This window comes from Aplidium turbinatum, chromosome 10 (genome assembly GCF_918807975.1).
Source record: "Aplidium turbinatum chromosome 10, kaAplTurb1.1, whole genome shotgun sequence".
NCBI lineage: Eukaryota > Metazoa > Chordata > Ascidiacea > Aplousobranchia > Polyclinidae > Aplidium > Aplidium turbinatum.
Window position 1 is genome coordinate 21853744 of NC_137481.1, and position 130457 is coordinate 21984200.

General features: G+C 37.2%; 4 protein-coding genes across 4 annotated transcripts; 3 read left to right on the forward strand and 1 right to left on the reverse strand.

Moving 5' to 3' along the window:
• The first annotated feature begins 12501 nt into the window (after window positions 1–12501).
• Window positions 12502–33359, forward strand: LOC145778670 (kelch-like protein 35). Its single transcript, XM_082590212.1, has 10 exons — window positions 12502–12647; window positions 13148–13324; window positions 14215–14367; window positions 15382–15469; window positions 18407–18486; window positions 27438–27618; window positions 28105–28242; window positions 29063–29221; window positions 30043–30187; window positions 30767–33359. Exons 2-10 carry the CDS (start codon window positions 13250–13252, stop codon window positions 30870–30872), a joined length of 1125 nt encoding a protein of 374 aa, XP_082446338.1. The 5' UTR covers window positions 12502–12647; window positions 13148–13249; the 3' UTR covers window positions 30873–33359.
• Window positions 33360–50360: 17001 nt separating this feature from the next.
• LOC145778718 (uncharacterized) lies at window positions 50361–61727 on the forward strand. Its single transcript, XM_082590276.1, has 5 exons — window positions 50361–50965; window positions 56503–56650; window positions 59142–59257; window positions 61033–61095; window positions 61341–61727. The coding sequence occupies exons 1-5, from the start codon at window positions 50739–50741 to the stop codon at window positions 61570–61572; spliced, it is 786 nt and encodes a 261-aa protein (XP_082446402.1). The 5' UTR covers window positions 50361–50738; the 3' UTR covers window positions 61573–61727.
• A 7514-nt stretch (window positions 61728–69241) lies between these two features.
• On the forward strand, window positions 69242–103157 carry LOC145779067 (uncharacterized). The gene is made up of 13 exons (XM_082590640.1): window positions 69242–69822; window positions 71021–71168; window positions 72578–72693; window positions 74490–74552; window positions 74803–75124; window positions 86395–86532; window positions 89972–90177; window positions 92114–92261; window positions 92972–93087; window positions 98116–98178; window positions 98892–99571; window positions 100472–100541; window positions 102087–103157. Exons 1-13 carry the CDS (start codon window positions 69464–69466, stop codon window positions 102157–102159), a joined length of 2502 nt encoding a protein of 833 aa, XP_082446766.1. The 5' UTR covers window positions 69242–69463; the 3' UTR covers window positions 102160–103157.
• A 9338-nt stretch (window positions 103158–112495) lies between these two features.
• On the reverse strand, window positions 112496–118635 carry LOC145778314 (glycerol-3-phosphate phosphatase-like). Its single transcript, XM_082589776.1, has 6 exons — window positions 118481–118635; window positions 117587–117771; window positions 115651–115778; window positions 114970–115115; window positions 114366–114484; window positions 112496–113568 (listed from the first exon to the last, which is right to left on the reverse strand). Exons 1-6 carry the CDS (start codon window positions 118605–118607, stop codon window positions 113341–113343), a joined length of 933 nt encoding a protein of 310 aa, XP_082445902.1. The 5' UTR covers window positions 118608–118635; the 3' UTR covers window positions 112496–113340.
• Window positions 118636–130457: the final 11822 nt, after the last annotated feature.

Here is a 130457-nt window from a genome sequence, read left to right on the forward strand (position 1 = left end):
GGCTATTGCTCAGTTGGTGGTGGCGGTGCCCTGGGGGGAACGGAGGAAGTCGCGGTAAAGCCTGTCGCACTCCACATCCCAGCAAGGTATGTAGTTTTTCCGTCGACCTCGCGGGATGAAGTCTTTTGCCGCAGATATGATTGCATCACAGAAGTCCTGGTAGGCTTCATCCACTTTGATGGTGTGTGGGGATGGGAGGTACTGCGTAGCTTCGTTTGTGAGGAAGTTGTAGTATTCCCAATCGGCCTTTCTGAAGTTCCATCGCTTGACAGGCTTGCTCGGAATAGGTGTAGCAAGCAAGGGGGCCGTGATTATCGAGGGTCGGTGTTGAGACCTTGGGAACTTCTCTAGCACACGTCTGTCCGGCTGGCGATCATCGGGGTCATCACTTGCGAAAGCCAGGTCTGGGTTCGTGCCAGTGTTCCAACGACCGGAGTGGAAGCTCGGTGCGCCCTTAAGGTCGTATAAGAGGGCGAGGTTGTTGTTGGTTGCCCAATTTGTATTGAAAAAACATGACGTAATGTCTTCCAACCTTATCACTTTTTTTCATTACGTAATATTTACGACCACCAAACCACTTTTGACGATCGAATTTGTTAACTTATTATTCGGTAAAATGTTTAGATGATGTCACGTCATTACGCCGGTTTGAGATATAATTTCATTCATGACGTCGTATGGATGAAAAACTTTTACAAGTTTTATACTCTGCTGAGATTAAAGAAGAAACATAAATGATAAATATTAGAGAAATTGAGTCTCCTTTACAACTTAAGAATCGAACAACTCAAAACTGCTGAAACAACACGTTTTGTTTATGTGAAAGAATCACTGCAAGCAACCAATGCCAAAATGCGCGCGGAAGAAGTCATGGGAGTGTGAGGTATCAAAAATTTAATAGGTTGTTATTTTTCTACATCAATGTGACGTTAGTTAAAACTTTAAAAAGTCTATATCTTTGCTTCTGTAGAAAATCTTTTTATCTACTGTACAATTTAGTCATCAAGGTTTTCCATACTTTTTTTTAAAGAGAGAGCTTTTACCCCCCCCTTGCAGCTTGAGTGGACTTACTTGAGGTTGGGATCCAAATATTAAAAAAATAATATTAATATGTATTAATAAAAAATAAAAAGATGATGCCCAAAACATTGGGGAGAGGCAGCTGCCCCGCCTGCCCCCCCTGCCGGCGCCACTGATAGCTAGGTGTTAATAGGGCCCCCAAACAAAATGCTGGTAAGAAGCCCTAATTTCAAAGAATTATTGTAATCCAGTTGTCTCAAAAGTTTCAAAACAAATTAGGCTACTGTAATGGGAAACACTGCAGCAAATTATATAAAGTGCGTAGGCCTATCGAAAAATGCATTTCACACGCTTTAAAGGAAAAAATGATGAATTCCAAACCTCCAATAAGCTATAGATCAGTGCTTACCGACCTTTTTGAGTTTGTGTCCACTTTTATTGTTAGTTTTTTTATGTGGAGACCAATGACCCGCAATGAAATGTGGAGACCCAATCTGTGAAAAACAAGTTAAGATAGGAAAAAAACAACGTAGCCTACTGTAGGCGTATTCTCATAAAATTTATCATCAACACAAAAACTTGAGCTTGCATATTGGATATTATTAGCCTATCAGATCATGTCAAGGCTTGACACGAGACAAGCTCACAGGCAATGAAAGCACTAAGAGTGTCAGTTTTCAGCACGACGTGGTTTTCAGTCTGTTTCCAGCGATTTAGTTGTAGGCGTAGCAACAACCAAGAGAAGTTTATTGGTGCGCTCTTATGGTGAAGGGTGTTTGTTACTTGTATGGATTTAAAATGAAGTAGGCTAGTAGGCTATCTGCTTCTTAATATTTCAATTTGAGAGTGCTGTCTTCAGAAAGATCAATGAGTAGATTCTCATGTTTTGCAGTCTGTTGTCTGCCGATGTCAGCCAAACATTTGGTTTGAATAACTTATTGCAATGCAAAGTCAAGTGAACAAACATAACACATAAAGAATAGTGACCTAACTACGTATCAGTCACGTGATTTATCTTGCTTGTCTAGTTACTTATTGGTGGGTGACGTGACGTTATTGCTCTTATTTTGCTCACTCAGCAAAAAAATTGTACAATAGTGACTTGGCTGTCAAACCAATAAGAGTACATAATGCTTGACTGATTTTGAATATCGTGACTACAATTTAAAACCTCTTCAGGTTAAAGATTGCTGACAGGATTTGTAAATTAGGCTACTTTATTTGCTTGGTATTTCGGCAACTATAATGTGTCTTGATTTGGGGCGTTTTCGTAACTGTGTTTTGATTTGGGGCCAGAAAATTTATTTTGTACCGGGCCCAAGTTATGCTTTCAACAACCCTGTTTATTAAAGCAGTAAAGAAAGCAAAAATCTGGTGTCACAGTGACACCTGTCATGTAGACCCAAAGTTATCAGCAGCAATTGTGGCAAGATAAGATTAGGTGGCTGAATAGTGAGAGCTCTTGCACGACGTTTGAAAAGATGTCGGTTCAACAGCTCCAGAGCACGCAGCTGTGTTCTGTGTCTCTATAAGACACGTATTGGCATGCCAAAGTAATTGGGACCAGCTGACTCGGTGACTGCATGCCCCTTGGCTGCTTAGAGCTGTCTGTTATGTTGCATCTGTGCTTCACGTGGCTGTTTGCTATGGCAGTGGGCACGAAAAGATTACAATTATTGAATGCAACTGAAACTTTTAGAAATGCACAATGATACTAACATAAACCTTCAAAATGACGTTTTATGATGCTTCTACTATTTTTACACCCGCAAGTAAAGAAGGACTTATTGGAAGAGGAAGTTTTGGTGCAGTGCGAATTTGTAAAATTCCTAAGAGAGGAATAGTTGCTGCCAAATGCATTTCAACTTCCTGCGACATCACAAAAAACACAGAAAGGTAAATGAGATTATTTTATCTTAATCTTAAAGCTGAGTGCAACAAATAATAATGAAATTATTAGAAGAAAATCGGCAAATTGAGTTCGATAAAATACTTTGCTGCAAAGTTGTGGTTTATTGCTATTTGGTTAATGTGTCATTCGATGAAAGTTTTACGTCACGAAAATTTGTCATACGAAATAACGAGCGAAATGCTCTTGCAGTCTTTGCAGTCAACATTTTCGCTTTTTTGCAAGTTGACAAGCGCTTTTGTGTGAAAGCAAACAAATCATTCGATTACTCAACAAATATCTCTCACAGCAGTCTGCTAGTCAACATTCTCTTGGACGCCCACATAAAATGATACAATAAATTTCTAAGGCTACGTAGCTTACGTTTGTTGACATACTGTAGGTGGTTTCAGGAACAAAGCTGAAAAGCGTCAATGATTCTTTTAGCTGTTTTCAATTTAGTTTCACGTTTCAATCTGTCCGAAAATACGCTCAACTGTGCAACAAACTCAGCACTGAAGTACCATAGCTCAAAACCATAGTTGCCAACTATTGTTTTCAAATGTCGCTAGATAAACCTAGATGCAACAAGTCATGTTGTTATAATATGGCTGGATAATGTCACATTTGTGTAGGCCTACTTGTGTTTATTTCGTTATCACACAAGACCTTGAACATATAATTACAATTAAAATTAGTTTGCGTTTATCAAACACTGCGAAATTTCAGCTAATAGTTTAATTTCGTCGCTCATAAAATCGCATTGTTTTTTTATTGTCATCGTTTCATGAACACTACAAACAAACAATGTATCTGGTGTAACGTTGAACGTACAAGCAGGGTATGGAATGGAAGACGTTTTTTCCATCTTCCATACTGAGGTTTTTTTCCATTCCATCTTAGAAATCTTCCATTCCATCTTAGAAATCTCTTCCATTCCATCTTCACATTTTGTGATCTCCGCGTTGAATATGCCACAAATAAACCTAAAAACCATAGCTTTCTGATTGGTCAATTCTGCCTAACGACATAAGGTTTGACAAATACGCGTCAGGCAACAGTCTCGTTGGTTTAATACGAACCGAAAATCGAAGTATTTCAGCAAGCAACGTAATATTTTGCATGTCTTGATAAAGCGTTAGAAAGTTAATGATGGAATTGGGATGAATGATGGAAGATTGTCTTCCATCCCATCATCAAGATCTTCTATGCCTTTCCATCCTTGACATTTTCCATCTTCCATCCCAAAATCTGTCTTTCATTCCATCTTCCATTCCATTCTATTCCATCCCATCATCCCATCCCATTCCTTACGTACAAGACTAACGTGTGTGCTTGTTTCTGCTGTCATATGTCTTATAGTGCATGTTACATAGTCGAAATAAATGTCTTAATTTTTCTGCGGACCATCAAAAACTAGGCACTGGCTATCAGTGGTAGGCTACACAGACCACTGGTTGGCGGTTAGTGGTCTGGTTCATATCACAAGTCCAGACCCCAGTACAGGTTTGTGCCAGGCATACTACACTGGTAATTTAGAAGATAATTTCTACCACTTATATAGTGTGCACACTGCACAGCACCAGCAGTGTATCGTTATTGTGAGATTACAAAAGCTGCTGCTTATTTTCGCGTAGGCGACTTGGTACAAAGCTACGCAATCTGCAAACAGCAGGCCTACCGTACTATAAAGTTAATTTTGGAAAATTGTCTTACTCTCTTCGCTCACTCGATCACATTTATTGACGTAACCAGAGGTAGAAGGGCTGCCATGTGTTTTCAAAGTAGCGGTTTTGCTTGAAAAAAAGAAGTTAGGTCACAAGCCCGAAAAAACTGGAAAATAATGGCATTTTTGTAAAACAATGTTCTATCAGCTGCATAAAACTATCAAGCTGGAAAAAGATGTCCAAAGTCTTTCTTCGTTCGACAGCTTTGATCAAGGATTGTAGCTAAATACAAAGTGTGAGCCACAAAAGTCGTTCTTGGAGACAGAAATACTCAAAAAGCAACCGAAACGAAACACAATGTGTCAACATTTTTTGGCGGCAAGCTTTCATTTCCTGTTTATTTTTCACTTTTATTCAAAGATCAAATTATTACATTATTTATTTTTGACAATTTTGCCTCGACTGGGAAAAAGCGAGGCAAAACCAAATAAGGACAAGTCCTTTTACCAGTCAATTTTTTTTTCTAGATCTACTACTGGTTAGATTGCTTCTATTGATTTTTTAAAAATTGTTAAAAAGATGTAAAACATAATTTCCTATTCAATCGCTTCTACTGTACTTAGAAATTTTCAGAGCTTAGTCTTACCAATATTTAGTCCCTTTCTTTTATTGTATTTGTAATTAATTTCAAAGTAAAGGTATAATATGATAACAAAATACCAACATATAATACAATAACTTATAGGGACTAGCATAAGATGCCTTGTTAATTACGCAGCGACAGTTTACCATAGCTTCATTTTTATTAAGTAGAAATTGATTTCGCTGCACCGTAAGCCTACTGTTATAGCATCGTCAGTCGAACAGCGTCAAATCTAACAAACAACGTGAATCTTTATTCATTTTGCGTTCAGGTGTGCAAATGAAGCTAAAGTGTTGTGCCGTGTTCAACACCCAAATATACTCACGTTTTTTGGAATGACAGAATGGTTTGGAGCAATAGCAATTGTGACCGAATACTTATCAACGGGAAGCTTGGATTCGTTGCTTAGAAACTCGAAAGTTTCTGACCTTTCATGGCCATTGAGATTAAGAATGGCATATCAGCTGAGCGAAGCTTTGTACTACATACACAACCATAAACAAAGGAAATCATACGTTCATGGTGACGTAAAGCCTGACAATGTTTTGCTTGCTAATGATTTGACGGTAAAATTGGCGGATTTTGGCTCAGTGAATTTGATGCGATTGACAAATGCTTCTACTCCTTCCATCAACCTACCACCGAATAAACAACACACGACACTTTACACTGCTCCGGAATTTTTGAAATTCCCTGAACATCAACGTGTTCCAGCAATGGATACGTACAGGTAACTTATACGCTTATTGCTCTAAATACCAATATTGAGAACACTCTGCTACAAGGGTGTGCAAACTTGTAGCACTGCTCGGCCAAATACTCATAACTAGCGTGGTCCGCTGGCCGTCACTGGAAATATCTATGTTCATCGATGATTTTTTACAGTCTGATTTTTTCTAAGACAAGTAGCAGTAGCCTACATATTGCGCCCGGCTCAAGATCAAGCGGCGCTGGTTCGACTCTTGGGGTGTGCGCTTGAGCAACGCATTTCAGGACTGCTCTCCATTCAGCGGCACCTAGTGAATGGAATAATTCCCCGGCAACAACACTTCAACAACAATCGAAAACTTCACTCTGCCAATCTCGGTAACCGACCTGCGTCAAGAGCCTCTACAAGTATAGTCTGGGAGCCAAACGCCATTTTTTCCCTTAACCTTGCATTGCGGTATTAAGTTTTTTTTACTGTTGATTTTGGTAGCCAAGGGTCTCTATTTTCAGAAACTGCTTGATGACATGTTGTCACCTTTGGGCAATTTGAGAAATTCAAGATGGCGTCCAAGATGGCCGCCATTACCTATAAACGACCATAACTCCCTATCCATTCACCTTAGGAAGGTGATTTTTGTCTCTATACCTAGGTTGTAGGGGTCAAGCTATCCATTAGAACTAAGTATTACGTTAATATCGTATTACATAATGGTAATATCCAAGATGGCGTCCAAGATGGCCGCCATTACTTATAAATGACCATAACTCCCTATCCATTCACCTTAGAAAGGTGATTTTTGTCTCTAAACTTAGGTTGTAGGGGTCAAGCTATCCATAGAACGAAGTATTATCTTAATATCGTATTACATACATAATGGTAATTTGTAAGATGGCGTCCAAGATGGCCGCCATTACCTATAGATGACCATAACTTCCTATCCATTCACCTTAGGAAGGTGATTTTTGTCTATACCTAGGTTGTAGGGGTCAAGCTATCCAATAGAACTAAGTATTATCTTAATATCGTATTACAAACATAATGGTAATTTCCAAGATGGCGTCCAAGATGGCCGCCATTACCTATAAATGACCATAACTCCCTATCCATTCACCTTAGGAAGGTGATTTTTGTCTCTAAACTTAAGTTGTAGGGGTCAAGCTATCCATTAGAACGAAGTATTATCTTAATATCGTATTACATACATAATGGTAATTTCCAAAATGGCGTCCAAGATGGCCGCCATTGCCTATAAATGACCATAACTTCCTATCCATTCACCTTAGGAAGGTGATTTTTGTCTATACCTATGTTGTAAGGGTCAAGCCATCCATTAGAACTAAGTATTATCTTAATATCGTATTACATACATAATGGTAATTTCCAAGATGGCCGTAAAAGGTAAAGGGGGGTCCCATACCTGATTCAAGTGTCGGGTATGAGAAGATAAGGTTCTCATTGTACTAAGCCTTCGGCACTAAGGAGAGTAGGGTGGCCAGTTCCTTTATCTCAGCCGCCTTTACTTCAGCAACTACGTCCACCCAATTTATTACACCCTGGGTAGAGGTGAGCGGTGTTTTTCAACAACCAGCTGAAGCCGGGAGTCGAACCAGGTTTGCATAATTAGAAAGCCAACAACGTTGCGCCATCCCACCGCAATTTGTGTGAAATTCATGGCCGTAGTAACACTAAATTATCTTACATACTATTCTATGATGTCAGGTTATAGCAACCCGATTATAGCAGGCGCAAAATATTGTGTATTTCATGTTAGCAGAGTTGCAACTACAAGCACGTGAACTGCATGGAGTAGTACCGTGGCATCCATATTTTATTAGACGTCGTATACCATCTCTGGGGCTAGTTCGACTTCATCAGGTAGGGTGACTGGTTGAAGGGACTTGTTTTGGTCATCCTTTACCCAACCATATTTCGTTTGATCTATCGAAGTGTTATGAATGCAGTAGCCTTCCCAATTTTGAAATAGGAGGCGACGATGTCACAGCCAGAAAGTGCATGTGCCGTGAGTAGTCATTTGACTACCTGACAATGCTTCTGTACAGTTTTTTTCCTATATCAAGCACCGCGCTTCCTTTGATTGGGGACTCCATCAATACAACATTCTTGAGATTTGCCATGTGATGATAATGCAGCAACAGTACAAAGATGTCAGTGTCATCGGCAACGACAGTGATTTTGCTTTCTGCATTTTGCGAGGCACCACTCAAGACCTGTTGAACAATGACGTTATCTGCTTCTTCGTGTGAAGTTAACAGATCTGCCCGTGAGATGACAACTCCACCTTCACTGATTTTGATCGGCACCGGATCTGCTCCTGTTACCACTAACTTATGATGTTGTGTGTTGTCCTCATGAAACTTCTCATCCTGGACAAAATCATCAACTATCAGTTGCTTCTTGTTTTTGGAAGAGGTTAGTAGAACCTTCTGCGCTGCCAACAACTCTATCAGACACCTCAACTTGGAGAATTTTCTTTAAGGTAGATTTAGATTTCACAACCCTCATATCTCCAGTATCATCAAACATGGATGTTGAAACTGACGCAAGTTCATGACCAAGCACAACCTTGTCCCGCCCAATAACCTGCAGGCAAATCACCCTTGCGTAAATCTGGTTTGGGACAATTAAACGACGTGTGAGACTATCACTCCCGAATTCTTTGTAGCCTATGCTTCATGCAACTCAACTGAATTCAGGAAGCCGGACGAGTCTTTGATCATTACAACAAGTGATTCAAAGGCACAATCAATGTTAGTTTGGCTATCAGACTTGGTTGCAGCTGAAGCCACATTTTTTCTGACAAGAAGCTTTTTCGGCAATCCACATGATACCTTGCATCAGCTGCGTGAAGGTCACTTACAGTGATATCTACCCTTTGTCGCACAACTTCTGATAGCTCATCTTGACGCCGTTCGCAGGCTTCACGTATAGTTTGCTTGAGTGACTTCTTGCCACCTGCGCTGCCTATTTCCCGACATGAATATGCTGGTCGCCAACGTTTAGGGTGTTTCGGATATTTTTCAAGCACACAAGTTTCACCACAAAACAAACAATGTAAGTTACTTTGAAGATAAACCCTGGCAGTGATGACCGTCTCCTGGTCTTAGGCGGAATGTAAAACGAGTAACTTTCTGGATTCTTCCTTTTATGCCTTTGAACCTGGAGGCTTGAAGTGTATGTTGAAGCACAGTTTCTGTGACATTTAACTGTGCATTCACGATTTTCACTAAATTTTTCTTCAAGAAGTTCATGATACCTGTCCCCATAGATTTTGCTATGCTTGATAAAGTTTTGAATACTGACAGGACCAGTGTCTTTCAACGGTTCAGCCTTATTCTCACATCCAAATTTGGACACGAAAAAGCACTGTTCTCCATTCATGTTTCACTATTGGTGATCGTCATACTATATTATAGGCTACGGGCAGCAGGGCTTGATTAAGGCTGATGGGGGCCCGAGGCACAGCTAAGTTTAGGGGCCCCTATTGGCAATCGCTTTCAATGCAGAGCAGGAGTGCTCAACTGTTACGGCAAAATCGTTACACAATTTGAAATTGTTACTCAAAAATAACAACTGTGGACACACTGGCACAACAACTTTCACTACCTACGCATACGGTACTAATGTAAAAAAAATGGGGGGCCCTAAAACTAGGGGGCCTGAGGCCTGTGCCTCATGGTTAATCGGGCCCTGACGGGCAGCACCTAAAAAGACAATAGTGAATTATTAGTGCCCGTCTACTACAACATGATAGTTACATGGGATTTAGGCTACAGGGAGTTATGCTATGCTCATTTATAGGTAATGGCGGCCATCTTGGACGCCATCTTGGAAATTACCATTATGTATGTAATACGATATTAAGATAATTCTTAGTTCTAATGGATAGCTTGACCCCTACAACCTAGGTATAGAGACAAAAATCACCTTCCTAAGGTGAATGGATAGGGAATTATGGTCACTTATAGGAAATGGCGGCCATCGTGGACGCCATCTTGGAAATTACCATTATGTAATACGATATTAAGATAATACTTCGTTCTATGGATAGCTTGACCCCTAGCCCTACAACTTAAGTATAGAGACAAAAATCACCTTCCTAAGGTGAATGGATAGGGAGTTACGGCCATTTTTAGGTAATGGCGGCCATCTTGGACGCCATCTTGGAAATTACCATTATGTAATACGATATTAAGATAATAATTCGTTCTAATGGATAGCTTGACCCCTACAACCTAGGTATAGAGACAAAAATCACCTTCCTAAGGTGAATGGATAGGGAGTTACAGTCATTTATAGGTAATGGCGGCCATCTTGGACGCCATCTTGGAAATTACCATTATATAATACGATATTAAGATAATACTTCGTTCTAATGGATAGCTTGACCCCTACAACCTAGGTATAGAGACAAAAATCACCTTCCTAAGGTGAATGGATAGGGAGCTATGGTCATTTATAGGTAATGGCGGCCATCTTGGACGCCATCTTGAATTTCTCAAATTGCCCAAAGGTGACAACATGTCATCAAGCAGTTTCTGAAAATAGAGACCCTTGGCTACCAAAATCAACAGTAAAAAAAACTTAATACAACAATGCAGGGTCAACCATCCCCGCTCCCGGACTAGTAGCGAAACTACCAGGAATAACCAATCAAGGCTTTGTCAGTCCGAGGATAAAGATTCAAAAACCAAACCAAACACTGCGTATGATAAAGATTAAGTTGCAATGTATAAGTCCTTTTTGAACTCAAAGTAGCAGCTCAACAAAAGTAGGTTACTGATATCACGCGTGCAGCTTACCAAATGCAATTTGAACCTTTTTTGGAAATTGCAATTACACAACAACAAAAATCTAAACCACATGAAAATGTGTAATTAATTACACTCAACTGTAATCCAACTAGTAGAGTTACGCTACGGTACCATAGATAAAATGTGACTGCAATCAAAAAATGTAACTACAAGGGATGTAGGTAAAGATTTGTTAACTTGATTTTACACTGGTTAAACTTATGCGATTGCTCAACAAAAAATGACGTTTACGAAACCTTGTAAAGTTGAATTATAAATGAAAATCGTCTAGCAGTCCATAAATTATTTAAAATTCAGCCCTTTCCGCGAGCCAAAACAATTAAGCTTGCGAGCCACATTTGGCCCGCGTGCCATGGTTTGTACACCCCTGCTCTACTATGATGAGAACTACGTTACATTACATTGCGTGTATCACATAACAAGTCTGTTTAAAGAATAATTCAACATGTTATGATACACAAAAAATGCTAGAAAAACTTCTGTAAGCTTAAAAATCTATAACTTCTGTACTGCCACACCGGCTACATAACTTCTCATGAAAAGTTCTGAAGATTAATCTGTCAGTGCTGCTAACTGGACAAGCAACCAATGAACAATGGATTCGAAGATGACCTGTACAAGGTTCTACAGTTTAATTAGTGGCGTGATTAGCGTACACTCCACTGACGCGGCCCCGTCAAGGAAGACTTGGTGCAATTTAATTCTTGGGCGCCGAAGTTAAATACGTACTCCACTCAGGGCCGGATGTAGCTGATGGGAGGCCCGGGGCACTTTTAGATCGGGGGGCTCCTGTGCAAAAAAATTTTTCGCGCCTACGGCGCGAAAAACCACCTCTACGTCTACACTGCCATTAATCCAGCACTGTACAGCATTTTGCAGGAACTTTAAAGACTGAAAGGAAAAATAACAACACAAAAACACATTTTTTCCACGTAGGGGGGCCCTTCAAAAGTCGGGGGGCCCGGGGTACCTGCCCCCTCTGCCCCCCCTAAATCCGGGCCTGACTCCACTCTATGCAGTAAGCGATTTGTAGTCTGTTGGTCGTTGCAGCAGATGGGATGTTTGACCGGTAAACACTTTAACATAGGACAATGTTTCCTATGAATCAGCTGACTGCAATCATTGTAACCCGTCTAGTCCTCAGCCAGAGAGTTGATTCTTGCTTTGAACTTTGTTTGGTGACTACAGAAGAGAGAAAATAATGGCAGGAGTGGGAATCTAACCCATGTCAATGAAATGACTACTTTTCTTACCTTTATCGTCAAACCGCTAGGCAACGTTGCCGACGACGAAACGTTAACTTAACTTACTTTATATCAGAACACTTACAATATCATGTGTATGAGTCACATGACTGCAATCAGCTGATTTAAATTTTGCCTTCTGATTGGTTAATAAACCTCATCTGCTGCAGCGACCTGCAGATTACAAATACGCATACAGCAATATGCACAAATACAGGGTTCTGTTGTTCTGTAGCACCATCTTTACCACGTTTAAGCAGACACAAAGATTAGGTCGTATTTTATCTCTTCAACGTACTCCAAATCTTCAAGTACTTGACAGACTTGCTGCACAAAGGCTTGAAAAATTTGTTGTTGTTTTATTAATTCTACCAATCAATTCTTATTTTATGATTCATTTTGCAGTTACTCTATGGTGCTGTACGAGCTTATGACACGAACAAAGATATACAGCAATGCTACAGTACCTCTTGGGGTGTTGATTAGCGTAATAATTGACAAACATCAACGACCCGATCAAAAGGGATTCCAAAATATCCGACAAAAGCTGAGAGATATAAATTTGGGTATTTTTGATGTACTTTTGGACTTAATGATATCATGTTGGGATCATATTCCGGAAAATCGTCCGACAACGAGCAAAGGTATCAGTAAGAACACATAAAGTTTATTGCTTGAACTTGGACTATCTGAAAACGTATGTTAATCTGTTAAGATTCATATTTACAGACAGTAATTGTGACAGGGAAGCTTTGTAACAAATCCTTGTTTTGATTTTAGTTTATAATGACAAAATTGCTTTTCAATCTCTCACTGCGTGGTAATCTTACAACACCTTTACAGCATTTCAAGTAGGAAAAATGAATTTGAAGGTAGGATGGTTTTGTTAATTGGGAGTAGAAAAGAAAAAAGGCAAAAATACCTAGAAAAAGGAAGGGTTACTTACATAGTGTTAAATAAACTGTGAAAGTACAAAAAGAGAAAGCAAAATAGATCTTGTCAAAATATAACATGTAGGAGACCTCACAAAGTAGGATAAAAACCAAAAAAAAAGAGAAAGAATTCTTCATAGTTGTGTTAAGTAGCCTACTTAAAAAAAATCTTCTCATTTTTTAACCTTTTAAAATGTTTTCTTATGTTTCAGTTCGTGATTTCTTACTAACAAAACTAAAAGAAATCTCGCATCAAACAATTAACATGCAAGCCGCCAATGTGGAGAAGTTGTTAGACGCCGCAAAACCACAGTATGATGAACAGAATTGGGTTACTTTGGATAAGTTTTCCAACCCCTTTGAAAAAGTTGCATATTCAAATGTTGCAGGTAAATTGAATAGATAAAAGAAACAAGCATTATTATGCCTATCTACAATTTCTACATATTGATGAAAATAAAAATAAATGAAAAAAAGCTAAGCTGGAATCAGAACTATTAATTTTTCTTTCTCTTCCTCTTACTTTCCTAAGGAAAATAATTGGTTCGTTTGCAATATTTTAACTCATTTAGAAGGTGGGCCAAAGAGTATTTGCCAAAGTCTTTTACCTCAATATAGCTTACAAAACGTATTACGACCTAAAAAGTGAACTACTTTATAAAAATTGTCTTTTTCTTCTACAGCACACTTGCCAGTGATATTTAATTCATAGAAAACAATTTTTCTCTAACAACGATGAAGCCTAATTAAAGTTTTTAAAACTTTACTGTGCTGTTAACAGTTTCCCTCAAGCCTTCGGTCGAATCAGATTTGAAGGAAGAAGAGGTTGAATTGATACTTAATAAAGACAATTGTATAAGAATTCGAGAATTTAGCAAGAAAAGCGGCTATGCAAACGTTGTAAAAAAATCTGAAGAAATAATCCTGGAACAATTTGATCTTTTTGTGCAAGAAAAAAAACTTGATTGTCTGGAACTTAGTGATTTGATTCACATTATCAAGTCGAAACAAGATCAGGTTTTTGCACTACAGTATAACTTTTTTTACTCATATTCTTTAAGTTTTTATATATCTTACAATCATCACTTTATAATACAATGCTGTAGCGACATTTGAAATTATTTTTTTAGTTAGAAGAAATTTTGTTGAAAGTGGCAGATTTAAAATTTTTGCAATTTTTGCATAAGGTTAGATCTGTAGCAAGCATTTCATTCTTTCACCTATACCAGTTACTAGACTTACTTAACTCTTGATTTTGTAGCTATGTTTGTGCTATCAGGTGCTATCTTCTCACGCAAGCATCTTCCGAGCTGTGACTGGATGGGTACATTGTGATTTCTATTCCAGACGGCAACACTTTCGGACACTTTTTGGTTTAATTGACACTCAAACTTTATCAAAAGAATTTTTGAGCGACGTGGTTTTAAACGAAGTAATTTTGATCGTTACTAACTTATATGTTGTTTTGACTTGTTTTCTTTATGTGTTTACTGTACTGTAAGTTAAAAATACTTAAGCCTAATGTAACTTGTTTAATGTTAAACTTTTAAATTAGCATCAATGCTTTGAAAAGTGTGCAAATTTAAAAAAAGCAATCGATTAATTTGAAGAATATTTGCACAAGGCTAAAAAAAGCTTTTTGAATGCTTAATCCTGGCAGTTTCGCATGCTTGTAAAGTTTTTGAGTCATTAAAGCAAATCCAGTTATCGAAATTGACGATGTAAAGTTTTCATTAGTGTTTGAATTATTATTGCCTACAAACTGTTTTAAGCATTGACCGTTTCGGAATGCAGAATTCTTTGAAGCGCACCATATGTTAATTGTTGAATCACTGTTGTTTTACCATAGTATCTTCGTTTTTTCGACTTGTCAAAGTGAATTTTTTTCTCATAGTCTTATATTTTAAAAAGTGAATAAAAAAAATAACAGTTAACCTCTCAAGTACATGTAGGCTAAGTGAAATTTACATGCCTTTTGACTCTTTTTTATTTCTTTAAAAGTAATGTCTAAAAAAACATTATTGTCCAAAAAGAATGTCTAAAAAGACATCAGTAAAAGTAATTATCGGACAAAGGCCAGTGTTTCGATTTTCCGATTTCTTCAGCGTAGTAGGCTATAGAGTGAAAGTGGAAAGTTGTCTTGAAGTGTGGACTGAGATGATGATTTGAGAGTAATTGTTGAAGACAATGCGAATAGATTTAATTTTTGAGCTACATGTACTTGAGAGGTTAGCCTAACTGTTATTTTTTATTCACTTGTTGATTCATTCATATCAGTTTGTATCCTCTGTGGATCCTTCTCTAGTATCATGGGCCAATCCTACAGATGTTTGCTGGTACACCCCTTCATTTTCTTATATTTTAACTTGGATTATTTTTTTTTCAATTAACTTCCTCAAAAAGAAACTACAGCTACAATCAGTCATTTAAGGGTGTTTTTATACAGGAAATGGTAACAACTTCTTCTGAATGCCTCAAGGTCATCATGCTTTCTGTCATGCCTCGCGTTGATCGTGGACTAAGCTCAAACGAATGTGAGAACATGTTATTTTTATAACCTAACGTGGCCACAAAGTTATAAAATTATAATCAATCATGCACCATGTTTAAATTGAGACGTTTCAGTGTTTTAAGCCTATTTTAAACGCTGCGTAGTAGCGTTGGGATTTCGGAATCAAATTTGAAATCCTGGGATCGTGATTTCCCGGGATTTGTACTCCTTAATCCCGGGATTTGTCGGGATTAGCAAAGTAGGAAAATACATATGCAAGCTACACAAACCACATTTATTTATTGTAATACTGACGTAAAAACATGAGTATCATCGATAAGACGATTTTTAATTTTGCTGGCAAAATGTCCAAGCGTTCAAAATGCACGTTCAGCCTCAACAAAATTAGCTTTTCAATGCTGTATATAAATTATTGTTCAGGTTTTCTGGCCTTGTTTTTGCTTGGTTCATATAGCAGCATTTCTTTTTGCATTATTCGAGCGCCGACATCACAGTTTTGTGCTTCTTCACTTTCATCTTCTGCTACGAAAGCATGTAGCTCTTGAGTTAAAGTCATTTCAGTTTCATGGCTACTATCATCTGTAATGGCATCTTTATTCTGTTCAATATAGGCTCGATCTAATTCAACAGTTGGGCTTGGGAACAATCTTTGAGAACGTTCGAGGCCAGGGCAGCGATTTTCTGACGCTTTATTTTATGACCAAGCTGATCCTGCGGTCGATCAATGCAGGAAGGTTTCTTGAGGCACCCAAAAAAGTGAACCAGTTCAACACTCCAACGCTCGATGGTTACAAACCTAAAGCTTTTTTCAAGTCCTTGCTAATGTCGGAATTTAGTTATTGGTCCCTTTGTACTGGACCCTAAAGCTTTCAAAACGGTTTGACGCAAGTTAAATTTTGCTTTTTGCGTAGATTTACAATACAAACAGTTTTGCCATATCTCGGATTTTCTCTTTGAACTTACATTTTCAAAATTTGCCATTCTGAGCTAAATTTTAATTTCTCCTTTGCAAAAAGCTAGTGCAGAATTAGCAGAAACTGTACTGACAGCACTGTCTTTTTAACGCTAACCGTCTTTTTAACGCAACCGTCTTTTTAACGCTACGATATCCAGTAGCACTAATGCTACGATTAAAGCGATTGCGTAGTTCATTGTTTTGTCATAGTTGGTATGTTATCGCAATAATGTGGAGTGTTCAAAACAACCAGCTGATATTGTGAAGCTGCTTTAAAACCAAAATAATATAAGTGTCAAGCGATATGGCGCTACATCAGGTTTTGTAGATGTTTTTTGGAAATCCCAAAATTTTAATAAAATTAATCCCAGAATTGGGATCAGAAAAATAGGTTAAAATCTTGAAATTCTGGGATCGGGATTTCCCGGGGTCCCAATCCTACTGAGTAGCTCCTTTTTTATGACTGTAAAACAAAACCTAAACTTTGTATCATAGCTCTTTTATTCCAAATAAAAAAAATCGTTATAAAGCAATCAAAAATAACAATGCAGTAGCCATCACAAAGAAAATTAAAGTGACAATATTATCGGAGATTGATCTTTTGGTCTATATCAGGGGTTCCCAACTTGGGGACCATGGCCTCCCAGTGGGCCATGGAAAATTTTGAAAAACTATATAATTTTTTTAATTTATCATTTCTTAAGTCCACTCCAACACTACTGTATATAACAAAAGAAATAAATTAACATTTAATAAACACACCAGTACATTTTGCCCTAATCTTTATGAAATGGTCTTTACCGGTTACTGTACAGTATAAACAAGTTTTTTAATTAAAATGACGTTTCTTAATTTTTTCAAAACGTTGAAAAAATAGGGAGGCCATTGATTTTTCAAAATTTTCAAAGGGGGCCACGGTGTAAAAAAGGTTGGAAACCCTGGTCTATATTATAACTTGTAAACAATCATAAACACATAGCAAAAAATAAAATAAAATAGGAAATACTGTATTTTCGAAAAAAATTTCTCCATTTCTGAATTTTCTTCATTCATTGGTTCTCTCATTTAAAGATTCCGTACTTAATCCTCGGATTGGGAAAGCTTCTTGCAGAGCTTAATCCTGGTAGTTTCACATACTTGTAGAGGCTTTGAATCACTGACGCAGGCCTGGTGACCGAGATTGACAGAGTAAAGTTTCCGATTGTTTAAGTATTGATGCTGGGAATTATTTCATCCATTAGGTGCCGCTGAATGGAGAGCAGTCCTTAACGTGCGTTGCTCACACGCACACCCCTGAGTCGAACCAGAGCAGCGTGACCTTGAAGCGTCTTTGTTCCAGAAGTCACGCGCTTACCAACTGCGCTACCGGGGCGGTCCAAGCAACGAAACAACCATATGGTCTACAAGAAAGTTGCTACCCTGCGATAATAAGATTTGAATTATTACTTAAACATAGTAACGAAGAACAATACACACATTAAAAATAAACACATTGTACAATGACATAAAGTCGCACAATTGATTTTAAGCACAATTTTACAATTGAGGCTGGAATGTTTCATGCTTCAAAAACGAGAGATATTCAAGATTTCATGCCTACCTGCAAGGTTGCCGCCAAACACTGGCATTATCAGGAAAAGGCGTAGGGGATATATACTTGTAAACTTTACTTGAATTTTTTTATCAAATTTAACTGCCTGGTAACTTTCCTCCATACCTAAAATCTTTCTATTGATGTTACAGAGCGAGAGCGTTTGAAACAGCTGATATACAGGGTAGATAATTTAGTCCAAATTATCTTTTGCATTAGCGGAGTCTAAATTTTTACTTAAAGATTGTACTGGTTTGCTTGTACATGGACTACGTTTTAATCACCAAATCCGTGTTTCCAGTGAGATATATGCTAGCTAAAATCTCAAGTTTGAAATAAGATGTACAACAGTATTTTGTTGCACAGTATATTGACACTACAGACTAACGTGTAAACGAATTGATTATGTATAGTTGCTGGACTGGTGATGATTCGCAATGACAAGCGGGTGCTGAAATACGACATTGTAAAAAGACAATTTTTTCACATGCCGGTAATTAGAGCTATACGCTTATTGTAAGCTACACTGTTTAAAGTAAATTTTATTTACTATTTGTATAAATATATATAAAAGTAGATTAATAATTATAATGGTATAATGGTAAATAATGGTATGGCATTGCATTATGTATAATGGTTGTATAATGTATAATGACATGATGTGTATTATGTATAATATGTATAATGGTGGGGTCTATTAGCATCTGCGGCATGAAACTGTGGTGTAGAAAAACAGATCGCAGACCATAGTATACTCCACCACTTTCCGGTTGTTACTTTACCAAGGGCAGTTGATCTATCAACGCTGGAGGACTCCACCATCAAGTGGCTACTAGAAGAATGCGCAAACATTTGACCTCAATAAAATCCGGAATGAAATGTAGTCTAAAAACAACTTCTCATACAAACGAAGGAAATGTAGTGATAATGCAAGTGTAGGCTGTAGTGACATTATTATCGTGTATCAATAATATTCACCATGCTGTAAAAGAAAGCCATGTTGTTTTAGAAAAAAAAATGGGAAAAAGAAAAAAAGCCATTGTTTAATCAAAAAATCTTTTATTAAAGTCCAAATAATATTTTTCTAATAGTATGATAAAAAACATGGGACGTATACGTATCCTAGAGAAAGTGTAAAAAAGATTCTAACAAATAACAAACTCTAATGGAAATTTAACATATAGGTACTTTTGTTTCGGTCTCGGTAAGTACATCGCACAAATTCTGTTAAAGCTCGGGTCTAAGACGGAAAAAAACTCTTGTTGTATTCTTACATATCAATATAGCCCACTGTATTGGTACAGTAGGCTATCTTTTCCGGGTGCAAATCTACAAACAGAATGTAAGAACTCATTGAGGAAAAACATAAAAATGTATTCATAATAGCCTAAAGCGGGTTACTCAACTAATATTAACAAAGGTCCAGTTTGACAAGTTGAATATTTTTAGCGGTCCGGTAAACAAGTTATTTCTCACTCTATCACGAAAGTTAAATTATCTGTACCAAACCACTTGTTTAGGTAAAATGTAACTCGAATTGGTATTGAGTATTGAGAAAGTATTGGGCAGTCTGAGAGTCGAAGCCTCTCAGAAACTTGGATAATCACATTAAAGATTGCTTCCTCCCAGTAGAAATCTGTTTAAAGAAGCCTTGAAACGTGGCAATGAGGTTATTCTTCCAAAAGCTCAAGGTCCACCATCAATACCCAGAAGGTCCGGATTTGGACCGCGGTCTGCCAGTTGAATAGCCCTGGCCTAAAGTAGTGTAACAGCTTGCAGAATACTCGTGTTACAAGTTTCACACAAAATTTCCAGCTTTGACTTTCACCAGTAGTCCATAGAAGCAGGATCCATAAGAAGATAATTTGGTCCAGGTACCAATCAGATCATCTGACCCCAAATCAAGGCACTTCTGAGAAAAACGCACATATCCAAAGAATACGAGGTGTTTTTTTTCATTTTCTGGGTTCCTTAGAAAGCTTACCGTCCCTAAAATCATCAGGGTTTAAAAGTACTTCTTGGACCCCTGTCAAAGGTAGGCTTTGCGCAGTAGAAGGATTGATCAAATCAGCTATAAGCATCTTGGCCAGCAGTATTGTTTCTGCTAGAATCGTTTATTGATGCAAAACGCACAAAGAATAGGGCTATCCTTGACTGTAAATCATTTACAGAAATTAAATTACTTTCAACCTTCAACAGCAAACAGAGACAACGGTTTTGCCTTCCGCGACAACGCAGCAAGCCTGTGTTGTTATCATAATGAGGCAGACGCGAATTCATTCATTTGTATAATGTTTGCTTATCACAAACGTTAACTTTGTTTACAAGCATCTCATGCTACTTCGCTGGTGATTAATCTTTACGTTTATACTTACAGGACGATTTAGTGTTTTGCCCGAATTGTTGGTACTATAATGGTACTTAAAAAAAGATATCACTTAACAATTGAACTTAGCCTGCTTACGTGTGAATTAATTGAATTCAAGGTAAAAATACAGACTTTGACGAGACATAGGTCGTTTGTTAGATTAATACGGCAGTGTAAACAGAAAAAAACATACACACACCCAGTGGCGGCTGGTGGCCTCCTGAATTGGGGGGGCTGCAAGGCAGCATATCCAAGAATTGTTGGAGGGCGATATCAGGCGAACCTTGCGGGCGTGTCGCCGAAGGCGACACCCACGGCGGGGGGTCTGGGGGGCCTCCCCCAGAAAATTTTTTACAATTACATTTAATTTGGTGCATTTTGAGAGCATTTTCAAAAGAAATTTGGGAGTGGAATAACAGTCAAAAATGCTGCTGTAGAGCTTGAAAAATACTAATATTTCAAATTTTTATATTCAAAATCAGTGCTAAATACAAATCAAACTATGTTCTATGCACTTCGTCGTTTTCTCAATAGTTCGCTCAGTTTGTTGTCTGCAAATATTTATTGTCGATCGCCGGCATCGGACACGATTGTCCACATACGATCCACACAAAAAAATACACAGAAACAAAAGACAAACAGAAGTACATTCACAGGAATGACGCTGAAGTAAGCAATAAATTTATTAATCAATCGTCCATTTCAGATCATGCGATCCATATCACACAAATTAAACATGCGAAACAAAAATCAATATTCAAAATGAAATATCATACTTAATCTGTTCAAACACCCAACTATAAAAAGAAATTTAAACTTTATCAATCGATGAATGTTGATATCACTGCTGTGCCATAGCAGCCATCAAGGCTAGGTAACGGCATAGCCTACATAGTGGTATTATAATGAAGGAGGTAGTTTGAGTTACGATAGCAGTCATACCTTATCAGGGAATCAACAATAGAGTTTGACGATGATTCACATTACCCAACAAAAAAAAGGCCATTTTCCGTTGTAATGCATCAAATGTTATATGACATACAATGTTACACAAGACTTGATGTTCACGTAGCCTACGCTATAATGTTTGGGCAAATGGTGAATAATTCTAAATGCATTATTGAATGCAACACGCAAGCGATTAATTCACGTTGGTGATAATTTTCCCATGGTGACATGCATACATTGGGGTACAATATGAACGGAAGAGAACATTTTTAACTTCACTGGAGCTCTTGTAAAATTTTAATTTATTGGTAAAACAGTATAATGATCGTACTTGTCGGTTTATATCCTTGTCATCACACATTGCCGTGTCAAGAAATACACCCAAGTATCTGACGCTATCTACAGATTTGATTTGACTTCCGTTGAGCCGTGAAATTGGATTTAAATTTAACTTTAAGTGATTAGTTAGAAAATACATAGCACACGACTTTTTGCAGTTAAAAACGATCTCATTACAAAGTACATAATCTTCGCACACACACAGTATATTGCAGTATACATGTAGTATAACCGTAGCTACATCTTTTTTGGAGCACCCTGCATGTATGCACCCACTGCTCCAGAACTAAAAATGCTTGGAAGTTAACATTTTTTATTCTTTCCTACAAAAATTATCTTTTGCCAGCTGAAGCCAGCTAGCAACCCTGCATGTATCACAATACAGAAGGACAAAGACAAAATCTCAATTCTATCACAAGTATAAATGCCCACTGGATGGCAAGTATAATTCAGTTCAATTCAAATTATTTTTCTTTGACAGAATGCAAAAGAAATGATATTGTAAAAAAGAAATACAGTAACAAAACCAACAAAAGGAAAAGGTGGCAAAACCTTAATGGTTTAAGACGTGCATGAAAGGATCTAATATTGCGGTATATGCATCGATAAATATAGTTAAGCACGGCCACCAAACCTGACACTTTAAAACAAGTAGATGAATTAGTTAAGAATCAGTCGCCTCCTCATTCCAGAAACAATTGGAGCGCCAATTCTTAAAGCAATGAGAACACGACTGAACCTAACATTACAAAAACAAACAAATACACACACACATATTGTAATTATAACCATTGATCTCGCTCAAGCCATAGGTGCCACATTTACTCTTTGCTACACATTACTGAGCATCACATATAAAGGACAGCGGACCTTTATTTATAGATGAATTCCATTCGGCGACTTTTTGCCATGGCAAAATGGTCAATTACCCTCTCGTTGAAATCTTTGGTTTCAGTTATTAAGCGATTTTCTATTGACACCATGGCTAATGCAGAAAGTCTTTCAGTACACATGGTGCTGCGGGAAAAGGTTTTAATCCTTTTCAGTGATGAAAAGCAACGTTCTGGTTCTGCTGTTGACATTGGAGTGGTAAGTAGAATTTTAGCTAGCTTTATTACTTCAGAAAAAGTTGATTGCATTCCTTCCAGGTTTAGCAACGAAAGCAGCTGCACAAGTCCACTCACTGAATGCATGTCATTTCTAGAATAGAGAACAGACAGCTCCGGTTTGAGCTTGTCTTTGATTAACATAGGGTATGCTTCACAACATTTTTCTAAAGCTTTTTCTGGAAACTGTCTTGCATATTGTGAAGCATTTTTCAAATTAAATAAAGTGCTTGCTTCAAGATGATTGGTGAACTTGAACCTTTCTTGACACTGCATTAAGACAACATCACATACTTCTTTAGCATCAATGATTTGGGATTCAGGCATTCTCCGTGTGGGTGAAGGTGACTCATTGTCTGCAGCAATGCCTTCCCTTATTCTTTGTATTGCTGACAGAAAATTATCCAGAGAGCACTGCACTTTGAATGACTCAAGCTCCACAGACTGCAGCTGAGCAAACAGTATGTCAACATGAGGCATGATTTTCGAAAAGAAATCTAACCAAAACACAAATTTTGGATCTATGAGCATTCGTTTTATACCAGCAGCAGCAAAGCCAGTCACCGAAGAGTTGCTTTGTTCCAAAGTTGAGCAGCATTCTATAAGTGCGTCTTTTACCTCCGATACAGCATTCACCGTCCTGCTTTTAAAATTCCATCGTGTTGCTGATGGGCGAGGAATACGCCTTTGAGCAACTTGGTCCAAAGCAGCCATTCTTTGAGGAGATTTGGAGAAAAAACTTGGGATTCCCGAAAGACTGTTAAAAAAGACTCTGACACTGGTATTCTGCGAAGTGGCTTTTTGTATAACCAAGTTTAGCTGGTGTGCATAACAATGGACAAAGTGTGCATTGCTATATACTTGCTTGATTCTTGATTGCACACCATTTCTTGCACCACTCATAGCAGCAGCACCATCATAAGTTTGTGCTACAAGTTTGGATGTATTGCTCCCAAGCAAAACTTTAAGTTCCTGAAATAGGATTGAAGACAGAGCTTCTGCTGTCTGGTTAGCAGGATTAAAAAAACCCCAAAATCTTTCAACAGGCTTCCCATGACTTTCATACCGTAGTACAATCACCATCTGTGTCTTCTCTGAGATGTCAGTAGTTTCATCACACATGATTGCTACAAATTCAGACTGTGATATTTCTTCTTTAATTTTGCTTTTGCAAAGCTCAAGAATCGTTTCCAAAAGCTCATTTGGAATAGTTTTGGATGTACCTTTGAATACCTTTGCAGAATTAAAATGATTTTGGAAGCGTGAGTCAAGATTGGAAGCAAAATCAATTAACCCCATGAACACACCAGGATTTTTTGAGCCTTGACTTTCATCATGTCCCCTTAATGGCAATTCAAATCTGCCACAAAATTTTATACAATCTATAATCTTTGACAATACTGTTCTGTTCTTCGTTACTTCTTCATTATGTTTAGTAATGGAGAGTTGATATCCAGAATCTATAAGTGTAGCAATATTAACTCTGCCAAGCACTGAAAGACTCAAAGTATTGTTCATGTGGAAAGTTGATCTACTATGCTTCTCTGTCTTTCTACTGAGATGTTTCAGGTCTTTCACACCTACTTTGGTCCAGGAATGTTCTTGATCTCCACCAAACAGTAAACAGGGAAAGCAAAAGAAAGCATTTTCACTGTTGCAGCCACACAGCCAGTCATGATCATCATACACATTTCTGTTAAACTTCCTTGCATAAGGGTTACCTCTACTGGTGGATGATTGGGAAATGTCAAGGTTTGGAGTGGGTCTTCCTTGTGCTTTGATGCTAAGTTTTTCTTGCAGAGACAACTGGGAAAACCTAATTTTTTTCAATGACATTACAGAATTATCCATTGTATATAAATTGCAAAATGTTCCAATTAAAGTGTAAATTATTATAGCATAAACCTGTTAAGACAAATGAAATCATTGTCAATTTTTTTAAATGAAGGTAGATTCAGAGTCAAACTAAGAGTATTATCCATATATATATGATATTTTTTTTTTATTTATTTGCATCAGACTCAAGATGAAAGTAGAAACAAAGCAGATACTCAACTCCGAAGAGCTGAGTCGTAATGTACCAAATACAAAGATTGAGTGTAACAGTCTGTTCGCATTAGTTCATATATCCATTGGTTGGAAGACAAGTTACAGCGGGTTACAAACTGATATAATTTTTTACAAATGAAAGCTTGAAAAATGGTGATATTGTTATCAACGAATGCAGAGGTGATGCTGCATCGTCTCTGCAGATTAAACAACATTCTGTAACAATTATTGTATCCAACACGTAAGCGATTACTACTGGATAGAAGATAGTTACACCATAGTTGACAGGCATATAAAGGCATACAATAGGAACGAAACAACACATTTTTAACAGCAATCAAACGTTTGGAAAACCTTGCTTTTAACATGTTTTCAGAACAATACAATGACCGTAATTGTCGTTTCATGTCTTTATCATCAGGTAGAAGCGTTAATTATTACTCCAATATATTTCAAGGGTCTCAAAGCAGATACGATTTTTATTTAAATACCGTATCATATTATATATGATCGGATTATAGCCAAATTTCAACATATCTAGGCTTTATATAAAACACCAACAGTTTTGTTGCAATTAAATATAATGTCATGAGAAACTACATACATTTGACAAACATTGATGAGTTTCTGGAGTCCCTTGACACTTGATGCAAAACAACACAAGCCTTCAGCATACATTAAATGATTGAAGACAGGAGTTGCCAATGCAGCAGCCAACAGAAAGACCGTTTAATTCAGAAGATAAATCATTCATGTAGATGCACTTCTGCAGCATACCGGTACTAGACCTAGAGGGCAGACACTAGTGAAGCACCTAACTTACGTAACTATCTATCACTCCTGACGGATCACTGAGTGGAAACAATTATCGTTCCTTGCCCTAGAAAATACTATACCAACCCTCAGCAGCATGGAGTCACATGCAAAGATCAAAACTGGGCAAAGATCAAAACCCTAACCTTATTCCTAACTCTAACCCTTACCTTAATTAACCCTACCTAACTTTAATCCTAACTCTGGCAACACCTGATTGTAACTATGGCAACAAGTGTGTAAAAATAGTCACTTTGTAATAACAATAATAGGATGGATAAAGAAAACCGGACATAAAAGAAACCCATCCTCAGGCAAAAGCAGGTTTCGATGTGGCCCAGGAGAGCAGGTGTTGAGCTCTTTTTATGGTCAGACTGCACATCACAGTCACACAGTAGCCTAAGACGATTGAGGTTCGAGATCCAGTGTAAGTTATTGTTTCTTGTCCTAGCACTATTGTTTCTTGTCCTAGCACTGTTGTTTTCTTGCCCTAGTACCGGTACATCCTATAACCTGTTGAATACCCTAATCCTACAGCTATCACATTTACAGTCATGTCTCATCGCTACTCTGCGAAACAAAACTTAACTTTAAAAAGTCTGTAGAATTATTCGGTTAGGGGGGGGGGGCTGTTTTCCATGCAGCCCCAACAGATTCAAAAATTGCTGTTATGTATTCTGTAAAATACCAAAAGAGGTGGAGCTTCAAGGATATTTTTTAGCCAATCAGAGCACTTGAAATCCAAAATCTGGGGCGGCAAAGAATGTTGTCCCAAAGCCATGTTTCCAAACAAATTTTTAAATATTTTAATTTTCAATCCGCAATCCATAAGTGAAAAAAGTAATCGGGTCGGACAAACACAGAGGAAAACATATCTTCCCTTTTTTCTCTTTCTTTCAGGGGGGGCTGCAGCCCTGCAGCCCCATGGCACGAGCCGCCACTGCACACACCAGAGATGAGCAGAAGCCGGATATACGGAGTAACCGGAGCCGGAGTGAAGCCGGAGCCTGAATTTTTGTCCGAAAACCGGAGCCGGAGCGGATGTAAAGACGAAGTTTAGTGTTAAGTAAAAGTAAAATTCTCCAATTTATTTATAAGCACTGGATGCAGAGCCTGAAAATTCAAACTTCAATCATCTCTGACACCCATACAATGAACCAACACTCTGCTTTTAGTGACCAATCTAATAAACAGCAATACAAGCATAGCATGTCTTCTCTAAACCATAAGTCGGCTGTGATTCCACCAATTGTTTTACATGTCATTTATAACCACTAATTTTGATCACAAGTCAGTGTTTTTGCTTCATTTCGAATTTCTAGTCTATCTGACGTTGCTATACCAGTACCTTCTAGATAAGACGTGCGCGACTGAAAGAGCTAGGTAGCCTACAAATGCGCGATTGAAATAAACTATTTTTCGAGGCCCTGCTCTGTTGTTGCAATACATTATTGCATAAAAGGTTTGCTTTTTATGGATGGTTACTTTGTTCATTTCCGTTTTGATTGACAATGGCAAATTCCAAGCTGTTACACATTTTTTCATTACAATGGCAACAAGAGCAAGAGGAGAACTGCTCCTATTTTTTCAAAACGCCGGCAGCTGAAGTGTTAAAACTTAGCGACACCAGGGGTTGCCTTTGTTCAACAGCACAGAAGATAAAAACGTTAACTGAACAAGAGTAAAGTATCTACACTCTGGGCTTTTTATTTTTTGATTGTATGACTACCGGTACGTATTACGTATTATCCTTGTTGATAAAATGCGCTTTGTTCAGCATTGGTAGCGCAATTGAACCAATTTCTTTTGTAACGTTTTCAGAAAACGACCACGAGTCACACCAAAGGGTCCGCCGTGTCTTTTAATCGTCAAGTGTTCGTGATTGGTGGAAAATGTACAAAGGTGGTTGAAATGCTGGATTTACAAGACGCAATGCCACACTGGGTAAAACTGGCATCAACAAATGAGCACAGATGGTATGGCGCTTCAGCAACCCACGGAGGTGAGTTTATCATAGTGACTAGTTTTAAATAAAAAAAATAAAATTGATTATGTATTGCGAGGTTTGATTGGCTATGGTCGAAGCTTATAGATTGATATTTACTTCCCATTTTCACGCCAGTTATGGGCTTGGTCTGCATAATAGCGCACTGTATGTCAATGTCAAAGAAGTCAGTGAAGAGTGTCCAACCAACTCTATTTAAGTTGGATGATTGATTCCTTGTTAATAATTTTTAGAGTCATCTCATCATCTTTTTAGCTTAGGTGCAACGCTTTTCTTTGAAAAAGCATGTCATGCCAAAGTCTCTCTGTAAACCATGACCATACCGTAACACAGTCGCATTTCAACATTTTCAAACAATCAGTTATAGAGAAATTATGGATTTATTTGTTATTTATTTACATGCCATTTAAATCGTTGGTTAGACAAGCCATTTTTAAATAAAGAAGCTTTTGAGACAGAAAGTATTTCTTTCATTTCTGTAAGGTTACATTTATACCTGTGGTGGAATTGGGGCCTTTTCATCTGTGGAGCGGTACAATTACAAAACCAACCAATGGGAATCGTCTCGCTTAAAGGACATGAAAGCTCCTCGACACGGTCACGCCCTGGTGACTGTGGAAGGCAAGTTTGTTGGATTTTTAAGGTTTTGAGACAATGCTACATTTTGTATAATGAGCAAGAAAACAATTTAAAGTTTTGATCGGTCAAAAAAAAAAACATTGTTCTACAAAACTTAAATAGCTTGACTGCAAGTTCAGTTGCTGCATTTTGAAGTAGCCAAAAGCTTGATAAAAATGATATCCAGTTTTATGGATGGACTTGTTTGCATCATTCTTTAGTTGTAAATGTTTACGTTTTTTTTTCTTTTAAAATCATTTGAGAAAAATGCAAAACAATATGAATGTATTTCGATTTTGAACCAAGCCAGACTCTGCTTTACTTGCATACTCGATAACATCCAATAGATCATCCATAACATCCTGCTTATAAAAAACTTTGTAATTATTTAATTTTGATGATAAAGACAAACAAATAAAGGGAACAATACGTAAAATTCCATCTTTCACTGAACACCGCCTGGAAGAATTCAGGGACTTGGTTGAAAATTGCCAATTATGGAGACGTTTAATTGAAGTTATTTTACACCCAAATTGTGGAGAATAATTTTTTATTAGTTTTATACGCTTAAAATTATAAACAAACAATCTAAACATGCGACTACAACACTATCACTTTTGTAAATAAAGCACTTTGAAAACTGAATAACATTTGCATGAAATTACTTACAAGGTGGCGATTTAATGTACCGATCAACAAAACGAATCAAGTTATGTTTTCGGTTTATAACAAAATTACCCTCTGACTACAGACTTGTTTTTAACAATATGGGAGCTTTCCTATCGTTGTGTGATTGTGATCAAATACCTTGACAACTTTTTAGGGAAAATTTACGCTGTCGGAGGAGGAATTGGCACAGAAAGGTTCAGTTCAATTGAATGTTTTGGTGCCCCTAGTGACGGCTGGTGCTTTCGTCTTCCAATGAAGATTGGTCGTCAGTGGTTGGCTGCTGCAGAGCTCGACAACGAAATTTACGCAATTGGTAAGCTTTAATTTTTTTTCATTTTACTGGACATAGCGGAGTGCAACACCATCCATCACATACAGTATCTGTCGTTTTGTTTTAACAACAAATATTGAGTTTATTTTTTTTGTAAATTTCAAACTTGCTATAATTTTAAAGTCTTTGTTTGAGTTTTCTCATATTTAGCAAGCCTTGGTAGAGTCTTTTATAGTATTTTAAAACTATAGTTTTATTTTCAAGACAAGACTGGTTTATGCTCGGGTGGAATTATGTAGCTTACATTTTATGGTGGAAATATTACCTTACAACACTGAAAAGTTGAAAACCGAGACCACAACCAAGAGTGGTCGTTTGCACACTTTTCGCCGGTGTAACATCCATGCAAACTTATATTAATGTTAAGCCTTTAGCTAATTATAAACCGGTACCCGGTCATTTAGACGACAGGACGTTTGGTCGACAGACATTTGGTCGACAGGACGTTTGGTCGACAGGACGTTTGGTCGACAGGACGTTAGGTCGACAGAACGATTCATTTTAGGGTTAAAGTTAGTTAACTAACCTTAACCCTAACCTAACCCTAACCCTAAAATGAATCGTTCTGTCGACCTAACGTCCTGTCGACCAAATGTCTTGTCGACCAAACGTCAGGTCGACCAAACGACCGTACACCTTATAAACCATAGTCTGATGACCTACATACAACAAGCCATGCTGGTTTTTAATCTTCATTGAAATGAAACAACGGCAAATCTTATTTCACAGTTTTATGGAATACTTCATAATCAACCGAGTGATTTTGCAATTCCAACATTTTATCGAATTTTTGTGCTATACAGGAGGATGGAACAATGGTTATTTGACATCAGTGGAGAAGTACAATCCTCAGAGTGACAAATGGTCGGAGGTATCGAGCTTGAAAAAGGCAAGATTTGGACATTGCGCATGCGTGGTAGGAAGACGGATATATGTCGTGGGAGGAGAGTAAGAATAACTTATTATTTACCTCAATTATATTGCATCATCAAGCTGTTCATGAAAGGCCACAACTGCTTCTTATTTCCACACTTGATTGATATCTTTGTTTGAATAACCATCACTTGTTAAAATCACCTGTGTGTAGCCAACGATCAAAATCTAATCAAACGCACTTTTTTAACGTCGTAACTCCTTTGTGTTAATAGGCTACTATATAAAAATCCACGTATTTGATGGCAAAAGTTATGCAATTTTGAATTTTTACCGCAAATAAAAAATCTGCACTTTTTTTCCGGAATAACCAGGATTATCTCTCATTATGACCAGCACTCCAGCCTGTGAAATTTTTGTTTAGTTTTAAATTAAGCTGCAATCAGGATCTCATATTTTTAAGAAGAATAATCGAAATGCTTTCTGATAGTGACATTTAAGACCCCTTCAAGCGTTAATTAAACTTGTGAATTGTTTGTCTAATGCAAATGCTCGCACTTAATTCTTTCTAATTGTATTTGAAAATTTGTGTATGATTTCTGAATCACGTAATGCGTTGAAGTTAGGCTATCTGAAGTGGCAAATGTCTTACAGAAACCAATGCACCGTTGAGGTTTTTGACCCAGATCGGAATGCCTGGGAGATCGAAGCAAGTTCTCCAGACCTGTATGACGTGGACTGTGTTGTTCCTATTCTATAAGATGTGAGAAGAACCCTTGCACGTAGCCCAACGGAAGACGAAGTCTTGGCACTTGTCGAGAGTACGCTATTGTGTCTTGGGACAACACTAAACGACATGCTTGAAAGTGGAAATGAAAATTGACGTCTTTGCCTTTCCGTCCGCTCAGTTCAAAATCTTCAACCACTTAGGCAGCCTGGGTGTGACAAAAAGATGCAAAATAACCTTGCTGACAGGACGGCAGCTCTGATAGCTTGGTGCTACAGTGTTTCTAGATCAAGTTGATAACTTAAAGGTCATCCTACACTATATATCTTTTCTGTTGTTTTTTTATCTTACAGCATTTGGCATCGCCTGTTTCGTTTTTACATATTTTTGCACGGAATATTCAATTGCTTGCGTTGTACCTTTAGTTCGAGTGTTTGAATTGACAAGAAAGTCCGACAGGAACGGATACAACAGTTGAATAAAGTTTTCTGGAGAATGTTAGTTTCAAAAATTTGAAAGCAAGTTCTATGTAAACGTGCAAAAACGGCCTATACTAGAAATAAACATCTTTAATGACGTACTAACAAATTAATGTTTGTCTAAAACAACTTCTATAAACGATGAGAAAGCGTTGGATTTGGAAAACTTTTGAAACGTGCTGTAAGGCAGTTTCAAAAACTGACTGTGTTTTTAATCGTGCTTAAGCAGCATTGCTTAAAATTTTGATTCCTAAAAGTTTGAATGGTGATTTTCTTTCTACATTTTTCACACACTTTATTTGTTTATTTAGTTTATGTATTATATAATGTGACATGAAGTTATTAGATATTACTTCTTTTGTTTTGAGTAAAAGTTTAACCCTTTGCGGTCCAGTCTATTTTACAAAATTTTTTCAACAGGTCAATTTTTTGTTATTGGCTAAATGCTTTCCATTTCCAGTCCTAATGTATATTTTGGCTGTTTTTATTATGATTTGAGACAAAAATTTAGAAAAATCGCAGTTTTATTGACTCGGTCTGTTTTGAAAGTTTTACTGATTATACTGAATGGAGAGGCACCTACCTGGAGTGAAATATTCCTATTTTGCATTTCCGGCTCATTATGGCTCGCTACTATATTTGTACCTCCAACAAAATATGTTTTAAAATTATTAAAACGTTTAATGCTATTGTAATTCATGTTGAATGACAGCTGCCCACCCAACAGATGTTTTTGCCCCTCCTCAATTTAGTTAGCCTTTGGCGAAAACACGATTTCATCACCCAGACCCCACTATAGCATCACTACAATAAGTAAAATCTGAGCTTTAGGTAAAATCAGGACTTCGACATGGTACTCAGAATGCACCACTATCTCAGCTTTTTAAACGGGTTGCTACAAGACTGTACTTACAAAAACGCATTACTTTTTCAAAATCGCCTGAGCAAAGACCTATCCACAAACCAGTAATTTCCGAACTAACTTTGAACCGGAGCGTGTTTTGCTGTTAGAAGCCAAAGCTGGTAGGCACTTTAACATCACCCACTCGTTGAAGAGTGCCTGCTTTTCAATGTGAAATTGCTTTGTGTTTTAGTCACAATTTTCCTTATAAACTCCATTGATTGCAGTCATTAAGATCCTTCTTGCACTCAGTTCAGTTGCAGAAGAAAAAGTAGTATTAGCAGAGGGTGGGAATCGAATCCACGAAATCGAAATTACTACTCCTCTGCCCTAACCATTAGGCAACGCTGGTTGTAGCGAAGCATTCAGTTAAATTTCTTTGTATCAAAATTTTTCGATCAGAATATCACGTGTCGAGTCACATGACTGAAATCGGCTAAACCGCGAGTACGCTTTTCGACGAGTGAGTAATGTTAAAGTGCCTATACCGCCAAAGCTCCTTTAATTTTTCCAAGCCACTGCTGCTCCAAGCGATCACTCTCTTGCGGCTACAAATAATTTTTTGGTCAACCACAAGTTGTTATTTGATTGATTGTTGAGTCATGCTTTTGTGAGGGCCTATAGGTTGAAATATGTGGACGTTAGTTGGCATACGAAATATCTGTGACAAGCAACAAAACTTGTGTGACTTATTTATATGTGATTCAAACAGTGGAATTAGCAGGGAGTTCAGTAGGTACTTTAGGACCAGGGCTGTGATAGATTTTAGAGGCCTGCAACCTTTCCAAGAGGCCTGGAACTTGAAGGAACCACCGCGTATTCTTTAGATATATCATGTTTTCTTGAATGTGTATTGATTTGGGGCCTGTAAACCCCATTAGTAACGGGCCCAAATTATCCTTCCAACGACTGTAGTTTAAATTTTGTGTTTTCTTTTCATGCGCTTGAGTGCAATGTGGTTACTGCCGTTGTTTATTCGCCTGAATGGCTTCAATATGCAAACGCACCATGCACTTATACGTTGGATCGAATTGTTGTCAAACAACACACTGATTTATTTTGTTGAATGTATCTAAATAATTTATAGGCGTGTGGTGCAGTGTTTATAATCATTGCAAATAAATTGTATTTTTGCAAGCATTGGTCGTCGAATGACAGAACATCATTAGTTAAACATATTTTAATACAGAATTTGCAACAGATCAGATTACGAAGTTGACCGATATAAGTATTTTTGTCACTACTTATTAGCGATGCTTTATAACACGGAATCGGCCAGCCTTTTCTATTGAATCTTTAAATTAAAGCTATTGTCATATTGCCAATAAAGAACACAATAATAGAACTGTGTTTAAATGCAAAACTTTGCATAACAAAACCTAAGGTAAGCACCTTCTGTACAATTTAACGTTGATTTCACTTTTTTAATTAAGTTAATAAAAAATGTGCAACAAAGTAAATAAAATAAAGATATAAAATTAAAGATGTGCTTCTCGAACTTTCTTTTAGCTACGTACTCTTTTCATAAAGCCAGATGTGTGACGTATCCTTGAACAGAATTTGGTGTAAACTGCACGTGATTTAATAGAAACATAAGTAGGCTACCTTGCAACTGTTCTAATCAATTAAAATTATCAATTCTGCGAATTATATTGAAAACTCAAAGGCGTATCTTACGTCATGTTCAACTGACAATCTGTGCGTCGCAACCTGTCGTCACCTGATATTGAAAAATCGTTGAACTGTTGATATGAGGTTTGATAAACTTTCTCACGTACCCCCAATTTATCTAGCGTACCACTTGAGATCTGCGTACTTCAGTTTGAGAATTTACGACGGTAGTTGAAGTCGATATTAGACTTACCATACTGTTCAATATACGTTGACTACGCTGTATATAATGCATATATGTTGAGGCATTGCACTCGTCAGATCAGGATCTTGGAAAGGTAGATCCTAATATCTCTGCAAGAATTCAAAAAAAAACTTTGTTGTTAATAATCGTATTTTTATTTGCGCCCATTGCGATAACATATAGTACACTGCGATCACAGATGCGATACAACAGACGACAGGAAGCAGCGAAGTAACATATAGTCTTCGAGTCAGTTGCTCCCCTTATTTTGTTATTTTGGCTTGCCATTCAGTGTCTTTGCCGAGACACAGCCGCGAGCTCTGGAGCGGTGTGGAACCCACGTCCTTTCGAACGTCGCGCAGACGTTTAGACAGCATCACACTAAATCAAAAAAATCAGTTGATTTAAAAAGCTTTTGCCACACAATAAAAGTGTGACTTCTTTAGCATAATCTGCAACAAGATAGTAAGACGATTATAAATATGTAGAACAAGCAAATCTATATAAAATTTTGTCTAAAGAGAACTTTTTACTGTAAATCTAGATTCCACGTTTTGTAGCTTCTACTCTTTTCCAGACCTCTGCGATGCATGGCGTAGCGCACATTATATTTTATTGTGATGGTTAGGAATAAAAACAAACTGAATGGAAAGTTAATCTCTGTATCTTATTACTAGATACATTACTTATTATTATTAGCCAACTAGATCTTACAAGACTTTGATTTCTTTTATGATGATGAACAGCATGCTGTTCTACAGTAGATAGAAATGCCTACGCCCTTCTGCAGGCTATGGCGTGTTGAAATGCATACTGCGTAGGCCGATCACAATAACCAGAAACTAAGAGCACAAATAGGAAGCCTGGAATATCTGAGACACTCCTAGTAGGCGGAAGCAGTTATCAAACATTTAACTTTTGATAAATTAGTATACAAATTTATTAAACTCAAATACATAGACATTGCAAGAAATAGCAGTTTAAGATTACTAAACCTGATCAATATGGTCACTCAGAATTCATTGTAGTACCCTTACATATCGTAAAGTGTTTCAGGAAGTTTCTTCGATGAAAACAGTTTAATCTATCTTATATTCAAAATTTATTACAAGTGTGGACAAATTAAACATAAAAAGAAACTGACTAAACCAGAACAACGCATTCATTTTGAGCCGCATTTCAGGAAAAGCAATGACGAAGCAGATCAGAAGAAGTCTCTATCTAATATTTTGTAGCTTAACTGTTACACTCTGCCTTCCACTTGGTAGCCTACTTGAAGCCTATGTTGTTGTACTGTTGTAGCCTATAGTCTGGGACAAAGTCAGTGGTTCGTTTTTCTTGACCGGAGTTGCTGATCTCTCAAGGCGCTAATCCTTATCTGTGTATGGTGACTATGTTACAAAGCGACCAACTTCCTTCGGCATCGGTTAAGCATTATCAATTTATCACGTTGGGTTGAAGGCTTAGTACTGCAGGATGCGAGAAGCCGTAATGTCTGTTGTCACTAGTACATTGTGGAATTCCTAGAAGATTCTTTTGAATCCTTGGGTACGTTAATGTAAGTAGGCTATTACGTGGGACTGAGAAAGGTTCTTTGAGAGCTTAATCTTTGTAGCAATTTCGCCTTCTTGTAGATGCTTTGAATCACTGACGCAGGGCCGGCCACCAAATTTGACAGAGTGAAGTTTCCAATAGTTGAAATGACAGAGTGAAGTTTCCGATTGTTGAAATGATGTTGTCTGCAAATTATTTCATTCACTAGATGCCGCTGAATGGAAAGCTGTCCTTTGGTAGAATTACCAGTAAGATTCCAATGACAGCAATGACACCGCCTACTAATCAGAACATGTTTAAGTGGCTACCCTCATTGTGATTTTTCTAGCACTTATCTTGAGAGTTCATCTTTGCTTTGAACTTTGTTTGGTAAGTACATAAGAAAAAGAGTTATGGCAGAGGTTGGAGTCAAACCCACGTCATTAAAATGACTACTTCCTTAACCTTAACTCTCTCGGCCACGCTGCCGACGGCGAAACGTTCACTTAATTTACTTTCTGTCAGATATTTTGCGTTGTTTCTGTGTTCTACACGTAACTTCTCACTGGGCTTTTACAAAAGTTATTATGTCGAGGTGGCTATCTAGTGATGTGTCTTCATAACGCAATCATACAATACCTTGACTCAGTGGCGGATTCAGAACGTAATTTATGGGTGGGCCTAAGAAATATCTTGGTGGGCCTTCACCAATAATGCCACGGCAGGGCAGCATACAAAAACTTAGTGTTACCGGAGCTTCTACGCAAGGCGGAGTCTCCTAGATTTCGAGTTAAAAAAGTTGATTATGTCATCATCATCCGAACTGTCAATGAGTTGTCTTTCAAAAGACAAAAGTGTCATGTTGTTAACACTTTGCTCCTCAAAGGGAGGCCAGATTTGGCCCCCCCCTCATATTTCCTTTAATTATTTGAAGCACAGTAACGCCATGCACTTAGTTTTTCTTGACTTTTCCTAAAATTACCAGGCGGATCTGATGATATTAAATTTGATGCTAAAAGTTGTGTAGTTTTCTTGTAAATTCAAGATTTTGGTGAATTTTTGCTATTTCTAGCTAACTTCCAGCAAAGCGTGAAATGGATTACATTGCGATGACAAGCCATAAGCTCATAATTGCTTCGTGCATCGATATGCGCGAGCAGAGAGAAGCATCCTCTTGCTTTCTTTTGTTTGGTTTGACCTCAATAATACAAAGCGCGTTATTTCTTATGCTACAAAGAAAAGCCAGTGATCGCAAAGCTGTTAATTAGAAACAATAATAGCAAACGTTTTTTGCGTTATCAGCTCTACAAAGAAGAATAGCAATCCACGATCAAAATAGTAGACTATGGAGGCCACAAACTATTCAAAACAGTTGTTTCAAGTAGATAATATTCATTGACGAATAAAAAACGTTACAATAAGAAATCTTCTCTTGGACAAAGACACGAAAACCTGGTTTCGAAATAAACGTTCTATGGAAATGCTCTCATTGACAAAACTTGCAATTGAGGAAATGTATCACTGCAAATGCTTTTGGGAGAAGCCGGAGAAATAGCGTTTTTGCAAACAGTAATTGTGAGATACACTCAAAATTATGAGATAGGCTCCATTTACACGTAGCAGCTAACTCGATGGCGTCCCTTCACTGCTTTATGTCGCCTACTGGTTGTTATGTCCTGTATTTTTGTTTCACAGTGCACTGTGTTTTGTTCCAAAGAGCGCAAAATAAATGTACAATGTACACAATGTACATTACAAAATATTTTGTGCTGTAGATGAGGCATAAAGTTAGGCGTCACATAAGACAAACAACGAATCAGCTTTCTTGATCATTGATTCAACATCTGAATACGTTGCTCCAATGTATAAGAGGCCGGCTATTGTGAAGACCCGCCATTTATAAACGATCCGATTATACCAAAAGTGGGACAAACTAGTGGATCAAAGAATGAATAACCAATGCTGAGAAAACTAAATCTAAGTGACGAACAATACCGATGTCTTCATTTATCTTGGAAAAATGCTGCCTAAACTTATCAACAAAAAATACCGTAAATAACGGCAAGGATCCCGAAAGCAGAATTTGCTCGACTTTGGCATGAATTTAGTCAGACATCTACAGTAATAATTCCACACATACAATAACGGGCTCTCAACTGCTGTAAGATACATAATAATCAACCTGAATCTGGGCGATTTGTGTAACAGTTTAGGGGAAGACACTACTTGAAATGATGCACCACACAAAAGATTTTCAATGAAGACTGAGTCTAAAAACCGATGTGGATTGTGCTGCACAATGACTTCAAGTTTAGGACAGAAGAGGCACAAAAATATCACGATAAAAATAAAGACCTCGTGGGAAATTTTCGAGAATCATAACACGATGCAAATACCATAAACGCTTAGTTTGCATGCTGCTCTAAGCTGGCCGGCAACCACAAAGGTAGACAATAGCCTACAGGCAGTTTATAATTCGATAACAGCGCAATAAACATTATAAATACGTAAACCGACAATTTTCTTTTACAAACGTTTTACGTCTAATAGGAAATTTTCCCCCAACAATTTTTTGTGAAGCACTTGCAAACCACGGTTTTGTAAAATAATTCATCATTATTATTTTTTACTTCTCGGATATTGTAAAACGTCATCAGCAAAATCACAAAAAAAATTTCATTACTTCAATGTAGTAGGCCTAAGAATTTTTTATAGAATTGTAGCCACGTTGTTTCAACAAAGAAGCCATTTTTTAGCAATATAAAGTTATAGAAAATAATTTGCAATCATGCAAATGGTTGGAAAGAATCTAGGAAGTCTTCTCACAATCTGGCACAAAATCATTATGTTTATTGTATCTCTGTAAAATGTTTTACGACAAACTTTGAAGCTTCGTTATAATCATTTTTATCTTTGAAGTCAAAAGGTATTTTTTTTTGGCCAGAAACATAATCACTGCCTTGCTGATGTTGTCGCTTTTACGCGTATTTTTTGTGCTTCAAACAATAAGGACCCAGTCAGCAATCCAGTCCTTTACATTGATTCAACATTTGTAAACGTTAAATTTATGTAGATTTGCTGACTGTGGGTTATTTCACATTTCCTTTGTTTACGCATGTTCCTCAATTCGCTGTTGCATTATTTCGACGCTGGCGGACTAAAAATGCATTTTCAAATTAATTGAAACAACCTTCAATAAAAAGTGAGCTTCGAACTTGACTTTGTTGATGTAAATGCTGTATTTTTTGTGGATGTAATTTATGAGTCATGTTTATAAACACCCGTAAGCGAAATGACTTATGATGTGGCCTGCATGATATTTGTGATGCGACTTGACACAAATCCACAATTTCAAAAGCACCTAATTTGAACTTAGAAATTTCAGATAATTTCAACAACTTGTTCAATTGTCTTCTCTCTACTAAAAATATTCATACTACAAACTCAATTGTAGACCTAAAATACACAAACGAAGATGTAAACAGCTATTCAAGCAGGCTAAGGTGTTACTTATGAGAAATTTGGTTCCATAAAACTAGAAGCTAGCCATGAGTTTCGGAATGCATTAGTTTAGGATAAAAATGTAAGACAACAAACGCAGTTTTGTTTTTTTTTCAAATTCGTGTAACAATGTTACTCTGATTGTAACTATTTTAGAATCAGTGAGTAGCTTACAATAAGATTTGCTCGCAAGTCGTCAATTCTAATCAATGCAATGATTCGGCACACCGCACACACACTTCGTGCGTTCGATCGAGCTCTTTGTTATTTAGAAGTTTGCATGAAATCGGATTAGCACGGTAATTAAATAGCGGCAAGTTAAATCAAAATTGTCGTTTTTGGGTACCTTTGCAAAAATTGAAATATCAAGTTTAAGATATAAAATTTTAAAATAATGAATTTTCAAACTTATAGACAAATGATTTGCTTTCACACCAGTGCAACTTCTGTTGAAATAGCATCAGCGGATAACACGTAACAGCTGATTGAATTTGATCCAAAAACGGCCCCCCCTTGAGCAGTTAACTTCCAAAAAAACGTTGAAAAGCAAAGGGTTAAGGCGTCCATCAGTCAGCATGGATGATCTCAAACGCGTTTGGATCCTGTTTGTTGCGGAGAAAAGTGTCTCAACGCTGCAGGACGTGGAAGACAGTGTTATGATGGTCCTTAACACTGTTCACGTTCGGGAAAATGTCAACATGGCAGGCAGCTGTCCAGTAGGCTAGAAGGCAGCAGTGGCCGAGCGGTTAGCGCGTTGGGCTCGCAGTCGAGAGCCTGCATGTTCGACTCCAGCCACCCGCACTTGCTGTTGTTTCTCTGGGCAAGAAACTTTACGATAGTTGCCTCTACCCAGTGATCGATTTCGAGTAATGGGTAGTACCAAATTTAAGTCATAAGTAGAGTAGACAATCGGAAACAGACATTGCAGTCGGCTGCAGCGTGGGTCAGGTGTACGTCGGAAGGCGTACACCGATGCATAGCGCTCAAGTCCGCTTTCCCGCAATGCAGGATAAAGATAATAAAACAAAACAAACAAAACTTCCATTATTGTAAAAAAGTTTTACCAATCTGTTTTCCGTCTGATGCGTTGAATCAACACAGCATGCTCAGTATCTGCGAGCTCAATGCCATACAGTGCACACAGACCATTTAGAATGTTTTTTCGCTAAAAGTGACAAATCCAGGTGCGAAAGAGGCCGTTTCTCTCATTAATCCATAGGCTACGTGTCGTCCATAAAGCGGCAGTTTAACTTCGTTATCTGCCTGTCAAGAATACAGTTCCACAGCGCCCTTAAATCCTCATTGCTCTTGACAGCCGACGTTTTTCCTAGCGTTGTGGTGACTGGTGACAACAGACTTGTGAAACTTCGAAGGCAGCTTGCGTTCACGAGAAGCAACCACGTCCCAGTTAGTTATCTCATATTTTACCATCAGTTCTTCTGTCAATTTGCGCACGTCACCAAAGTTAGGCTATCCTTTGAATCCTCGCGGAAAGTTGCATATATAGCTTTCAATGTGAAATAGTGATGCCACAGACAATTCAGTAGCCTACCACTTAGTTGTTCTACTGTAGGCTAGTGTTGAACATCTGGCTCCCTCACTCGGATTCGAGTGTGGTGCCACAGACCAGACAGCAGACCATGTCGTCCATGACTGCCCAATCCATCAACCACCACATGGAACGCTTGGATTGAAGGCTTATACGACGAAGAAGAAGACAGCTTATTCGACGAAGAAGAAGTTGAACATTAATATTTTTTTTCATAAATCTGATTTTGGGTGGGCCCACTGTCAATCTGGGTGGGCCTGTACCAATCAGGCCCACCCGGTAGATCCGCCCCTGCCTTGACTATGCGTCCACTAGAGTTAACTGGTTTTGTTGTCAGTACAAATCAAGGGAATTGGGTTTGCTGACAGTTTGCGATTACCTTTTGGAAATAAATAGCCATTTTGTTTGTTTATACCAAACAATCTGATTTATTTTTATTTGTTGTTGTTGTTATTGTTCTTGCTTATGATACTGCTGTCTCGATTTGCTGTCATTCGCTTGATTGCAAGAATCAATTAGCCTACTAGGGCTCACCACTATAGGAAGTTGACAACTTGAGCCCCTTTGTTAAAAATGATACGTAACAAAAGTGTGTGTTTAATTTAGGCACTCTGCATCAGCGACGTATGTAAGGGGGTAAGTCCAAAACCCCTTTGAGCTTAATAACTGAACCTTATTTTTTTATTGCTATACTTTTTATTTAATGCTTTTTGGCTTTGTTTAATTTGTTCGTTAAAAGCTTAATGTTTCAGAAATTGTTTAAGAGTAGATTCCAGTGCAACGACCCTTTGAACGGCTTTGTTGATTAGGTCTTGGTTTAGGTCTAGTCCATTAAATAGCAGCTTTCAGCAAATTGAAGACAAGTTTTTAACTCGCCTAAATGCAAATAAAAAAATTCCTTTCAAGTCACAATTCAAACCATAAACACAATTTTCATAAAAAAGTTAAGCGATAACGATAAACGATAAAATTATCGCCGATAATGTCCGATAACGATAAATTTTTTTTCTTGATCAGCGCTGCCCCATCCCATGCAGCACGAACTGTTTTTATCAACATGACGAAAAATCGAACATAATATGCTGTAAAGAGACAAAACTTTTTGTAAGTTATGTATGAATAGAATCGCAACAGCGGCAGTAGGTATCGAATCTTCACCCTCTTGATCCAGAATCAAACCACTGAGGTAACCGCCGTACTTATAATTATACCTTCAGATACCAGTTGGATGTTTTTATCAATTGAGTTACACTGCCGCTTACGTGCAGTAGGCAAAATAATTACGGTAAATCAAATGAAAATACCATAAAAAATTCCAAACTTTGTATTTTGCTTTCTGCTTAAAGGGCTGTTTACAGAAAATTCAGCAATAATAGAAAAAATTTCAAAAAACGCAAAATCAAACGAAATTTATATCGGAACAACAACATCGGATTTTTCAATGTTAAAATTAGCCATTTAGTGCCAAAAACTCTCTGATAAACTCCCTGAGCTTACAATCCTCGGATTCCACTGGGTGAGTTTGCAGCAATTCCCCAGTCCTCTGTCTGAATTTTAAATGATTTTTCATTCAAATTCACTAGGCTATTATTTGTTACGCTTTTGTCTCTGTGGCCTTTCCTTATAAACCGATTTCTTATTATGTTGATTAGTTAGGCTATTTGTTAAATCTAATTTGCAAAATTACCATTCAGCATTCATAATATTGTTGCCCCACGAAAACTTATGGCGTTTATTATGTGACCGGCTTTTTATGACTTGTTCATTAGGTTAACATTTTGGTGCTCTCTCACTTTGGGCAGGTGCCCCTCCCCTCCCTACTTTTTGCTCTGGTGAGAGCACTGAACTATAGGCCTACTGTATTGTTCTTGCATCTTTTCTCGACGGTCATACATAGCCTATCTACTTCATGCTTACTGCATGGCTAATTTTCTTTAACTTTAAACAGGAACAACTTTTAACTTGCTACGCCCCTAATCTAAGCCTAGGCTATGCAATAAAATCCTACTCTCCAGAGTCTTGATCATGAAAAGTGCGGTAAAATGCAAGATGCTGTAATCAGAGTTCTCTTTCTGCTGCAATACCTACTTGAAAGCGGCCTTGTATTTATAGGCGTAGCCAGGGGGGCGAAAGAGGCCATGGGCCCTCCAAATTTCCCAAGTTTGGATTCCGAAGTTGAGCCCTTTGTTGAAAATGTAATAAAATTAGTTGAAATTTTTACGTTTTTCAAGACATCTGGCTATTAACACCTCCAAGGAATTGTTTTAGACACACAGAAAGACACCAATAAATTTTGCAAATCGTAAATCGCGCAAAATTTACGCGATTTACGTTTCTTTGAACTAATTTGTGGAAGCAATTTCAGAATGGCTTACTCTGTTAGGTTTTTGTGTACGGTAGCTGAATTTTTGGTGTTCTCTAATTTTAGCCGCAGTTTTGCCCGTTTGTGTGTAAGAGCTACCTTTAATAAGTTAATAGCTGTTTATCTGCTAATAAATTTCATACAAATATTGCCTTAAAAGTGTTTCCAGAAAGCGCTATAATCCATTATTTGAGTGTAATTTTTCAAAAAATTTTTGGGGGGGCATGCCCCCGGACCCCCTAGGATACGCGTGCCTTAGGCACGCTCTAACCCTCCACCAGCTTTATTGCTTCCCTTGCTCAACCCATCAGGATACGCCACTGCACATCAAGTGGCGATGGCTTAAATCAAACATTTTGTTCTCTTCAATTCATCAAATGTTTGCCCCCCAATTTTTTTTCTGGCTGTGCCACTGCTCTTATTGCGACACTTTCACAAACCACTTGCCAATTTCTTTCGCTTCGCTTCAAAGGAAGCTGTCCAGCCTGTGCGCTTACATTTTAATTGTAAAATTCACTCGCGATTGCCGATTGCAGCAAAACAACAAGAGAATTGTTGCATGCATTTCACTGCATTGCAATTGGCAACTCTAAAAATTATTGTGTTGTCAGGGCCGTTGCTGCAGGGGAGGCGTAGTAAAAATATTACTTTTCATGGTCCTTCCACTTGTGTGTTGATCCGAAATATGATTTATCGGCGATAATCAAATATTGCCTTTGGCGATAACGATAAACGATAACTGAAAAAATAATTAAGCGATAACGATAAGCGATAAAATATTACAGTATTGCCGATAATTATCGCCGGTAAATTATCGCCGAAAATGCCCATCACTGATCATTAGTCATCACAGGGTCATGACCTATCACAAGGAGCCTCTACTTTTACACCAGGATCAGATTACCTTAAAGTGCCCCTGACAGGTTGGATCCAAGTATAGTAACTTTTTAAAGCATTTCCTAGCGCAGAATTACACTTAGCGAACTTTTTAATCTTAAAGGGCGGAGAAACCCAAATTCACTTTTTACGAGTTTTTTGTTTCAGCGTGATGTCATTGTGTACAACGTGCGTTTTAGCAAAAAAAAAATCCAAATTTTGTTTCCCTCGTCTCGCTAAGGCCGCTTTTGTTTGATACCCGTTTGCGAGGTCTCGTTGCGCATCAAGCTGTGATTCTGTTTGCTGTAACGTCACAAGGTACAAATAGTTGTGGCCAAAACTTTAAGACCAGACTTGATTTATGACGATTTTTGCATTACTTCAAAATACTGCATCATATATTGTTTCAGTTGCATCATCTTTATGCATCATCTTATATCTGATGCAGTATTTTGAAGTAATGCAAAAATCGTCATAAATCAAGTCTGGTCTTAAACTTTTGGCCACAACTATATGTACCTTGTGACGTCACAGCGAACAGAATCACAGCTTGATGCGCAACGAGACCTCGCAAACGGGTATCAAACAAAAGCGGCCCTAGCGAGACGAGAGCAACAAAATTTGGATTTTTTTATTGCTAAAACGCACGTTGTACACAATGACATCACGCTGAAACAAAAAACTCGCAAAGTTAATTTGGGTTTCCCCGCCCTTTAACCTCGTAGCTCGACTGGTTAGGGCGTAATTTAATCAAACGACTACTCCGCAGCGCCACCACAGGCGAAACTCCATATTTTACTGCTCTGGGACGACTTTGGTGGTATTACGTCATCCTAAGTGGACGTCGTTAGCAACGGATGAAACAAACGCTTCTTAGATGTAATTAGTGGATCACAGTTTGGTCGGAGTTGGTACAAGCGGTTGCTTTTTTCGAAGATTTTTTGTTTTTTGCAGTTTAATAAAACTGTACTGGATACGTTCCTACAAAACCTAAAACATACTTGAAGTGAAAAATAAAGAAATCGTACGAATCATCATTCATATTTAATTCATCATCACTATTCAAAAATAAATAAAAGTTCTCTCTCTCTCTCATAATGTGCCTTCAGTTGGCCATTGAAAACCTGTGTAACGGCCATCTGGATCTGGAAAATTGTTTCGGATTCGCCAAACAATGCATGACGGCATCACAATCCGATTGTTGCTTCCGAGAGCATCACCTTGTAGTATACACTCCAACACATGCCTGTAGGCCTTTTTACTTGAGTGGTATTAACAAAATCATCTTCAGTGAAGTGAACATATACGACTAGTTTTGTATGGCCCATCCCTCTTTCGAACACTTGAAGAAAACTTTGACCTATTTTCTTCTCAGCCGGCTACCTTGTTTTGTGGGAAAGCGGGGAAAGAAAGCACACGGTCTTTGTCACTGACAATGTCACATAAACAGCAATTTGTAGGCATTGCCTCAACCATAAATTAAAGGTACTGTTTGTGAGATACTGTTGTTACACTGCAAATGGCTATAGCCAGATTAGGACAAATAAATAAGTATGAAAATTGTAGCCCTATGAAACTGCAATTTCAATTGAATTGAGATGCTGTTTGATAAAAGTAAACTCAACCTATTTGATCGAAACCTGATAGTAATAACAAGTTCACTTTTTCATTTCGATAATTCTTAATTTGCGCATGCTTTAGACCAGTGATTCCCAACCTTTTTGACCTTGCGGCACCCTATCAAAGAGATAAATAGTTTGCGGCACCCTGGCAAAACTGGATCAATTCTATGAGGTTTTTGTATTTCAAATAATTGTATGAAATCACACAGAATGAGATGCGCGTAAATAAATGTTATTCAAAAGTCAGTGTGAAACTTGGGCTTGACTTCTTGCACAAAGTCCCTTAATATCTGGGAGCACCTTTGATAAAGCCACTCTCATTTCTTCCTCGACTATGAGCAGTCGTTCTCGTTTTTTAGTTCGTTGTGGAAAATCCACTCTCGCATAAGTAGGCTATGACGTGAAAAACTGCAGCAAAAGCACAATAGCTTTCTTTCCAACGCAAGGATATTCATTTTGAATTTTTATCCAGAAGTCGTGGAGAGGCATCTGCTTGTGCATAAGCTTAAAATTTCCATCGTTACGGATGTCAATTAATTCTTCTTTAAGATTCAAAACAATATGAGAGTCCAGTAAAACTGGATTTCTCGAATTCTTTGCAAAATAAAATCATGAAACCTGGCAATAACGATGCGTTTCAAACGTTTTTATGGAAAGAACAGCAACGAGTCCAAATCTCTTTCGCGCTGTTTTTCCTGGGCGAGAAAACAAAGGCTTACCGCGGATTATCTAGCCTACTTACCGCCAGCGACTTCCCCACCAAGCGACCCTCCAGAAAGGAGCTGGGAATAACTGGGGGAGGTGCGCAACTTAATACGCACTGAAACTCGGTTAGAAATAAATAAATTCCGCACTTAACGGGTTAAAGTTAAAATAAAGAATGGGCCGCACTATTGCAATATCTCAATATCTCGCGGCACCCTTGAGCATTGCAATTGGCACCCCAGGGTGCCGCGGCACCCCGGTTGGGAACCACTGCTTTAGACCAACAGAGCCCCACACATTCACGTTTTGCAGTAGCTGTACCATACTTTACCAAGTCATCACAGAGAAAGAATGTATTCTTCCCGCTTACTGTGACGTCACAGTGGTGTTGCCGTTTTTATTTTCGCAATTGAATGAATGCCAGATTCGCCGATGTCAACAAAAGTTTTCAAGTGTGTAACTTAGTAGCCTGTTGATATTTTTTACGATTTGCTGGTCAGGGAAGTTTGTTAGTGTCATCTTTTTGGTATCTTAGGTAAATTTAGCGAATTTATTTACCTGTCAGAGGCACTTTAAATAACATTGATTTTTAAACTTTTTTCCAACTTTTCAAAATAAATTACCCTCACTAACCGTTTCAGTATAATTTTTTAACATTTGTCTTGTCTTACACTTCTATTTTCTGGTTTTAGAAAATTATCTCTCTATAAGGTAAAATTATCCTGGAAATTGATTTTTTATTAAATTGTTTTAAAGTAACTTATTGTTTAGTAAATGTATCCAGTGATGAACGAAATTTATGTACGGTAGAGGCTGAATTTACTCTGGTTGAGAACCCCTACGACTGTACATATAGCAAAAACCAGTTCATCAGCTTTTGTATAGGCCTGATAGCCCAACTAGGCCTACATTTTTTTAATTTCACTTTTGTGCTTTTCCGATTCCTTTCCAGGTCTTCCAAATGATACGCAAAAAAACGGCCAATTTTGTTAAGCCTAAACATGAAAAATACCCCCTCAATGTTTCTGTTAATTTTAAGAAAGGCCCAACCAAGAAAAGCTATTGGGCTTTAACTTTTTTATTGCTTCTCCACAGAATTTAGACGAGTAAAATTTTCTGGCATAATACTTCTTATACCTGTGTATCTAAACACATACAATCACTGTCGAACTTCCACTACAAACAAATGACCAAAATAAATAACGCATTTATCTCAAAAACATCTTTGTGATGACTGAGCTCTCTTGAATACAGGAATTCAATTGTATCAATACACAAAAGTGTGGAGTCGTTCAGTAAATCTCACCACAGTCATGCGACTGCCAAATTTGGGCCAGGTACCTGCCCACAAACGCTTTTTACGGTTCTACGAGTCCATACAAAAAGAAATACATCTCTAGGAACATTTTGGACGGAGTTGCATTAAACTTACATCTAATCAACGTATTTAGTCCATTAGTTGTTTTGCCATTCTGCCGATGACTGGTACGTGGAAACAAACCACAGCGGTTTACAATTTTGTGAATTTTTTGCTTTTTGTACAAAAGAAGTTTTGTTGCTTTTGCTGGAATGTGATCAAAAATTGTATAAAACTGAACCCTATGGAAACATTTTGGATAAAAGATCTTCACTGAGAAGCTTCATTTGAATAAAATAAAGACAAAGCATTTTAGGACTTTTCAAGCATTTAATTTTTTTATTTTAATCTCATAACCAAACGATATGGCTTGAAATATTAAATACAACAGAATTTTTCGAAAGCAAGTTCACTCTGCAAAATTGGATCGAGTCGAAACCAAACTATCAACCAGAGAGCAAACCAGTCATTTTTCATTGATTCAACGTCTGCAGACGTTAAATCAAAGTAAAAACGATTGATTTGCTGTCGGGGAAAGTAGTCCGGTTGAAATAATGCAAGCGAGTGAACCCGTAAAATTTGAAGCCTGGTAAAAGTCATATTTAAAACCAGCAAACACCAATCAGGTTAAGAAGATGGTCTGAGTAGGAAAGGCAGCAGCACAATGTTTTATTTCAAACATGGATAAAAAGCGTAGCAAAAACTGTGCAAAAATTTTGATTCCAGCTAAGCTATGTTTTCTTTGTTTTATCAAAGACAGTTTGTTGTCTTAACCTGTTGTCACTACAGATATACATCTTTTTCTAAGCTCGATCATGCCTGTATATGTATATATAATGACTTTTAGACAGAAGATGAATGGATACCACGATGAGGAAGAAAAGTAAACAAGTATCATGTAAAAAAAAACACAACACAACAAAAATTATACTGAAACGTTTGCATGTTTATTAACGTTGCAGCTACTGCTAGAGAAGAGAAACAAGGAATTGTATTAATAAAATATCAAGTTCAACGGAGCTTGAGTCTCGACGAGCCCCATTTGCGTAGCCTACGTCACTGTCTGATAGATTACAAAAAAATTTGTTTGAAAATGCCAAAGTCCTCAAGCATACAGTCAGTGGCTATTACCAAGCAACACGACATTTAACATGACGACAAAGAAAGAAAAAAAGTAACCTGTCTACCCTAAGTTATAAATGGCTATTAAGTTTCGTAAAACGCATGGCAGAATGTTTGTTTGCTAACTTTAACCTTGAGCATCAAATTCGTGAGAGCAGGTGCAAAGACGCATCACCTGTCCTTGAGCGTTATGATGTCACAAAAGTTTGTTTTCGATTTCATTTGCATCAGACCACGAAGTCCTACAAACGACTTAGCTGACGTACAAGCAAACTTTTTTTGGAAATACATAGTGATTAGTCTACTACGAAAAGCACAGTTTCTTAAGATTCCCAAACTAAGCAATATCGTCACCCCAAAGCGATTTTAATATTTATGGGAGCAAACAAGTCGACAGAGACAATTAAGAAGGGAAAAATTTGGTTAAAAGAGAAAATAGTACCGTAAGCCATTATCTAAGTATGTTTGGTGTCGCTGTCACTGTTCATTCTTATATAGCATACATTTTATTATCAGGCAGTACAACATTTGGAAGTTTTCCTTTGAATTTATTAACTCTATGGAAGCCAGTTATATTTCGCTGAGATAAGAATAGATGAGGCAGCCAAGGAACAAAGATTATGTGTTTGATAGTTTACTCCTCTGCACCACAGTGACATGCAGCAGATGCCCTTATGGCCCGGTCCGTCAAACAATCGGGCTCCTTCTGTACTTTAAGGTTTAGCGTCAACCAACGCAATATCTGAAGTTAGAAAATAAGAAGCAAGAGGGTGACAAGAAAGATATTAAATAAACTGAGACACACAAGTTAAGTTTGGTGCATTAGCCTACTCAATTCCACAGATCAAACACCCGAGACGTTACTGTAAGCAAGCGTGGCTCTTCTCTGCTACATAAACAGGTGGGAGGCTTGGCGTCATCGGATGCAAGGTAACCTATTGTTGTGGTGCTGGGCGTAAGTGTAGGCCTACTGCAATGATAGGCATTATCCGGTTTAGGCATGCGTCAATCTTAGGTGGGTTACTAATACGTTTCTAAGGCACCATACCGGATCTGCACATTTTGTGGCGCTGTAGAGGAGTGCCAGACCTACCTATGCGAAGAGTAGATCACCATGACCTCAGGCAGAGAGGAGATCATGGTGATCTTGATCAGAAGATCACATATTTTTGGTGATCTTAATCTTCAAGATAACCAAAGCCCACCAATAAACAAAAGGTAGTTTGACCCTTCAACGTCAACTGTTTATATAAATGTTACGGTTAGCAGCTTACTGAAAGGCGATCTCTCTACAGTAGTACTCGTACATTTCAACTTTAAGCTTGTGGTTATTTTGTTATGAGAACATTGACATTGTACAGCTAGTGGTTTGTCAAGATTGTACGCAGATTGAGATCGCATAATACTAAACCTTGGTAAGATTGAAAGGTTTACGACAATTGTTGACAATTTGCTTGGAAATAACTTTAAAAGTATGAAAGTACTTTACACTCGAAAAAGTCGCTGTTAGTTGAACCATAAAGCCTGCCTAGGAAGCTGCTTAAAACCTTCGTTGTTTTAAGCCACGCAATGTTGAAATAAACAACAGAACATTTGCAGAAATTTTCGTATCTGAACCAGCAATGGTTGGTTTTGCTTTAATTTTTGTAATTCATTTGATGGATATATCGTACGTGCTTCTGCACGTTTGATATGCAATACGAAGAATGAAAGTTTGATATTCCCCCTCTAGTCTAGACAATTGTTGTTTCAAAATAAAACAGTTTCAGGCTGAGGTCATTGTCTTCAAAAAATTTAGAACGAAGGACTTGGTAGCTGTAGTGGCTCAAGTAAGATAAGTTTGTTAATTCACAAAGCAGGTGTAATAGGTACTGTCCTCAAAACTCTTTTGGAATGCAAGATGGATGACATTACCAAGTATAGGCTGTTGTTTACATGTTCTCCAAAAAGTAATATATCATCTCATCTATGCGTTACAAAATACAGTATTGATTTTGCTTTACATTTTATCACAAAGGTAGCTACATTTTGTTGAGTATGAAGCTTTCAGTGCATTTGGTTGTTCTGGTCGTCATGCAAGCGTGTGTTATGGAAAGGACTCTCGCCCAAGGAGACCCTATATTAGAAGCACTGGTGTTAACACAGGAGGAAATCGACTCTTTCGTTAACATGCACAACCACTTTCGACGAGTGCGGGGCTCTTCAAACATACGACTGATGTCGTGGGATCAAGATATTGCCGAAATTGCAGAACAACATTCACGGTAAACTTGACTTAGTTCAAAACAATTACTCGTTGTTTTTATATGTTGCAATGGACCTAACACCTTTTAAACGCATTTCTTTGATAATGTTGACATTGTTTCAAATACGGTACCATAAAGAAATAGTTTAATAAAAAAGCGTAGGGGAAGGTCGGGACCTGCGAGCCACTTTTTTTCTTTTAGATGCATATCTTCTACGTTTCTCAATATTTTTCTCTAAAAATTGGTTTTGCAATGCCTTGTGGTGCTACCTACTCTACAGCAAAAAGCACAAGTTATTATTTCAGCAAATGTTTTACGCTCAAAAACATAAACACGCGCCAAGCGTCTCATCGCACCCCACATGTTGGGAGCAATAAGCCACAATTGCGATAAGCCAAAAATGTAGTATTTTAGCAAAGAAATCACTTCACCATATCAAAAATACAATTCTAAAACATAGTTGTATTATTTATGTGTCAAATCAATCTTCAAGCCAGCTTCCAAGCTTTAAATTTTAAAATAAGCGATGGAGAATTTTCAAATGATTCCTTGGGATGAGTTGTCAGAATTTTCATGTGAAATAGCATAATTAATAGTTGCAAACAAAATAAAAGTCAGAATTGTGATATATCCTAATGGAAAGGTGTGAAAAGCAAAAAAATGATGTCATATGACACTTTAACATCTACTATCACAGGCACTTGTCATGGCTTGCAGATCCCAACACAAGGTGACTCAAGGCTCCCTACCTGATCTTTCAGAAATAAAACAACAGCTGAAAAAAAAACTAACATTGCTATCTAAAAAACTTTCAGCTTAATCTCATCATAAATACATCACCTACCATTACAAAAAAGTTCATGAACATTTCTTGCATAACAAATGAGTTATTTTAAAACACATTCAGTCAAAAAAATTTACATTTTTAACACAAAACCTATAAATCTTCATAGCACCTTCATTTTTAGTACAATTTTAACCAAAGGATTGTGGGAAAATTATCCAAGCATAAAAAATATAATGACGTCAAAAATGCAAAAAGAATACTTTATATTAAAAAAAAGTGGGTGGATTATGGCTCCCACCATGATCATGGATCCCCACCTTCCCCTATATGCTATTACATTTTTGAGACATGCTGCTTTTAAAATTTTTGAGGAGACTAAACCCACATCGCTCTCTTGAAAACATTGTTTAATAAGCATCACTTTTTAAAAAAACTGTTTTGAGTTCTTATAAGTTAGAAATTGGCCTTTCATGTGTTTTTAGCCTAAACGTTATCGTATAAACTTTACGAACACTATAATAACCACAATGAAGTTCCAGTCAATGTAAAAAGCAACATATTGCAGTGTTTACATTTACCTTCAACACCATTACTGTAACTATAGCTTACTTTGAAACATACTAAATTAAAACAAAATTACCAAGAACACAGAACCTAAAAAAGTAAATAGAAAATACTAAAAAGATCACAAACTAAATCGATCACTTCTCCTTATTCAACTGAACTTCACATGTAACCAAAATGATCGGTTCGCACAAATAAGTTTTACATGAAATTGCCAACAAATTTGTGGCTTACTTTAGCTTTGACACCACAGCACCTGCAATTGAGAAGCGTCTAGGTACCCAAAGACGAGCTGAACCAAACCGTTATTGTCATATCAAGTTCAAGTGTTCTCAACCAACCAATCCATAACAAATCTATTTTTTTATGGTTTTAACGTTGTCATAGTGAATTGGATCAATTTGAGCTTTAGCAACAAGAGTGATGCATAAGCAGTTATTGTTTAAAGTTTTGGATAAATCGCATAATGCACTATTACCAGTAGGGTGGGCCAAAATTGGGAGTTTTTCAAATTTATCTTTCAATCGCTTCAATAAATTGGTAAAAGTTGCCATTTTCTATATGGTTAACGATGGCAAAAAATTTTTTTTGATTAAAAAAGTTTTTAGGATACCGCAAACGCCCCAAAGTGCTTCAATTTTGTTAAATTTCGCAAAAAAACGAATTAAAACGCCAATTATGCCATCTAAATTATCGCCAATCGATTTTATACTTGACAAATATATGGAGCAACTTGATACACAACATGTAAAAAAAAATTGATGAACATGGCTCAAATAGTTAGTGAGATATTCATGTTTAAAGTTTTGAAAATATTAACCACATGGTGGCGCTATAATTTTATATTCCCTTTAATAACTGGTGACACACTGAAGCCACCGACATATACAAGGTATCAATGGAAAGGTAATTAGCACGGCTAAGCGATTGTGTATTGAACGTGGTCATGATAATGTTTGATGACGTCATTATGACGTAAAATATTAGAAATTGAGTTCATATGAACGATTCATTTGCCTTTTACAGCATATCGAATTCTTAAAGTACAACTTTTAATTAGTGATATTTTCTTCCCAGTTTAAAGTAAATTTTCTTTTGGATGCAGGTAATTGGAAGTACGTGGTGTGTAATTATACACTTATACAGACAGTAATTGATACTAATGCACAACACTATAAGTCAAGAAATCAGCCAAAGTTTTTTTGGTTACTCGTTCAGATGCAGTAGCTGCAGATCGTTGGAATTTTCTAACTGCATCAATCACTTTATATGTTGCTTGTAGCTGCTTTTCATTTTTAGGCTTTGTAGGACCATGAAGAGATGTTGCCATGCCAAGTGCTCTTTCGGCACAATCATTTACCACTGACAGATTCTTGACAACAGATACGGTATATTGATAGTCTGGTGATTCAGGCCATTTAAACGCTAACAGTTTTAGCAACTCTTCAAGGAAATGTAGAAGATCAAAAACTCTATATGTGTCGGCCCCAACAAAATGTTTCAATTGCTTATTGGAGAATGAAAAGCATTGTGGCACCTCCTGACTTTTTTGAAGAGGTTTTCCTTTGTATTTCAACATAGCTGAGCGCATTGCTTCTTTGGTTGAATTATCCACTGATGTATCGAAAAGAGCAAGACCTACCAGCCGTTCACTCAAGTACCAAGTGTGATCTTGAATCTTATCTAGAGCAGGTTGGACAATCTTTAAAAACTCATAGGGCAATATTCCTTTAGCACTGCAGATTTCCTCTAGTGCTTTGATGAACGCCAAGTCATTTGAGGGAGCTTTGGAAGCAAACATGCATGTTAGCCACGCTTTGGCATAGTAAACGCTGTAAAATGTTGTCAAACTCCGGAGTCTATGTCATGGGCAAAATATTGCTTAAACATTGTTAACTTCATAACGTAGAGAACTTTAGACATCCATCTTGCATGATGGTAGGCAGACGGTGTCCGCAGCTTAAATGGCATATATTTTCGTGGAAGAATACCACCAAGATACACGTAGCAAAGTTGGGCCATTTCTAAGTAATCATGCCTTTACACTGTGTCATTTTCCAACCAACTTTTCAAAAATTGTTTAGCTTCTTCAATGCGGCGGAATAAAGTGCGTGAAAGTTTCTTCTTATCCAAGAGTTCGAGATTTTGTGTATCTGTATTAATATCATTCCAAGCAGAACACAGTTTCTTAAAAAGTGGTTCATAAGGTGCTGTCGTCTTCTTCTTATCTCCAGTTAAGGAAGTTTCCAAGCGTTTCACAATGCCAAATTTTACACCAGTATTAACTGCGGTAGCGTCAAATACGCATGCGATTATTTTGTTTAGTTCTATGCCCTTTTCTATTAGCAGATTAAGAATTTTGGAGTGCTCTTCAGCTGCAGATCCATTTTTCCCAGGTATTATTCCGAGTAATATCTCGTCTCCCTCAGAAGTGGTTGATAGCACGGCCACTCGCTCCTCCTTGTCAGCACAGTGAGTGAGAGCTTTGGATATTTTCCCGTCCCAGTGAAGTGTGAAAAAATCAGTAGCTGCAGCAAGTTCATTAGCTAAGAGATTTCTTTCTGCTTCAGTAGAAAATTTCATCCGCTTTCGGCGTACAGTATTTACAGAGAGAATTTTGTTATTAAGACTATTTTCTGCCGTCGCGGCACCTACCATTTCAAACACTTGCCTGTTCGGCTGTTCGACAAAGAATATTTGGCTGCCAGGCTGCAAACTTGGGGTGTAAGAACTTGCTTTTTCTTGGTTTCCGTTGTCTTGCTTGTTTTTGCCGACAAATTCCCCAAATAGGTTTGATCCAGATCTTCTCCACTTTCTTCTGAAGAAGTACTGGATTGCAACAAATCTTGCAGAAGTGGTGTAAAGCATCTTTAAGTTTACGCTTTATACCTTGATCTTGTCTCGTTTTCTTTATTTTTATTTGCTCTTGAATATCTAAAGAACCCAAAGTGGCTTTTCGATTTTTACCCCTGATTGCTTCAAAATAATTCCAGTTCTCCATTTTCTTAGGGTTGGAGACGTTCTCAAATCATCTTCTATACGTTTTTCTTAACAATCCATAGCGTATCTTGCAGATCATCAAAAAATTTCTTTCTGTTTCTCTTTCTTTTCCTGCTCTGTGTTTGCATTTTTTCATACCGGTCTGTCAACTTCTTGACCATGTAAGTTATAGCATCTGTGGTTTTAAGACCGATTCCTGTTTTCTTCCACCATTGTTTAATATCTTCGACAACTAGAATTATTGCTTCTCGTTTCGGGGAAGTACCTTTAGATTCTTCTTGCTTAATTGTGTGATAATCATGGAACTGAAGCAAGACTTCTTTCCCACATGGAGAATACTTTCCAATAAATCCAAGTCTATGGGCACCAGCGTTGAGATTTAGCAAAGGTGATTCGTCAATTAGCCATAGTTTTTTTTTAATACATTTTATTTGATTAATTGCAGAAAGGCAATTTTAAATAGTATGACGTCATAGTGACGTCATCAAATATTAGTTTGGCCAAGTTTAATACATGATCGCTTAGCCCTGCTAATTATCTTTCCATTGATACCTTGAATGTGTCGCTAGCTTCAGTGTGTCGCCAGTTACTAAAGTAAATATAAAACTACAGCGCCACCATGTGGTTGAAATTTTCAATATTCAAACATCTTCTCCTCATGAATATCTCACAAGGTATTTGAGCCATGTTCATCAAATTTTTTTAATATGCTGCGCATCCAGTTGCTTCATACGCGTATCAAATATGAGGAAGATTGATGGTAATTTAGAAGGTCTTATTGGCGTTTTATGTCGTTTTTTTGCAAAGTTTGACAAAACTGGCGCACTTTAGGGCGTTTGCGGGACACTTAAAAGTTTTTTAATCAAAAAAATTTTTTTGCCATCGCTAATCATATAGAAAATGGCAACTTTTTCCGATTTATTGGAACGAAATTCCGAAGTCGGTTTTTTTGGCCCACCCTAATTACCAGCCTATCATTTGGTTGGTTTGAATTTTTCTGCGAGTGAGTGAAGTTTGCTCTTGTTGTTTGTGTGTTATTTCATCAACTAGGTGCCACTGAATGGAGAGCAGTCCTTAACCTGAGTTGCTCAAGCGCACACCCCGAGAGCCGAACCAGCGCCACTTGATTTTGACGTTGCTCCGTGTATAAAGTCAGGCGCTTAACTACTGGGCTAACTGAATTTTGGTAACAAACACTTTTCAGAGGCTGCATATTTGTTCACTCGACATCTCCACTACCACCTACCGCGCCCTTTCAACCATTGGGAGAAAATCTTTACTCCGCTAAAGCCTCTAGTTCATTTAGAAACAGAACGATGGTTCTCAATTCAGTCAAGAGCTGGTATGACGAGGTAACCTGCTGACTACGGTAGCTTATTTTTTTTTATAGAAGTTAACATTTTTGAATTATTGAGTAGCTTACATTAATGGTTCTCAACCTTTCCTTGTTGGCATCACGTTTAAATTACAACTAAGATCTCGCACACCTTCTTAGAATGGCTGTAAAGTCATGGTAACATACAATTTAAAACTTTGGTTAAAAGTCAAACGAAAAAAAGAGTGTTGCCTACAAATAAACGTTTATGTGTGTGGCTACATGCACTAGAGAGGTTACTGATATACTTTTATTCACTTGTTGGTTAAAAACCCGATGAAAATACACAACTTCTTACGTTATTATTTTTTATTTAACCTTAGTCATATAGCATCCTCACATCCCCCTGGGAACAGCCTAACAGGCACGTCCCTACGGTCCCTAAGTGTTGCGTGCACCCCAGTAAAGACCCCTGGTCTTCATGCTGTTTAAGCTATTCTGAAACGTGGAGCATGAACTGCGATGCCAAGGCACAACTAATCTCACGCTTGTGCTTATCATTAAATCAACATCTCTAAACGCATTTTTCAAAACGATTACGCCTTTTTGTATGATACCCATTATAATTAGCCTATTGGCATCATATTGGAACGGATTGCATTTGCAATGGTGAGGCTGTAAATCCGGTTATCAAATCCGAATTATGATAGATTTTTACAAAAACTGACTTTTTTTTATTGGTGGTTTGTAGTGTATTCACGAAAACTTACTAAATAATGAGTTGGAACTTAACTATAACTTAAAAGCTATAATGAGTGGAACTATTACCATAATAAGTGGAACTTAAAAGCTAAAGCTAAAATCTGATTTAACGTTTCTGTGTTTCAACAATTTTTTCTTTAAGATTTTGTCCCAAATAACAGCAGAAAATGTCTTTTTATTTTATAATTTTTATGTATCTCATTGTTTAGGCAGTACGCAGACTGAGTGATTGTGCTTTTACCAGAGTTATGACACTGATCTGTCCTAAATGTCAGGAAGGTTATAAATGAATGTTATTTTATTTTATTACAATGTGGATGAATGAAAACGTTTTTTTAAAGCACTAAGAGCAACTCATATCTGCCAGAGAGACAATAATATATGAAAACACATCATTATTATTATTACGATATTAATAATACCGCACTGAAAACTTCAATATTATAAAAATTGTAGTAAGTAATTGATAAAAAGTACGTTTCTAAAATTTTTGTTGAACAACCTTGTCTAATAAAAATCCTTTTTGGTATTGAAAACCCACCTCATACCCTAACCCAGAGATGACCAAACTTTTTTGAGAAAGGGCCAAGTGACTATGATAAGAGATGCTCGCGGGTCGGATAACCATTTTGTTTAATAGTTTGCTACCTGTGGTGGTGATTCAGTAGAGTTGCAAGCGAATGGGTTGTGGAAAAAGCACATTATTTTATCACAAACTTCCAAACTCATACATACGTAATTTTTCAGTAACATCAATTAAAATACATAGACTATAAAGATGGGAAACACAAGCAGAAAGTTAAACAATAAGTACTATTTGAAGAAAGGCGTTCTTCCCGGCTATCAGCACAAGGCTGATTACTCACTAGCACAGCGAGCTGCAGTGACGCTTCGCTAACTAGAGTTAAACTGTTAACTGTAAAAGATAAGAGTTAAACTGACTGGTAAAGCGGCGGTCGATTACTCAAGTGGCAAGAATACGGTGCGATACTGATGAGCCCAGCCTCATGGGCGAAACACGTGTCTATCGCTGTCTATTCGATGCTACAATCGGCTGCCAAAATAACTTAATAAGTACTATTGATACTACAAAAAGTGCTCAACGTCAAGCAAAAATCCAAGCAGAGAGAATTACATCAAATATAGTTACTATTCACTAAAAACCTTTACTGGGGGATCATCAGAAGATTCTTGTAAGTTAAATATTTAAACACTTTAAAAGTTTTGATAAGATTTGTATTTACTATAGTCCTTATATCACATTATTGGCACAGTTCGGTAGCGGGGGGGGGGGGGGGGGGGGGGGGGCAAACTTCGCGGGCCGAATCTGGCCCGAAGGGCGTCGTTTGGTGCCCCTGCTTCAAGCAAAACTGTCTTCTTGAAGCGGTTGGCCAATTCAATACCAATAGCTCCGTTACCCATGTCATCAATGTTACTGCACCAACCTAAACTAAAATTGAAATATAAAAATTGATGTTTCACATTACTTTTTGAAAATTTCGCTTAAAAGTATCAAACAACATAACAAACTGGTTGCCCATGTACAATGCACATTGTTCTATGCCGTATCTCTTCCCTCACAACCCCAACCTATATTTTATTTTTGTATTGCATTCTAACATATTACGTCATCTGCGAAGAATACAATCACAATATCCTAACTCAAGATTTCAAAATCTTTATTAAAACACTTTTTGTTTTATTTCCGTGTTTGAAATTTGCCAGTAGAACCTGTTCAGCATCATGTTCTGCTTGAATTGTTTCAGGTGGAAGACTATAATTTACGAACCAGAAATTGCGCAGCAAACAAACTATGCGGACACTACACACAAGTAGTATGGTCCAAGTCGTACAAGCTGGGGTGTGGCGCCACATTATGCAAGTAATTAGCCGTTTAAACTACGTCATTTAAATATCCTATGCTTTCATTTTCTTGGTAATTTTTTTTTGTTTTAGCACTTTTTTCTCAGTCTTCTAAAGTCAGTTCGAATCGGTATCTTCCTCTTCCCTAGTGATGCGACCATACAGTCGCAGGCATAGACCAGGGTTGTACAATTGTTTTGATTTGAGGGCTAAATGTACATTTCTGAATGACACCACCGGCCACACTTTCATTTAACATATACGTTGCCTATCTGTGGCTAACAAAAAAGCTAGTTGAATCTTGCTTTATTCCTTTAGGCTGCAATTAGATTACAATAAGCAAAATCATAAAAATCAACGAATAGTTTTTTGTTTAAAATAAACCTATGACAAAGTCCAATTTGGAATTATTGTGTTGCAGTACACGATTTCGGGTATTGAACCCTCTTAGCGTGTAGCTGTTCTCTAATGCATTAAATTTCCATTAACACTATTATTGTAGATATTGCGGATAGTCTAGTAAGATGTTGACAAAGTATCAGAAGATACTGTTTCGACGTTTTATCGCACAAAAAAAGCCAGCAAAACAACACCTTTGGCAGCTATTATGCTGTGTCATGACATAAAGGCTTACAATGGATCGGTGATCCATGGCTGGCCTTTAAATGCATTGCTTAAGCGTACATCTCAAGTATCGAACCTGCGCCGGTTGATCTTGTCGTTTCTTCGTTCTGCTGCCTTATGGTCGCTGGAATTTAATTTCATGGCATTCATGTTATACAATCATGTGTGGCCTCAATAAAATCAAGTGTATAATATAGTGTAAGCTGCTTATTGTTAGAAAAATTGCTTTCATCCTTACAAAATTATTTTGTCCATAAACAATTTGAAAAATCAGCTATCTAGCAGTGATGTTGGTAAAAGAATGAAGTCATTTTGCAATTAAAGTAAAGTAGCTAAAATACATAACATGTTATATGACTACGTGCAGTGTTACATTGTACACTGTACATTGTGGTATTACATTGTACAGCGCAATATGAAGCAAACATATAATAAAGCTTCGGTAGAGAGTTCACTTTGTTCATACTTGTTCATTTTCTATACTCAGACCTAGAAAACAAAGCAACCTTAATGGGTTTTTAACATATTGGATCACAAGGAAAAACAACATAACTAAAATAAACTTTCAAAGATTTTTGTTCATTTAACTCGATCATTCTTGTACCACTTGTTAGAGTTTGTGCTGCTCAGTACGAATATTGTTTGCAGCCATAGTCAAGTTTATCTTCTAATTTTCGTTTTTATGTAGATTGCACATGTAAAGTAATTCCTGATGAGGACATAAGTGCGTGTCGAAAACGTTTGAAAGTTTATTTTTATGTTTTATTTTCTTTATGTGGTAAAACTAAAATATTTTAAACCCATAAAACATAAAACACTATGATATATTGGCATGTGTACTGTACTATAGGGACAGTATACTACGGGACGCGCAACTCCGTTGTTCCGCCAACATTAGAAGGGTCAATTGCCATTTTGACATTTTTTACGCTTTGCTGCTGGCTTGTTTTCAACTAAAAACCTTAAATTACTTTAAAACCAACTTCACTCTTCTTTTATAACCTATAAAAAGTACATTATTTTGTAAAAAAAAACGTAACCCTTCTAGTGTTGGGGATAAGCCAAAAGCGGATGTATTTTCGAATCCCTATGATCTAAAATCCCTAGTAGGCTACTGTACATCCACTACAACGTACGCGTGTTGTGTTATTTGCAAATTTCATTTTTCAGGCCATCAGATACAAGGTACGACCATCAATTCATCGTAGTCTGCAACTATGGTCCTGCAGGAAAGTAAGCATTCAATGTAATGTGGTTAACTTTTACGCTAAAGCAACGTTATAGTTTATTTGACTTAACAATATGTGACGTTATATTCTATGCACGAGTAGAAAATACCTATGAAAAGTGACTTTAATACGTGTTAGAAAACCAACATAAAGGATATTTCACAAACATTTTTGAGGAAATCGAGACATAGAAAATTAACACATTTTTTAGACAGCAAGAGTATTTCAAGGGTGTTGTATTTCTTTCAGTTTTAACGGTGAGGCTCCATATACTGAAGGAAGCGCCTGCTCGGAGTGTTCTGACACTTCTGATGTTTGTGTGACTGGTTTGTGCGCAAATTCAAACCGAGGTGACGTCATTCCTCCGCAAGCATTCTCCACTACATCAATTAGTAACACAACATCAGCATCTCCCGAAATGAAGAAAACATGCTTCAAAACACTTAGCATGCTTGCACTTGCATACCTTTTTCATTTCTAAATGAAATATTGTTTCAAGGGAACATTTGAGTGTATCGACTCGATCTTTGAGTATATACTGTACTTATTCTTTTGTTCTAGTTTGTATTTCATTCTATATTTTGTATTTTTGTGGCTATCTTGGGCGTGTGTTTATTAAGGTAAGATCTTACAGTTCTATGTGTTAAGGTTGATTGATTTAGTTCCCACTTGATTTAGTTCCTTGAACTCTAAGATGTGCATTGTGCAAGCTAAGACTAATCCACAATGATTTAAATTTTTATGACGAAATCCGTTCTTGTTCAATTTAATGGCCTATAATATTTCAAAGATGAAATCTGTAATTCTTAAAAACCTGTGTGTAGCGACCCAAGCCTGGTTTGTCAAGCCATTCATAAGGTCTTCAAATTGCACAGGACGTTTGTATAATGGATTGGATGTGCAGATCCGTGTTAACCGCCCCCCGACCGAGGAGAGCAAGGCTGTTTAGGGGCCCACCAACTTTAGTCTGTTTAATGTTTCTTGACTGTTTAAAAAAGAAAAAAGCTGCTACAAAAACTCGATAATTAAGAGCCATCACTAAACATAAGGGCTCACTGGTAAATTTCTTAGGGCGGGGGCAAGATGGTGCTTACACGGCCATGTGCAAGTGAATTGCAAACCGAGAGTTTAGACAGTTTTTATTCAATCGCTTATTATAATAATGATAATCCAATACTCCTTTATAATTGCTCTTCTCTTAAATAAAGGAAACAACCCAGACAGCCAATTCATCTGGTCCAGATCTGGTAAAAATCTGATCAGATCCGTATCCGATCTGATAATGATCTGGACCAGATAAAGTGGCCGTCTGGGAAGACAGACCTTGCAAAAACATCGCCCCATTAGCCTACTCTTACATATTTACAATCTGTTTATGAAAACCATCAAGAACAGAATAGCAGCAGTCTAAACGTAAACCAGACCCCGAACAAGCAGCTTACAAAGAAGGGTTCTCTTGCATTGATCACCTGTATGCAGATAGAGAAGATGAATGAATACTAACAAACCATATTTATGGCATTAGTTGTTTATGAGAAGGCATTTGATTCCATTAAGCACTCTTCTGTCTTTAATGCAATTCAAACTCATGGTATATCAGATAAAATAGTAAACATTATCAAAAATACATACACAAATGGCACTGCACAAATCAGAACCGAGAAATTAAGTGATAAAATAAAGATTCAGAAAGGGGCTCGTCAAGATGACACTCTTTCACATGTTTATCTGCAGTTGAAGAAATATCTAAGACTGGACTTGTCATTAATGAACAACTGCTGAGCAATCTCAGATTTGCAAATAACATCATCCTTTTTGCACAGTCAGAATGCACTCTGAAACAATTGCTTGAGAAACGGAACCAGGAAGGAAAACGAGATGGAATAAAGATGAACAAGAAAAAGACAAAAATAATATGTAACGAGACAGCACGAAAACAACCGAATGGGTATGTTGATAGCTGGAGAAAAGATAGAGGAGGTTGATCAATAAAAACATCTAGGGAAAATAATAACAGCAGGAAACAACAAACACGAAAAGTGGCAGCAGCGGATTGAAACATGGAAAGAATAATATTAAACATGAATAGAAAAGACAAGATTAGAAATGAAGTTATCAGAAGCAAAACACATATCAAAAATGTCATTGAAACAGAAACAAGTCTGAATGGCAATGGGCAGGGCGGGACATGCAGCAGGTATGGCAGATAACAGATGGGCCAAAATAACCACAGAATAGACACCAAGATAATATACAAAAAGAAATAGATGAAGACAGAAAACAAGATGGCGGGATGACATTAACGAAAAGATTGGCCATCACTTGGATGAAGACAGCGAAAGACAAAATGGTGTGGAAACGTATGCAGAGGCCATCTGCCACCAGTGGCATGACTGACTAATGAAGATGATGAATTACCATGCAACAAAAAAAATTCTTTATCCTTGGGATATAATTGCTATTGTAGCGGCACTATCTAAAGATGTGCCACCCATATTATACAGCTGCAGTAGTGAAACAACATCCCGAACATGGTAGAGAGGAACCTTTTATTTTGTCTGTTGCGAAAAATAGTATAAAGTACAAATATAAACCGGTACAAATATATTCAACAACAAACAGAAAGTATTAAAATACTGTATTAGTCATCGAGTCAGCTGCTTCCTGAATTGTGACCGCACAAATTTAGAAAAAAGTAAAAAAAAAATACATCCATAATAGGGTAGGTCGAAATTTGGACTTTTTCTCCGATTTCATTGCTGCAAACTTTCTTTCTTGCGAATAGTCATAAAACGACATTCCTGAAAGTTTGAGCTTGATCGGACATCGTCTTCATTTCCAAAAATCGCGATTTATAAAGGTACCTGAAGTTATTTTTTCGAGGCTTGAAAATGCATTGTTTTTGATAGGAAGTTGTTTTCAAGAGATTTAAAAACGTCACAACTTACTTAATTCTTATTGTAAAAAGATGATTTATGCGTCAACAGTTTCAATTTAATTAGGAGAATCTAATTCATTGTGTACTGACTCCGAAAGGTGATAACGTCAGCAATGACGTCATTAAACAATAATTTGCAAATAACGATAAAACTGATAATCCTACATGCTTCATCTTTAAGTTATATTATAATGAATTGATGTACTTGCCAAACATACAAAATGTTATGCCGTTTGGCATCTCTTCTACCCCAGGCCATTTCCAAAAGATAATGGATGATAACTAGTGACCTTCCAGGTGTAGCAGTCTACCTGGATGACGTTTTGATAAGTAGAGCTACAGCAGAAGAGCATTATTTTCTAGAACCTTAAACGACTTCATCTTTGAAAGGTCTTAGATGTATGAGGGAAAAATGTAAATTTTCCCAGGCAAATGTCGAGTACCTAAGCCATGTTCTTTCTAAACAAGGGATTTCTAAGGGTCCTAAAGTCGATGCCGTACTGAACATGCCTGCTCCTTCCAATGTTGGCACCTTACGTTCTTTTCTGGGGTCGATTCAATTTTATTCTAAGTTTATGCCCCCAGATTTTTCTATGGTAGCGCAACCGTTATATCATTTAACCAAGAGTGGTGTTCGTTGCAGATGGGAACACAAAGAAAAATGCGCTTTTGCAAAATTATATTGCAAAATTAATCAAAAGTCTTTGAAAAAGCACTGAAGTCACATGACTGCAAACAAAACTGGCTAGGAAATGTTACACCGGTGTCACACAGTGGCGTATTTAGAAAGTTTGTTAAGGGGGGGGGGCAAGACATTGCGTCAGTCAGCTGACTCGGCGGCTGGAGGCCAATGGGGGTCTGGAGGTAGTACACACGGGGTAGTCTCAACAGTAATACACAAGAAGCTCAAAATTGGTGAAAATGGCTGTTAATTGGTTCAAATTTTTTTAGTTGGGCTAAAATTAGACTTGTTTGACCCTTTAAATAGGGGGGAGGCCGGGAGTATACCAAAATGTCATATGATGCGTCAGAACGGGAGAGGGGGTTATCTGAAACCGTCAGAATATCGTCAGATTGGGGGGGAGGGGATCCAAAATCAAGAGCGAATCCGCGGAAGTAAGTTACTGTTCCAATCAATTGATTGATTGAATCTTTATCCTCGGACTGGGAAAGCTTCTTGCAGAGCTTAATCCTGGCAATTTTTCATACTTGTAGAGGCTTTGAATCACTGACTCAGGCCCGGTCACCGAGATAAGAGTAAAGTTTCCGATTGTTGAAGTCTTGTTGCCAGGGAATTATTCCATCCATTAGATGCTGCTGAATGGAGAGTAGTCTCTAATGTGCGTTGCTCAAGGGAAAACCAGTTCATCAGCTTTTGTATAGGCCTGATAGCCCAACTCCATTTTTTTAAATTTCACTTTTTGTGCTTTTCCGATTTTTTTCCAGGTCTTCTAAATGATACGTAAAAACGGCCAATTTTGTTAAGCCTAAACACGAAAAATACCCCCTCAATATTTTTGTTGATCTTAAAAAAGGCCCGACTCCAGCAATTGGGCTTTAACTTTTTTATAGTTTCTCCACAGAATTTTCACCGAGTGAAATTTTCCGGCATAATGCTTCTTATACCTGTGTATCTAAACACATACAATCACTATCGAAATTCCACTACAAACAAATGACCAAAATAAATAACGCATTTCTCTCAAAAACATCTTTGTGATGACTGAGCTCTCTTGAATACAAGAATTCAATTGTATCAATACACAAAAGTATCGGGTCGTTCAGTAAATCTCACAACAGTCACGCGGCTGCCAAATTTGGGCCCGGTACCTGTCCTCAGCCACTGTTTACGGTTCTACGAGTCCACACAAAAAGAAATATCCCTTGAGGAATATGTTGGACGGAGTTGCATTAAACTTACATCTAATCAACGTATTTAGTTTATTAGTTGTTTTGGTATTCTTCCGATGACTGGTACGTGGAAATAAACCACAGTGGTCTGCGATTTTGTGAATTTTTTGCTTTTTGTACAAACGAAGTTTTGTTGCTTTTGCCGGAATGTGATCAAAAATTACTTAAAACTAAACCCGAGGGAAACATTTTGGCTCAAAGATCTTCACTGAGAAGCTTCATTCGAATAAAATAAAGACGAAGCATTTTAGGACTTTTCAAGCATTTAATTTGTTTATTTTAATCTCATAACCAAACGATATGGCTAGAAATATTAAATATAACAGAATTTTAAACTGTTGTCACAACAGATATACATCTTTTTATAAGCTCGATCATGCGTGTATATATTTAATGGCTTTTAGACAGAAGAAGAATGGACACCACGATGAAAAATAAAAAATAAAAAAGTATCTTATGTAAAAAAACAACACAACAAAGAATAACTGAAACGTTTGCATGTTTATTAACGTTGCAGCTACTGCTAGAGAAGAAAAACAAGGATTTGCATTAAAAAATATCAAGTTCAACGGAGCTTGAGTCTCGACGAGCCCCATTTGCGTAGCCTACGTCACTGTCTGATAGATTACAAAAAATGTTGTTTGAAAATGCCAAAGTCCTCAAGCTTATTACCAAACAAAACTCGCAACAACATGGCATTTAATATGACGAAGAAAGAAACAAAAAAGTTACTTCTCTACCCCAAGTTGTAAATGGCTATTAAGTTTCGTAAAATGTTTGTTTGCTAACTTTAACCTTAAGCATCAAATTCGTGAGAACAGGTGCATATAGACGCATCACCTGTTCTGAACGTTATGATGCCGCAAAAGTTTGTTTTCAACTTTATTTGCATCAGGCCACGAAGTCCTACAAACGACTTAGCTTACGTACAAGCAAAGTTTTTGTGGAAATACGAAGGCACAGTTTCTTAAGATTTATGGTAAACCGTTATCTAATTATGCTCGGTGTCGGTGAACGTTCAGTGTTCATTCTTATATAGCATTTAACCTTTTATAACATTTTAGTATCAGGCAGTACAACATTTGCTAGTTTTCCCTTGAATATATTAACTCTATGGAAGCCAGTTATAATGTGCTGAGATGGGGATAGATGAGACAGTCAAGGAACAAAGATTATGTGTTTGATAGTCTACTCCTCTGTACCACAGTGACATGCAGCAGATACCCACATGGTCCAGTGACTCAAGCAATCGGACTCCTTCTGTACTTTACGGTTTAGCAGCAACTCACGCTATCTATGAAGTTAGAAATTAAGAAACAAAAGGGTGACAAGAGAGATACTAAATAGACTGAGGCACACAAGTTAAGTTTGGTGCATTAGCCCAGTGTTTCTTAAACAGGTGAATGGTTCACCCCAGGGTAAACAAAATTTTTGCAAGGGTGAACCAACCAAAAGGGGTGAATAAGGGTGAACACTGAACAGTCAGTAGTGAATGATAGCTTGGAAGCAGGGCGGATATTCCGGGGGTTCAACCTGTTCAGTGAACAGGTGAGAATTTCGAAAAAAAACTAAATCAATTCCAAGTTTTTCATTTTTTAATCAAAACTAATTGTTTTTTTATAAATTTCGATATATTTTAGTGTTTGATTCTTTTATAAATTTCAAAAACTAATGGTTTGATGCTTTAGTCTTTGTGAAGTGTTCTTGAAAGCGAAACCAACCGACATCTTGTCCTTAGATGCTTAGATGCTAGGGGTAAACAAAACTGAAAAAGTTTAAGAAGCACTGCATTAGCCTACTCACTTCCACAGATCAGACACCCGAGACGTCACTGTAAGCGAGCGTTGCTTTTCTGCTACATGAACAGGTGGGTGGCTTAACGTCATCGGATACAAGGTAACCAATTGCTGTGGTGCTAGGCGTAAGTGTACTGCAATAATATTCATTATCCTGTTAGGCATGCGTCAATCTTAGGTAGGTTACTGATACGTTTCTAAGACACCATACCGGATCTGCACATTTTGTGGCTCTGTAGAGGAGTGTCAGACCAACCTATGCGACGAGTGATCACCATGACCCCAGGCAGAGAGGTCATAATAATCTTGATCATGAAGACAGTGGCGTAGCCAGGAAAAAAATTTGGGGGGGGGGGGCAAATATTTGATGAATTGAAGAGAACGACAAAGTGTTTGATTTATGTGCAGTGGCGTATGCACGTATGTGCACCTGATGTGCAGTAGCGTATCCTGGTGGCTTGAGCAAGGGGAAGCAATGAAACTGGTGGGGATTAAAGCGTGCCGAAGGCACGCATTTTTTAGGGGGGTCCGGGGGCATGCTCTCCCAGAAATTTTTTGAAAAATTACACTTGAATATTGGATTATAGCGCTTTCTGGAAACACTTTTAGGGTAATATTTGTATGAAATTTATTAGCAGATAAACAGCTATTAACTTATTAAGGGTAGCTCTTACACACGAACGGGCAACATCTGCGGCTAAAATTAGAGAACACCAAAAACTCAGCTACAGAAAAACCTAACAGAGTAATCCATTCTGAAATTGCTTCCACAAATTAGTTAAAAGAAACGTAAATCCAGTAAATTTTGCGCGATTTACGATTTGCAAAATTTATTGGTGTCTTTCTGTGTGTCTAAAACAAGTCCTTGGGGTGTTAATAGCCAGATGTCTTGGAAAACATTATAAATTTCTACAAATTTGATTATATTTCAACAAAGGGCTCAACTTCGGAATCCAAACTTCGAAAATTTGGGGGGAGCCATGGCCCCTTTCGCCCCCCCTGGCTACGCCTATGCATGAAGATCACATATTTTTGGTGATCTTAATCTTGAAGATAGCCAAAGCCCACCAATAAACAATAGGTCGTTTGACCCTTGAACGCCAACTGTTTATATAAATGTTTACGGTTAGCAGCTTACTAAAAGGCGATCTCTTTACAGTAGGTTACTCGTACATCTCAACTTGAAGCATTGTACAGTTGGTGACTTGTCAAGATTGTACGTAGATTGAGATCGCGTACTACTACCTTGCTAAGATTGAAAGGTTTACGACAATTGTTGACAGTTTGTATGGAAATAACTTCAAAAGTATGAAAGTACTTTACACTCGAAAAAGTCGCTGTTAGTTGAACCATAAAGCCTGACTGGGAAGTCTGCTTGAAACCTTCGTTGTTGTGAGCCACGCAATGTTGAAATAAACAACAGAACATTTGCTGAAATTTTCGTATCGGAAGCAGAAATGGTTGGTTTTGCTTTCATTTTTGTGATTCATTTGATGGATATATCGTACGTGCTTCTTCACGTTTGATGTGCAATACGAAGAATGAAAGTTTGATAATTCCCCTTCCTAGAGAATTGTTGTTTTAAAATAAAGCAGTTTCAGTCTGAAATCATTGTCTTCAAAAAATTTAAAACGAAGGGCTTGGTAGCTGAAGTAAAATAAGTTTGTTAATTCACAAAGTAGGTGCAATAGATACTGTCCGCAAAACTCTTTTGGAATGCAAGATGGATGACGTTACTAAGTATAGGCTGTTGTTTACATCTTCTCCAAAAAGTAATATATCATCTCATTTATGCGTTACAAAATACAGTATTGATTTTGCTTCACATTTATCACAAAGGTTGCTACATTTTGTTGAGTATGAAGCTTTTAGTGTATTTGGTTGTTCTGGTCGTCATGCAAACGTGTGTTATGGAAAGGCCCCTCGCCCAGGGAGACACTATATTAGAAGAACTGGTGTTAACACAGGAGGAAGTCGATTCTTTCGTTAACATGCACAACCACTTTCGACGAGTGTGGGGCTCTTCAAACATACGACTGATGTCTTGGGATAAAGATATTGCCAAAATTGCAGAACAACATTCACGGTAAACTTGACTTTGTTCAAAACAATTACTCATTGTTTTTATATATTGCAATGGTCCTAATCACCTTTTAAAAGCACTCTTTTGATAATTTTGAGATTGTTTCAAGTACGGTACTGTAAAGAAATAGTTTACTTAAACAACGTATAGGCTACTACATTTTTGAGACCTGCTGCTTTTAAAATTTTTATGGAGAATAAACCCACATCGTTTTCTTGAAAACATTGTTTAATAAGCGTCACTTTTTAAAAATCTGTTTTGAGTTCCTTAGTAAGAAATTGGCCTTTCATGTGTTTGTAACCTAACGTTATCGTTTAAACTTGACAAACACTATAATAGCCACAATGAAGTTCCAGTCAATGTAAAAAGCAACACATTGCAGCGTTAACATTTACCTTCAACACTATTACTGTAACTATAGCCTACTTTGAAACATACTAAATTGAAACAGAATTACCAAGAACACAGAACCTAAAAAAGTAAACAAAAAAAGTCTAAAAAGATCACAAACTTGATCGTTCACTCCACCTTACTCAACTGAACTTCGCTTGTAACCAAAATTATCGGTTCGCATGAATAAGTTTTACATGAAATTGCCAACAAATTTGTGACTTACTTTAGCTTTGACACCACAGCACCTGCAATTGAGAAGCGTCTAGGTACCCAAAGACGAGCTGAACCAAATTGTTATTGTCATATCAAGTTCAAGTGTTCTCAACCAACCAATCCGTAACAAATATATTTTTGTGGTTTTAACGTTGTCATAGTCAATTGGATCAATTAGAGCTCTGGCAACAAGAGTGATGCATAAACAGTTATTGTTTAAAGTTTTGAATAAATCGCATAATGCACTATTATCAGCCTATCATTTCGTTGGTTTGAATTTTTCTGCTCGGACTAGCAAGTTTCTGATAGGTTATTCCTGGCAGCTTCGCATACTTGTAGAGGCTTTGAACCGCTGACTCAAGGCCGGTTACCGAGGTTGACAGAGTAAAGTTTTCTCTTGTTGTTAAAGTATTGTTGTTTGTGTGTTATTTCATCAACTAGGTGCCACTGAATGGAGAGCAGTCCTTAACCTGAGTTGCTCAAGCGCACACCCCGAGAGCCGAACCAGCGTCACTTGATTTTGAAGTTGCTCCGTGAACAAAGTCGAGCGCTGAACTACTGAGCTAACTGAATTTTGGTAACAAACACTTTTCAGAGGCTGCACATTTGCTCACTCGACATCTCCACTACCACCTACCGCGCCCTTTCAACGATTGGGTGAAAATCTTTACACAACTAAAACCTCTAGTTCATTTAGAAACAGAACGAAGGTTCTCAACTCTGTCAAGAGCTGGTATGACGAGGTAACCTGCTGAATATGGCAGCATTTTTTTATGGAAGTTAACATTTTTGAATTATTGAGTAGCTTACATTAGTGGTTGTTAACCTTTTCCTTGTTGGCATCACGTTTAAATCACAACTAAGATTTCGCACACCTTCTTAGAATGGCTGTATGACACTGATCAGCCCTAAATGTTAGGAAGGTTATAAAGAAATGTTATTTTGTTTTATCATTTGCAATGTGGATGAATTAAAACGTTTTTGTAGGACACCACCTAAGAACAGCTCATATCTGCCAGAACGACAAACCTATATGAAAACGCATCATTATTATTATTACGACATTAATAATACCGCACTGTAAACTTCAATATTATAAAAATTGGAATAAGTAATTAATAGAAAGTGTAGCCTCCGTTTCTAAAGTTTGTGTTAAACAACCTTGTCTAATAAAAATCATTTTTGGTATTGAAACCCATCTCGTACTCCAACCCAGAGGTCACCAAACCTTTTTGAGAAATGGCCAGGTGACTATAATAAGTGATGCTCGCGGGTCGGATAACTATTTTGTTTTGTAGTTTGCTACTTGTGGTGGTAATTCAATAGAGTTGCAAGTGAATGGGTTGTGGAGAAAAACCTCATTATTTTATCACAAACTTCCAAACTCATACATACTTAATCTTTCAGAAACATCAATTAAAATACATAGACTATAAAGATGGGAAACACAAACAGAAAGTTAAACAATAAATACTATTAATACAACAAAAAGTGCTCAATGCCAAGCAAAAATCCAAGCAGAGCGAATTACATCAAATATAGTTACTATTCACTAAAAACCTTTACTGGGGGATCATCAGAAGATTCTTGTAAATTAAATATTTAAACACTTTAAAAGTTTTGATAAGATTTTTTGTTTACTATAGTCCTTATATCACATTATTTGCACAGTTCGGTAGTGGGGGGGGGGGGGGGGCGAACCTCGCGGGTCGAGTCTGACCCGAAGGGCGTCGTTTGGTGCCCCTGCTTCAAGCAAAACTGTCTTCTTGAAGCGCTTGACCGATTCATACCAATAGCTCCGTTACCCATGTCATCAATGTTACTGCACCAACCTAAACTAAAATTGAAAAAAAAAATTGCTGTTTCACATTACTTTTTGAAAATTTCGCCTAAAAGTATCAAACAACATAACAAACTGGTTGCCCATGTACAATGCACATTGTTCTATGCCGTATCTTTTCCCTCACAACCCCAACCTATATTTTATTTTTGTATTGCATTCTAACATATTACGTCATCTGCGAAGAATACAATCACAATATCCTAACTTAAGATTTCAAAATCTTTATTAAAAAACTTTTTGTTTTATTTCCGTGTTTGAAATTTGCCAGTAGAACCTGTTCAGCATCATGTTCTGCTTGAATTGTTTCAGGTGGAAGACTATAATTTACGAACCAGAAATTGCGCAGCAAACAAACTATGCGGACACTACACACAAGTAGTATGGTCCAAGTCGTACAAGCTGGGATGTGGCGCCACAATATGCAAGTAATTAGCCGTTTAAACTACGTCATTTTAAATATCCTATGTTTTTATTTTCTTGTTAATTTTTTTTTATTTTAGCACTTTTTTCTCAGTCTTCTAAAGTCAGTTCGAATCGGTGTCTCCCTCTTCCCTAGTGCTGCGACCATACATTCGCAGGCATAAACCAGGTTTGTACAATTGTTTTGATTTTAGGGCTAAATGTACATTTCTGAATGACACCACCGGCCACATCTTCATTTAACATATACGTTGCCTATCTGTGGCTAACAAAAAAGCTAGTTGAATCTTGCCTTATTCTTTTAGGCTGCAATTAGATTACAATAAGCAAAATCATAAAAATCAACGAATACTTTTTTGTTCAAAATAAACCTATGACAAAGTCCAATTTGGAATTATTGTGTTGCAGTACACGATTTCGGGTATTGAACCCTCTTAGCGTGTAGCTGTTCTGTAATGCATTAAATTTCCATTAACACTATTATTGTAGATATTGCGGATAGTCTAGTAAGATGTTGACAAAGTATCAGAAGATACTGTTTCGACGTTTTATCGCACAAAAAAAGCCAGCAAAACAACACCTTTGGCAGCTATTATGCTGTGTCATGACATAAAGGCTTACAATGGATCGGTGATCCATGGCTGGCCTTTAAATGCATTGCTTAAGCGTACATCTCAAGTATCGAACCTGCGCCGGTTGATCTTGTCGTTTCTTCGTTCTGCTGCCTTATGATCGCTGGAATTTAATTTCATGGCATTCATGTTATACAATCATGTGTGGCCTCAATAAAATCAAGTGTATAATATAGTGTAAGCTGCTTATTGTTTGAAAAATTGCTTTCATCCTTACAAAATTATTTTGTCCATAAACAATTTGAAAAGTCAGCTATCATGCAATGATGATGGTAAAAGAATGACGTCATTTTGTAATTTAACGAAAGTAGCTAAAATACATAAGACGTTATATGATTACGTGCAGTGTTACATGCATTGTACATTGTACAGTGTACATTGTACAGTGTACATTGTGGTATTACATTGTACAGCGCAATATGAAGCAAATATATAATAAAGCTTCGGTAGAGAGTTCGCTTTGTTCATACTTGTTTATTTTCTATACTCAGACCTAGAAAACAAAGCAACCTTAATGGGTTTTTAACATATTGGATCACACAAAAAAAACATACATAATTAAAATAAACTTTCAAAGATTTTCGTTCATTTAACTCGATCATTCTTGTACCACTTGTTAGAGTTTGTGCTGCTCAGTACGAATATTGTTTGCAGCCATAGTCAAGTTTATGTTCTAATTTTCGTTTTTATGTAGATTGCACATGTAAAGTAATTCCTGATGAGGACATAAGTGCGTGTCGAAAACGTTTGAAAGTTTATTTTTATGTTTTATTTTATTTATGTGTTAAAAATAAAATATTTTAAACCCATAAAACATACATTATGATATATTGGCATGTGTACTGTACTAGGGACAGTATATTACGGGACGCGCAACTCCATTGTTCCGCCAACATTAGAAGGGTCAATTGCCAATTTGACATTTTTTACGCTTTGCTGCTGGCTTGTTTATAAATAAAATCCTTGAATTACTTTAAAACCAACTTCACTCTTCTTATATAACCTATAAAAAGTACATTACTTTGTAAAAAAACGTAACCCTTCTAGTGTTGGAAATAAGCCTAAAGCGGATGTAGTTTCACATCCCTATGATCTATTCTACAATCCCTAGTACTGTACATCCACTACAACGTACGTGTGTTATGTTGTTTGCAAATTGCATTTTTCAGGCCATCAGGTACAAGCTACGACCATCAATTCATTGTAGTCTGCAACTATGGTCCTGCAGGGAAGTAAGCATTCAGTGTATTGTGGTTATCTTTTGTGCTAAAGCAACGTTATAGTTTATTTGGCTTAACAATATATGACGTTATATTCTATGCACCAGTAGAAAATACCAATGAAAAGTGGCTTTAATTCGTGTTAGAAAACCATCATAAAGAATAATAATTTACTCAAACATTTTTGAGGAAATCGAGACATAGAAAATAAACACATTTTTTAGATAGCAAGAGTATTTCAAGGGTGTTGTGTTTCTTTCAGTTTCAACGGTGAGGCTCCATATACCGAAGGAAGCTCCTGCTCGGAGTGTTCTGACACTTCTGATGTTTGTGTGACTGGTTTGTGCGCAAATTCAAACCGAGGTGACGCCATTCCTGTGCAACCATCTTCCACTTCATCAGCGCCACCTCCAACGTCATCCGAAACACCTCAAACATCATCAACATCTTCTGCAACACTTTCAACATCTTCCTCATCTTTAACAGCGTCATCAATTAGCAACACAACATCAGCATCTCCCGAAATGAAGAAAACATGTTTCAAAACAATTAGCGTGCTTGCACTTGCATACCTTTTTTATTTCTAAATGAAATTTTGTTTCAAGTGAACATTTGACTGTTTCGAGTCGATTAGTTTGTATTTCATTCTATATTTTGTATTTTTGTAGTTTTCTTGGGCAATGGGCATGTGCTTACGATGGTAACATCTTACAGTGCTATGTGATGAAGGTTGATTGATTTAGTTTCCACTTGATTTAGTTCCTTGAACTCCAAGATGTGCATTGTGCAAGCTAAGACTAATCCACAATGATTTGAATTATTACAACGAAATCCGTTCTTGTTCAATTTAATGGCCTAATATTTCAAAGATGAAATCTGTAATACTTAAATCTGTGTGTAGCGGCCCAAGCCTGGTTTGTCAAGCCCTTCATAAGGTCTTCAAATTGCACACAACTTTTGTATAATGGATTGCATGTGCAGAGCCGTATTAACCGCCTCCCGGCCGAGGAAGGCATGGCTGTTTAGGGGCCCACCAACTTTAGTCTGTTTAATGTTTTTGACTCTTTAAAAAGAAAAAAGCTGCTACAAAAACTCGATTGGTTTTGTAGTTATCTGTGGTATGTGAAGAAGGTTGAATGATTTAGTTCCTCGAACCATGAGACGTGCAATCTTTGGTCTAGCAATAGGCCTACACAAAAATGATTTGAATTTTCATTACGAAATTTGTTGTTGTTCAATAAATGGTTTAATGTAAAAAGATGAAACCTGTTTCTTAAACCTGCATGTCGGGACCCAAAGTTGTCCGGACCCTGATGTTAACAAAAGAGCACAGCGCATCATACTATTGGTAACATAATACAGCTGATTGCAATTGATGAGACGCTGCCTAACTACTGGTGACGATGAAGCAGAGAAACATTTTAATTGACTGATTACATAGATCAGATGTTCTAGTTGAACTTCAGAAGAGTTTGTTTATTGATTATCCAGCACACATGGCGATTCACTCAGATAACCAAGCGATAGCAATGCGAGTATTGAGATGTTTTAATTTCAAAAAGACAGAACCAGGTTCTGTAAACATTTTTATACTAAACGAGAATTGCGACATCAAGTGACGAAGTAATGGAACAAGAAAGATTAATCATCGATTTCGTATCAAGGGACGAAGAATATCAGTACTTGATGAGATTGAAATGTCGAATTCGTTACAAAAATACAAGTATTTGAGAATGCGAAGTCGCAGTTGGTACACAATGTTAGTAGTTGGTTTTAGAATGTATGTTCTTTGCTTTCAGTTTCAATAGGCTATTTTCTAGTGGGCCATTCTTTTTGATTAGTGGTGTTAGGGGTGTGGTTGTTAGTCAATGTTTTTATATTCAATGGTCTTTCCGCTCTTCAGTCAATATTTCTAGTTCGGTACAATGTTAGTAGTTAGTTGTAGCCTAGCATGCATGTTCTTTGCTTTCAGTATTCTCTAGTATAATTTTTATGTGGTGGTGTTAGAAGTATGGTTCGATTAATGTTTTTTTTTTGTAAATTGTTTGGTGCAGAGTCACTTGTAGTAAATTACTGATTTGAATGGATCTGTGCTAATTGCTGCTAATAACCACTTGGTGAAGTGTTGAAATGTTCTTTTTGTTGAAGCCAATTTTTGTTGCCTCCCAAAAATGTTTTACTCGGTAACACCTACGTAGCCTATTTAAAAATGACAAGTTAGTAAAATGTCGAATAACTGTAATTTTAGGGGAAAATCGCCTTCACATGTATCTAACCAAAGTAAAATTCTCATAACTTATCAATTCTTGTCCGATTTAAAAAAAACTTAAGTCAATTTAGTTAAGCATGTCAAATTTTCGTGCTAGCTTCTATACTGTTTGATATAAGCCTGGGTTCAATAACCTTAATGTTCATGACCAGTGTTTTTTGAATAAAAATCTTTGATACTTTTGGCTTTCATTCTGGGCAAAGGTGTAGCTATGACATAATAGACCTGTGTTTGCTATCACTTAGCCGATAGCCTACGTTTGTGTTTTTTTCCAAACTCTCAGGTTGTTCTCAAAGTGGTTTTATTTGTGGTAGACACTTTTTTCAAGAGATACCAGATCATGTGATATTAACGCTGAATGAGAAAGAAAAATAGAATCAAAAATTGCAGCAAGCAAAGTATTCTCATAGCTTCCTAGCAATAAATAAAAACTAGCAAAAAATGCTGGTAAGAAAGGAAAGTGTGATTTTGATTACTTAAAAAAACGTCAAAATGCTTAAAAATCATTGCATACAGAACAATTTTTTAGTTGTTGCTATTAGTTCAAAGCTCAACTCATTGGCGTTAATGTGCCTGCTTGATTGCACAAACGTTTTGCAAAAATTGCAACAATCTCAAGTTCCTGAGACGGTTTTGCAAATGCAAATTTTTATTTTTACATGAGTTCATATACCTTGCGGTTTTTAATGCATCAGAGCGACTTTCTCGTTTATTATCTTGTAAAGTATAGACCTGCAGTTCGTACGACAATATTCAAAACACAAAGACATCTTTATTAAAAAAAAAACTCTAAAAAAGTTAAAAAAAAACTGCAAGAGAAAAAAGTTTTGCACTCCCTTAAAGGTCGCGGCCTAGGCGGGGCCATTGAGAGAAAATTTTGAGCGCTGTACCAATGAGATTTTTGGAGCCCAAATCAAGACATTCGTAAAAAGAAACGCATTGTATCCAAAGAATAGGCTGTGGTTTCTTCATGGTTTCGGATCCTTGAAAAGGTTTCTGGCCTCTAAAGTTATTCCAGGTCCAACAGGAGAATAGGAGTGAAGACAGTCGCTGCAAGGAAAGAATCGACCCCCTTCATTAGTGGGGACAAAATCGAATTTAGATGATGATAATGAGAATCAGAAATGTTGCAAAGTGTATACAAAAAATATTTAATTGAATTCCATAATAAAAATTAATTGAATATGAATATATATAAAAAATATATATTGAATATATATATAAAAAATTTAATTGAATTCTAAATATACAACAGATGACAACTTACATAGCTGTTGTTCACCAAATCTATTGGCCTACGAAGACAGTTATTCACAACAAATAATTTTTAAGCAAACAAATTCTCTTCTATTAATCTGTTTCATATTTACAAATTTAAGTTAAGATTATGCTTTTATGAAATCAATTTATTGTCTAAGAACACATACAACATGTCAACATTGCAACATCTTTCGAAATATTGTAGTAGGCTATACTACAGTAGAGTAGGCTTTCTGTATTAATTCTGTAGATGTCACCTAATCAAACGAAATGAAAAATTGACATTTACATTGTGAGATAATCATTCATAATAGAAACAATAGAATTCATAGTAGTGCTGGATTATTGTGGACTTCATATTGATGGAGTAGAACAGCGTGGTCCAACTCCAGGCCCGCGGGCCGCATGCTGCCCGCGGATAGAATTTTTGCGGCCCGCGAGCTTTCACAGTATTGATTTAAGTTGTATTTATGTTACAGAAAGTAATTTCAATTAGAACAAGTATAGCATTTGGATAAAAAGTGTAAAAATTTTAATTCGAAGTTGTTGACAGCAGGGCCTATACTGTTTCAACCTATCAGGTCTCGTCAGTACAACTGGGCTTCTTAAAGGCTGATATGTACCTAGTGTTTCGGACGTTTTTGTTTCCTTTATATATTCATTTCTTTGGTCTTCGGAAGGAAATACTATAATTTCTTCAAACAGAACAATTGGGTGAAACACAAGTGTACCAAACTCAGTTATGCGACAAAAACTTTCTATACAATCTTGCTTTCCTTACAGACATGACAATGCACTTGAATGAGTTAAACTTAACTTTGCAGGGGCGAAAGCAAACTATTTTACATTTAGTTGGACACATTGAAGCTTTCCAGAGGAAACTGGACCTTTTTGCTTTGCTGTATGCTTGAAAAAAAAAACGATCTTTCATGCTTTGATTCTTTGCATGCACTTGTGGTAGATGATTATAAAGTGGAATGCTCCCGTTTTGTTAAAGATATTTAGGATTTATCTTGTGAATAGATTTAAAGATTTTGACAGATTAAATTCTAATCTCCATTTGTATAACAATCCTATGGATGTTAATGTGGAAACACAGCTACCAGAACTTTAGCTCGAACTTCGCGAGCTTCAGTGCAACCATTTCTTGCTGTCAAGGAAAAATGAAACCTCAGAGTGCTTCTGGAAATTAATCAGCAAGGATAGATTTCCCAAACTGAAAAATTTTGCATTAAAAATGCACTCAATGTTTGAAAGCACATACATGTGTGAGAGTACATTTTCTAGAATGAAGCAACTCAAGTCTAAAAACAGAAATCGAATGATAGACGAAACACTGGAAGATAGTCTCCGACTTGCTACCACTAACATTGAAATTGATGTAGAAACGATAGTATCAGAGAAACCTCGACCACAGGCATCTCACCGATAGAGATTTGCAATAAATTTCCATTTGGTATTGTTTAACAATTTCGATTACGCACTCACTATCATTTTATTGGACAGGGGCGTTGACAGGGGGGTCTAGGTGGTACTTTTAGACCCGGGCCTGGAATATTTAAGGGGCCCGGATTTAAAAAATTCTTCGCGACTTTAAACATTATCAAGATCTTCATCATCATCATCATAATCCATTGTCGGTTTGTTCCCCACTAGTGGGGGTGGCCGATTGTTTCCGCGCAGCAATTGTTTTAATCCCTTTTCTCCATTTCACCCTGTCCCTTGCATCTTCCTCCTTCAGTCCGACTTTTTTAAATTCATCCTTCACTTGTTGTTTCCACGTTCTTCTTGATCTTAGTATAATCAGATCTAAAGGAATTGCCATCAGAGGTTAAAACATCCATTTGAGCCATCAGATGGTAAAGTAACGGCCCCCCTTCTGGGTACCGGGCCCACTTCGGCTTTCTGGTGGTAAAATAGCCACTTCAGCCACCAAACAGTAAAAAGAATTTAGTCCAGTATAGGGATTTTCCTAACCACGAATATTACCCGAAACGCGAATTTCAAAACAAACAGGCTAATATTAGTTCAAACTCAAAAACTGAAATGGCACAGGTAAGAAGATTGCTATCCCTATTTCTGCACTAAAAATTAGACCAAAACCGCTTTTCAGATTGCAGCAAAAAGCAAATGTTTGACCTAGGCCTAAACACCTTTCCCAAATCAAATTGAAAATTTTCTGACTGTCTGCAGTGCTGTAAATTCTCTTCTGGTAAGCCAAGAATGACCAGTGAAACATCAACGGAATCGGGAAGTAATACTCTAACACCAGGTGACAAATAAAAGTTCAAAAAAGCAATCGCTAGATAGAGATAGTAAGTTTTGCGGTTCAAGAAATTTTAAGATTGCGCAAGATTTGTTAAATAATCATGCTTTAACGACATCAATAAAAGTTTGTGCACAAACTTTACATTCATAACTTTGTCGAAGTGGGCCCAAAAATAAATTGGTACCGGGCCCGAGAAATCCTGTCAACGGCCCTGTTATTGGAAATGGCCCGCAAGTTGTCACGTTTTTGTAAAGTGGCCTGTAGGTCAAAAGTATTTGGACCACGCTGGAGTAGAAAGTCTAAGACGTGATATTTAAACCGTGGAAGAGATCATCATGAGTCCGATAAATCCAAAAATACTCCTGCAAAACAAATCAATGGGCATAGCTTACATATAAATGCAGATTTTATGTTCAGCAGCAACAGGCAAAGCATGCAGGCATTATTCGCAAGTGGTATGGTCCAAGTCTTACAAAATGGGATGTGGTGTCACAATTTGCAACAAATTAACGTTTTACATCTTTTAAATCATTCCATAAAACCTATATTTTTTATTTTCTTATTAGTTTTGTTTATTTTAACTTTTTTCTCTCTACTTCAGCACATTTTTTTTGCAAAGGCCACATTTTTCTAGCTTTTGTATTTGTGACAACCAGGGCACTTCTAGCTGATTCTGTAAAGGCAAGCTGCATGCCTGCCATGAAATTACAGCATAAAATTTACCGATGTTGTATTCCACCTAATATATATTAATACAATAAATAATGTTCTTTTACTAGGCTACACCATTGTCTGCTTTATATCTAAATTTAAAAGTAAACAAGCTTGACTAAATGAGTTGTAGCCTATTTGCTCATCTGATGTCTATCATGCCGTGTCATGCGCAGTTTACGGGCCATACCAGCGGTACACAACCTTTTTAAGCTTAGCTTACATCATCCTATAACAGAAAAGAAAAATTTTTGTGGCACCCCGTGGCAGACCAACGATCTTTCATATAGCAGCAGGTTGTTGGAGCATACATCAACCGTTTCATATCAAAGACTTTAGAAACGGCAGTCATAGCTTCTCTGTTTGACTTTCAACTCAAATAGAGAGTAGAGAGAACTAGGCAAGTTCGCTTGTTGTGCCGTTGAGAAAGGCAATAAAACTGGCACCTTCAGAAATCAACATATCACTTCAACACCTTTTCTGCCCCATTAGCTTAGTGGATAAGCGCGCGACTTTGTACACAAACAACTCTCACGATCAAGTGGCGTTGGTTTACTTCAACATTTTTGAGGCAATCGAGACATAAAAAACAAAAAAAAAATTTTTGCCAGCAAGAGTGTTTCAATGGTCCGCCCCGATAGCCCGATTGGTTAGCGCGTCACTTCTACAACGAAGAAGCTTCAAGATCAAGCGGCGCTGGTTCGACTCTCAGGATGTGCGCTTGAGCAACGCACGTTAAGGACTGCTCTCCATTCAGCGACATCTAATGAATGGAATAATTTCCCGGCAACAAGACTTCAACAATCGGAAACTTCACTCTGTCAACCTCGATGACCGGGCCTGCTTCAGTGATTCAAAGCCTCTCCAAGTATGCGAAACTGCCAGGATTAAGCTCTGCAAGAAGCTTTCCCAGTCCGAGGATAAAGATTCAATCAATCAATCAATCAATGGGCGCTGTGTTTCAGTGTTGATGGTGAGGCTCCATATATCAAAAGAGGTTCATATTGTCTAACTCAGCGGTTTTCACCGAGGGTCCGCGCACACCAAGAGGTTTGCTAAGCGTTCTCAGAGGTCCATGAAAGTTTATAAATTTGCACAATGATTCATAAATTATAACATTTTAAAGTTGCTATTGCTTCATTTGTGTATTACATTTTTACAGTGATTTTCAAACTGGAGTCGCGACGTTCTGCTGCGTTGTTTGAAGATTTTAAAATGTATTGCACAAAGATTCGATTTTCAAGTAAAAAAATTTTATCAAAGCATTAAATATTTCTATAAAGCTATGTATGTTCAACTTAATTTTTTATTGAGGCAGTAGATTATTGATGAATGCTTAATTTAAAAATACAAACATTAGTCAACATCATGCTAGCACTTAAAGTTTTGCCACGGCTGTTATTACTGATTAGTGATTACAACAAAAAATGGTTACAATTGGAAAAGGGAGAAATTCTTTGTAAACGCAGCAAAAATTCTACAAATTTTCAAAAAAATTATTGAAAAACATTGCTGTAAATTAGGTTAAAGATTGCTGATTTTTTCCTGTCTTCCAACATAGGCCTACAGCTCATGACATAACTTGGCACTTAAAAAGTGTGTCACTTAAAAACTTATGAAACAATTGTTTCCGTTACAAGATACATAAAAATTTCAGATAAAATACCTTTTACGGGTCCGCGACCGCTTTGAGGGCACCAAAAGCGGTCGGCCACCAAAACATGTTGAGAACCACTGTTTTAACTGTTCTGACACTTCTGATGTTTGTGTGACTGGTTTGTGCGCAAAGTCAACCCGAAGTGACGTCATTCCTCTGCAAGCATTCTCCACTTCATCTGCAACACCTCCAACATGTTTTTCATCTTTAACAACACCATCAGTTAGTAGCGCAACATCAGCAACATCAACAACTCAAACATCTTCAACGTCTCCTGCAACACCTCCAACACTTTCTCATCTTTAGCAACATCATCAATTAGCAACACAATAAATATCTCCTGAAATGAAGAAACATGTTTCAAAACAATTAGCGCGCTTGCACTTTCATACCTTTTTTATTTCTAAATGAATTTTTGTTTCAAGTGAACTTTTGACTGTATCGACTCGATCTTTGAGTGTATTACTTATTCTTCTGTTATATATATATATTTTTTTTTTGTTACTTTTGGTACATGAAGAAGGTGGAATGATTTAGTGTCATTGAACGCTGAGATAGCTTGTGTTCCATTTTATAAAACGGTGCAACTTTTCAAATCAAAACTAAAATGACAAAGGTCATTTCCCTATTTTAGTAGTTGAAAATTGGCATTGGCTGCATCAGCTTTTGTTTGTCGTATCCAGGCTTACACCCGGTGGTTGAAGATTTAGAATAGATTAAGTGGAAGGGAAGGCAAGGAAGTCAATCTTCGTGTCCACCTTCAGGCATGTCTTTAAGTGTCCTGCAAGAGACACAGCCGTATGCTCTTGAGATCGGTGTCGAACCGGTGCCCTTTCGATTGCCGTTCCAGGGCTCTCACCACTCGGCTATGCAGCTGACGAATATCAGCTGAAAGTGCTTGTATCACTAAAATCAAGTGTTCACTGCTTATACAGACAGCGGCCGTCTTACAGGCCCACAGTCAAACGGTCTACGGATAAACTTTTAAAATTTCTTGTAGGATAATTAACCCGCTCTGATAATGTCACGCCTGTTTGCAAAACATCAGATCAATAGAGACGTTTAATCGACGGTGCATGCTTTAAATTTGTCACATCCAATTCATTGACGTCAGAAGGTATATTAATTTCTAAAGTCTAACGGGATAAACCTAAACACAAGTTACTGGTTGAAGTAATAATAAAATTAGAATTTGAATGAACAGTGGCCCGAATGACAAAAAGAAGAAGACTGCAAGGGGGCATTAGTGAGTCATATTAACAGAGAGAAAAACGTCCAGAAAAACAGCATCACAAAGCTGTCTGTGCATTGTTACTTCATTTTCTTTTTCTCACTTTTCAATTTATCCACCAAGTGGCACTGATAAAAGTTTGAAGTTTTGTTAAGATAAAATTTCAACCTTAGCAGCACGCTTGGTTAAGGATTGAAATCTCTATAAGTCCCATTATGAACTTTAAGGATTTTAACTATTTTTTCTAACCACCACCCCGGAAAAACTTGAAAGCAAAGCAAGATTAAGAAAGGGTTAAAATTGAAATATTTGTATAAAACTCAGTTATCGATGTACTTTGGTTGACGGAATGTGCTTTTTAACTTCTCGGTATTACGCCAATAAAATTTAAAGCCGTCTTGACGACAACACTTTCAAAGTGTTGTTGTTTTTACATTACTATAACTGTATTGAAATAAATTTTGTTTAGGTTTCTGCCAATACGTTCACCTTTGCTGCCTTGTTAGCCTACTCTTGACAAATTTTGAGGTTTCACATGTTACTTTCAAAACCGTAAATCCAAGTTGTATTTGAGGTGCAGCAAGCCAAGCGTTAAACAGACTTTAGTATTAGCCTACTGTATATTTTGTGTTCAAGCTTGGGCTATGGCTGATAGTCAAAAATTGGATTTCGTGAAACGAGAGTAAATGTTGCTACATTTCATGTCCAAGCATGTTATTGTGTCGTCACGGTAGCCTACTTTTTCTCCACTGGCCAAAGTGTGGAATGCTAAAGTCGACATAGCAACACTCAACAATGCTACCGCTCCAATAGCTTTTCATGTAAAAAAGCACTAAACAAAACACTAGAGTGCTTTACTCCTTTCAACTTTCTACCGGATTTCAGTACAAAAATTTAATCCAATTTTTCATAAGTAATACCCAGGGCCGTTGAGCGGACAGTTTGAGCATATCACCAATGAGATCCTAAAACCCCAAATCAATATACTTCAAAGAGAAAAGCATTATGTTCAAAGATGACGTAATGGTTTCTGGAAGCTTCTGGGCCCCTTGGAATCGTTGTTACGTCATGGGTGTGGGGTAAGGTTAGTTTTTCATGAAAACTTGGATCACTTAAGCTGCCAAGATCGCCAGATATCAAAGCCTAAACATGCACATTTTTGAAAATTGGCATCTTTATACCAAATTGGTAACCCTGCCTGACCAAGGCCTCTAAAAACGCTGCTTCTCAATGAAATAACTACGAATTAGGTAAAAATCTTAAATATGATACAGTTTTTACATGAAAATTTATAGTATATTAAAAAAAGTAGCCCAATTGGGCACCAGCCAAACAAGCGCGCCCAACGCAAAATTTTGGCGCCTGGAGAAATCTAAAGTAGCCCAATTGGGCGTAAAAGCGCCCAATCTGGCAACCCTATTCAGAACGACAATACTTTCAATTTTCAAACTGAAATGACTTGCATTCAGCCATTGCTTTTCACGCCGACGACCTTTTACTACCGCTTTCTGATTGGTCAGAGAAACTTCATTCTCCTGAGGAGAAATTTTCTCCTCCTGAGAGAAGTGTGAATCGCTTGCTGCTTTCTGATTGGTCAATTTCGCTTTATGGTGCCGTCCAACAGTAGGTTTTGCAAATACACGTACAGAAGCCTATAATGTAATTCTATAGGATGACATCTACAGTGTAGGCTACAGCTGTAGTTAAATTTAATAAAGTGTAATAATTTCATTTAATGCCGTAAATTCAATAGTAGGGTTTAATTTTGATTATTTAGGCAAAAAATCGAAAGCAGTTAAATTTTAATAAAATGTGTGAAACACGTTAAAAGTTTTGCCCAAACTTTTTTCAAATTTGGCCAAATTTTTGACAAATCAAGAAGTTTGGGTGGCGATCCCACCTAACTCCTGCACCTCCGCCTAAGCCCTATGAGTTACATGTTTGTAACATAAAAAAAAAATAAAACCAATAATAAATTGTCTAGTACTGTACTTGTAAATCATAACATGCCATTCAAGTCACAGACATACGTATCGTGACGGTGTATCTTGAACTTAAGTATTGCGGGTTATCACAGGGTTGTGGTAAATCAACATGTACGTAGCTTAGTAAATCAATATGCATTGAAAACTCATCTGATTTTGTGCAAATCAGTCTGGTATGAATGTCAACTGTGACACAAGTATCATCAAACTTTTTGACATGTTATAAGAAAAAAATTATATTTTTTAAAAGAAGAACAGCGCACAAAGCTCATTATGTTTACTGTATACAGTTTATGACAAATAGAAACATTCTATTAATGGCTATTGCAGTAAAATCATTTGTTTTATAAAGTAATCTTGTGTTTGGACTAAAACATTACAATACGTTCACCAAACTTGTAGCTGTATTGAATTCGTGCGAAACAGATGTCTGGCGACCACACCTCATTGAACTACTGTTTTGTATTTCAAGTATATTGGTTGCTTGAGTTCGCCAAAGAGTGGCACAGATGTTCGTATGTTTGCGCAAGCGGGATTAGGTTTTGTGAGAACTTGGGTTTTTCCAGAACTATCTGGGAGATACGATTTTGTGGATACGGGAGTAACGATTGTCACTTTTTGCAAACTTATGCAGATTTTGTCGATTGTTGTTAAAAGTAATACTTAAATTTTCCAAAAAACACATTTTCTAACCTTTTATTGCCTCCCTACCTGTAACGTGACAACGAAAGGCGACATCATCTTTTCATTACACTGCAGCACTTTGCACAAGTTCTCTTACACTTTTCTATAGCTCCATCGAATCGTAGGTGAGATACCTATATCGACTTATAAAGTCTTTATTTTTATGCGAATGGGGCAATCAAAACCAGCACTATTAGGTTGATGTTGGTGGTGTTGTAAAATTAATTTTATCCAGCGATCTATGCTATAGTACAGTAGCAAACAGGTGTCAATTCGAAGTTACTGACGTCCGGCCACAATTATTATGGCACCTTTAAAGTTCTTGTTTTATTGTTGTTTTTTCGCCTAATTTCTATTTCTTTTTAATTTTCTTTTGTCACCTTTAGGTGTATACAATCGTTTTGTTTCCAGTCGATGTTTGAAAGACGTACTTCTATGATGATGTGGCAAAGAAATCATCTGTGATGCAACAATAGGAAAATACAGTACAAGTCCAAGGAACCCAGCTGGTTGCGGTAACTCGCAAAAAGTTCCATGTTTTGCACATACTAGTTGTTGTTTGGTTGGCGGTTGATAATGGTGATTAATTATCATATAATCTACGGAAAAATGTGATCCGGTCTCCTTATTTGCAAAATGTGTAGAAGCTTGCACAAGAAATAAATCCGCTTACGAATCAGTGCACGTAAGACATATCCTAAGGCAATGTTTTACGTAAAAAAGCAACCAGGCTATGCAAAAATAACAGCGTACAAAATAAATAACACATTTCAAGACCGAAAAGAAAAAAAACATGTCTATAACTCAAGTTGTATATGAAAATCGAAAAATAAAGCAAAATGTCACAGCAGTATAAAGCAAACAGAAAATTTCACAATATTAATCAACTAGAACATTATTGAAAAGATGCTAAAGTCAAAGAAAGGATCAGGTACTAAGGCAATTCCTCTATGGGCGATCACAAATCTACAACTTCAACGAATCATTAAATGTTTTCCGTACAAAACATAGCAGGAAATTTAATAATAGGATGCAGCAATAGAAAGAATTGAAAAGTCACTATGTAAATCAACAAAGGAATAGATAACTACAGAACCATATTGTAATAGGGTTGACCATTCTCTAAAACAGTTGCAACAACAAATAAGTTGTTTGGAACGTAAAAATTGTGTCGAAATCACGTTGAAATTACTTTACGCAAATGCGCAACCACGTTAGCTTGAACGTTCTGTTTACGTATGTGAAGCAAAAATGTGGCATTCACGTTACGTACTTAAAAACTCAGCAAACATTAATTACAATACTTTTTAAGTATCTTCTACTAGCCGGGAGTTTGATTATATTGAAATATTGGTGAAAACTTTTTATTTACTTGGTTACTTTTCTCGCATTGGGTCAGTGCGACTGCTACTATAATACTATACAAAAGGGTGCGAACTAGACCTTAGAGACAAATTAGGAAAAATAATAAAATAAAAAATACTGTAATTAAAACCAAAACGATTTTAGTTGCCATTTAGATCAAGTTCAAGCCAAGCGATTACTGATGTTCAACGGCCGTTTTCCGATAGAAAGAATGAGAAACGTTTTCACATGAAAAGGAAAAATCTTGTAGGCTATAAGTCATTTTTTATTGAACTTTCGAAACGTTTCCGACTTGGAGTCTACAACTTGGAAACTGATTGTTATGGATCAACCCGCAATTTTTTGTTTATGTTTTTTTTAGTTCAGAGCACTCCACTAACAGTAGTGCAGTAAGATGTGGGAGATTAACAAATATACGGAAATGAATTTATTGGTGTTTTCACTGTAAAATCTCAAGATTTGATGGCGGTTTATGCATTTTAAACACGTATATTAGTCAGGCAAAACCTGGTTAGCTTATACAAAATTCAAAATCATTTATCGAAAGTCGTGGACATATTTTGTCAACTCATTGGAGATTCAGTTCTTGTCACAATTCAAGTTTTAGTTGCGTATTTGAAAATGATGGCAAACGTTGTTATAAAATTTCTGAGCAAAAAACAGCACACAAGTATGGGCCAACTGATTGCATACTCCACTGAGTTTACGTGTACACAAAAGAAAAAAAAAAACAAAAAAACACAACTTCGGCTGTAGGCTAATCTTTGAAAATCCTGTGATTGTATTGAAATAATCTAACAATCTTGCATATTTTGTTTACGAAAGAAAGCGTTAGACAATGCTACGCCATCTTTCAAATAGTTCAGAACTATTTTCCTTGTAACCCAGAAGTTATGAAACTAAATTAACTTATTGTTAAAGTTCCTATTGATCACATAAATTGCTAGTGTGTGAGTTTTTGTTGAAGTCAAAAATAGATGTTTAATTTCCTTTTACTGCAAAGGTCGTGTAATTTACCGACGCTAAACGAGCTTTTGACCATTGTTAACAATTTAAATGCTAGCAATTTAAACTTGAAAAGATTACACTCTGAAAAAGGTTTGCTTACCCAACCAAAAACGTGCGTCAGAAAAGGCTTTAAAATTCCTGGATCTTCAATTTCTTGAGCAATGCAGTAGAACTACACTTGAAATGCATACTGTAAAATCTAGTTTGCAATAAAATAGGATTAACTTTATTCTGTCTGCAGTTCATTTGATAATGCAGCAAATCAGTTTTATATGAGTTTGTTAGAAAAATACTGTCGGTAATTTTAGTTTTACATATAGGTTGTATATTTATTTATAAATTGCTTTTGATTTGGTCAGATAAGCCATTTTGAAAGTAGAGAATGCAACTGACAATGACTTTTGTCGTGAAGTTATAAGCCACTACTGAGTGCATTTTTATTAAAATAAAGTTGATGTAATTAATTAATTATTAAAAATGCATGGAGAATCAACAGAGCCCTATTTATGGCATATGCATTTCGCTCTACAGTTGTAGATTGCCTTGCTGATTCTCCATGCATTTTTAATAATAAAATACTGATTTAATTCTTGATGGAGAATCGCTGGCCTGCTTCTTCTTAGTCAGGAGATCTCCTATCCTTAATGAAACTCAATAAATACAAAGTTGATTTAAGCAAGATGAGAAGATTTTCAACTTTCTTTGAAAAAAATAATTTCATGAAGCTCAAAAGTGTCAAACTTAATGTTCGGTTTAAACTTTTGTGTAGTTAATCGGTTAAACTTTTTTGTGTAGCCAACTCTTTTTAAGCTCAGGAAAGTATTACTGCATAATAAATGAATTGTAGTTTTAATACATGATTAAGTAGAATGCAAATGTAAATCTTGCATAACAAATTTGATATATTGCTACAAAATATGTTCAAAATTAAACACACCATTTTTCTTTACTTTTTATCACAAAGGTCATTAGGTTCTGTTAAAATTATGAAGCTCTCAATGGTTCTTCTGGTCCTTGTGCAAGCGTGTGTTATTGAAAGGACTTTCGCCCAATTATTAGAAGAATTGGTGTTAACACAGGAGGAAATTGATTCTTTTGTCGACTTGCACAACCACTTTCGACGGATACGGGGTTCCTCGAACATACGACTGATGTCCTGGGATCAAGAAATTGCTGACATTGCAGAAACATATTCCCGGTAACGTTGGCTTCTATTAATTGATAGGCTTGTTGGTCAGCAATGCAATAAGATTATTCAACAACTCAATCTATTGCAAACATGATAAATCTTTTTGATACTCTTAAACTATTCCAAGGACCTCAATTTAGCGGTTTAATCAACAAACATGATGAAGTTAGAACTTGCTATTTTTGTAATTTCTAAGGAAGCACATATATCCAGAGTCCTAATTGATAGGCATATTGCAGGATCCGGCAAAAGACTTAAAACATACTTTACTTTTTCTTGTATTTTCATTCAAGAATGTGAACAATGGCCTGCGTTAGTCGTTTTGTATTCCATCCATTATCACGGTATTTTGCACCGTTTTTTTGATATAATTAAGAGTTTACAAAACAACTACAATTCAAGTTTAATCTTAACTGAGGTTTGCTTTTATTCTTCATTTATTGACAAAATTTTGAAATTTTGCATGGAGTTGGCAATGATTTACTGTCAAATACGTGACTGCTTTTCAAAGATGGCTTGCTTGACCAAAGACGTCTTTCACACAACCAATGTCACCTCATTTTGAAAGCTTCCAAGTGGCGATTGTGAAGACAAATTTCCATCTGTCTGAAGCATACGACGTGCACAAACCTTTACCATAACGCAGTTAAATAAAGTTGTGCTTTAGAAAATACAGAACTGCTTTTAAACTTGTAGCATACCACCATTTTGAAATTTAGACAAAGATCACATTTAAGAACTTCTTTTTTTCGTAGGCTATTTAGAGTTATGCCAAGTGGTTGAAAGCGAGGAGAGAGTAAGGAAGCCGATATTTGTATCATTAAGAGTTTTTCCAAAGGTACAATCTAGTGTGCTCTGGACAGGTTTCGTGCAGTAAAGTATCGTAGTCAAGGCCGCTGGGAGGATAATTCGAGTCCGGTACTAACGAAGCCCTCAGGCCCCAAAGCTTCTAAAAAAACACACTATATCCAAACAATAAGAATGATTTCATTAAGGCCCCTAAACTCATAACGGGCCCGAGTACAAATTCAGCCCCTGGACCCTCTATAGTCAACGCTACTGGTTGTAGCCTATCAGCGCCTTTCACCGCTCGGCTACGAAGTCAGGTGTCTAATGTACGGAGCCAAAATTTTTAGAGTTTTTGTCCTTGTTAGTGTCCTTCTCTGCTCATTGAGAGCTTAGGTTTACTTCTTGTCGGAATTACACAAACGGTAGAATCCAACGCTTTGTGTTCATTCAAATTCGAAAGAGTAAAGACAAGTCCAGGGAGTGTTAAGCAAACATCCCGTGTACAGAGACAATGATAATGAGACTGAGACACTGCGATAATGATACAATTTGCTAATGCACATTGTTATAAAGTTAGCTAAAACGTCACATACTTTATACTCGTACATCATAATCTTATTACATCAAATATAGTTACTACTCTCTAAAACCTCTACAGCCTGATTCACCCTAAAAAGGGGATCATCAGAAGGTCCTTGTTTACATAGAATTATTCTTTATCATTCTATTTAAATAAGGACCTTCTGATGGTCCCTTTTTAGGATAAAACAGGTTGTAGAGGTATTAGAGAGTAGTAACTATATTTGATGTAATTTTCCCAGCTCGGCTTTTTGCTTGTCATTGAGCACTTTCTGTAATAATACTAATAGGCCTAATAGTATTTATTGTTTCATAACCTTATTATGTTTTATTGAACCGTTGTATTGTGGTCATGAAAGTGTCACTGTCGGTCATCTGTCAAGAAAAGCCTTATTCCAGCTAAATGCTTAGAAATGACTTGTATTTCCAAAAACTCAACATGCTAAACCTAATTATAATTCCGCGCTGAGCTGAATTCAGTAGGCTACAAGGACCTGTCATACAGACCACATAATATGATAACAAAAATTCAGAAAAGCAAAGTTTGAGGTTTTCAACAGACTTATGACATTTTCAGAGGCTGCACATTTGCTCACTCGTCATCTGAACTACGAACTACGGAGACCTTTCCACAAATTGGTGAAAATCTTTACTCTACATCAACCTCTAGTTCATTCAGAAACAGAACGAAGGTTCTCAACTCTGTCAAGAGCTGGTATGACGAGGTAAAACTAGAGGACTACGATTGGGATTGTTACAAAAAATGTGCAGTTATGTGAATAGGTAAGCAAAGAGACCATGGTTCGCCACGATGGCTGAATTGGTTCAGCGCCAGACAATGTGAACGAAGGAACCTCGACATCAAGCGGCACTGGTTCGGCGATCGCGATGTAGGCTTGAGCGACCCATTTCAACAAACAGATCTCCATTTAACGGCACCTGGTGAATGGTAAAATTCACAGACAGCAACACTTTGACATAAGAAGACTTCACTACACCAATCTCGGCGGTTGGGCCTACGTCAGTGGTTCAAAGCCTCTTATGCAAAACTGTCAAAAGTTTTCAAAAAGACTTTCTCAGTGCGAGAATGAAGATTTGCAATCAGTGTCCTGTCAAAGTATACCCATGCTCTTAATGACAGTCGATGCTTGTTGCCAGTTCACTAATTTCTTAAAATATTACTTTATGCAATAAAAGCTTCGATGCAGTCAATGAGAGAATCCTTATCTTCCGGCTAAGAAAGCTGCGTTGAAAACTGGAAGTTCCACATAGCCTCAGCCAAAAAAAAAAAAAGAAAATTGCCACAATGATGTGTTGCTTATTAATTATTCTTAAATTGGATTCAATTCTATTCGAACGCATCTTAGTTTTAATTTCCTCATTTCATTGATCAATCAAACAGGTTCAACATCTTATTGATTTTGAATTATTTTAGGTTGAAGATTATAATCTTGAAATCTTAACCTGCGCAGAAGGAAAGGCATGCGGACACTACACGCAGGTCGTATGGTCTCAGTCCTACAAGTTGGGATGTGGTGCCACAATTTGCCAGTATGTGTTTTCTAAAATATTTTGAATCCTTAATCTAAAAGCAACAAATTGAATCTAAAATATAAATTTATTAACCCAACGAAGGTTTTATCGAGAAGCTCAATGTTTTTTAAGTTTTATATTGACATTAAATCCAACACAAAAACGTGGACAATAAAACGGAAGTCTAAGAGCCAGCCTCGTCGATGCTATTGCGTTGTACTGCAAGCACTGGTGGGCTACTTACACAGATGAACCTTTAGGTCTCCTTATCACAACTAGGGCTGTTAGAAATAAAATTACATCGTAAGTATCTATACATTTCAAAATTATGTGTTTTGTCATAATATGAACAAAAAATAATCGAATGTCGTTGTGAATTCGAACAGAAAAGAAACAATTTACCATAAAACAACATCGCGAAAACTTGCCAATAAAAACTTGACTGAATTTACAAAAACTTATCTAATGTAAATAATGGCATGCTGTTGCATGTGTTATACCTTAGTTTAGGAGTGAATTAAAAAGTCTGAATGCTATAAAGTTTGAATGCTCACTTGGATTTTTAATTTACTAAGCTTACCAGTTACTGTGGTGCATAATTTTCATTTGCGCACTTTTTCGCTCTGTTGATGTGCAGGGCCATGGTGTGAGAAACATTATGCAATGCACTGAAGTATTGAAGCAATTTGTAATTTCTGATTTTCTATTCAAGTTTATTGGACCAAAGCTGCAGCCAGTGCCAGAGCAGTGGATACATTTAATTGCTCTCACAGACTGTAGCGACTTTTTTTCTGTTCAATGCGTTTGGTCGAATTTCGCAAAACGCATCAAAATAATTTTTTCCCGAGTAAAAAACAACAAAATTTTCTCTCATTGTGTGTGTTTGTCGGTAGTCGGACCACTCAGCATATGACCACTAGGGTGGGCCGTTTTTGACTTTTTTTCGAAATTCAAAAACGGCTAGTCATAAAAAGTAGCACATGCATGAAAAAATTACGTGTGCAAAATTTTATCAGTTTGGAGGTGCATCTTTTGCCGCCGCAGGGGGGTCAAACTTTCAATTTTTTGAAAAAAAAGGGGGAAATTTCACTTTCCGTTTTAACATTTTTTTTTTACAATTTTTCTACTGGCTAGTTATAAATTGTAAGTGGGATGTACCCAGAACTTTCCTATGTAAAGGCATGTTCGAAGCTTAAGGTTTACTGCCCCCGCATCGACAACCAAAATGCTGAATTTTCATCAATTTGAAATGCTATTTTGTCATTGCTCAATAAACAAACTTGTCGCAAAAGGGCGAGATGGTGTTAACGCTGTACGCTCATTTATGTTCTGTCCACTACCTTTGCAGGATGATACGAACTGACAAACTATAAGACGTGGTCTTGCTTAAATTAAAAGCAATAGGCTACGTTTGATCAGTTGCAGCTATAAAACGCAATCCTATAATTTACTTCAGAATAAAAGCAATATGATCTCCAGGTTCCGTAAATGGAATGTACTGTACAGTTCCAAGTGAATTCTTATCATGATTTTGTTTACACAAATTTGTCATTTACAAACCATGAAACGTTCACTTGATAGGCTACTACAGAACCACATACAAGAGTAAACTTTGTTTGACAGCAATGTAACAATAAAAAAGAACTTCTGTTAACAAACAAAAAACGAAATTGTTTTAAAAATACAACAAACAACAAGGTCTTTTAGCCAGTTCCCCTGATTTTGCTCAAATTTAGTTCTGGCTGAAGTCTAATGAATCATAAAATCTTGTTTCGACTGGAACCTAGGATTTTTTTTCCTTAATTGTAATATTGCTTTAATGTAGGCTACCCATCTCTTTCAACGCTGTCCACCACATGTGATGAGCATCTGCTGTGTGTGGCAGAGAAAACGTAGAAAACAACTGTTGTGAAGGCATCTTTGTTTTGATGTGCTCTTTTATCACATTGCTGTCAACACCACGCATCGATGGGGGTTCCGTAACTGGAATATTTTGCCAGTCTATCATCTCAAAGTAACGTTCGAAATTGAACTGCAATATTGACAGGGTGAATTTTTGCTGACGAGTGCTGCGAGGTGATTGATTGGTTGATTGATTGAATCTTTATCCTCGGACTGGGAAAGCTTCTTGCAGAGCTTAATCCTGGCAGTTTCGCATACTTGTAGAGGATTTGAATCACTGACGCAGGCCCGGTCACTGAGATTGGCAGAGTGAAGTTTCCGATTGTTGAAATCTTGTTACCGGGGAATTATTCCATCCATTAGATGCCGCTGGATGGATAGCAGTCCTTAACGTGCGTTGCTAAAGCGCACGCCCTGAGAGTCAAACCAGCGCCGCTTGATCTTGAAGCTTCTTCGTTCCAGAAGTGACGCGCTAACCAATTGAGCAATCGGGGCGTGATAATATTCTTGAATTGAAAATTCTTCTCCATCCTAGTTCCCTTACATACTCTTTGGTATAACATATGATTGCAATCAAAATGTTTTCAGGATGGGCATAAAACGCATTCCTCTATATTACTTTGTTGAGGATATTGCGAGCTTTGTTCGATAGCATCTGAGCAGAGTGTAGAATTTTAAAGAAATGTTTCGGGCCATTGGTGAAATTGCTTTCCTTTTTACTGGCAAACCATACTGGAATATAAACATTCATAATATAGTCCACAAATTCCACCAATACAGCTGACGCGTTAGATGCAACTTAAAAATAAACGTAGAATTCTATTGGCTGTGTTCAATCATCTTGAGTGGTTCATCATACCTGGACTCCTATATGCGAAATGAATTGATATATCTCCACTTTTCACTGCTCTGTGCATGTGTAGAAGATATTTTTGGTCAGTGCTGAGGTCATTTTCATAAATTTCAATCTCTGGTGCCGGAACTGCTTTATATTTTGCAACATCTAGTTGTGTGACAGTGGCAAGCTGCTTTATAATGGGCCCAGTGAAGCTATCAGGTCTGCTAGTGTTGCCATATCTTTTATAAGATGCCTAAAAGGCAATTCATTACTATGGAGTAGGCATATTAACCATTAAAGTGGCTTTTGGAAATGATCTTCCAGGAGCTTTATCACGACGCCTTTTTGATCTGTGTTTATTGCGGTTCCATCGCATCCAATTGCCATTACATTATCGTAGCTAATTTTATTGGATCCAAGGTATTCAAGAATCCCGGTAGCTATTGACACATTAGATCAGTTGGCAGCAGTAAAATGACCAATGAAATGAGAACTTGGGCTCCTCAAGTAAAGTATTGTGCTCTTCAACCGCAAAATGTTTTCGAAGTCGCCCAGCAATTTCATTTTGTTTGATTGTTTAATCTTTTCGGCCATCAAAATATATGCTTTGCAAATTTATGCACATGATAGGCCCACTTTCCATTTGAGTTGTAAACCTTATTTCTTTTCACCTTATCTTATCTCTTCTTTAACCTTATTTCTTCTCACTTTGCTTTTATCTATGACTGATTGAGATTCGCTATCCGTTACAACTCCCGCATCTTGTAGAAATGATGAAGCAATAAGTGCTGCAACTTATCTGAAATACCAGTACGATCGCATGATTCAGCAAATACTACTAAACTGGAAGTAACCTTGCTTTTTCTGGGGTTTTCCGAGGCAAAACTGGGTTGATAATCAAAATCTTCGCAGCGTTCTTCATTGGATGACAAAGTTTCTGAGCTTGAATAAGAAGTTAAAGGTGTTTTAACCAAAGCGCTACTTGTGCCTGCTCCTGGGTCTTCACGTAAAGAACAGAATTGTTCTGATCTTGCGACTCTCCTCGGAAAACGTTTAAAATAGATTTTGTGGCCGATTTATCATGTTTGTCAATCACCATTATGCGAGTTATTCTTTGATCAAGAAAGAACTGTTGTTCCGTAACAGGGACACGATTTTCCTGCGGGCAAGTACATTGCAGAAAATTTGAACACTCAGGCTACAACAACCGATTTCAAATATTTTTGCTGTGCAGGTTCTTTCATTTGGTCCAAATTTTGCTGAAATTTAGGCACACCTCTAGACTTTGACTTCAAAAGGTTATTCTTTTTTTTTGTAACTCTTTATCATAAATATATACTGATGTTCGTACCTCATTAGTATCATCCTGCAAAGTTAATGGACAGAACATAAATGAGCGTACAGCGTTAACACCATCTCGCCCTTTTGCGACAAGTTTGTTTATTGAGCAATGACAAAATAGCATTTCAAATTGGTGAAAATTCAGCATTTTGGTCGTCGATGCGGGGGCAGTAAACCTTAAGCTTCGAACATGCCTTTACATAGGAAGGTTCTGGGTACATCCCACTTACAATTTATAACTAGCCAGTAGAAAAATTATAAAAAAAATGTTAAAACGGAAAGTGAAATTTCCCCCTTTTTTTTTCAAAAATTTGAAAGTTTGACCCCCTTGCGGCGGCAGAAGATGCACCCCCAAACTGATAAAATTTTGCACACGTAATTTTTTCATGCATGTGCCACTTTTTGTGACTAGCCGTTTTTGAATTTCGAAAAAAAGTCAAAAACGGCCCACCCTAATGACCACTCAGCAAGCCTATTTTTATCACTCAGCCTATTTTTCAGCTACTGCTCAAGTTCAGCTACAGCTTACATTTCAGCTACTGCTCAAGTCAGCAAATTCAATTGTCATCTTACATCGGACTTGCTTGGTCATCGCTTGCAAAACTTAAATTGCTGACTTGTTGCATGCCAAGCATCGGCTTAGTCAGTTTTTACTTGTACTAGGTTCATCATTTACCAATTTCAGCCACTTTTTGATATGTTGCTATCTCAGTTGTCACTTGCTCAACTGCAATGTGCTGAATTCACAACTGCTGAGTTGTAGGAGACTCGTGTTTGTCGCATGCCATCGTAAACAGACTTTAGTCCACAAACAATTGCAAGACGTCCAACACTGTGAATCGTAAAATAGGAAAATGTTTATAAGTTAAGTTAAATTAATAAGGTAAATGCACTATTTGATTAGTTTTGTGCGATGTGGTGTAAAGGGCCTAATTAGTTATTTTCTTTACGTTTTGTATTTTTAGGCCATCAAATTCAGGCCTTGACCACCAAATCATCGTGGTGTGCCAGTACGGACCTGCAGGAAAGTAAGAATTTAATTCGTTGCTAGTCGTCTGTGTTTAAGCTATTGTATTTTTACAAACTTGTATAAACAAAAAGACTGAACAAGCCAAGAGATGTATTGTAGCCGTTTGTACTTGTCAACTCACTTAAGTGATGTAATAATAATAATAATGTTATGGTTCACTCTACAACAGCTAAGGATTTTTGGCTCATGTTTAAAAATTTTTTATATCAGGTTTACGATGTAATCACATTATTGCCCCACTTATTGTCACTACATTGAGCAAGAAAGAACACAATCGGTACCGTTTTTAAAGTCTGGGGTATAACCCTCCCTGGAATCGATCTCCGATCTACCAGAGCCAAAGGCGAAACCACTCGGCCACTGAGATGGTACCATAATCCTACCACGCAATATTTAATGTGAAAATAACGCGAAATGAAACTGAAGTAAAGAATGCAAAGCGTTGGTTTGATTAGAACATCGCACGAGTAATCGATCAGACGTTTGTACCCTGTACACAAAAATATTGTGTTAACTAATGTAGGACCAAAACAGAAGCAATGTCAAATTATTATTCACGTAATAAAACACTGAAATGTATGTTATACAATGCATAGGCTATACGTCACCTTAAAGAAACGAATTTAAAAAATGATAGGTGGAAAACAAGCAGTTCGGTTTTGGTTTTGAGTACGTAGCAAGAATATTCTAGACGAGTTGTATTTCTTTCAGTTTTGTCCGTGAGGCTCCATATACCGAGGGAGATTCATGCTCTAACTGTTTTGACGCTTCTGATGTTTGTGTGACTGGTTTGTGCGCAAATGGAAACCGAGGAGATGTCATTCCTGTGCAACCATCTTCCACTTCATCAGCGCCACCTACAACATCATACGAAGCACCTCAAACATCATCAACATCTGCTGCAACACCTCCTACATCATCCGAAACACCTCAAACATCATCAACATCTGCTGCTACACCTCCTACATCATCTGAAGCACCTCAAACATCATCAACATCTGCTGCTACACCTCCAACATCATCCGAAGTACCTCAAACATCATCAACATCTGCTGCAACACCTCCTACATCATCCGAAACACCTCAAACATCATCAACATCTGCTGCTACACTTCCAACATCATCTGAAACACCTCAAACATCATCAACATCTGCTGCTACACCTCCAACATCATCTGAAACACCCCAAACATCTTCAACATCTGCTGCAACACTTTCAACATCTTCCGAATCACCCAAAACATCTTCAACATTTTCAGAAACACCCAAAACATATCCGCAACAAACAACACCATACCACACGGAAGAAGAAAAGACAACCCCAGTATTTACTACACCAACCCAAACCCCACCAATCTCCACGCCTCATACAACATTTCCACCTTCAACAGGTGAGATACATCTTCAAACAAAAACATGCAACACGTTCAACAATGCTATGAAGTTGCTACTTCTCCTGGTATCTAATTTTGTTACGTACGGTATACAAAACTTACCTTTTCGAAAGTAGGCCTACTGTAACTAGCTGTTTTTTTCTTTTACAATATGTTCGTAAAAATGCTGTAGCACTGTTTTAGTAATTAAATAACTTCATGAAAATCGATCAAATTGTAATTGCTTCTCCTTAATTGTTTTACTATAGCCTACTATACACAAACGGAGATAATTTAATATGTAAAAATTCTTCTGCAAGGCATAGCATTTTTTACTGGATCGGATTTCACAAGTAGCCGATTGGGCGATTACAGTTTTTTTTTTAACTTTCGGAGTGTTTTAAAAATAAGTGTTTTTCTTGAGTATTGGAAGTTCAGTTCAGTTCAGTTGTTTTTATTTCTGACCATCACAACGAAAAAAACAATATATGACAAACATAGCAGAGGTCTAGAAAAAGGTAGAAGCGACAAAACGCGTAAAGTGATTGCGTAAGTGATTGCGTAATCACTAATAGGCCTAGGCTTGTTTTGGGGGATTTTAGATTAGGGGATGCAAAACTACATCTTCTTTCAAATTATCCGCCTAACTTGAGAAAAGATCACCTTTTTTTGATTTACAAATATATTTACCTTTTATACGCTATTAGAGTATCGTACTGAAATTACTTGCAAAGTTTCTTGTTGAAAGCAAGAATGTCAAAGTGAAAATTGACTTTTATTGTAGCTAAAAAATCTAAATTTTGCATTCCGTAAAAGTAAAGTCCATTGGTTTGTTTGAAGCAAAGCTCTCTTGAGAAAACTTAAAAAACACAATCCTTGTTATCACCAAAATAACCTTTTTTGTAATTGTGACTCTAGGTTGTCCTAGTCCTACACCAATTACTGAGTGCGGAGGAGAAGATCTAAAAGATTGGAGAGAAAGTTACAAGTAAGAAAACAATCAATTTATTGCTTTTCAAAGATATTCAGTAGCCTACTACATTTAAAAGCTTAATCTTACGACCGGTTGCAATATTCTTTTGTTTAAGTCAGGGGTAGGCAACCTTTTTAACACAAGGACCAGTTAGCCGCACGTTTCCCACCCCTGATTTAAGTCGTTGTTAACTAATACATCCATACACATTTACAGTCGGCTAATCATTTACAAACCATCATTTATTTTATTTTATTATAGCTATGTTTTATATCGGGGATACGTGTCCACGTGTTTTCCTGCTTCGGTAGGGCCTACTTCATTTCAATTTATGATGAAACCAAAGACTAGCTGCTCTCTAGTATCCTTTCCAGTATAGTCTGGGAACATGTTGAACCTTGGATGGTAAACGGGTAGACCCTCGGCTCAAAAGACTCTTACGACAAAGATTTTAACGTTACTACCTTTGCACCATGCTACATCGTTTGTTTCCAAATTGTGAACCACTTCCCGGCCATGAGTCATGAAGACACTTTTAGTTGATCACAAAGATGATCGGTTTCTTTTAATAATTCCATTGTTGTTATTTTATGTAAGGCAGCGCCATAGCCTATTGAATTAAACAAATTCACTTTGGTGTGCCTTTGTCGTAAGTACAGTAGAGCTGATCCATGGACTTCTAAACAGTATCAGGACTGGAAACTCAGTTGACAACAGTAGGCCAAACAGTTGGTACAACAGTGGGCCAACAGCCAAGTAACTAACCCTGTTGGCCCACTGTTGGCCGTTGGCCCACTGTTGGCCAACTGTTGTACCAACTGTTTGGCCTACTGTTGTCAACTGAGTTTCCAGTCCTGATACTATTTAGAAGTCCATGGCTGATCTTGTAGTCAAAATACAATAGCATTTGTATTTATAAAAATCCTTTTTAATGCTGTGTTGAAATCAGATTGACATAGTGGCCTGTTTATTTTAAATTTTCAACGGCGCCTGTTTGTAGCTTTGCAAATTCATTTCCATTATCTAAATTCGATAATTTTTTCCGTACTTTAGTTTACGTGGGCGGTATTCAACTTGCATCTTCAAACAAGGTGGTATTGACCACATTTCCTTTGTAAGAAACTGTGTTAGGAGTGCTTAACTTGTTGAATTAGTGACCACGTACCTCATTTAAATTATACAACCTCTGTGCGAGACAAAGAAGCAATATTGCTTGCTCATCACAGCGAAAACTATTCGACTAACCAATACAGTAGACAAAAAATGGCAAATACCCCACATTGACAAGTTAACCGGGTCTCAAGTTTTCTGATTGCTGAAATCGGTCATGACTCAATTAGACATGTGCTAGGTCTCTCATTAAATACCAATTTTTATCCCAATAACAAGATAGCATCAAAAAAACTTCCTACTGCTTTCAGTCCTTTGCCCATCAGTAGGCTATCGGTCTCTGCATATAAACACTAATGTTATGTATTACCTTTTCAATTTTGGTGAAGATGTCAATATTTGACTTTGAAGAAGAAGAAGCAGTTTAAGCTTAGTTTGTTTGTTTTGCAGACAATGGAAGCAACATTATAACCAATACGTGGAGCAATACTTGGATCCAAACGAAGGAGAAAATAATTTCTAAAAGTATAATTGAAAATTTAGAAAAAAAGTTCAGTGATTATACGACATGTACTGTATACAATTTATAATTTGAACGTAGGCTGTAAATATTAGGCCTACGACGTAGTAGAACACACACATTCCTTGCACTTTTTTAATATCATGCGTTAAAGTAGTGGTTTCCAGTCTTGTGTGTTTGTGAATGGTTTTAAGGGGGTTCTTGAGTCTGAGAGGATTACTTTAAAAAAGATGTATGAAAGTTTAAATACTGAAATTCATTTATTCATAAACATTTTGCAATCCGTCGCGCATGGTTTGAAAGTTTTAGTTTTGCATGGATGGTAATTTTTTGAAAGAGATCCAAGAAAAAGGGGGGAAATACCCTGTTAGATTTTAGCTAAATTTCGACTTTTTGCATGTACGTATATTATGGCCACCTAGAGTTGCGCCTGATTTGACAGATTTTGATTACCACTGTTGCTACTGGCTGAACTTTCCTTAGATTTTTTTTTACTTTTTGCGCACTCATAATAATTCAAAAGCTTTTTGGTGTCTTGAAGAAGCAGTAAAAATACATTAAAAAAAACTGCTAACAGTCTGACTAAAATTTTCTGAATTAATCTGTTTTTGTTATTTAAAGCCTGATAATGTTGAAACTTTATTTGTAACTTGAAAAAAACATTAAAAAAAACGTTGAAACATTATTTTTAGAAAATTTCATTCAGACCGTTACCAAGAGTTGCAGAATGTAACAAATCAGGCCGTATCTCTAGGTGGCCTTGCGTAGGCTTGTATTGGCTATGTGTCTTGTGATCAACATATTGTAATCACAAAGTAATATCTAGTGCAAGTAGGCTAGGTTACAAATTGCTTTTAATTGTCTGAAGAGCCAAAATATTTTTACAATTTCATGAAGGTTCTAAAAAGTACTCATGAAAGAAGTTGTACAATGATTGGCAACCGTTGTATTTTTAATCAATTGATTTGCTTCACGTATAATATATTTAGATTTCAATCTTTTGTGGTTACATCTTTATCTTGCAAGAGCTGCACGTGTTGTGTTGAAGTTAGCTTCAATTAGATTAGAGTACGTTGTAGTCCCCGCGTTCTTCGTCGCTAGTTCAATGGAAATAAAATACGTTGTTGCAAAACCTATTAACCCAAAACGTACCATTGCAGCACGCTGACGCTTACTAAAAGTGAAGAACGCTCTGCGCGCTCAATGTGAGCAAGCTAGTATAATTATGTAAGCATAGAATTTAAGCCAAAAGAAGATAGAACAAGATAACTGCTTGAATAAGATTCTGAAGAAGCCGCATGTACTGTGGAGACAGCTTTATCAACGAATTATACATTATACAAGTTACCAAATTTGGCTGATTTTGTTTAGCCTATAGCCTACAGTAGGCCTGCTCATAGCCGTACGAGACCAAACCATTGTTTTTGGGGGGGGGGGGGGGTAGAAATTAAATTTGCCCAAATCTGCACGCTTTTATAGAAATTGCCCAAATATAATGTATGCGGTGCATGATAACAGTAAAAAACTAACATAACAAGATCACCAGCTAGCTAGAATTTCTTACCAAAGTAATCAAGATAGAACAACTGAATTCATCTTTGAAGATACGCATGCAGGTTTCCAACATTTTTTGCAACCAGAAAAAGCAGGTCAAGTTAAGACAAACAACGGGATCTGTCTCCACAGAACAGAAGTCAAGATATTAATGAAAATAAGTGGAGCTGCCATGTTTCACACAAGATCTTGCAAAGCAAATATTTTGCCAGCTTGCATGGCAGGTTTTGAGTTTGAAAAGCTTTGAAATAAATGAATATATTATGATTGGTTTAAGATTATACATTTCAGCAGTAGCATTTTAAATGTTGGTGAAATTAACATGACACAGTTGCATAAACAAACTAAATATATTTTTTATTTCGGGGCGCAGCTGCATCGTTTTAATTTGGGTAGTTTTATAAAAGTAACCAAACAAAGCTAAGCAACACCACAACATTAACATTACATTTAACAGGTATAAAAATTTTTTGTTAAATGTTGTGGTGTTGCTTATAGCTACGTCCTTTTATGGTTGAAAAAGTACTGTTACCTCTCCACCCAAATTGTTTTATAAAAGTATTCACCAGATTTATATAAATTCATATTTTGTAGTTGCCCAAATCAAGATGATGCATTTATGGATATTATGAAAAAAATTAAAGACTTTGTAAATTTTGATGCCGAGGCAACTGCATCATGCCAATTTGGGCAGTTTTATCAATAGACTATGATCAGATAATTTTATATTTTTTTGTTGCCCAAATCTAAACGATACAGTTATGTAAATGGGAAAAAATTAATGAATTTGTTCATTTTGTGGAAACTGCCTCACGCTAATTTGGGCAGTTGCACAAACAGACTAATCAGTTTCATCAGATAATTTCATGTTTTCAGCTGCCCAAATCAACACGATGCATTTGTGAAAATTAATAAAATTAGCTATATAGCAAATTCTGCGTTTTGATTTGGGCAGTTTCACAAAAGTGTTAGAGACATATTTTGGTGACTGCCCAAATTGGCATGATGCAGTTGGTTAAATGCATTTCGTACCACAGTTTGATCACCATGCAATACAATACATCAATACGGGTGTGCCAAATGAAAATTTTGCGGCACATTTCTTGTGCAAATAAGAGGTAAAGTGCTACTTAGTTTGATAGGTAAAGGTCCCATACTCAGGTACTGAGCTTTGGGAATGAGAAGATAAGGTTCTCATTATACTAAGCCTTCGGCACTAAGGAGAGTACTAAGCCTTCGGCACTAAGGAGAGTAGGGTGGCCAGTTCCTTTCTCTCGGCCGCCTTTACTTTAGCAACTACGCCCACCTAATTTATTACACCCTGGGTAGCGTTGAGCGGTGTTTTTCAACAACCAGCTGAAGCCGGGAGTCGAACCAGGATTGCATAATTGGAAAGCCAACGCCTTATCCGTTGCGCCATCCCACCGCCACCGTTTGATAGGTAAAAGATATTAATTTATTGTTTTTCTTAATTCATGTAATTTTGTAGCTTTTTATACAGCACTTTTTGCCCTAATAATTGCAAGATTTTGCCCGAATTTGCGATGTTTTGAAACAACAGGGGGGGGGCAGCTAACCCCCCTGCCCCCCTGGCTCGTACGGCTATGGGCCTGATTAATCATGTGTTCAATTGTTCAGTTGCATGTTACATCCTTGCATAACCTACAGTACAATTTAACATCAAGAAGCTGGAACAGAGGTTGAAAGACATCACTGTCTGCTTTGCTATTTATTTTAAAAACGCAGCATATACACGTCTGTCGATAGCCTACGCTTCTCCTTAGGAAAGGAAAATGTAATCGAAGTTTGAAAGTCTGCTTTAATGCCTTAGGCAGCCTACGTTTCCACAGTAACCTATCATTTGGTCTGTGAAGGTCTTTGTCAGGAGCCGTCACGCATGAGCAACTTCATTCGTGAGAATTCATAAACCGATGACCTATTGAAAGCACAAAAATAAGCGCAATTGTTGTCATTAATGACATAGCAACAATTTAGCTCGTGCTCGTATAAAGCAACAACATCCTTTTGCTGTTAATTCACAGCCATTGTGGCAGCAGGTGGGAGACTTGAACGTGCTTCAAGTCTTGCAACATTTTAACGTCAAATTACAATATTTTAAAGGTAAAAACAACTCGGTTTTAAGAAATTTTCACTTTTGTTGCATATATTTTACAATTCATCGATTTTCAAGTTAGTTTGTTGTAAGCACGTAAGTTAAAAGTCAAAACGTTGATACAATGCAATTTAACCTTCAGACAACGTAGAATATGAAAAAAATGTGACTAAAATTGGCCTGATTGCATAAGTGAAGTAGACAGAGCCAATAAACAAGAAAATTACATTGAAACTTGTGGATCTACAAATGGTGGCATAAAATGATGTGTAGGAAATAAGCAATGTAAGTGTTTTGATATTTATGCTCACACGCATATGAAGGTTGGGAAATACCAAAACCACATATTATATTACCTCATGTCTCTGCACGAAAAGCATGCAAAAATAATTTCTAATTTCTGCGGTCTATAAAGTGCGAAGGTGACATATCATAAGTCCACCATTTGCGGCAACAAAACATCGGACCGTTTTCAACATTGCGATATAGCCAAAGAATTTCGGCTTCTAAAGTCCAATTGTGATGAAATTTATATCAAGAAAAATTTATGTTAGATATTCAACAAAGTGTTGGAACCAGTTGCTCAAGTGGAAACAGAAGACTAAGCGAAAACGTACAGTAGATCAGGGTTACTCAACCATAGGCGTAGCCAGGGGGGGGGGCGAGAGGGGCCATGGCCCCCCCAAATTTTCAAAGTTTGGATTCCGAAGTTGAACCCTTTGTTGAAAATATAATACAATTTGTATAAATTTATATCGTTTTCCAAGACATTTGGCTATTAACACCCCCCCAGGACTTGTTTTAGACACACAGAAAGACACCAATAAATTTTGTAAATTGTAAATCGCGCAAAGTTTACGCGATTTACGCTTTTTTTAACTAATCTGTGGAAGCAATTTCAGAATCGCTTACTCTGTTGGGTTTTTTAGTAGCTTTTGTGCAGCTGAGTTTTTGGTGTTCTCTAATTTTAGCCGCAGTTTTTGCGCGTTCGTGTGTAACAGCTACCTTTAATAAGTTAATAGCTGTTTATCTGTCTATAAATTTCATACAAATATTACCTTGAAAATGTTTCCAGAAAGCGCTATAATCCATTATTTGAGTGTAATTTTGCAAAAATTTTCCGAGGGAGCATGCCCCCGGACCCCCCTAAAATACGCGTGCCTTCGGCACGCTCTAACCCCAATCAGTTTTATTGCTTTCCTTGCTTAACCCACCAAGATAAGCCACTGCACATCAGGTGGCGATGTCTTAAATTAAACACTTTGTCGTTCTCTTTAATTCATCAAATATTTGGCCCCCCCCAAATTTTTTTTCTGGCTACGCCACTGTACTCAACTAATGTTAACAAAGGTCCGGTTTGACAAATAGAATAATTTATTTTAGCGATCCAGTAAATAAGTTATTTCACACGCAACCACGAAAGTGAAACTATCTGTACCAAACCACTTTTTTAGGTAAAATGTAAGTCGAATTGGATTTTTGAGAAAGTATTGGGGAGTCTGGGAGTCGAAGTCCTCCAGCAACTAGGATAATCACAGTAAAAATTGCTTCCTCCCAGTAGAAGTCTGTTTAAAGAAGCCCTGAAACGTGGCAAATGAGGTTATTCTTCCAAACCCTCAAGGTCCACCATCAACACCCAGAAGGTCCGGATTCATACCACTGTCCGCCAGTTGAGTAGCCCTGGCAGTGGCGTAGCCAAGGGGGGGGGGGGGGGGTTTGGGGGTTACAACCCCCCCCCCTTTTGGGACGCGTGTGACGTCACGATATTGAGAATGATGCTTTCAGTCTAAAAAAAATTGCCTAATTTTAAACAAAATTGCATTAAAAGAGCGAGTTTTGCCAATACCAAACATCTCAGCCAGGAATTAGCAACAAGAAAACACAGAGACTTAGCTTAATTTCCGAAAAATGCCCAAGAAAACATGATCTTATCCTTTTGCTATGCTATCGGACAGCACCATTTTACAGGAATATTCGCACCCACATTTTTGTTGAAAATGCTCTCAGAATGCACCAAATTCAAAGTAATTTTTCAAAATTTTCTGGGGGAGGTCCCCCAGACCCCCCGCCGCTGGCTGGCTAAAACCCCCCCTTTCAAAATTCCTGGCTACGCTACTGCCCTGGTGTAGATGATGTAGATTACACCACAGTACCGTGTGCATGCCGCCGTTGAGAGGATAATTTGGGCCCAGTACCAATGAGTTTCTCTGCCCCAAAAGACACTTCTAGAGAAAAACGCACTATATCCAAATAACATGCCATGGATTCTTCAAGTTCTCTGACTTTTTGAGAACATTGCAGGCCCTTAAATTTATTTCGGGTCCGGGTTCAAAAGTAGCTCTTGGACGCTATACTGATCGTATGTCACTCCAGGGTTCCCCAAACTGTGCATCACGCCACAATACCATGCCGCGTATGGGACTCAATCACTTAACAATGTACTCGGCTGCGTCTGTATACTGCTGAACTGACACTTTCTGCTTTGCAAAGCGCTGAGAAGCAACGCATATCTGCAATGAATACAGCGCTATATAAAGACACGCATTGTTATTATTAACAGTGAGGTGAAAGTTTTATAACTTGACAAAAATGAACGAGAATTTGAGTGTTTTTGCGCAAACGATAAAATGGTCAGAACTCTTGGTTGATCTAAACAAGAAACAAAACGAATAAAACACATGGTTAGAGGGGTAGCTGCTGCATAAAAACAAGGTTCTTGCACTTTTGGTCCAATCGCAGAGTTCAGAAAACGTTTCACAAATTGCCCTGTTCTCATTTCCAATGCTAGAATTTCTCTAACAGAAAATTTCCGCATTTTCAAATGTTATACGTTTTAGCTTAGATTGGCATCACCAAGTTTAGTATAACAATTCTGCACTTAGGCTATGTTTGTAACAGTGACTACAGTTAAAAGTGTAAATTGTCCTGCTTAAAATAATAAGATTCGTAGACTACATAAATTTAAGTACCTTAACCTAATAGGCTACTTTGGATAAAATTGGTAGTGCATTGTAGCCTAATGGTTTTTACTAATTTTGTGTTATGAGTGTTGTGTTAACGCCAAAAATACCATTATTCAGACAAAGTTTGAATCTATTAGCAAAATGTTTAAGGGCTGAAAAAACGTTTGATTTTAAATCTATAAACAAAGGATCTGAAATAAAAAGAAAAGCTAAAATCACGAGATTTTGCAATCGGGTTTTACGCAACCTCTACCACATGTCAGTTTATATTCTACATTGTTCGGCTTCTATCATTGGGTGCCTAAAGTCAGTAACAGCGACAGGGAGCCCAAGGGATACTTTTGGACCTTGAGCAATTTTATGGGCCCGTAACCTTTTCAAGGGGTTCAAAAACTTGAAGGAATCACGTATCGCTGGATACCGTGCGTGTCCTAATTTGGTGCCCGAAAATCTCATTGGTTCCGAGCTCAGTTGATCCTCTCAACGGCCCTAAAGTGAATTAGCCTCACTCAAATAGAAATAAACATGTAAACCAGTGTTTCGCAACCTTTTTTGCCCAACGCCCCCTTTCTGAACTGGCAAAATGTTACCGCCCCCCAACAAAAACAATTAATTACGAAAAGCGAATATAAAACAATAAAAACTATTAATACTACAAAAAGTGCTCAATGCCAAGCAAAAGCCAAACAGAGCGAATTACATCAAATATAGGCTAGTTACCAGTCTCTAAAACCCTTACAGCCTGTTTCGCCTTAAAAGGGAGATTATCAGAAGGTCCTTATTCAAATAAAATTCTATTTCTATTAGAATAAGGACCTTTTGATGATCCCCCTTTTAGGGTGAAACAGGCTGTAAGGGTTTTAGAGACTAGTAATTACATTTGATGAAAAGCAAATATATATTTGCGAGCATGAAAACAGTATAGGCTACGCCTACTGGTAGTCAGTGTGAACGTTGGGCTTGGTGAGAAAGTGCCAGTTTCTTCACATCCGGTGGGTGAGAAATAGCCAGTTTTTTCACATCCGGTGTAAAGCCAGTGAGAAACATTCGAGGATCACCTCTTATGGATAATTGGATATGTCAAGTGGGTTTCGCTGTTTGGTATGTACCAGAACAACACAGCTGAATCCCTTTTCCACCAGGTAGCCTATGAGGTAGGAAATGCTATCACGAAGATACGAGCTCTTTCACCAAATCGTTACGCTGGGCGGAAGATGGGTTAAACCAGAATGTCCTTTAATAATCAAAACGCCCCTCCTTAAGCCGAGTTAATCGTACCGCCCCCCTGAAAAATCAAAACACCCCCCGGGGGGTGGTACCGCCCCCGTTGAGAACCACTGATGTAAACGATAAAAGGCAAGAAAAGATTGTCAGCTACAGCCGCGTGGCGACTCTAAGCGGTAGACAAACAAGCTAATGAATTGGAGCATAATTTTTCGAAATTCACTTTGTAAAAATTATACTTCTCAGAGACATGTTTGTTTTTGTTTTATTATCTTTATCCTGCATTGCGGGAAAGCGGACTTGAGCGCTATGCATCGGTGTACGCCTTCCGACGACACCTGACCCACGCTGCAGCCGACTGCAATGTCTGTTTCCGGTTGTCTACTATATACGTATGACTTAAATTTGGTACTACCCATTACTCGAAATCGATCACTGGGTAGAGGCAATTATCGTAAAGTTTCTTGCCCAGGGAAACAACAGCAATGCGGGTGGCTGGAGTGGAACATGCAGGCTCTCGACTGCGAGCCCAACGCGCTAACCACTCGGCCACTGCTGACAAAATAGCACGCACTTGCACATCGCACAAATAATATCACCAGAAATATATTTATTTGGTTTGTAGGCTATAGTCTACTAATTTTGAAAAAAGCTTTATTAATGTCAACTTCCTATGGAATGTTCATTTTCGAGCTTTAGCGTTTTATCGATTCTTTCTGTTTTTGTAACCTGGTCTCACTGTTTTATATCAAGTAAGTTATGAATTTTGGTTTGATGGTAAAAAAAAGAAACTGAAACTCTGGATACCGCGTTGGACGATCTGTGGCTGATTGTATTTTTACACTAGTAGGCCTAGCGGCCTAGTTGTTGTTGATTAGCAAATTTATACAAGGAAAAAATTAAAGCGGTGCAATTGACAAGAACTCGTCCAACTAACGAGGTGCAATAGATTGAATTTCGTTTTTAGTAGCATGATTAGCCACATTGTAAAGTAACTAACGAGTTGATTTGTACGAAATACTGGAAAGTAAATTGGTGGAGGAAGCAAGTAGCCTACCTAGCCTTGCAAAGATTCTTGTATGCCATAAATCATTTCTCTATCGAGCACCCTTTAGCGTTTTGTCACTTTTACTTTTTTCAAGACCCTGGTAGCTTATGTTATGGCCAGTGATATTGTTTGTTTGCTTTGATGATTGGAAGTAAAAACATAATAATGATGAATTCCATTCGTAGGAGCAAGAAAACTTAAGTCATAGGCTACTTGGATGAAGAAACCCTCTGCAAATAATCAAGCCAACACATAAACTGGCGATCTAGTGGATGTTTTGTTTAGATTTTAGAAAATTTATCATAGCACATGATGAATATAGGGCAGGCCTAAATATAGAACAAACGTAAGTTAGCCTAAGTCATCAAACCATTAGCATCAAAGCAATCTCAGCCCATCCAAAAGCAGGCTCACAAAGCGTCCTCACTTTAAGCAGAGTCCATTAATCTACTGTAGCTACCGTATCAAATTCCTACACTCCATGAAGATCCAACGTCAAAAAAATCTGGCAACACTGAAGTCGGAGTTGGTCAGTTAAGTTAGAAATTGAGGAGTCGGATATTTCCGTCCAACTCCATAGCCTTGGTTCTAACCTTGTTATGTTGAAACCACACAAAATAACTTAATTTCGCTTTCTAATACCATCCTTTCAGTAACTTGCATGTTTTGAACTGCTATTTTCACCAAAATCGGTAGGCCTACCTAAGTTTAGCGTCGCAGAATAATGTCAGAACTTCAACGGGGCCGCACATCAAAAAGCCCTGAATCTGTTAATCGTAGCTGATCGGGTCATGAGGTTATATATTCTGTACAACTTAGTCTCCTGTTTTTACAGAAGGCGACATTGAGTGTTCGAAACTCTCTTGGTTTGAGACCAAGAATCGGTGTCTCGAGGCGCAGCGCCACTAGTTTTTCTTGTGAAATCTTTTTCAACTGTTAGACCTATAGACATGCGCCAACAAAGTAGCATTTCACATGCTACCTTATTACTTTACACTAAGCTAGGCTGTGTGAATCTGAATGTTCTGTACTTGCCCAACTAATAAAGCAAGTTCTAAACAAACTTTAAATAGGTGGTTTCTCAAAACTAAGATTTTAAAATCTGTGCTTATAGTTGTAAGCACAACATAAATTGGTTGCCAATTTTCTTGCAAGATCTACCGTGTTTAAGCCTGAGAGTTTTCTTTTTGTTTCAAGATTTGAGGGGTTTGTTAGCCTATTATTCCAATGAATCAAAAGGAAAATATAGACCTAAGGTTTGAAAGCCACTGCTTAACGCATCACCTGGAAAGAAAGTGCAGGATGGATGCTTCTCAACTACATGGTTGTGAAAACTGATATAATTCTTTTCAGCTTCATTTAAAGCGAGATGTGACATATTATTTTAATTGCAACACATGCTACAGTCTCTGTATGGCGCTGAGTAAGATACCGAAGCAGTGTTTTCTCTATCAAATGCATTATATGAAGATGCATTGCAAAGTGAACACCACAGAAAGAAGAAACAATAACTTTTCTAAATAAATAAATCGTAGAGAAAAAATAAATCGGAAACCTGCATTAACCAGCACAACAATAGTAGCCTACATTGCAAAAGAGAAAACAACAGTGAAATGCTTTCTTTTCTGGCAAACTTTTATCGTGTCACTATTTAGCTAAGACTCTTCAATAGAACAAGGATTAAAAGATAATTGCTTTCACGCATTGTCTTAAGTGATTTGTGCTACCAGAGAGATGTCAAGTGTAAAACAAGTAAAGTAACCAAACGTGCTTTTTGGTGACTGGAACTTGTGGAAGTGTAAACCACAAAAATGGTGTAAGTCTAATTCACATTTCATAACTGGATCAGAACTTACAGCATTGAAGCTAAAGTAAATGGTAAAAGTTGACCAATGAGAAAAAAATAAAATTAAACGACTCCAAACCACAAAAAACACAGGTTTTCGCAGATTCAATGTTTAAAAAATGTGGCTTGTTAAAAAAGTCGAATACACTTTCATCATCAAACACCTAACTGGTTGAAAATCTATAGATGTGACGGTGAAAAAACTTCAGCCATTTGAATGTTCAAAAGCTACAAAGGAAACTTAACTCCAACAATCTATGGTCTAAATTCTAAAATTTTGAACGAACGGGTGAATTAAGTGGTAAGCAAGATGAAAATCTTTGGAAATTTTCCATGTTTTATTTTCTAAATTACAAACTAGTATGCATAGATAAAATACATTCTTTTAAAGTCAAGTGACGTGTCTGGGTATGCTTTTAAAAGTTTCTGCCACACGTCAATCAAATAATTCCGACCAATCCCCGATTGAGGGCGTGTAATAGTCAGGGACCTGCTCGTTTTTACTTGGATCCTTGCTGTTGGCAGCACGTTCAATTGAATCTTCTGTCTCAATCCCAGTGAGTACAAGCATTGTTTTAAGAGCATTTCTCTTTCCGAATAAAATATCCGTGTTCATTCGGTCCCCAATCATTATCGTCCGTTCTGGGTTAAACTTCAAAACGTTCTGCCAATCAAATGTAGATTATGAAGATTTCAATTAGCAAGATTCTTAATAACTGAAGGAGGAAGATGCAAGGGACAGAGTGAAATGGAGAAAAGGGATTAAAACAATTGCTGCGCGGAAACAATCGGCCACCCCCACTAGTGGGGAACAAACCGACAATGGATTATGATGATGATGTTTTCACATGTTTGCAAATATCCAACAAAGTACGAAGCAGAATTAAAGGTTTATCTTCAGGTGGAAAGTTTTAAATTGGTTTTTGCATAGCGCTAAAAACTGTAAACGAGCCCCACGGTTCCAATCCCAAACGATATCACCACAAGAGAATGCACCAGCAAAGCATCACTACTGCAAGATTGCGGGATTCATTTAAAATCGGATTTTCGACAGAAAGTTAATCGTTTCTATATTAATCAAACGTCGGCAGGCGATGGATTAAGTAAGCGTATCAAAAACATTCTATTCGCGATATCTTCTACCGGTCAATTTTCACCAAATTCTGAAAATCCTTGAAGGAAAGTCGCTGTCATGAAATAAACACGTAGCCTACAGTACATCCGGCGCTTGCAGCTGTGTCAAATACACGTAAGTGACATAGATTGAGGATACTGGGACACATACAGATGGATTTCTCATAAAGTTTAGATGGGTCATTGTTTTAATAAATCCACAAAACGTGGCCAATATCCATGTTTAACGCATGAACTGACACATCACTTGATAAGATATGTCGAAGCAAGAAGCTCAGACACCACCAAAAAGTTATCATCGTACAATAGTCTGTACTAGATATTCACCTGAATGCATTGAAACATGAATTTCCCAGGCTTTCCCATCCACACTGGACTTCTGTCTGCCGCTGCAGTAACAGCTTCAATCATACAACCAGTTCCAGGAACGACAAGCCTCGACCCAGCTGTGACAAGACTTGGTTTACAAAATATGAAGTAAAAAAAGTCATGCATAATATTTTGTTGCGTCACAAAAACTAACAACTAAACGTCCAACAATAGAATTAATACACTTAACAAAATTACAACACAACTATTTTGTTTGCAAAACAGCACTTCGTACGAAAGAACCAGGCAAGCTTTTCAAAACAGGACTGGAAACCTGTTTGAATACGATGAATACGACATATAGCTTGTTACTTATCGAACCAGTAATCTGCTGCTGGTAATCGTCTAGCTGTAGCTGTCAGTGTTCCTATTACTTGGCAATAGCATAGAACTGTTTCATGCCCACAGGTTGGTTCAAGAACCGCAGTTTGCGGATTTCTGTTGTACGTCAGCTAAGCCACGTACAAACACGAATATTTCTGTGCAAGCGCATTAACAACTTAAATCAAAGTAAAACTTCTTTCCAGTTACTTTATTACAAAGTTATTTACTAGTCACTAACGCATAGGCAAGCGGTGGTCTTTGTTAGTGGCCACATACAAGCATTTTGGATCATTCAGATACGATGCCGCAATCAACATTTTCGTATAACTGAAATGACCATCAAAACCAGCAAGGACTGCTTGCACATCGTTTTCAAAATGAAGACTGCAAAAAAAAATGAAATTAATCTAATGTAATAACAAAACAGAAACACATAAAGTTTGAAAAGATGATACTGCTGTGACAGCACCATAAACGACTCGTAGACTGTTGGCTACGGTACATAGTGCAAGTGAGGGAAATTGTGTTGTGGGTAGGACGTTAGTCAATAAAAATTAGCATTGGATAAGCATCACTACGAAGTCAGCTATGAAAACAAGCATATTGCAAAATAAAATGTTTAACTGCTCTTTGTAGCCTAAAACTCGTGCTAATCAACTCATGACAAACAAGCCAATACAAAGTGAGATTAACCTTGAAAAATAATTCTTTACAGAACTGTTTTAAGTGCAGTCATTGCTCTTATTTCTCAATCGCTATCTCCGCTTGAAGCAAGTTGTGCATCAACATGAGCCATCTTTTTCAGGAGTCACGGTTTTAAACTATCTCGCCCAGTGTCGCCAAATTGAGTTCGGTCCATACCATAGCCACATCACTCTTAACTTATAAAAAATCATTTAACTGCTATAGACAAGCATACTTCATCATTGCTTGTTTGTCGGGGCTGATAATTCTATTGTCAGGTCCGTTACCAAAGCAAGATATTCCTATATCTTGCAGCTCTTTCTCCATTGCGTCATTGCCAACCATGTATACCTTACCTGTAACCTAAACATATTGGTGACTTTTGAAATAGTAACGTAACGTTAAAGATACAACGCGGAACACTACCATAATAACAAATTAAACACGCACAGTCGCACAATCAAGACATACCACCCAAGAAACTAATTACGTACTTTGGAGTCAGACAACTCAAATACATTCCAGATGCACGTTTCAATGCAGGACTGAGGTTGATTGATTAAACCTTTCTTTATCCTCGGACTGAGAAAGCTTCTTTGAAGGTTTAATCCTGGCAGTTTCACATACTCGTCGAGGTTTTGAATCACTGACGCCGGCCCAGTCACCGAGACTGACAGAATCAAGTGTCCAATTGTTGTTGAAGTGTTGTTTGTAAATTATTTTGTTCGTGGGAATTTTTATCTTCGGATTAAGGAAGCTTCTTTGAGAGGTTAATCCTGACAGTTTCGCATACTTGACAGAGGTCACCGAGAGTGAAATTTATGATAGTTGTTGTCTGTGAGCTATTCCATCCAATAAGTGACGCTGAATAGAGACTAGAGAGTAGTCTTCAAGCGCACATTCCGAGAGTTAAACCAGCGCCGCTTGATCTTGAAGTTTCTTCGTTCATGAAGTCAGGCGCTTGACCAACTGAGCTCTCCTACTGTAGCAGACAACTCAACATCATGCGTTTAAGCTTCAGATAAGAGAAAGTGATGTGTCTTTGTCTTTCAGTCACCTCTTACAAATGTGTGCTGTGTTTTTGTGCTTGTGACAAGGTCGTCAGACCACTCGGCATGCGACAACTCAGCAAGTAATTTCAGCTACTGTACTGTCCAAGTCAGCAATAAGATTTTCAGCTAGCATCAGACTTGTTTAGTCATCGCTTGCTGAAATGAATTTGCTGACTTGTGACATGCCAAATTTCGGCTTGCTTAGTTGCCACTTGCTCAAATGCCATTTGTCAGTTCACAACTGCGTAGATTTTTGCGATAAAGTATACCTACTGTAATATGACATGCGGTTGAAGTTTTCAGAAAAAAAAAAAACCAGTAATTGTTGTTTGCAGCAAAATGTCACTTTTGCATAAAAAAAAACTTACTTTCGAAAGGGTTGTTTAATTTTAGGAGCAAAATAATTGGAATGCCTAGTTACTCTAAACAAAAACTAAAGAGCACAAATGTATCTATACTAAACTCATGTTCAGCAAACAAGCATTTTAAAAACTATACTGTCTTCATCTTCAGTGCTATAAATTATCGGAATGGCCCGTTTCGGTGAGAGCCTTTTTTGGTGAGTTCCCTATTCGGTGATTTTTTGAATTTTTTTTTAACCGTAGACTAATTATCATTGCCGTTTTAGGGTTAGGGGTTAAGGTCTTAGTTCAACGTTCAGCGACGTTAAAACGATGTAAAAGCGGCAATGATAATTAGGCTACGGTACCCGATAATTTTCAAAAAAAAAATTTTAAAAAATCACCGAATAGGGAACTCACCGAAAAAGGCTCTCACCGAATAGGGAACTCACCGAATAGTAGCAGACCCTGTATTCAGCCCTTTATTGCTATTATTTCAGTCTTCACCTTTATTCATAACACTGAAGATGAAGACAGTGGTTTTCGAATCGTTTGTTTGCTGAACATGAGTTTAGTATCTACATTTTGGGCTTTTTAATTTTCTTAGTCATTTCAGAAAGTCTGTAGCAAACAAAACTAGTTCACAAAACCAGACCTGGTTACCCTATCTTTTCAGCAAATCAATTTTTTTTACGCACATAAACGTTCGTCTGCACACGTCGAAACAATGTCAAAAAGAACTGATTAGCTGATGTTGATATGCTGAACAACTCGATACCTTGGCAATGTTCTTCAAGTATAAAGCACTTGTGTAAGCTGTTCCAAATATTTGTTCTTTTTTAGCAGTGAAGCCCAGCTTTGATAACTTTTCCAAATACTGTTCTCTTGTCTTTGTGCTGTTATTAGTGACAAAAGTAACACTTTTTCCATTCTTTTGTAGTTGATTTACAACTTCAATTGCACCTAAAAATTCATCGTTGTTGAAACATCACAACTTTGCCAGTAGTGTAGTTTACTTCACAAATGGAGATACAAACGACCTGTTTTAGCCTGATGCTGCGTGTTCGCTGTGGAAGGAGCGGTTTGCACTAGCTTTCGGAACACAGTTCCCTAGTCATGCGCTATGACAAAACAGCAGCATCAGGCGAAAACAGGTCGTTTGTATCTACATTTGTGAACTAAGGGACGATCATGCTGCTAAAAGCGAAACTCAATTTAATGCTTTGCCAGTAGTGTTGAACACTGAATGTGTCAAATTATTTCACATATAAACTTTAGCAGTTTGCGATATATTTAGGACAAAGAAATCTTAAATTCATAGTAAAATCCAGCATTCAACAAACAGAAGTAGATGATGCAAACTCTAGAAGATCTAATCAGATAATGGTCTGCATCGACATGAAAAATGTGATTTTAAAAAATGTGCCATTAAACTTGTATGCCACTTATGATATATGTCCGGATTAACGTTTTTATGGATTTACACAATTACAAATTAACGTTTGTATGAAAGCCTACCCAGCCAGTTTCTTTCACTTGCGTAAAAGAAATGCCACACTAGGTTAAGACTTGTTACGTTAACAAAACTTAAATCCTCAAAATTAAATACATCTATGCTAAAAACAAATTAAATTATGGTGAAATGTCACCAATATAAATTATCCTTTGCTACCTCTGATTGGTTCATTGGAGTACCATAATACTCCATCACAGTCAAATAGAAAGTTATCACAGCTGTCAAAAATCTTCTTGAAAGTCCGTTTGTTGTTGGCAAGTATACTATGCATGGTCGCAAGCATATCAGAGTTCAATGCCTATGAAACCTACTTCACTAAACCATTAGAATAAGAAAACACAAATGTAAGTTTGGCCACTGATTGGTACTCACTAAGCCAAGTAGACAGCATCAACAAACCAGATCTTTTTACACTGATATTCTGCAAAAGTTGAATCTATACCAGAAAGAACTTGAGAGAAGCAGAATTCAAAAAGGTAACTGCTTCATGCAGCCAACTGCTAACATACCATCAGTTGACATTTTATGATTATAAACGAACATGAAGACAGAAAATAGAGCACTTACAAATTCAATTGCTATATTGGTTGGTTTTGAATGGTTATCCTCAAACTGAGTAGGCCTAGTGAGTAAGCATCTGAAACATTATTCCTGTCAGTTTTGCAAACTTGTAGTGGCTTTGAGCCACGAAGATTGACTGGGTGAAAATTTCGATTGGCGTGATGTTGCCTGTGAATTATTTCATTTATGAGGTATCAATGAATAGAGTGTAGACCTTAAAATGCAGTGCTGGCACACTCTTAAAACCAAACCAACGCTGCTTGATCTTGCGGCTTCTTTGTGCACAAAAACAGATGCTAAACCAACTTGCCAGTTGTCACATACTATATAATGCATGAAAAAAACAATCCAAGAAGTCCCACAACAGAAATGGCACAGAAAGATCAACACAGGCAGCTCATTTACATTTTCATTACTGAGAATACACAACTTCATAAGCAATAATATGGCGACGCATGGTGCTTGTGCAATGGATGAAGAAGAAGAATATTATCTTTTCATATTGCATAGCTCTGTTATTTTTGTTGGCTATGTTAGTTTTAGTGCTACGAAAATGTTAAAAAGCAAAGAATAATAAAAGCCATATATACATGTAATTGTAGCTTGAAGTTCTGTATTACCTTCACTTTTTTAGCAATACCGCTGTTTATTTAATACCTACATCAATAGCTCAAAATATACATCAGATTCTGCACGAATCCACCTGTTGCCCAGCATTTATTTGATATCTCATGAATCATGATACCCTTTAAGGAATGTAAGAACTGACATATCACATTACATTTACAAAACCAAGCAAAATTTTGGTCCTATTTATCAGCATCAAAGGTGCTTTAAAAAGTAAGAAATGGGAGTGATGTGATAGTCCTATTGGAAGAACTCTTTGCAATTTTGACAATAATTCTCACTTTAATGAAGCAAAACAATAAATCAGTACCATACCATTAATAGGTTGTCAAAAAGGTAATTTGATTGAATGACATAAAGTTTAAATAAAACCAGCAACAGAGCAGCAATAAATAAAGCTAATATAAAAAATTTGAAAGTTTTTAAGCACAGCATTGTTTTGGAAAGATAATAATCAACTAAGACGAAACCGGTTAATCGAATCACCTATTTGCCAGTCGTTTTGATACGTTTATACGATTGATTCGTTTAACCAATTTACTAAAAAAAGGTTTATTGTGAATGGGCGTAATTGTTGGGAAGATGTCTGTGCTGACTAGGCTGCAACGCACATTACAACTGATACTTCCTACAACTGTTTACAATTCTGGTTAAACTTTAAAGAGTTTACTAGTTCTGAGTTACATAACACCATGCTGTATGTTCCAGCCAGCAAAACTGTTCGTTTTTACATTGATTTATTGTCTGCAGACGTTGAAACAATGTAAAAAAGACCAGCTTTGCTGACTGGGGGAGCATGTAAGATCAAAGCACTTTTCTGCAAAGTGCGGCAATCGGACTTCTTTTAATCTCACCGATCTTTGTGACGTCACAACGCGAACTTTGACGTTTTTGATTCAAGTGTGCTAATTTTAGCTCTGTACCAGCTGTGTAGTTTTGAGTATGGAACGTGGCCTACCAAAATAGTGGTATGGTAGAAAAACACGGCTCACACTCATTGTTTGTTTTGAAATCGCAAAGGTTTTTTTTTCAAGTCTTTTGCGCTGTCTGGTAAAATAATTAATTTGCAATGTTCTTCAACTGAACAAAACTGCACAAATGAAATTACGCACTGCATTTCACAACAGTAGGCTACTTTTTTAAGCAATTTCAAAATAAATTCTCCAAAGTTTTCTGGTTTAAACTTTTGGACATGCTTTCCCACACTTCCCTCTCAAGCCGAAATAATTTTTTCCGTGTCCATTCCTTGGAAGGCCAGTCGCCGACGGATGATATCAAAACGCCACGCATCAAAAGCATTTAAACTTCTTTATTTAATGAAGCTCAGCTGTGCGAAAATTGGTTCTTCGTAGGGCGTTGTCTAGCACAGGGCTTCTCAAACTTTTTTGTTCTGCGACCCCATTTTGAAAAATATATTTCTGTGCGACCCCGTTATGAGGGGGAGCAAGTCTTTTAGGCGCTGACAGTTAGGCGCTGGTCTAATAGGCGCGCACACTGTGGCGTCTGGATATTTAGGTGCGGAGCACTGTGGCGCCCGGTCATTTAGGTGCTATTCCTAGTAAAGTCTGTAGATTGTATCAGCTTGGCAGCTTGCCAGAAAATTATATCATGGCTTCAGTGAGTGAAGCTGCTAAAACCGGCAATGCTTTTCACACAAAATGTTACATTGAACAGAAAAATATATTGTTGTTTTATTGATTTATTATTGTTTTATTTGTTGTTAGTCAAGGTTTGCTTTGGTGAAAGCTTTATCAATAAATTATTGAAGCTTCCAACATTATTGAGTTCATTTTTAGTTAACTCTTTCGCGACCATGGACGTATACACACGTCTTGGGATTTTTGCCATGATGACCAAGGAAGTATCCCTACGTCCAAGGTTAAAAGGTAGCCTATTTCAAGCAAAAAAATAATGTAAATGATGGCAGATCCATAGTCTTTGCCTGTCCTTTTTTGGCTTTGTAAAAAAAAATATTTTGGCGGTGCAGTTATCAGATGAGGACTTCTTAAAGATGGGGACACAGTGGATTTTTTTTCTTCACTCATTGGAATTGGCAGTCAAAACTGGCTAGGCAACCCCTTACTTTGGAATGTCTCGATCAAAAAGACTGTAGGCTAAATTACGTAAACTTTTTGCTTAAAATTTTCCAAATTTCTCCATAATCATTCTGCTGTACCTCCTAACCTAAAGCATTGCGCGCAGAAACAAAGTAAATTTTTTCTCATGTGCAGAATTGTTTTGGCATTCGATTAAACTACATATATTTTCATATTATTGTATCGTGCTTGGGTAGTAAAAATTATAATGAAGTACACTTTTCTGCCGATTTTTAATTTTTTTAGAAATTAGAAAAAATACCTTTTGGAAAGTTGCTAGTTGTACATAGAATGTTTTAAATTTTATTGCAAAGCTTTGCATCTTCGGATAGCTGAAGATGTATGCTTTCATTTGATGTCAAGATTGTGCGTCTACGTCGATCACATGACATGTTTTTACCGCGTAAATACAACAGATTTGTGTGAAAAATGTCTGGTAATTTAGATTAAATATAAATTACTTCTGTTCGGGATGGATTGGCCATGTGACGAGAACGCGTAAGACGCTCTACTACTGTTCACATGAATACATTTCTACAGGGCATATAGGCTACACCTTGGCTACAAGTTGCAAGCATAATGGTGAGACTTCGCTCGTTATTAAACCTAGTCCGGGTTTTGACGGAAAACTAAGTTACTCTTCACTCAAGCCTACCGCCCGCTTGAGTACAGCCTACGGTACATTTTTTACTGATGTTTAGTTATTATTTGACCTAACTAAAAGTGAACTCAATCTCATACATTTTCGGAAACTTGAATAATTTATTGATAAAGCTTTCGCCGGCGCAAACCTGGACTAACAACAAATAAATGCTGAACACGCGCATTATAAAAACATCATATTTTTCTGTTCAATATAACATTTTATGTGAAATCATTGCCGGTTTAAGCAGCTTCACTCACGGAAGCCATAACATATTTTTCTGTTCAATATAACATTTTGTGTGAAAAGCATTTCCGGTTCAAGCAGCTTCACCCATATATTCTTCTGTGTAATATAACATTTTGTGTGAAAAAGCATTGCCAGTTTAAGCAACTTCACGCACTGAAGCCATGACCAACAACGCACACGCATTAACAAAACAATATATTTTCCTGTTCAATATAATATTTTGTGTGAAAAGCATTGCCCTACGCCCCTACCTGCCAAGCTGATACAATCTACAGACTTTACTAGGAATAGCACCTAAATGAACGGGCGCCACAGTGCTCTGCACCTAAATATCCAGACGCCACAGTGTGCGCGCCTATTAGACCAGCGCCTAACTGTCAGCGCCTAAAAGACGTGGACCCTTATGAGGACATCCACGTTAATGACATTAAAACGGGGTTAGTTCTTTTGTCTCAATTTGTTTCGGTTCTTTTTAGCTTACTTTATAATTCTCTTGTTGAAAAAACACCGCTGGTTGTTGAAAAAACACCGCTCATCTCTACCCAGGGTGTAATAAATTGGGTGGGCGTAGTTGCCGAAGTAAAGGCGGCCGAGAGAAAGGAACTGGCCACCCTACTCTCCTTAGTGCCGAAGGCTTAGTACAATGGGAACCTTATCTTCTTATACCCAACACTTGAATCAAGCATGGGAACACCTTTACATTTTTATAATTCTCTTACTATTGTTTTCTTTGTGCTCCCATTGTTACCTCATGAATCTACGGAACTTAACCAGTAACCACTGATCCATAGTCAATTAATCTTGTAGCCTAACTACTTTAAACTTTAGTCTAGGTTCCTTCAGAAACTAGTTGCTAGGCTACTCTGAAATCATTAAGCGACCATAAGGTTGCTTTTGGTCAGCACGTTACAGCAATGATAGCGTAACAATTTGCATCAATTGTTACGATTGGTTATATTTTATGTTCGACATTTCACACCGACGGTTGCGGTCAATCGACATCATGGTAATGTGGTTATATATTATTTAGGTTATTTAAGTATGAGAATGGTTTGTTTATAAGTTGAATTAAGATGTAGGCTGTCTAACTGCCTGATGAAATTTCTATCTATCTAATTTATCTAGTTTGGCTATCTGACTCCATGAAATAATTTCCACACAATTGTTATTCGAATTATAATTTTAAGTTATCAGAAGGTGTTCATATAATATTGTAGGTCTCTAACACAATTTGAATTTATACATTACAGAATAGTGAAATTACAGAACAGGGAAACATTATTGAAATTACGGAACAGGGAAACATTATTACAAATCATTACATTTTTAGCTAAACAATCAATTTAATGTTTTCTGAGAGCTGAACTGGTCTAACTGGGTTGGTTTGATGTGAGCTAGTCCGATTTGATAGAGCTGGTTTCGTGTGAGCTCGTCCGATTTGATAGAGCTCTCGTCAAAGGACGAACAAACCATTTTATAATCATCAGTTCCCTGTTTCTTATTGACTTCGGGAGCAGATTAAATGGAAATTTACAATTCTTTAGGAAATTACGCATGGTTTGAAATGGTTCATTTTAGTTAAAGAAAGGGAATTTATATGATGAAATAATGGATCGCTACAGTAAGACTACAACCTACCGGCACTAAACTAAATTAAACTATTTCATTACGACCCCAAAATTTCATTACGCGACCCCATTTGGGGTCGCGACCCATAGTTTGAGAAGCCCTGGTCTAGCACATAAGATTATTGCCTGGGATTACAAACACTTGTCTCTGTTATGATCGCATGCGTCTGTCTCACCTTAGCTTCATTTCGCCTTTGAACATTGCAGACAATTATGCGAAGCAAAAAAAGATACATTCTCTTTTCGCTAAAGGGTACAATTATACGATTAAATGAATAAAGTATCCAAAATAGAAGCAAATTCTGATGCTTTTATCCGACTTATATATTTATTTAAGCGGTATACGCTTAGCCGATGTTTTTACTTAAAATTAGATTGGATTTGGTTTGGGATTTCAGGTTTTGATTCAAATAAACGATTGATACGTTTAAGCAGTATACTATTAACCGATTTCGTCATATCTAAAAAAACAACAATAACTGCGATAACATTAAAAAGCAATTTGTTTCATAGAAGTGAAGCACTCGAAAAATGCTGCTTGAAAAAACATTGATTCAATGTTACAAAAGCACACAATGGTGTTAAACCAGACATAGCTAATGACATGCTTTTAGCAGAGAGGCATAATTAGAAACATTTTTCATCCTGCCTTCAATTGGTATCAAAGTCAACAGGGGCATGACTTTTTGGTATTTTATTCACTGAAATTTTGTGAATATAAGCCATTGCACTTTTATGTAATGCAAGCATAGTTTTATCCACAGGCGGCTTTTTTTTTTCAAAGTGTCGTGAAATAAAATACCACCAACGATGAGATTTTATTGGCACGAATGGTGGATCTGCATCATCATCAGAGTTATAATCATTTTCACCAATGTCTACAGCCTAAATATAAACAAAGACATCATGCATAATCATTTCGTTGTGACAGCATGCAGTACAATTGCATAATTGGCAAAACATACCGTAGGTTAGCCGAACATTTAACGAACCGTAGCCAAACCGTAGGTTAGCCGAACATTTAACATAGCCTTTCGTTAGTTTTTGCACTAGTGATACCCACTACCATACCTAGCTTAAATGTGTGATGCTTGAAACACACTCCAAGCTGAATAGAGAGTTGTCCTTAAAATAAATTCTACTTGATTACTAGAGATGAAAACAAATATTAGGAAATGATAAATAAATTTTATGATTACTTTAAGCTTACTACTATTAATTGTCAATTTCCTAGGCTTACTTCACTTATATACATTCTTGGGAAGCAATCGCAATTGGAAAATTTTTTCCTTTCCAGACACTTTTTCTTTCTTTTTAAAATATCTCAAAATTGTGTAGCTGGTGCAGACCGCAAAGCAAATTGTCAATAATGCAACTGAATGATTTACTTCAACTTTCATTGGAATTTCAAGGTCAGATGAAGGTTTCACTCTAACTATTATTATTGATAATGTTCTGAATGATGCAGAAATGTTAAACAGAAAATTAGAAGTAAGCAACAGGTATATATATATGTCTATAATATTACATGGTTTAATTTTTAATGTTAGCAGGTGACATACTGGTACTGACGTAAGTTACGTTTTTGCAAAACACAAAACACATGTATTGTATATAATAATCAATAATAAGAAGAAGTAATCTACTCAATGTTTTTAAGTAATAACAACTGAAGAACTTGCTTGGGTTGAATGAAAATGTTGATAAGTTAGCAAAAGCGAATAGGAGTGAGGTGGTATGGACATGTTTTGAGAAGGGATGAAGATTATGTTTTGAGAAGAGCGCTGGAGTTGTGAGTGGAGGGTCGTAGAAAACAAGGAAGACCCAAGAAAACGTGGAAAAGGCAAGTTGAGGAAGAAAGCAGCAAGGTGGGCTTGACAAGAGAGGACGCGTTAGACAGATCGATGTGGAGGCAGGGTGTGACTGTGAAAGCGCCTGCAGCATTTGGAGGTGAATCCGGCCACTCTCGGTAACGGGGACTTCACCGGATTAAAACTGGACAACTACTACTACTACACTTCAATTAACAGTAAGCTCATATTTTGATACTTCTGCAAAAAATCTATTTAAAACACAATAAGATATCTCATCCATACACTCATACAACATTGATGCATGGCCATTGGCCATGCAAAATTTGATAGTAAGTGGCTGACTGGCTGTGTCTCTGGCAAAACAATTAGAAGCATGCCTTCAATTGTGGAATGGCACCCTTTGACTACAGCCCTTTATTTCTCTCATGATTTTGAAGACTGAACAGTAAGCTGCTCTAGAGAGAAATGCTTACGGCCTTTTTAGGGCTATGGCCCGCTGAACTGAACATTTACAGACATGACAAGAAACTTATCAAATTACCAAGTCAGCTTTCACTCCGTTGGAGTTTTTTTGCAACAAAGCTCAGCAAGCTGGATGCCAGTAAGAATAGGAACATTATCCAATGGTGTGGAACACAGGCATTCTGTCACTGTGGCAGTGAGCAGTGCACTGCCACCAAACAGGTGCACAGTAATCTGCTAAAAAGTAGACAAGGACTAGGGCTGCTGTTAGCAAAAAGTCAGCCCTCACTTCCTAGTTGTAGCCTGCCAGATGCTTCAATTGCACAGTGTGCAATGACACTTTCTTGCGCAATGATGATCAAAGAGTGGATAAGGAATCAGGTGCATCATTTATGCAATGTTAATTTGATAATAATAAAAGTATTTTTATCCTAAGACAATGTTAAAGAGTATAATAACCTTAAATAACTTTCTGTTTAATTTACAGGAAATTTACAAGATTATCTTTAGACTTGCAGATTTTTCTATGGTCAATACCGTACCAAATCGTAAATCATACATTTTATAGTAAAATGGGTATCATAGATCATGATTAAAAAATACATTTTGTTCCAAACTTTTCCAAACATTCCAAAAATGGCTTTGAAAGTTGGTTCTGTGCAAAGTTTGGTAATTGATTTTGAAATGATGTTTTGACCAATATTTGGGTTGATTTCAATGCATTTGAGACCTCAGATTTCAATTCCTTGACCCCAAAAATAGGGGGATACATAAATTTACACCTAATGATGAGACCACAAGTCAATTCAAGTCAAATTATTATTTTTTTGCTGGCATGTAGAAAACTTCAAAGAACTTTCAAATTCCTTATCCACAATATCATATATTAACAAAAAAGCGTGCATGACCGCATGACCCCTTCGATCAGAATAAAATTGCCATTTAGTGGTGAGTATTACAAACGACTGTATCTCGAAAACCATTTAACAGATTTAAAAAAAAATTTGTTGTTCATTAGTTTTCATACTGATTAACATACCAAAAAATTATACATAAATATAGAAAAACCCCATCGAAAAAATCATGAAGTCTCTTAAAATCATAATAAAATGACCCTCTAGCTCTTTTCCATATCTTAGCAATAGCATCCATTTTGTGGTTATTTTAGCCCATCTGTTGTCTGCCATTCTTGCTACATGTCCATTGTCCACCCATTGCTACTTTAGATTTGGTGCTGCTTTACTTCTGTAGGTTGCTTGGGTAGCCTAATAGATAAACAGCTTTGAAAATTTTATTCTCTTTGTTATTTTGTAATATGCTGCTGTCGAAGCAAAATCAGATTTACTTCACTACGCAAGGCTTCAATTTCCTCAGATTCAGAACAAAGCTGAACTGAAACAGTTAAACAGTATAAACACATTGCAGTTGCAGATTGCACAATGCACATTGCACAAACGTACGGTAAGGTTACAGGCTCATAGCACAGCTGACGCCTCACAGTCACAGCTGTCTTCATGCCGGTAAAGGTTCTCACATCTTCCAAGATTTAAGAAAAAGAAGGTTTTCCAGAAAGGGAAAATATAATGTAGTTTACGAAAGCGAGAAATTTTGATTGCTTTGTAGCGGACGCGGTAGTTAGCACGCGCGCTCATATGCAGCCGTCCATGCTCACGGCGACATTCCTGGGCAGAACCGAGATCAGAACTGGCGAGGAACGACCAGGACACGATAGTCTTCTTTACTGTCTTATCTTTTGACTGGCTTGACGGAATAATACTTGACACAAGATAGAATTCTTTAAGACTGCGTTGTTTATTAACTTGACCACTAGTTCCAGAAGAACAGAAATCCAAACATAGCAACAAGAAAACACCGAACTATTGACAATCCCACTACCGAAATACTAGCATGCTGGCGTACTACATTAGGAACTTCATCACAACAAAGAGAACTCCAACTTTGGGGAAAAGAAACTTCGTTTACGACTGCACCTTGATTACAAATAGAATAATAGCGAGTCTGAGTTGAATAATCCTCGAATCGTCTCGAACAGCATAGTAAAGTATAGTAAAGTCTAATACAGCAGTCTCGTCTAATAATAATAATAATAACAATTGCAGTTGCTTAAAAAGAACTTTAGTTTAAATTGGAGAGGCGCATCCACTGGCATTGCCAATTCTACATGCGATCATCTAACGTAATACAACGGTGGGTCCACTAGTCGCTGAAATACAGTGGTACTGCAATTCAGGCACAATGCAAAGATTAATTACAAGACTGCATTCCGAGAGTACGCGGTATTTGTTGATTGGGAAGGAAGATTCTGGAATACGACATGACGTCACAGTGACGCGCGTTGCGTCAGAGAAAATTAGCTCTCGGGCGCCACAGCTTTAAATGCTAAATCTAAATGCTGAATGTAAATGCTGTTCTGGGTAAAATTAAACAAACGTCGTCACAATTCTGTATCTTTAAATTCAAAAGAGTATAACGTTAACTTCGCTTTTCGTTGATCGATTCCAGGGATTGATCGAAACACTGTTCATAGCATTGGCGTAGAGTGAATCATTTGATTGTGGAGGGAAAGAGAGGCACTCCGGAAACATACATATTTAACTTAGCATAAAAGTTCAGCCTTAATAGGCAGTTTTTGGTTATACAGCAGTCCCTACCTATTTAGCCCACCTCACAACCAAAGGATTTTGGCCTAAGGGGACACTTCTGATGGAAATAATTTTTTTATCAAAACATTTTTCGTATGAAAAAGAAAACAAAATCATTAGGATTCTGAATATGGTAAAACTTTGACTCATTTAATGTCTTTGTCAGTGATAAATGTGAGTAACGTAGCTTGTGTCTTAATGGCATAGCCGTACGAGACCAAACCATTTTGGGGGGGCAGAAAGTAAATTTACCCAAATGTGCACGCTTTTATAGAATTTGCCCAAGTATAATGAATGCGGTGCATGATAACAGTGAAAAAGCAACATAACAAGATCACCAGCAGTGGCGTAGCCAGTAATTTTGAAAGGGGGGGGGTTTGAGGGCATGTTTCACTTATGACGATACCCAGAAGCGGGGGGGTCTGGGGGGCCTCCCCCAAAACATTTTGAAAAATTACTTTGAATTTGGTGCATTCTGAGAGTATTTTCAACAAAAATGTGGTTATGAATATTCCTGTAAAATGGTGCTGTCCGGTGGCATAGCAAAAGGATAAGATCATGTTTTCTTCAGTATTTTTCGGAAATAAAGCTACAATTCTCTATGTTTCCTTGTTGCTAATTCCTGGCTGAGATATTTGAATGTTTGGTAATGGCAAAACTCGCTCTTTGCAATACCCAACCCCCCCCCCCCCCCCCCCCCCCCCCCTAGGCTACGCCACTGATCACCAGCTAGCTAGAATTTCTTACCAAAGTAATCAAGATAGAACAACTGAATTCATCCTTGAAGAGCATGGTAAGTAGGAGTAACAAATATTGTTTTACACACCACAAATAATAAACAAGGCCACTTAAATATTCAGTTGTGATGTCATAAAAGACTAAGAAAAATGCAGGAAACCGGCTCAGGGTGACCATGCGGGTTCAGAAAAAAGTACATAACAATAGAGAAATTATAATTAAATGTAATAAAACACAGACATACCGTACTACTTCTGTTCAAATAAACTTTGTTCAATCAATTAAAGTAGTTTTGATGATACAAATTTTAGTACAAAAATAAAAAGGTCTGGCAGCACTACTTCTAAAAATATAGTTAGGTCAGGTAATTTGATGACAAAAATAACTAAGTTTAATTATATCGAAGTGGCTATTCTTACAACATGTTGTAAAACTAACCTCTGAAGCTATTCTTACAAGCACCACTCAAGCAAGACGTTGTTTACTCGAGCAAGACCTTAATGCGCTCAGGCGTTTCATCCGACGACGCTCATACGTAATTTCGCGCGCATGCGTATTGGCTTGTGCTGCACACTTGATCGTAGAGTGGACCGCGGTAGTTGCTGATTTTGAGAAATTCCATAACAATTGAACGCGCAAAACGACGTCTAGC

Excerpts from the sequence above, each read along its gene's own strand:
- LOC145779067 (XM_082590640.1), top strand. The coding sequence starts at position 69,464 with ATGACGTTACTAAGTATAGGCTGTTGTTTACATCTTCTCCAAAAAGTA. Across the intron at positions 99,572-100,471 it reads AACATTTCCACCTTCAACAG|GTTGTCCTAGTCCTACACCA; the intron begins GTGAGATACATC and ends TTGTGACTCTAG. Across the intron at positions 100,542-102,086 it reads GATTGGAGAGAAAGTTACAA|ACAATGGAAGCAACATTATA; the intron begins GTAAGAAAACAA and ends TTTGTTTTGCAG.
- LOC145778718 (XM_082590276.1), top strand. The coding sequence starts at position 50,739 with ATGAAGCTTTCAGTGCATTTGGTTGTTCTGGTCGTCATGCAAGCGTGT. Across the intron at positions 56,651-59,141 it reads TCAAGAGCTGGTATGACGAG|GTGGAAGACTATAATTTACG; the intron begins GTAACCTGCTGA and ends GAATTGTTTCAG. Across the intron at positions 59,258-61,032 it reads TGTGGCGCCACATTATGCAA|GCCATCAGATACAAGGTACG; the intron begins GTAATTAGCCGT and ends TTCATTTTTCAG.
- LOC145778314 (XM_082589776.1), bottom strand. The coding sequence starts at position 118,607 with ATGCTTGCGACCATGCATAGTATACTTGCCAACAACAAACGGACTTTC. Across the intron at positions 115,116-115,650 it reads GACAAACAAGCAATGATGAA|TCTTCATTTTGAAAACGATG; the intron begins GTATGCTTGTCT and ends TTTTTTTTGCAG. Across the intron at positions 113,569-114,365 it reads TCATGTTTCAATGCATTCAG|AACGTTTTGAAGTTTAACCC; the intron begins GTGAATATCTAG and ends TTTGATTGGCAG.
- LOC145778670 (XM_082590212.1), top strand. The coding sequence starts at position 13,250 with ATGATGAACAGAATTGGGTTACTTTGGATAAGTTTTCCAACCCCTTTG. Across the intron at positions 29,222-30,042 it reads CAACGAAATTTACGCAATTG|GAGGATGGAACAATGGTTAT; the intron begins GTAAGCTTTAAT and ends TGTGCTATACAG. Across the intron at positions 30,188-30,766 it reads ATATATGTCGTGGGAGGAGA|AAACCAATGCACCGTTGAGG; the intron begins GTAAGAATAACT and ends AATGTCTTACAG.